This window comes from Lampetra planeri, chromosome 38 (assembly GCF_965212315.1).
Source record: "Lampetra planeri chromosome 38, kcLamPlan1.2.h2, whole genome shotgun sequence".
Lineage (NCBI taxonomy): Eukaryota > Metazoa > Chordata > Hyperoartia > Petromyzontiformes > Petromyzontidae > Lampetra > Lampetra planeri.
The window spans coordinates 4,113,182-4,253,999 of record NC_136144.1 but is presented as its reverse complement, the minus strand read 5'-3'; the positions used below and the strand labels follow the sequence as shown (position 1 = coordinate 4,253,999).

The 140,818-nt window shown below is 53.0% G+C and overlaps 4 protein-coding genes and 11 non-coding genes across 16 annotated transcripts in view; 11 read left to right on the top strand and 4 right to left on the bottom strand.

Moving 5' to 3' along the window:
- The first annotated feature begins 4,203 nt into the window (after positions 1-4,203).
- APEX2 (apurinic/apyrimidinic endodeoxyribonuclease 2) lies at positions 4,204-18,922 on the top strand. The gene is made up of 6 exons (XM_078612222.1): positions 4,204-4,431; positions 8,221-8,304; positions 9,375-9,579; positions 10,302-10,451; positions 16,465-16,534; positions 16,783-18,922. Exons 1-6 carry the CDS (start codon positions 4,317-4,319, stop codon positions 17,989-17,991), a joined length of 1,833 nt encoding a protein of 610 aa, XP_078468348.1. The 5' UTR covers positions 4,204-4,316; the 3' UTR covers positions 17,992-18,922.
- A 47,632-nt stretch (positions 18,923-66,554) lies between these two features.
- Positions 66,555-82,419, top strand: RAB43 (RAB43, member RAS oncogene family). 2 transcript variants are annotated; one of them, XM_078612221.1, is made up of 4 exons: positions 66,555-66,743; positions 68,580-68,810; positions 72,158-72,341; positions 72,981-82,419. In XM_078612221.1, the coding sequence occupies exons 2-4, from the start codon at positions 68,622-68,624 to the stop codon at positions 73,229-73,231; spliced, it is 624 nt and encodes a 207-aa protein (XP_078468347.1). In that variant the 5' UTR covers positions 66,555-66,743; positions 68,580-68,621; the 3' UTR covers positions 73,232-82,419. The 2 variants fall into 2 exon arrangements, with proteins under 2 accessions (XP_078468347.1, XP_078468345.1); XM_078612219.1 differs by having other exon boundaries at positions 66,555-66,824.
- A 2,217-nt stretch (positions 82,420-84,636) lies between these two features.
- TRNAH-GUG (transfer RNA histidin (anticodon GUG)) lies at positions 84,637-84,708 on the top strand. Its single transcript has one exon. It is a non-coding gene; the product is annotated as a tRNA-His (tRNA).
- A 1,574-nt stretch (positions 84,709-86,282) lies between these two features.
- TRNAH-GUG (transfer RNA histidin (anticodon GUG)) lies at positions 86,283-86,354 on the top strand. Its single transcript has one exon. It is a non-coding gene; the product is annotated as a tRNA-His (tRNA).
- Positions 86,355-87,932: 1,578 nt separating this feature from the next.
- Positions 87,933-88,004, top strand: TRNAH-GUG (transfer RNA histidin (anticodon GUG)). The gene has a single exon. It is a non-coding gene; the product is annotated as a tRNA-His (tRNA).
- A 1,013-nt stretch (positions 88,005-89,017) lies between these two features.
- TRNAH-GUG (transfer RNA histidin (anticodon GUG)) lies at positions 89,018-89,089 on the top strand. The gene has a single exon. It is a non-coding gene; the product is annotated as a tRNA-His (tRNA).
- Positions 89,090-90,056: 967 nt separating this feature from the next.
- Positions 90,057-90,128, bottom strand: TRNAH-GUG (transfer RNA histidin (anticodon GUG)). Its single transcript has one exon. It is a non-coding gene; the product is annotated as a tRNA-His (tRNA).
- A 10,386-nt stretch (positions 90,129-100,514) lies between these two features.
- Positions 100,515-100,586, bottom strand: TRNAH-GUG (transfer RNA histidin (anticodon GUG)). Its single transcript has one exon. It is a non-coding gene; the product is annotated as a tRNA-His (tRNA).
- Positions 100,587-103,707: 3,121 nt separating this feature from the next.
- TRNAH-GUG (transfer RNA histidin (anticodon GUG)) lies at positions 103,708-103,779 on the bottom strand. Its single transcript has one exon. It is a non-coding gene; the product is annotated as a tRNA-His (tRNA).
- A 1,678-nt stretch (positions 103,780-105,457) lies between these two features.
- TRNAH-GUG (transfer RNA histidin (anticodon GUG)) lies at positions 105,458-105,529 on the top strand. The gene has a single exon. It is a non-coding gene; the product is annotated as a tRNA-His (tRNA).
- A 2,736-nt stretch (positions 105,530-108,265) lies between these two features.
- Positions 108,266-108,337, bottom strand: TRNAH-GUG (transfer RNA histidin (anticodon GUG)). Its single transcript has one exon. It is a non-coding gene; the product is annotated as a tRNA-His (tRNA).
- A 3,237-nt stretch (positions 108,338-111,574) lies between these two features.
- On the top strand, positions 111,575-111,646 carry TRNAH-GUG (transfer RNA histidin (anticodon GUG)). Its single transcript has one exon. It is a non-coding gene; the product is annotated as a tRNA-His (tRNA).
- A 2,360-nt stretch (positions 111,647-114,006) lies between these two features.
- Positions 114,007-114,078, top strand: TRNAH-GUG (transfer RNA histidin (anticodon GUG)). The gene has a single exon. It is a non-coding gene; the product is annotated as a tRNA-His (tRNA).
- A 242-nt stretch (positions 114,079-114,320) lies between these two features.
- Positions 114,321-133,813, top strand: GNL3L (G protein nucleolar 3 like). Its single transcript, XM_078612218.1, has 15 exons — positions 114,321-114,456; positions 114,566-114,624; positions 116,751-116,873; positions 117,782-117,898; positions 118,908-118,991; positions 120,195-120,330; positions 122,211-122,314; positions 123,150-123,294; positions 124,761-124,848; positions 126,485-126,662; positions 129,197-129,339; positions 129,814-129,950; positions 130,187-130,422; positions 131,488-131,680; positions 133,676-133,813. The coding sequence occupies exons 1-15, from the start codon at positions 114,447-114,449 to the stop codon at positions 133,729-133,731; spliced, it is 1,809 nt and encodes a 602-aa protein (XP_078468344.1). The 5' UTR covers positions 114,321-114,446; the 3' UTR covers positions 133,732-133,813.
- A 4,634-nt stretch (positions 133,814-138,447) lies between these two features.
- LOC144731214 (lysozyme C-1/C-2-like) overlaps positions 138,448-140,818 on the top strand; it is a 9,975-nt gene continuing 7,604 nt past the window's right edge. The window contains exons 1-2 of the mRNA XM_078612217.1: positions 138,448-138,661; positions 140,157-140,312. Of these exons, the coding sequence (XP_078468343.1) occupies positions 138,520-138,661; positions 140,157-140,312 (298 nt within the window). The 5' untranslated portion in view covers positions 138,448-138,519. The remainder of the gene's footprint in view (positions 138,662-140,156; positions 140,313-140,818) is intronic.

Sequence of the window (140,818 nt, the reverse complement as noted above, 5' to 3'; positions counted from 1 at the left end):
ACTGTGTCACCCGTCGCGAGCTGCTTGCCATTGTTTTTTTTGTGCAGCAGTTTAGGCCATATCTGTATGGTCGTCACTTTACAGTCCGAACGGACCACGCGGCGCTACAGTATTCATTGAGGGTCGCCCAGCCCTCGGGCCAGTTGTCGCGTTGGTTGGAAGTCCTCCAGGACTATCAGTTTACGACTACGTACCGTAAGGGGTTGCGACACACGAATGCCGATTGCTTGTCGCGGTTGTTGCCTTGTGATGAATGCGCGTGTTTGTCGGGATCGGCGCGCTGTAAACCGACGCTTGCGGGGGAGATGGGGGCACTGGCTGCGACAGCGGGCGCACCGAGTGGGGATGATTCCACTGCCTCTCAGGGTCGGGACTCGCTGCTCTCGCTGTCGCTCAGCGAATGGGGCCGCCTCCAGATGGCGGACAGCTCGCTGCTAGCATTGCGCCGCAAGGTTGGGGGTCCCGAGGGGGACCAGGAGCGTACCGGCTCCTATGTACTTGAGCGGGGCGTGTTATTGAAATGGGACAGTTTGTCCCGGCGGAACGCACTCGTGGTGCCTTCCGCTGTGAGGGGGAGGGTTGTCTTGGCGGCACACGAACGCCTCTTGCACTTGGGAGTTAACAAGACGCTTGCCCTGCTTCAGCGTGACTATTACTGGCCGGGAATGGGAAGTGATGTGGTGCATATTCTGAAGGGGTGCGTTGAGTGCGCCAGGCGTAAACCACCGGCCGTGGCAGCTAATCCACCGCTGCAATCTATTCAGGTCTCGCGTACCAACGAGCTCGTTGCACTCGATATTTTGGGGCCCTTCCCAGTCACGCCGAGAGGGAATAAATATTTGTTAGTGGGGGTCGAATACTTTACCCGATGGCCTATGGCGTGGCCTCTCGCTAACCAGTCGGCAGCGGCTGTGACGGATGCCTTCGTCCAGGGCTATGTCCTGGACAAGGGGGCTCCCGAACGCCTGCTGACCGACCAAGGTAAAAATTTTTCGAGTAAATTGTTGCAAGAGGTGTGCGATCTGTTGGGTACCAAGAAGGTGCGTACCTCCCCGTACCACCCGCAGACTGATGGGATGGTGGAGAGACTCCACAAAACCTTGACTTCCATGCTGTGCCAGCAGGTGTGCGAGGCACATGTAGACTGGGACCTGCAGGTCCCGGGAGTCCTTGCCGCGTATAGAATGGCCCCCCATGCAGCTACGGGGTTTTCCCCATTCTATTTGATGTACGGTCGGGAAGCTGACCCGCCAATAGAAACGCAACTTGGCCTGTCCGCTCCACGAACTAATTCTAATTTGGCAGAACATATTAAGTTTAATATTCATAAGCTGACAGAGGCGAGGGAGGCCGCACGGCTTAATTCGCGGGCTCGCCAAATTGCTAATGAACGGTTGCGGGCACGGAAGGTGTCCATGCACGAATGGAAACCAGGTGACAGGGCCTGGCTGCATTGCCCTCAGGCACCCTTGGCTACGTCGCCTAAATTGTTGAGACCGTGGAGGGGACCCGTGGAGGTCGTGCGCGTTGCACGGCCCCAGTGCGTTCAGATAAAGTGGGGAAAGCGCCGGTGGTACGTTCACCCCTCCCGACTGAAACCGTTCTCGCCTCCATATGGCCTCCCCTTGTGTCGTGATGGCCGGGCGTGTGACGTGACCGGCGACCCAGAGGGGGAAATGTCTCTGCCTGATCCACACGTATTGTTGCCTGATCTGCTCCCAGGTGTCGCGGAACTGACAGCTGCCGATCACCGGCGGCCGGATCTCCGCGGCGGGGCCGGCCCTTTCAGGCCCATTCCGCGCCGTCTGGAGCGGCCGGAACCGCCGGACGGTCGTCAGTGTCCCGCCCCATACGATGGACCAGCCAGACGGACTCGCGCCAGGTCGTGCTCCTTTGCATGACCTGCCTCGTGAGGAGTCGGAGCAGTTGGAGCGCCTCGTCACTGCGTGTAGTCGCAGGGACGTGGGGCGCGTTCGTTTCCAATTTGCTCGTATCGTGTTATTGTTGACTTTTCGCGTTCGTTGTCAATCTGTACATAGTTATTCTTGTTGTTGTTGTTGTTGTGTTATGTTACGGGGCACACTCGGGGGGTTATGGGGTTTTTTTTTGTTGGTTGTCGTTTTATCGTCGTGGTTGGTTGTTGTTAGCAGCCGGGCCGGCTGCGAGCTATGTGGGAGGGGGTGATGTAGTGGTGATACGCGCTGGGTGTATATGTCGTGTGCCAGCGCGTATGTACGGGTGTGTGTGTGGTGACGCGCGCTGACGGGGAGGAGCAGGCGTCAGTGCGCGGGTGGGGGTAGTGCTGCTGATTGGCTGTGTGCCGGTGACGCGCCCAGAGGGAGTGATCGGGTAGCAGCGCGGTGTGATTGGTCGGAGAGTGGAAACACGCGCTGAGCGGAACCGGATCGTGGGGATAGCGCGTGGGGATTGGGTAACGGAGGAGCGGTGCCGACGTTGAGGTCCGCATCCGCTCCGTCTCCCGGGAAGAAGGGGTATATAAGGTGATGCACAGAGGAGCAAGGGGCAGAAGTGGAACCATCTAAGAATGAAGACGAAGGTGTAGAGATAGAGCCCGGAGAGGAGAGTAATGGAGAGTAGAAGAGAGTAAGGTATAGTGTGTAGCCAGCGAGATAGAAAGGTCTACACGAGCTGAGTAATGTATAGTGTGTAGCCAGCGAGATAGAAAGGTCTACACGAGCTGAGTAATGTATAGTGTGTAGCCAGCGAGATAGAAAGGTCTACACGAGCTGAGTAATGTATAGTGTGTAGCCAGCGAGATAGAACGGTCTGCACGAGCCGAGTATGCATACGGTGTAGCCAGCGAGAGAGAGCGGTCTGCACGAGCCGAGTATGCATACGGTGTAGCCAGCGAGAGAGAACGGTCTGCACGAGCCGAGTATGCATACGGTGTAGCCAGCGAGAGAGAACGGTCTGCACGAGCCGAGTATGCATACGGTGTAGCCAGCGAGAGAGAGGCAAAGTCTACACGAGGCGAGAGAGGAGAGTGTAGCAGAGGCGCAGAGTCTACACGAGGCGAGAGAGGAGTGTAGCCGAGGCGCGGAGTCTACACGAGGCACAGAGAGCCGGCAGCACAGAATCCTGAGTCAAGAGAAGTGCGGTGTGAAGAAGAGAGGCCACGCGTTGTATTGTTACAAGTCAAGATTTAATAAAAGAAGTGTGTTCCCGTCAAGGAGTTTCCTGCCGTCATTTTCCAATACTTCACTTGTAATGAATGCACATAATTTACATGTCGGTTGATTTTAAGGAATGCTACTCCCACCAAAACACAATTAAACAGTGGATTGATATTGTGGGCGAGTTTAACAGTATTGTACCATTAAATGGCATTACGTAATATAAGAATAGGTTTTTCCCTTTCTGGCAATAAAACAGCTGTTTTTTAAAACAGCTGTTTTGTTGTTTTAAAACAGAAGTTGTTTTGTTGTTTTAAAACAACAGCTATATTATGTTCTTGGTTCTTTCGGTAAAGTCACGTAGAAGGGAAATAATACATTAATACAAAAATATAACTATTGTTAAAATAATACAAATATAAAACTATTGTTTAATATTTGTATTATTTCATTATTTCCCTATTGTTTTATGTTTGCATTATTTTATTATTTCCCTTCTACGTGACTTTACAGAAAGAACCAAGAATATGAATCCCTGCAGTCACGAAAGCTTTAAATCAAGATTTAACAGCTATATTGTTATTGTTTTAAAACAACAGCTGTTTGTTGTTGTTGTTTTAAAACAATAGCTGTTTTGTTGTTGTTTTAAAACAACAGTTGTTTTGTTGTTGTTGTTTTAAAACAACAGCTGTTTTTTTGTTGTTGTTTTAAAGCAACAGCTGTTTTGTTGTTGTTTTAAAACAGCTGTTGTTTATTGCCAGAAAGGGTAAAACCTCTTCGTATAATGTGATACTGGCAAGGGAGATCCCATGATGACATGATGTAACGTTGGGGAGGGGGGGGGCGTGAGACACGCACATCCCCCGGTACAGCTTCAATCTGCGTTCACAACCCTACAACGCAGCTGGGCGACGTTTCGGACTCTGACCCTTGCCCGGAGCATCACGTGTGACGAGGTGGGAGGGCGGCCCAAGAGAGAAGTCGCGATGCGATTGGCTGAGAGCCGCGGCCGGGGCGGTTAATTTCTGACCAATCACGAGCGACGTTACCGCCCCCCCCCCCACCCCCACATGGGGCCTAGCGCGCTTAGCCGAGCGAGGCCTGTTCCCGCCAATCCTCTCGCAACGTTTTAAGTTTAATTTATTAGCTGCAACAAAAACATAATTACAGCGATTCATTAACATGAGCGTCCTGACGTGGAATATCAACGGGATTAGAGCTTCTCGCGTGAGCCTCAAGGCGCTACTGGACTCGCTTGACGCCGACGTGGTCTGCTTACAGGAGACCAAAGTTACGAGTGAGTGAAGGCTGACGTTTCGGTCCACCACCCTCTCCTTCTCCTCCTTGTAATTGCCAGGGCTGTCGTTGTCATTGTACTGCAAAGGAAGTCGTGATCGCGTTGATGTCTAAAGCGTCGTGAGTCGCCGTAGGATGTACGGAAGTTCGTATGAACGCGGCTCTACGCGGCAGTGTTGGACTGTTGTTAACGTTTTCTTGGTTCTTTCGGTAAAGTCACGTAGAATGGAAATAATAAAACATAAAATTAAATAATTCTAACGACGTTTCGGCCACAACGCAAGCAGCCGTCCTCAGGTGGAGAACAGGTCTGTCGAGAAGATAGTCTGAATGAGGACGGCTGCTTGCGTTGTGGCCGAAACGTGATAATTATTTTATTTTATTATGTTTTATTTTCATTATTTTATTATTTCCATTCTACGTGACTTTACCGAAAGAACCAAGAAGATGAATCCCTGCAGTCACGAAAGCTTTAATTCGAAATTTGTTGTTAAAGTTGTTAACGTTCATTTATTATGTATAGCCCTGTGAGCCATTCGGCTCTTGAATCGGGTGCAACCGCAACAAACAAAAAACAAGAAAACATCTTAAAGTGAATATGTGACTAAGTGCAAACAGAAAATCCAAGAAAAGACAGAAAAATATTTCAGAAAAAGCACCGTACACCAACGCTGTGTGCAGAAATCCCAGTGGGATGCAAGTCAAAACAACAACAACAACCACAAGACAACTTAGATTAAGGCCATCAGTCTAACTCCGTATTACAACAACACAAACATGCCAAACCAGTAAACTTTTCGAAATCACCAAAATAAAAGCAATGAAACAGTGATCATAGGAACTGTGACGGAATTTTCACAATAAACGACATAAACAACATGTACTGCCAAAACCTTACAGCCATAGCTGGCTGCATGAGTCGCTTCCACAACAGTAGGAGCATCAATCGGAGTATTATAATTTTTCAATGCACCTTTAAGATCAGCACACTAAATCAAAACACAGGTCATACTTTATAGCGATCATCCGGAGCGAAACATTGTATTTTAGGCCACTGAATAGCACTGGCAGCTAGGGGTGTACAACTCCTCTAACGTTGCTATTGTAGTACGCATTCTTAGAATAGGCGTCGATATTTATAGTAAGCTACCCCTGGTTCTGTTAAAAGTGTACAATTATTACACTAAATGCCCCCCCCCCCCGCTCACCAATTAACACTACGGTTCAAAACAGTGCATACATATAAACACTGCGTTTAAAACAAATGTTGAGCACACAACTTGTTTAAAAGTGATGCTTGTGTAGGTTTCTGTTGTGTGGCGAGGACAGGGACGTGCAGGATTTTAGTTGTATTAGTTGATTGTTTAACTTTTCATCTTCTTGGTTCTTTCGGTAAAGTCACGTAGAAGGGAAATAATAAAAAATAAGATACAATTCTCACGACGTTTCTTCACATGAGGACGGCTGCTTGCATTGTGGCCGAAACGTCGTGAGAATTGTATTTTATGTTTTATTTTTATTGAATGGAAAATGTTAAACTTTTGATTTAACTGATGGGAAGGGCGCCAGGCCGCTTCTTCATTGGCTGCAAGCACCCCACGTGACTGACTGCACGGCCCCACGTGACTGAACGCACACCCCCACGTGACTGAACGCACAGCCCCACGTGACTGACCGGACAACCCCACGTGACTGAACGCACAGCACCACGTGACTGAATGCACGGCCCCACGTGACTGAACGCACGGCCCCACGTGACTGAACGCACGGCCCCACGTGACTGAACGCACGGCCCCACGTGACTGAACGCACGGCCCCACGTGACTGAACGCACGGCCCCACGTGACTGAACGCACGGCCCCACGTGACTGAACGCACGGCCCCACGTGACTGAACGCACAGCCCCACGTGACTGAACGCACAGCCCCACGTGGCTGAACGCACAGCCCCACGTGACTGAACGCACAGCCCCACGTGACTGAACGCACAGCCCCACGTGACTGAACGCACAGCCCCACGTGACTGAACGCACAGCCCCACGTGACTGAACGCACAGCCCCACGTGACTGAACGCACAGCCCCACGTGACTGAACGCACAGCCCCACGTGACTGAACGCACAGCCCCACGTGACTGAACGCACAGCCCCATGACTTGGCGTTTCGAGGTTCATTTCCAACCCACGAGGACATCCCCTTGTTTAGATTTACATCCCCAACAGAGTAACACTTACATCTTCTGAATAATATAATTTGTTATCCCTTCCGAGTATATCTCCGGGTTTTACCCATATCTGGTGTTACGTTTGAATGTCTCATATACCGCTTACAAAAATAAACACGACACATTGATCATTGTAACTAATTATTACTTTGTTATAGGAGTAATCAATTTTCTCGCCATGTATTCAATGTCGCTTTTGATAAAAACCAAGTGCGACCCTGTGTTGGTATTTTTATCTCTTCAGTTTTCAGTTTTTCAGTTTCATTTATTTGGTATAGCCCTGTGAGCCATTCGGCTCTTGAATTGGGTGCAACCGCAAGAAACAAAAAAACATGAACAAGAAAACATCTTAAAGTGACTACGCGTAAACAGAAAAATCCACCAACATTACAGAATAACGATCGTCAATTAACACCAAATGTGATGTTGAGAGACATTTTTATATACATATATTTCAATACAATCAATACATCTTAGTCTTTTTTGTTCAATTCTATTTATATGAACGGGTCATATGATGCGCAGTTACGCTAGTTAATCAATAACACTGAGTGTATGGCCTTAAAAAGCTGAATCTATTATAGGCGACGTTTCGGGCAATGACCCTACATAGCACGTGAATGTATTGCGTTTTTATTATTGTACTTGTGTACCACTGGCAATGCGACATCACCAAATTATCTCTTTTGAGAGCTCTTAAAAATATATTTCCCATGTGTCCTGAACAAATGTGTCTCTTGATGAGTGCATCTCATCTCTTTGGTAATCTCTCTTCTGCATACCTCCTGGTTCATCAACTCGCTTGAGGACCAGGTCTAATCACAAGTGGCTGAAACCCAGATTCGAACCCAAATTCTCAGCGCTCTGAATTGTGAGCCGCTTGGCCTCCTCCGCGGGTGTGAATTGAAACCACCTCCGATCGTCGGGAGAGGTAGGTCGACTCAGCCTTAAATGAGTACGTGCTGCGGTGTGTCACCATCAACACTGGGGAGACCAATGCATTCTAGATTTGAAGCTTTCGTGACTGCAAGGATTTTTCGGTAAAGTCACGTAGGTAAAAAATAAAAATTTATAATAAAAATAAAGAAATAAAAATAGATATAAAATAATAAATCACGACGTTTCGGAGGCAACACAAGTCTCCGTCATCAGGTGGGACTGTCACAGCTAAATTTACTGTATCAATAAATTTACTGTATCAATACAGTCAATTTGGTGGGACCGTCACAGCTAAATTTATTGTATCAATACAGTAAATTTTAAAATTTATTTCCGATGTGTCCTGAACAAATTTACTGTATCAATACAGTAAATTTAGCTGTGACGGTCCCACCTGATGATGTGTTGCCTCCGAAACGTGATTTTTTATTTTATTTCTATTATTATTTAATTTTTTTTACCTACGTGACTTTACCGAAAAACCTAAGAGTATGAGACCAATGTAGTAGGGCATGGTCCCGGCCGTACCATCCCGTCGTGTGCCGTGCCATCCTTAAAATGTGCTCGCTTACAGCACTTGCCCCAACAATCTGCGAAGGTTACAGGGGCCGTCTTTGTGTTTTTTCCAGGGGACCTCCTGGACGAACCCACCGCCGTAGTGGACGGGTACAATGCCTACTTCAGCTTCTCAAGGGTCCGCAGCGGCTACTCTGGTGAGATGGGAGCATAGCTCAGAGGTCGCAACCGGGTACCCGATACCCGTACCCTACCCGATACCCGGTTACCCGTACCCAGCCGGGTACGGGTATGGGTACCCGTTTGCGACCCTGGTGCGGCCGGGTACGGGTAGGCCGTGAGTCACCGGTGAGTAACCGTTTGTCACTCATTTCGGGTAGGGTACGGGTAGCGTACGGGTACCCATACCCTGCCGGGTACGGGTACCCATTTGCGACCCTTCTGCGGCCGGGTACGGGTACGGGTAAGGAATCAAAACCCGTTTGCGACCTCTGGCACAGCTTCACCCCTGTTAGGAATCATCTCAACGTATTGCGAGTCAATTGGTGGGTGAGCGAGCAGCTTCCAATCGGAAGGTTTCCAGTTCAAATCCTGGTTGGGGGGGTTAACTTGGCCTATCGTCCCTCCAGAGTCGATAAAATCGACCGCTCTATGAACCCGGCAACCCGGTGGAGGGATGTTAACTACCTCACCTGGTATACAGGAGGTTGTGGGTTCGATCCCGATCCTGACACCTATATATTTGGAGGGTGCGTGTCTCTCTCCCTGTGGTTGCGTGGATTTTTCTCCGGGTTCTCCGATTTTTCCCCTCCACATTTAGAATGACCATCACGCGTTTAAAGTATTTGGCTGCGATACATTTCCACGTGATAACCCTCGTCGTTGAGCTATCATTTGTGGCTTGGTCGCCTCTCAACATGAGCTATATAGCTCAGTGGGCCTAAGCTGGTAAAATAAAAAATAGTTTAATAGTCTAAAGTCAATGTATTAAGTACACTTGTGGATGTAGCATTATCACTGGTTAAACAAAATAATTCAGTTAGCCAAATATAAATGTTGGTTTGCACATCCTCTTTAGCCATGCCCTATCCGCTGCTGGATGCAGACCTCTCCATGCCATCACCATCCCTCTAGGCCCCGCATATCAACCGAACGCATCACCTCACCTCCGCGGAGTTATCCTGAGACACCACGTGTTTTAAATTGCATATTTTCGCACCAACGGCAGTGGTTTAAACAAAGTGGCGTGTCCCCGCTGCTTGGGCAGGTGTGGCCACGTACTGCAGGGACGTGGCCACCCCCCTGGCCGCCGAGGAGGGGCTGTCGGGCCTCCTGCGAGGGGCGAGCGGCCGCCGGGACGACGGCAGCGATGGCAGCGTCGGCTGCTACGGCGACACCAGCGAGTTCACCGCCGACGAGCTGCAGGCTCTGGACGCCGAGGGCAGGGCCGTGGTGACGCAGCACCGCGTGCGGTGAGCGGCCGCGCAACATCGGGTAGAGAGGAGGGGGGTGGGGAGAAGGTGGAGGGGAGAGGGAGACGTGGGGAGAAGAGAGGCGCTCACACGGTGCACTAACCACTGCGCCACCGCTCCTACCCCACCTATCGCCACCAAGGGCCAGGGAGGGTGACTGCTGTGGCCTTGCAAGGCTAGGTGCACACGCTCACCATTTAATCATCTCCCCGTGTGTGAAGCCCAAACGCTCTTCGTGCACTCACGGCCAATACCAGTGACGATTATCTGAACCGGTCATGGGCCTCACTTAGGTCGACTCAGTCCTCAAATGAGTACCTGGTGAGATGTAGTGGTGACGTCACTGCCACTTAAACTAAACTAGACAATTTTTTTATTTTACCAGGTAAGAGCCACGTAGCTATGTAGCTCTATTTCAGAAGTGGCTTATCGCATGAAAATTTAAAGCAGCCAAATACTCGAAACACTTGCATCTAAATGCGGAGGGATAAACCGGAGGACCCGGAGAAAAATTCACGCTACCACGGGGAAAAATGCAAGGTCGGAATCGAACCCACCACCTCCTGCATACCAGGTGAGGGAGTTAATATCTCACCACCGCGGCGCCACTTAGTGGCGAACGACAACGTGAAGCGCCGTGGTGACGTCACCACCACTCGGTGGCGAACGGCGGCGGTTGTTTATTCCGTGCGCGCGCTCCTGCGCTGTGTGTGCACCCACAGGCTGGCGGGGAGCGGGGAAGAGCGGACCCTCGCCATCGTCAACGTCTACTGTCCCCGCGCCGACCCAGACAGGCCTCACCGCGGAGACTTCAAGCTCCGCTTCTACCGCCTCCTGGAGGCCCGCTGCGTCGCCCTGCGCAACAGCGGCAGGTGAGGTCCTACGCCGGTCGCAGCGCCGCACCGCCAAAATGTCAATCGCCTTCTGTTTACGATAATTAAATTTCGATTTAAAGCTTCTTTCGTGACTGCAGGGATTCATCTGCTTGGTTCTTTCGGTAAAGTCACGTAGAAGGGAAGTAATAAAATAATAAAAATAAAACATAATAAAATGATTCTCACGACGTTTCAGCCACAACGCAAGCAGCCGTCCCCCAACAGACCTGGTCTTCACCTGAGGACGGCTGCTTGCGTTGTGGCCGAAACGTCGTGAGAATTGTATTTTATTATGTTTTATTTTTATTCGTTTATTATTTCCCTTCTACGTGACTTTACCGAAAGAACCAAGAAGATAATTAAATTGTCCACAGTTGTATCTTATTGAGTGACTGTGTGTTGTCTTGGTGTGGTCTGGGACAGTGTTTGCCTTGCTGAAGCTTGGGAAAATTGTAACTGGCGTACTTTATCTATTTAACGTATTTATTTTTAGCGATGTGTTTACCTTTCCTATACTTTACATTCTCATCGTTGTTTTTGTATTGTTTGTTGTTGTAACATTCGTAGCTCATCGGATTTCTCCAGGATACAGATTCTGTTTCGGATTCTCTCGTTGATTCCTCCGCCCGTGATGTGGGACTCGGTCTTCCAGCCTGACTGTTTGATCTCATGCCCCACTGTATTCAACCACCACCACCACACCGCAGATCACAGCAGCACACTCACCCACTCACAGGACATTGCAGTTACATAGAGTTACATAGAGAGCCATAGAGTCACATAGAGATCCATAGAGTCACATAGAGAGCCATAGTCACATAGAGAGCCATAGTCACATAGAGAGCCATAGCGTTACATAGAGAGCCATAGAGTCACATAGAGAGCCATAGAGTTACATAGAGATCCATAGAGTCACATAGAGAGCCATAGAGTTACATAGAGATCCATAGAGTCACATAGAGAGCCATAGAGTTACGTAGACAATCGTGACCACCAACCCAAAACCGTTGGCAGTGGCGGCATTTACAGGACATCGCAGGATGGAGGGAATGTGCAATCTATAAACGATAAAACTACATTATTTTTATTGTACCAGGTAAGGTCCACTGAGCTATAAAGCTTCTTTTCAGAAGCGAGTTTGATTCGCGCTCACGGCCACCAACACCGGTGACGATTATCTGAACCGGTCCTGGGCCTTCCCTAGATCGACTCAGCCTCAAATGAGTACCTGGTGCGGTGTGCAAACATCGCCACTGGGGAGACAAAGGCGGCCGGGCGTGGTGCTGGCCACCCACCCCGTCGTGTGCCACGGTGCCGGCCTTCGTAGGTGCTGCTGCTCGCTAACGGCCCCAGCAGTCCGTTAAAGGCTGCACGGAGGGAGATCTTTGTCTTTGTACGTGACAGAAGCGCGAGATGTCACTGACCGCGGCTTGCGCACCGTCGAATGTTGCGAGCGACTCGCAGCGGCCGTGTTGGGCAAAGAGCGCCAGGCAAGGGCTAAACGATCCACAAGTGCAAGCAGTGTGAGGGAAGAAGCGGAGAGAGAGAGGATTGACCTGCAGTTTTGGGCGAGTGAGTGGGAGAGTCGGAGAGTCGGAGAGTGGGTGGGTGAGTGGGGATTAAGTGGAGAGTGGGTGGGTCAGTAGGTTGGTGAGTGCAGTGGTTGGTTCAGAAGGTTGGTGAGTGGGTGAGTGCAGTGGGTGGGTCAGTAGGTTGGTGAGTGGGTGAGTGCTGTGGGTGGGTCAGAAGGTTGGTGAGTGGGTGAGTGAGTGGGGATTAAGTGGAGAGTGGGTGGGTCAGTAGGTTGGTGAGTGCAGTGGTTGGTTCAGAAGGTTGGTGAGTGGGTGAGTGCTGTGGGTGGGTCAGTAGGTTGGTGAGTGGGTGAGTGCTGTGGGTGGGTCAGTAGGTTGGTGAGTGGGTGAGTGCTGTGGGTGTGTCAGAAGGTTGGTGAGTGGGTGAGTGCTGTGGGTGGGTCAGTAGGTTGGTGAGTGGGTGAGTGTTGTGGGTGGGTCAGTAGGTTGGTGAGTGGGTGAGTGCTGTGGGTGGGTCAGTAGGTTGGTGAGTGGGTGAGTGCTGTGGGTGGGACAGTAGGTTGGTGAGTGGGTGAGTGCTGTGGGTGTGTCAGAAGGTTGGTGAGTGGGTGAGTGCTGTGGGTGGGTCAGTAGGTTGGTGAGTGGGTGAGTGCTGTGGGTGGGTCAGTAGGTTGGTGAGTGGGTGAGTGCTGTGGGTGGGACAGTAGGTTGGTGAGTGGGTGAGTGCTGTGGGTGAGTGCTGTGGGTGGGTCAGTAGGTTGGTGAGTGGGTGAGTGCTGTGGGTGGGTCAGTAGGTTGGTGAGTGGGTGAGTGCTGTGGGTGGGTCAGAAGGTTGGTGAGTGGGTGAGTGCTGTGGATGGGTCAGAAGGTTGCTGAACATCGATCAAAGATGGTCACCGCATCATTCGCTCTCAGATGCACTTCTGGGGCCGTCTGGAACGCTCTTCCTTCTGAGATTTGGAAGCCACTGGAGCTATGCACTTTTGACAAAGTAATTTCTTGAGAACTGCTTTTTGTGTTCAGTTTGTTGTCCTTTTCCCACAAATCCAATTAGCACGGTCGGCGATGTAGGTTCAAAAGAAATTCAACATCTATTCAGTGGGTTAGTGAGTGGTTGACTGGCTGGATCAGGAGGTTGGTGAGTGGACGGGTGGGTGGGTGAGTGAGCTGGTGAGTCGATGGGCCAGCGAGCGATTGTGTGACTTGGTGACCTGCAGCGTAGCCGTTGGCCACGGTGCGTGGCGTGGACGAGACGAAACTCCTGGGCCTGATTAGCGAGGCTCCTTTCTCTATGAATTGTCCCCCCATTCGTTGCATCAGTGGGTCGTCTATGAAAGGATCGCGCTGTGTATTTATTTGAGAGGCTGCGATGCTCAGGACGGCCTGGGGGTTCCACTAAAGTCGCGGGACGGCTCTCCAACCCCAACGTGCACCGCGGCGTTGCCGTCACTCTGATTATCCGCGTGTTTTTCTCTCATTATATATTTATTTACTTATTCATGCACTGCGCGAGATTACCATGCAGGCGGCCGCTCTTAATTATTTTACGGCGCATTAAGTGAAATGCTAATTGCACGTTTGTGCCTTCGCCAAAATTAAATATTTAGTGACGGGGGGCCCCCCGGGGGGGCTGCTGCTGCTGCTCGCGTGCCGTGGCGGCGATAATGACGGATTAGCCGCGGCCCCCCCCCCGCTCTCCGCGGCCTGCTTTAACCCCCGCCGGGGTACTGGCTGCTACGTCACCGCAGCGCAATGCGCTCCTTGCAAAGTCGTGGAAGTTTTCCGTTTGCGTACAAGGGGGGGGGGGGGGCAAGTTGGACCGGCAGGCGACGGACGTTTGTTTATATGAATATCGAGCGCGCGTGTTCGAGAAACGGGCGCAACCTTTGATCGACGACTCTGGAGGCGTGAAGCCGGAGAGCTCAGGGTTTGTCTAATACTAGTCTGAACAGGTGAGAGCCTGAACCAGGTGAGAGCCTGAACCAGGTGAGAGCCTGAACCAGGTGAGAGCCTGAACCAGGTGAGAGCCTGAACCAGGTGAACGCCTCGAGCTGCTGCATGAATTTGTACGACGCTTGACTGCTGTGTGAGTGAGGTGTTATGAAACACACCCCTCAGCCAGGACAGAAGCACAGTGGCTCAGAGCTGTGATGCCGGAATTCCACCGAGCCACATGGTTTTCAACCGAGGGCCCCCTCCCGTATTGAAGTTCGTGATCAAAGACGGATCGAGATACAGATCCCGCAGCTGGTTGCACAGGGAGACGCGGGGCAACCTCAAAGGTCCTGCGCTGACAGCCTCATCGCTCCATCCGCTCTGAGACTCACGCGGAGATCCGTAGACTCACGCAGAGACCCATGGGCTCACGCAGAGACGTGTAGATTCACACGGAGAGGCACGGACTCGCACGGAGGCCCATAGACTCGCACAGGCACAGACTCAACACAGACACCGGCGAACTCGCACAGAGGCCACTCTCAATGCCTGTCTCGGCAATTGGGCCTTCCTCCATCCGACACGTACATCCCACCCAGCGCAGCCGGTATTTTCCTCGTCGTGTCTGCACCGCACGCCCGCCGCGTTCTCTTCCGAGCCCTGCGCATGGCCCTGGCGCTGTTTTGACACCAAATCCCAGGTCCCTGTGAGGTTCTCACCGATGCAAAATCTGGGCGTGGCCTGGGACTCTCTTGTTGATGTTTTTTGTGGCCGTCTTGCCCAAGCTTGGTCAATCGTGACCCGCTGACCTTTTTCTCTACTTTGCACTCCCATCGTGTTTTTGTCGTCCTTGTTGTTGTAACTCTCTTATCCTGCCCTCCTGGGACATCTGTGAAAAAGAGCTTCATAGTTCTAGATTTGAAGCTTTCGTGACTGCAAGGATTCATACTCTGGTTTTTTCGGTAAAGTCACGTAGGTAAAATATAAAATAAATGAAAACAACTAAATAAAATCACGACGTTTCGGGCGCAACACAAGCGTCCTTCTTCAGGTGGGGACAACGTAGCGAAACCACAACCGCTTAAGTGCGTTTAAATTTTTTGCCTACGTGACTTTACCGAAAACACCAAAGAGAGCTTCAGAGATTCGATTTAAAGCTTCCGTGACTGCAGGGATTCATCTTCTTGGTTCTTTCGGTAAAGTCACGTAGAAGGGAAATAATAAAATAATAAAAATAAAACATATTAAAATAATTCTCACGACGTTTCGGCCACAACGCAAGCAGCCGTCCTCAGGTGAAGAACAGGGCTGTCGCCATTCAGACTCTGTCTCCCCGACAAACCTGTTCTTCACCTGAGGTCGGCTGCTTGCGTTGTGGCCGAAACGTCGTGAGAATTATTTTATTATGTTTCATTTTATTACTTTATTATTTCCCTTTTACGTGACTTTACCGAAAGAACCAAGAAGAAGAGCTTCAGCGCTCATCGGATTTCCTCCTCCAGCCTAAATACAGATTCTGAACCCTTTGACCTCCCCTTGGGCGTGTGTTGAGATATATTTTTAGTGTGTGGGTGTCTGGGGACGTTTCATTGACGCTTTAAAAAAATAGGGGCTGGTACGCATTTGTGTGTTTGTAGGTGCGATGGAGAGTGAATACTGATTTAATGTGTTCTCAGTTCCATCGTTTTTATTGCCACTAGAGGGTTTAAACACGATCAGCTGATTGATGATGATGATGTTGGTATGATGGTGACGATTGTTTATTGAAACGACACGCAAGTAATTTTTCCAAAATTAACGATTTTTATATATTTCAAACACACACACAAGGAAATTAAATAGTATATTTTAATCCATTCACAACGCTCAAAACTTTTTCTAAATAATCTTCCCCGCACTGGACAGTTACTCGTGCCCACAGAGTAGTTTAACAGCACAGAGATGAAGACTGAAGGCTAAAAATTACGACCGTAAATATCCTTAACCCTTGCCGAAACGTCTGCAAGTCGCAGGGTGGGTGTCCCGTTCACCGCTGAATCTCGGAGCGGGCTCAGCTTTAATTTAATTTAGAGGGCCGTAGCACCGTTGTTCTTAAAGACATTGCACTCACCGCAGAGAACTGTCACGACACGACCACCGCACTCTATAATAGCCGGAGCCAAACTGTGCCACGCGCTCCTCCCGCATGGACTTGGTGGGAGCCTCGGTACCGATAACGTTACTTGTTTAGCTTTTCTCCAGGTCCTCCGGTTTTTGCATCCACATTTAGAATCTACGTGCCTTTAGAGTATTTGGCTGCTATAGATTTCCACGCGATGACTAGCCACCTCATTGAGCTATCGTTTGTGGCCAGGTCGCTTCTGAGTGGGTCTTATGTGGTAAAATAAAATAAAAATGTTAATAGTGGCCGATGATTTTGTTGGGGGTAGGGATCTGGACAGGTTCTGTAAGTTGCGTGCTGTTGAGTTCTGCTGCTGCTCTGACCCCGGTCACGTGGGCATCTCTGTGTCTCCCCGGTGTCCTCTCCTCGCCCTCCCTTGCAGCCACGTGATTGTGGTCGGAGACCTGAACACAGCACACAGACCCATAGACCACTGCGACCCAGAGGATCCCGTGAGTGATTGGGGCATCGCCCCACCATCGTTGCCAATCGGCATCATCTTCATCATCACCGCTGCCATCATCATCGTCATCATCAGAAGCATTAATAGCCTCACCGTCATCGTCATAAGAAGTATTCTCGGCATCGTCACCATCGTCATCAATAGCATCGTCATGTTCCATAATCACCACCATCATCATCATCATCATACGGGCCTCCACCACAACGAATGATAACCCACCATTCATTCTGCCCGCAGGAGCTGTTTCAAGAACACCCTGGCAGAAAGTGGCTGGACCAGTTCCTCTGTGAATCCAGTCCCTCTGCGAGACCTCCTCCTCGGCCCGCCGACCACCACGACGACAGCCTCAACGGCGACGACGTCAGCGCGTCGCGGTCCGATGCCGCCGGCCCCCGGTTCGTCGACGCCTTCCGCCTCTTCCACCCGACGCGCGCCGACGCGTTCACCTGCTGGTGCAACGTCACCGGCGCTCGCGTCACCAACTACGGCACGCGCATCGACTACGTCCTCGCCGACGGCGCCCTGGCCGCCTCCCGCGTCCTCTCGGCCTGCGACATCGCGCCCGACGTGCTCGGCTCGGACCACTGCCCCGTGCGCGCCGCGCTGGCGCTCGACTTTGTGCCGTCGCCGCGCCGCCCCCCGCTGTGCGCGCACCTCATGCCCGAGTTCGCCGGGCGCCAGCGCAAGCTCTCGGCGTTCCTGGTGAAGACGCCGGCTGACCGCGGCGGCGGCGAACCCGAGGCCCGCCCGTCGGAGCGGCGCGTCGACCGTGCCGCGAACGTTGCCGGCAAAGCGACCCCCGCGGCCGCCGCGGGCAAGGTGAAGCGCGCGGCACGCGAGTCGCACGGCACGAAGGCCAAGAGGGCGAAGGGGGCCGACAAGGCGGCCGACGTGCCGGCCAGGGGGACCCTGCTGAGCTTTCTCAAGCGCCCGGCGGGCGGCGCGCGGCTCCACACGGCGATTCCGACCGGCGGCCCGGCCGGGGGCGGCGCGTGCGTGGGCCCGGACCCGGTCTCCTATCGCGACAAGGATTCCAGCGCGTCCCCCGAGGGAGCCGCGATGGCTGCGGGGGGCACCGAGGACGCAGGGGGCGCGGGAGATGCGGGGGGCGTGGAGCTGGGCAGTTTCGGCCGCGCCACTGACCCCACGACTGACCCCGCCACTGACCCCGCCACTGACCCCGCCACTGACCCCGCGACGGACCCTGCGACCGACGACCGCCGGCCGCGGCAGAGGAATCTTGGTACGGACTTTTGGAAGTCGGTGCTGAAGGGGCTGCCCCCGGCGCCGCCGTGCAGGGGCCACGGCGAGCCGTGCCTGCTGAGGACGGTGAAGAAACCCGGGCAGAATTTCGGGCGCCGCTTCTACGTGTGCCCTCGTCCCGAGGGCCACGCGTCGAACAAGGAGGCTCGCTGCAACTCGTTCACTTGGGTCGCCAAGAGGTGAGCCGCGAGGAGGCCTCGCAAGCAGGGCCGCAAGGTGAGCCGCAAGGAGGGCCACAAGGAGGCCTCACAATGGCCGCTGCGGTGGTGGGCTGCCACGAAACGATGGTTTCGTAAACGATGAAAACTCTCCACATTCGTCAAACAACAACTCTGTGGTGTTTCAGCGGCCTCTGTGTGTGGGGACATGTTAATTACTTCGGCTGGTATGCAGGAGGTCGTGGGTTCGATCCCGACCCCGATGACACCTGTATATTTGGAATTTGCGTGTATCTCCCCTCCACATTTAGAATCGACGTGTATTCGGCTGCGCTAAATGTCCACGTGATAAGCCACTTCGTTGAGCTATCAACACAGACCATCACGCGAACGGCGGTCATCCTCGCAGCGGCTTTTGGCTGCCATGGAACCAAGACGGGTCACCGCTTCGCGCGCTTTTGGCTGCCCCTCTGCGGCCGTCTGGAATGTTCTTCCTTCCGATATTAGGAAGCCACCAAAGCTGTGCACTTTTAAAATGATCTATATTGACAAGATAATTTATTTTAAACAGATTTTTGCGTTTAGTTTGTTGTCCTTCGGCACTTCCCATTAGCACGGTTAGCGACGTTCGGTGCGAAATAAGTTCAACATGCGCACGTTTGTGGCCAGGTCACTTCTGAGAAAGAGCTATGTAGCTCAGCGGACCTTACCTGTTAAAATAAAAAAATAATAGTAACAAAATAACAACAGGATATATTACAGGTGACGTTTCAAGCAACGGGCCCTTCTAGATGGCATCGGAAATGTCCTGGAATTTGTTTTCGTGCGTGTACATGCACACCACTGCCCCACCAAATCACTTGTGTTTTGATGATGACTTCAGGTATTGAAGGTAATGTGACGATTTTTACTGAATATATTTTGTAATAAAAAGCCGTTCGCTTAGATCCCGCAAATCTTTGAGCCTTGTTCCCTCCGCAAAATCCAGACGAGGATGCGTTGACGACACGTGGGACGTACGTACCGAGTCCTGCACGCCGTCCACCATCGCCCAGCAATTCATAACCACGTGTACACGTCAGCGTCCCATCGAGCAATTCGAAAATCGGTGCGTTCGTCAATAACGCTGCGCGTGTGTGTATGTACGTACTGCGTTTTGAACTGTGGGGAACGGTGGTGCAGCGGTTAGCGCGCCGCGCTACGAATCCGGCGAACCGAGTTCCATTCCCGCTCGCGGCAAACACCGCTTGACGATTATTTGAATCGGTCCTGGGACTCCCCTAGGTGGACTCGGCCTCAAATAAGTACCCGATTCGGTGTGTAAACATCGCCACTGAGGCAAAGGCGGCCGGGCGTGGTGTTGGCCCCCCGAGGGTTTTGCTCCCTTCGGTTTTAGCGGTATCTGCCGTCACCCACGGACTGTGTGTGCGGGCGGTGAATTTGTGAGGGCGGTTTGGTCGCGGTTCATGGTGCGACGTGGAGCGCTGAGAATCCGCCAGAGACCGACTGCGACGCTAACCCTCCCCGCTGCTCGTTCTCGCCGTGCGTGCACGCACACGAGTGGAACGCGTGTGCGTACACACGCACACACGCCTGGAACACTTGTGTACACGCACACACACGTGGTACACGTGTACACGCACACACGCCTGGAACACTTGTGTACACGCACGAGTATAACTCGTACACACACACACGTGGAACATGTGTGTACACGCACACACACGTGGAACACGTGTACATGCACACACGCCTGGAACACTTGTGTACACGCACGAGTATAACTCGTACGCACACACGTGGAACATGTGTGTACACGCACGGGTATAGCACTTGTGCACGGGTATAACACGTGTACACATGCACGTTCACTGAGACCTCGGCCTTTAACGTGGATGATAGGCTCATCTAACGCAGACCTCGTTAATTGCTTACCGCGTTGTGTGGGACGTGCGTTTTAAGAATCATCGGGCGCCTAAAGCAGCGTGGAACAAGTTAATTAGTATTTGTTAATTAGTAATTAGTATTTGAATGGGGCAGGAGTCAATTGGTGAAGGCGGAACGAGGGCGCGTGGTGGTGGTGGCGACGATTGGGTCACCAAGTCTGGAGTGTGGGAACCCCCACCAACAACACGTGAGAACACCTCCCCCCCCCCCCATCATCATCGTGCTGCTGTCAAACCTCCAAAGGTTTCGAATGCGTGGCGGCCCTCACACTGGTGATGTTTTATCGGCGAAAGTGGTTCCACCTTCTCTCTGGAAATTAGTGAAGAACACTGCATTCTAGATTTGAAGCTTTCGTGACTGCAAGGATTCATATTCTTAGGTTTTTTCGGTAAAGTCACGTAGGTAAAAAATTTTAATTAATAAAAGTAAAATAAAATAAAAATCACGACGTTTCGGAGGCAACACACTTGATACAGCTATCGTGCTGTGACGGTTCCACCTGAAGACGGAAGCTTGTGTTGCCTCCGAAACGTCGTGATTTTTATTTTATTTTACTTTTATTTAATTTAAATTTTATTAATTTAAATTTTTTACCTACGTGACTTTACCGAAAAAACCTAAGAATAAGAACACCGCAGTGGAGTCTAGGCTTTGTGCCGCGTGCAACTTGCAGCGGGGCTCTCTGTCCTCCCTCTCTCGCCGACCGTCTCCCGGAAAATAACGAAATGAAAAACCGCGTCGAGATTTCGCCGGCGGGGTTCGCTGTGGGATTGAGGTCACTGGCATCGGCGAGGGAAGGTAACTTTGCGACCTCAATCAAAGCCCGGCTGACGAGCAACTCGCTCCCGTCGCTACGTGGACCCCCCCTCCCGCCCCCCCCCCCCCCCCAAACAAATATATATAAAACCAAAAAAAAGAATTGCCCGTGCAAAATCTTTGATGGCCCCGTGAACTCTTACCCTTTCCAGGATTCACGGAGGAGCTCGCGAGCCTGACAATGATTTTGGTTCCGCCATGCAGCACGGCTGCTGTGTGGCGGTGGCTCTAAGTGGGGCTTGAACGTCAGGGGCGCCTATGTGTGGGCGAGTTTCTACTCAGACTCACGTGGATCATTAATCACTCGCACAGAGACCCATAGAGTCACAGCGTACCCATAGACTCGCCCACACGGAGAGATCCAGACTCGCACGGATAGTTTAACACGTGTAGGCTTTCGCGACCAATATTATTCATAATCAACGTTTTTGGGTTTAGATCGCGTTATTTATAAATGTGTCGTAACCCTCCACCACCCGACACGGCCAATCAGTAAAAAAGTGTCACGTTGACAAAAGACAAATAGTTCACTGCTTTAGCCCACCGGTGTGTTGAAGCGTGAAACCACAGCACAGATAATCGTAAGATTCATGCGGAGACCCATAGAATCGCACACACCCATAGACTCACACTCTCACAGATCCATATTATTACAGAGAGACCCATAGACCCCCACAGACCCATAGACTTGCAGAGACACCTATTAGACTCATAGACTCACCCACACGGAGAGGTCCGGAGACTCGCACGGATAATCAGAGATTCGCGCAGAGACCCAATAGAATCGCACAGAGACTCACAGACTCACAAAGCTCTGTAGACTTAGAGAGACACCCATTGACTCAAACGGAGAACCACAGATTCACAAAGATCTATAGACTTACAGACTCCAACGGAGAGCCACAGATTCACACAGAGCCCCACAGATTCTTACACAGACGAGGGGGCTTACATACCATCCCACGGCGAAGGGGGCGTATACTTGACGGAGTGTGCCGCGTGCGTTTCCATTTCCCCGGTTCATCCGCGGCGGGCTGTCCCGAGTGGGACTCGGCTCATCGGTGTTCGCCGCCGCGCAAATGTCTGAGAGAATATTTGCAGGAATCCAGACCTGGTTTTCCTTCTCACTCCGGACCGCTGGCATTACTTAACCACCCGCTCGCCCACCCGACTGCTCGACCACCCAACCGCTTGACCACCCGACCGCTCGACCACCCGACCGCTCGACCACCCGACCGCTCGCCCACCTGACCACCCGACCGCTCGACCACCCGACCGCTCGCCCACCCGACCGCTCGCTCACCAGACCACCCGACCGCTCGACCACCCGACCGCTCGCCCACCCCACCGCTCGACCGCTCGCCCACCCGACCGCTCGACCACCCAACCGCTCGACCGCTCGCCCACCCGACCGCTCGACCACCCAACCGCTCGACCATGCAATCAACCCAAACGTCCACCCACCTACCCGCCTAGCCAACCAACCACCCAGTCGCCCAGCCACCCACTTACCTGCCCAGCCACCCCACCCACCCCACCCAATCACAATTACCTCGCTCAATCAAATCACCCGCCCGCTGCCACCGCGAGCGGCATCTGCCTTCTCACGCGGCTCGCTAATGCGGTGACAGATGGAGCGGTGCCCCCCCCACCCCCCCGTACAGATGCTGTCCATCAACAAGGCCCTCCCCCAGGCGTGGGACGGGGGGCTGTGGTGGGGGTGTGGGTAGGGTCTGTGAATAGGGGTCTCAACATGTTCCACAGATCCCAACCCCGGACACGTGTCACACCGTCACACGAGGTGAGCGAGTGATTGTGTGATTGTGTGGGTGGGGAGTGTCGTGGTTAGCGCTGCACTGCGGTAGAGTCCAACACAGCGACGCCGTCACGCCGTCCTCTTATCTTGGTGGAGCGTCTCCACTCACTGGATCGTGAAACGACCACCGTAGTGGGACAAAGACAAAGATCCTCCGTGTAGCCTTAACCGACTGTTGAGGCAAGTGCTGTTAGCGAGTAGCAGCTATGAAGGCCGGCATGGCACACGAGGGGGTGGGTGGCCAGCACCACACCCGGCTGCCTTTGTATCCCGAGTGGCGATGCTTACTACACACCGCACCAGGTACTCATTTGAGGCTGAGTCGACCTAGGGGAGGCCCCATGACCGGTTCAGATAATCGTCACCGGTGTTGGTGGCCGTGAGCGGGAATCGAACTCGGGTCGCCGGGTTCGTAGCGCAGCGTAGTGCTAACCGCTGCGCCACCACTCCCCATGACGACGCGGCAACACGACACCACAACATCACTACACAACAACAACACAAGGCCACACAACAACAGGACACCACAACACCACCACCACCACACAACAACAACACAGCAACACCACAACACCAACACAGCAACACCACAATACCACCACCACACAACACCACAACACCACCACCACACAACACAACAACAACACAGCACCACCACAAGGCCACACAACAACACAGCAACACCACAAGGCCACACAACAACACAACACCACCACCACACAACACAACAACAACACAGCAACACCACAAGGCCAAACAACAACACAACACCACCACCACACAACACAACAACAACACAGCAACACCACAAGGCCACACAACAACGCGACACCACACGAGGAGTCAGCGAGGACTCGGGAATTCAGGAGGAGGTGGTGGTGGCGGTGGCTAGGAGGATGTGGTGGTGGTGGTGGAGGAGGAGGATGTGGTGGTGGCGGTGGCTAGGAGGAGGAGGAGTTATTGACGTTTGAAATTGAGGACAGAACGAGCGCCTTCAATTCATCACGGCACTGCAAACAAATGCAATTGCGTCGTGGACACGGCCACGAATTGAATTTCCACCCAGCGCCTCTTCAATTGCCCCAGCGTCGTGTTTAGCCAATACCCAGAAAGCCGACAGGCACCACGCAGTGACGGGCACAGTCACCACGGCGCCTGTGCCAGGCTAGGTGCACTTTGAGGGCCACGTGATTGAATTAGACCCCACATGTTAAAAGGAGCGGGGCGGGGGGCTTTCGTTAAACTCCAGACCGAATTTTCTTACTCTTTGATTCTTTCGGTAAAGTCACGTACGTATAAAATACAATAAACCACGACGTTTTTGCTGTGGTCTTCCCACCTGATGATGATTGCTTGTGTTGCGCCCGAAACGTCGCGATTTATTTTACGTTTCTACCCACCACGTGACTTTACCGAAAGAACCAAAGAGTGTGGATCCCCGCAGTCGCGAAAGCTTCAAATCGAGATGAATCCAGACCGAATTGTACAGCGGCGGCGACGAGGAGATTGATGGGTCGATTTGACAAGTGATGAATGTTGTCATTCATTTTAACAGCACGGTAATCGGTATACAGGCGCGTGCCCCTCCCCCCACCCCACTCCGCCTTTATAGTAAAGACGCGTCACTCGGCAGACGCGCTTATTTTTAAATCTGGGGTGGGGGGGGGGCTCTAATTGGGTGCACGTCGACAAAGGCGGTATTATATAAGCGACACTAAAACTATATGAGACACCTCCTTTACCAGTGGCAAAATATAGTAGTAGGTTTTTACCCTTTCAACTGGTACACAAAACTGACACCTTTATACAAGGCATCATGTTTGCAATAACCACAACACAAGCAGTCAAAATGCAAACAAAAAGAAACAACTCTGATGATGATAATGATATGCACTGTCCTTGAAGTTGATTGGTCCACACCCGAGACAGCTTTTCTTAGAGCCTAGTCTCCATTGGTGTTGGACCAGATGACGCCAAAAGGCGTACACCTCAAAAACAGCGCACTATCAGAGTATTGAGAGCTCGGAGTAAGCATTTACACTATGAGACCTCCTTTACCAGTGGCAAAATATAGTAATAGGTTTTTACCCTTTCAACTGGTACAAAAACTGACACCTTTATACAAGGCATCATGTTTGCAATAACCACAACACAAGGACAGTGCATATCATTATCATCATCAGAGTTTATTTTTGTTTGCATTTTGACTGCTTGTGTTGTGTTTATTTTAAACATGATGCCTTGTATAAAGGTGTCAGTTTTTGTACCAGTTGAAAGGGTAAAAACCTATTACTATGACACTAAAACTATTTCGTGTCTTGCCAGGCGTAAGGCCCCAGCTCTTTTTCCCAGAAGCGACCTGGACATCACAAAGTGACGGCTGCTCAACGGAAGTGGCGTGATGATCATCATCATCCTCATCACGTCGTGGACATTCATAGCAGCAGCCAAACACTCGAAACGCGTGATGACGTTGATTCTAAATTTGGGGGAGGGGGGGGGAAACCGGAGAGAAATGCACACGACCACGGGAGAGAGAGAGATATATAGAGAGACACGCAAACTCCAAATATACATATTCTTAGGTTTTTTCGGTAAAGTCACGTAGGTAAAAAATAAAAGTAAAATAAAAAATAAAATGACGACGTTTCGGAGGCAACACAAGCTTCCGTCTTCAGGTGGAACCGTCACAGCACGATAGCTGTATCACTTGTTAGCTGTATCAAGTGATAGCTGTATCAAGTGATACAGCAATCGTGCTGTGACGGTTCCACCTGAAGACGGAAGCTTGTGTTGCCTCCGAAACGTCGTCATTTTATTTTTTATTTTACTTTTATTTTTTACCTACGTGACTTTACCGAAAAAACCTAAGAATATGAATCATTGCAGTCACGAAAGCTTCAAATCTAGATCCAAATATACAGCAGCAGGCGCCAGGGTTGGGAACGAACCCACGGCCTCCTGTCACGCACGACATTAGCCGGTGTGCCTAAACCCAGGAGCCCAGAGTGGCAATGCTCTCATTTCAACAATCCCAATACACATGTAATATAAATGAAGCACCTTACGATGGATCAATATGTGATTTCGTGCCCAGGATTCAGACTCGGCCTCTGTAGAAACACATTAAGAAGTGCACGCATTGTTAAGCAATGTGTCAGTGTTTTTGGTATGTAGGTGGTGGTGGCGGTGGTGCTGGTGGTGGTGCTGGTGGTGGCGATGGCGGTGCTGGTGGTGATGGTAGTGGTGGTGGTGGCGATGGCGGTGGTGGTGGTGATGGCGGTGGTGGTGGCGGTGGTGGTGGTGATGGCGGTGGTGATGGTGGTGCTGGTGGTGATGGCGGTACTGGCGGTGATGGTGATGGTGGTGATGGTGGTGCTGGTGGTGGTGGTGATGGCGGTGCTGGCGGTGATGGTGCTGGCGGTGCTGGCGGTGGTGGCGGTGCTGGCGGTGATGGTGGTGCTGGCGGTGGTGGTGATGGTGGTGCTGGCGGTGGTGGCGGTGCTGGCGGTGATGGTGGTGCTGGCGGTGATGGTGGTGGTGGCGGTGGTGGTGATGTTGGTGGTGGTGGCGGTGGTGGTGGTGGTGGTGGTGGTGATGGCGGTGGTGGTGGTGGTGATGGCGGTGGTGGTGGTGATGGTGGTGGTGGTGATGGCGGTGCTGGCGGTGATGGTGGTGGTGGCGGTGGTGGTGGCGCTGGTGGTGGTGGTGGTGCTGGTGGCGGTGGTGGTGGCGGTGGTGGTGGTGGCGATGCCGCTGCACGTGGCTGCCTGCAGTGTTCCAGTGCTGTGGAGGCAGCAGCGAGGGTTGATGGATCACAGCTCAGATGGTGTTTTGTGAAACTCCCTTCTTACCGTGGATGGGTGTTGGAGGAGCAGCCGTACCCCTGCCTCAGCCAGAAGGCGGAGCAATGTATTTATGTCTGTTGAACTTCTTTCGCACCTTACGTAGCCAACCGTGCTCATCCGAGGTGCGCCTGGAAGGACCACAAACTAAACGCACACAAAGCAGTGCTCACGAAATTCGTTTCCAACTCTCTGTTCCCGTGGGTCAGCGTTAAGGAGGTACCGTACCCTGGGCTCACCAGGAGAGGGCCGTAGCGTGAATGTGGACTCCACCCGTTCCATCCTCACGACGACAATAGCCACCTCGTTGAGGTATCGTTCGCGATCGCCAGCTCGCTTCTGAGAAAGAGCTACACGGTTGCTCCGGTGGGCCTTACGGCTGGTAAAATAAAACAAGTAATGTTTAAAAAAACTTTTTAAAAAACACACTTTTATGAAATGTACCGTACTAGTAATGGAAGAACTCCACGACTCCAGGAAGTGGCCCCGAAGCTTGACATAACGTAGGGGCCGTGGTGATTTACAGCCAACGTCAGTTGAGCGTGGGCAATTAGAGCCAAGCCTAAACATAACATGTAAAAAAGATTGTTAATTTTTTTTAATGATAGAATATAGTATTGTCATCAGTATGACATAAGTATTTCTAGATTTGAAGCTTTCGTGACTGCAAGGATTCATATTCTTAGGTTTTTTCAGTAAAGTCACGTATTATTATAGTATTATTGTCATATTATTTTATTTTTTATTTTATTTTTATTTAACTTTTATTCATTTAAAATTTTTACCTACGTGACTTTACCGAAAAAACCTAAGGATATGACATAAGTATACCAAGTTTGCAGTCGATACCACAATGGGAAGTGGGTTAAAATTGAGTTACAAGATTTGAGGATACGACAACGACAACGACAGCAGACAGAGTGAGTTAACAAAAAGGGTGTCATAGGCAAGAGTCGTTGTATGCTGAGAAGGATGTGGGAGATGAAACATCGGACGTGGCGGCCAACAGCGGCGCGGCTCGAGGGAGAGCTCTCGGCTAGGTCGGGGGTCAGGAACCTGCGGCTCACAAGATGTACAGGGCAGACAATCACCATTGGAACCTCATTTGCCAGTAAAAAAAATATGATAATTGTTTTTTTACCCTTCTATCTGGCAACAAAACTGACACCTTTTTTTACAAGAAGTCATGTTTGCATAGACCACAATACCTGTAGCCATAATGCAAACAAAAAACATAACTCTGATGATATATGCACTTTTATGTTTTCTTTGTTTGCATTATGGCTACAGGTATTGTGGTCTATGCAAACATGACTCATTGTAAAGAAAAGTGTCAGTTTTGTTGCCAGATAGAAGGGTAAAAAACCAATTATCAAGGCAGACAATCATTCATTCATTGGCTGGCAACTTATACATATGTAGAGGACGCCAGAGCGTGGGCAACGTTCTATTTACTTCATTCATTTTCGGACACCCCGTATAATTATTATTATCGTCGCGTGATGCGCCAGCTTGTGCCATTTGTATTTACACCATTGGAACCTCATTTGCCAGTAAAAAATATGATAATTGTTTTTTTACCCTTCTATCTGGCAACAAAACTGACACCTTTTTTTACAAGGAGTCATGTTTGCATAGACCACAATACCTGTAGCCATAATGCAAACAAAAAACATGACTCTGATGATATATGCACATTTATGTTTTTTTTTGTTTGCATTATGGCTGCAGGTATTGTGGTCTATGCAAACATGACTCCTTGTAAAAATGTGTCAGTTTTGTTGCCAGATAGAAGGGTAAAAAGACAATTATCAAGGCAGACAATCATTCATTCATTGGCTGGCAACTTATACATATGTAGAGGACGCCAGAGCGTGGGAAACGTTCTATTTACTTCATTCATTTTCGGACACCCCGTATGATTATTATTATTATCGTCGCGTGATGCGCCAGCTTGTGCCATTTGTATTTACACCATTGCAACCTCATTTGCCAGTAAAAATATGATAATTGGTTTTTTTTCGCTTTTATCTGGCAACAAAACTGACACCTTTTTTATGAGGAGTCATGTTTGCATAGACCACAATACCTGCAGTCATAATGCAAACAAAAAACATAACTCTGATAATGTATGCACTGTCCTTGAAGTTGATTGGTCCACACCCGAGACAGCTTTCCTTAGAGCCTAGTCTCACATGGTGTTGGACCAGATGACGTCATCTGGTCCAACACCATGTGAGACTACGCTCAGAGTTATGTTTTTGTTTGCATTCCGACTGCAGGTATTGTGGTCTATGCAAACATGACTCATCGTAAAAAAGGTGTCAGTTTTGTTGCCAGATAGAAGGGTAAAAAAAAACGATTACCATTTGTATTTGTCAAGGCCAAGAATTGGATATCATTTGTGTTGTATTGGAAAGGAAAAAAACAAACAATTGCAGCTGAATTATTTGTGTATTCATGATTACGCTTGTTTACAAAATCGAGTTCCAATACTCTGCTCGGAGGCTCTTGGCAGCTTTCCGCTGTAGGAGCTCAATGCCGCTCTGTGTAACGAAACTAACCAAACAATGTACGTCACCAAGTAATGCCCCATTGAGCTGCTATTCGAGCTCTTTTTCAAAAGCTACCTGGCCACAAATGGATGCTCACCCAAGTGGTTTATCATCTTGTGGAAATTTATAGCAGTCAAATACTCAAAACACGTGTTTCTGAATGTGGAGGAAACAACTGGAAGAGCTGGAGAAAGAAAATCCACACGACCACCGGGAGAGAGAGAGACACCACACAAACTTCAAATATACAGCAGGCATCAGGGTAGGGATTGAACTCACGTCCTCCTGCATACCAGGCGAGGGAGTTAACATCTCGCCACCGCGGCTCCCCAATTCCCAATTGAATAAATGTGCAGTGTAATATTTGAGAAGTGGGATGTTATGGCCATTACCAGTAATCTTGTGTGTCGTATTTAGCGATGGGAGGAAACCCCATGCAGAACAGGCGGGGGAACATACAAACTCCACACACACCCACTCACAAACACTCCTCCAACCTAAACACTCACGAATTGATAATTGTTTTTTTTACCCTTCTATCTGGCAACAAAACTGACACCTTTTTTTTTACAAGGAGTCATGTTTGCATAGACCACAATACCTGCAGTCATGATGCAAACAAAAAACACAACTCTAATAATGTATGCACTGTCCTTGAAGTTGATTGGTCTACACCCGAGACAGCTTTCCTTAGAGCCTAGTCTCACCTGGTGTTGGACCAGATGACGCCAAAAGGCGCACAACTCAAAGACAATGCACCATCAGAGTATGAGAGCTCTGGGTAAGCCTTTACACCATTGGAACCTCATTTGCCAGTAAAAAATATGATAATTGTTTTTTTATCCTTCTATCTGGCAACAAAACTCACTGAATGAATAACTCGCTGCCCCACTCATTACTGAATGCATCTCTTTGCAAATTCACTCGTTAACTGACCTCACCCACCGACTCACTCGTTCATTCACTCATTTCACCCACCTACCGCACACCCACTCACCCACTACATCACCCACTCACTCCTCCACTCATTCATTTGCCAAGTCACTCACTACATCACTCACCCACCATTCCACTCACCCACCCCACCTGCTCACCCACCCCACCCGCTCACCCACCCCACCCGCTCACCCACCCGCTCACCCAACCCACTCGCTCACCCCACCTACCCACCCACCCCACCAGCTCACCCACTCCACCCACCCACTCCGCTCACCCACCCCACTCACCCACCCCACTCACCCACCCCACTCCACTCCACTCACCCACCCCACCCAGTCACCCACCCCACCCACCCACCCACTCACCCACTCCACTCACCCACCCCACCCGCTCACCCACTGCACCCACCCACTCCACTCACCCACCCACCCCACTCACCCACGCCACCTGCCCACCCACTCCACTCACCCACCCCACTCACCCACCCCACCCGCTCACCCACTGCACCCACCCACTCCACTCACCCACCCACTCACCCACCCCACTCCACTCCACTCACCCACCCCACCCAGTCACCCACCCCACCCACTCACTCACCCACTCACCCACCCCACCCGCTCACCCACTGCACCCACCCACTCCACTCACTCACCCACCCCACTCACCCACCCACTCCACTCACCCACCCCACCCACTCACCCACTCCACTCACCCACCCCACTCACGTCGACCGACTGCGACGACCCGTCCCGGAGTTCGTCCTCTGCGGGAACAAACGCAAAAAAAAAAAGGGTGGCAACCCCCCTTAACCCGGGTTCGGCATCCCGCGTCTCATCAGCAAGCTTCGCCGACAGCCGTGCGCTCGTGCCGGGCTCTCGTGCCGGGCTCTTGTGCCGGGCTCTCGTGCCGGGTGCTCGTGCCGGGCGCGTGCCCTGGCTCCCAGGCCTGCGCGACCACCACGGAGGCGTCGCCGCGTAGGAATGAAAAGCCATAGGACGCACCCGGTCAGCCCTGGGGGGGGGCCCATTTGGGGCCGTCCATAAATGACGTCACGCACCTAGGGGGGGAGGGGGGGGGGTTCAGACATTTTCGACGATGTGTGACGAGGGGGGGAGGGGTGGGGGTTGAGAAATGTGACGTGACATCAGATAGCGCAACTTTAAATAAAGTGGTAGAAGGGAAATAATAAAATAATAAAAATAAAACATAATAAGATGAGAATTTTATCTTATTATGTTTTATTAGTATTATTTTATTATTTCCCTTCTACGTGACTTTACCGAAAGAACCAAGAATATGAATCCATGCAGTCACGAAAGCTTTAAATCGAAATTTAACTTCAAATAAATATAGACAACACGTTCTACTTAGTTAAATAGACTTCTTAATAAATGTTTTCTCCTACAACATCCGAGTGCAGCGCCACATTAAATACGCACGACAATGACAATAGTTTAAAGCGATTTGAAGCATGTTTATTTTGGGGGGGGGGGGGTGCAGAGCTTCGTGACGTCATATTTAAGGGGGGGGGGTCTGACTTTTTGTGATGCCGCGTGACGAGGGGGGGGGGGGAGGGGGGGGTCAAAATCGCCCAAAATCGCGTGACGTCATTTATGGACGGCCCCTTTGACCTCGACCCCCCCCTTCCACCTCCCCATCAAAGAGCCGCAGCTTCTCTCCCCCGGCGCGCGCAGCTGTTGGGCGTCACATCCGACGATTCGACTCCCAGGTCCTCCTTAAGTAATAAAACAAACCGACTCAACTCTGTGCATTGCCAATAGGTGTAAGGCTGATTCGTAGCTGTCTTTCAGAAGCGACTTGGGCCGTCACAAATGATAGCTCAACGAAAGTGGCTGATAATATCATCATCACGTGGGTATTTATAGCAGTCAAATACTCCAAACGCGTCGTGATGCTGATTCTAAATGTGGGAGGGAAAAACCGGAGGACCCGGAGAAAAATCCACGCGACCACGTGGAGAGAAAGACACCGCAAACTCCAAATATACAGCAGCAGGCGTCAGGGTCGGTATCGAACCCATGACCTCCTGTACACCAGGCGAGGTAGTTAACATCTCCTAGCCACCGTGATGATGATGATGAGAGTGAAAGAGACACGCAAACTCCAAATACACAGCAGGCGTCAAGGTCGGGATCGAACCCACGACCTCCTGTATACCAGGCGAGGTAGTTAACATCTCCTAGCCACCGTGATGATGATGAGAGAGAGACACGCAAACTCCAAATATACAGCAGCAGGCGTCAGGGTCGGGATCAAACCCACGACCATCCTGTAGACCAGGCGAGGTAGTTAACATCTCATAGCCACCGTGATGATGATGAGAGAGAGACACGCAGACTCCAAATACACAGCAGCAGGCGTCAGGGTCGGGATCTATCCCACGACCTCCTGTATACCAGGCGAGGTAGTTAACATCTCCTAGCCACCGTGATGATGATGATGAGAGAGAGACACGCAAACTCCAAATATACAGCAGCAGGCGTGAGTGAGGGTGGTGATCGAACCCACGACCTCCTGCACACCAGGCGAGGTAGTTAACATCTCCTAGCCACCGTGATGATGATGAGAGAGAGACACGCAGACTCCAAATATACAGCAGCAGGCGTCAGGGTCGGGATCGAACCCACGACCTCCTGCACACCAGGCGAGGTAGTTAACATCTCCTAGCCACTGCAGCACAATTGCTTCCCCCTCCTCTCCCTCACAGTACAGGCACTGCTGGTGATTGCTGTGTGTGAATATGTTTAACTTCTTTCGCACCGTACGTAGCCAACCGTGCTAATCGGCAGTGGGGGCGTGGGGAGGGCGACAGACTAAAACACAAAAATAAGTTCTTAAGTGATGAGATTTCAACGTGTGGAGGATTTTTTAAAAAAAAGTGCACAGCTCCCAGCGGCTTCCGACTATCGCCAGGGAGAGCGTTCCAGACGGCCGCAGACGCAGCGCGCGGTCCCCGCGGGTCTTTGATCTTCTCACATTTCCCATCGCGACTTTTACCCGCAAGGCGCTTCACGAGGATTATTGTGAGCGGTACGACGAGGGCGGCTAAAGGCGATGCGGTGAATGGGGGTATGGGGAGGGAGCTTTAGCGGGTAGGGGAATTACTGGGGGCGGGGGCGGGGTGGGGGTGCCTAGGGATGGAGGGAAGGATGGGCCAGGGGAGAAGAGGTGGCTGGGCCTTGAGGGAGGAGCGGACGCTGAGACGACGTGGAGAGAGAGAGAGGGGGGAGGAGGGTGCCGCTCGCTTCACGTGGAGCGAAAGTTTGAGCAGAAAAGAATTAACCCGTAAAAACAAAGTTTTTCACTATAAATCCTTTATATGCGTGGCGGCTAGAGTCCTCTCGTCCTCTGGCTTGAGATGGCTGCCACCTATGGGTCAGATGAATGCCTGCCACCATTAAGCAATTGGTAATTAAATATAATTTATTTTTTCCTAAAAAGTGTAAAGTTATGGAAAAAAAATTTCACGCAAATTAATTGTCACGCACAACGAGTCTGTGTGCAAAATGTCAGCTCGATTGGATCACGGGAAGTGGGTTAAAAAACGACCGAAAAATTTGCACGGTCGTAAGCACGCAAGCAAGCAAGCAAGTTAACTTAATATAAAGGATTTAAAAAGGAGCGGGGCTGGTGGATTGTGCACAAGGCAAGGCCGTAGCCATGGAGTCAACATTGGGGGGGGGACCAAATCTTCCAGGGGGTCTGGAGCCCCCCCCCCCCCCCCCAGAAAAAAAAAAAACTCTAATTTTTGTGAAGCACCAACAACCCTCGCTGCTGCCTCCACAGCGCTGGATCACTCCAGTCAGCCACGCGCAGCAGCGTAGAGACAAAGATCCCCCGCGTAGCCTTCACAGGCTGTTGGGGCATGTGCTGTTAGCGAGCAGCTACGAAGGCCGTGACGGCACACGAGCGGGTGGGTGGCCACCACCACGCCCGGCCGCCTTTGTCTCCCCGGTGGCGATGTTTACTACACGCCGCAGCAGGTGCTCATTTGAGGCCGAGTCGACCTAGGGGAGGCCCAGGACCGATTCAGATAATCCGTCACGTGATGTTGGCACGCGTGCGTAGGGGTCGTCCGATGTGAACGGAGGGAATGCGACATCACGTAGCCACCATCGGTCTCCCATCTCTCCCCGCCGCGTCTCGACGAGAGCCTGGGCAAAGCTACGTGGCCAGCAGTCAGAGAGACTCAGCCTTAAATGAGTACCCGGTGCGGTGTATAAACATCGCCACTAGAGAGACAAAGGCGGTCGAGCGTGGTGCTGGTCACCCACCTCCTCGTGTGCCGTGCCGGCCGTCATAGGTGCTCGCTAACAACACTTGCGTGTGTGAGAGTGTGAGAGAGTGTGTGAGTGAGAGGGTATGAGTGAGTGAGTGTGAGTGAGTGAGTGACTGAGTGAGTGAGAGTGTGAGAGTGTGAGTGAGTGAATGTGTGAGTGACTGAGTGAGAGTGTGAGTGACTGAGTGTGTGAGTGACTGAGTCAGAGTGTGAGTGAGTGTGTGAGAGTGTGAGTGTGTGAGTAAGAGGGAGTGTGAGAGAGTGACTGAGTGAGAGTGTGAGTGAGTGACTGAGTGAGTGTGTGAGTGACTGAGTGAGTGACTGAGTGAGTGAGTGTGTGAGTGAGTGTAAGAGGGAGTGTGAGTGAGTGAGAGTGTGAGTGAGAGAGTGAGAGTGTGTGAGTGAGTGACTGAGTGACTGAGTGTGTGAGTGACTGAGTGAGTGAGTGACTGAGTGAGTGAGAGTGTGAGTGAGTGTGAGTAAGAGGGAGTGTGAGTAAGTGAGAGTGTTAGTGAGAGAGTGAGAGTGTGAGTGAGTGAGTGACTGAGTGAGAGTGTGAGTGAGTGAGATTGTCAGTGAGAGTGTGAGTGAGTGAGAGTGTGAGTGACTGACTGAGTGAGTGAGTGACTGAGTGAGAGTGTGTGAGTGAGTGAGAGTGTGAGTGTGTGAGTGACTGAATGAGTGACTGAGTGAGTGTGAGTGACTGAGTGAGAGTGTGAGTGAGTGAGAGAGTGTGTGAGTAAGATTGTGAGTGAGTGAGAGTGTGAGTGAGTGAGTGAGAGAGTGAGAGAGTGTGAGTGACTGAGTGAGTGACTGACTGAGTGAGTGAGTGTGAGTGACTGAGTGAGTGACTGACTGAGTGAGTGACTGAGTGACTGGGTGAGTGACTGACTGAGTGAGTGAGTGAGTGACTGAGTGAGTGAGTGACTGGGTGACTGAGTGAGTGAGTCTCTGAGTGAGTGAGTGACTGAGTGAGTGACTGAGTGAGTGACTGAGTGACTGAGTGAGTGAGTGACTGAGTGAGTGAGTGACTGACTGAGTGAGTGACTGAGTGAGTGACTGAGTGACTGAGTGAGTGACTGAGTGAGTGAGTCTCTGAGTGAGTGAGTGACTGAGTGAGTGAGTGACTGACTGAGTGAGTGAGTGAGTGACTGACTGAGTGAGTGACTGAGTGACTGACTGAGTGACTGAGTGAGTGACTGAGTGACTGAGTTAGTGACTGAGTGAGTGAGTCTCTGAGTGAGTGAGTGACTGAGTGAGTGAGTGAGTGACTGACTGAGTGAGTGACTGACTGAGTGAGTGACTGAGTGAGAGCCGCTCTAGGGGTTAAGAAGTCGCCGTGGGCCGAGGCCGCGCAGCGCGGAATCTCAATGAGCCCCCCCCCCACCAGCCCCCCCCCCCGCCACCAGCCCCCCCCCCCGCCACCAGCCCCTCCCCCCACCAGCCCCCCCCCCCCAGCCCCCCCCACCAGCCCCCCCCCCAAATTGGACGTTAATTGACTTTGCCCGCTCCGCGACGCATTAATAGGGCCGCCTGCCCATCACGCAAATCGCGTGACGGGGTGCGGTGGTGGGGGGTAGTGGTGGTGGGGGTGGTGGTGGGAGTGATGGTGGTGATGGTGGGGGTGAGAGAGAGGGGGGGGGGGCACCTCGCGTGTGTCACGGCTCTCCGCTGTGCAGGCTGCTCTGGCGGGGCTGGCGGGGCGGGTCAATCACGAAGCCTTCCGATGCGATTTGACTCGAGGGGGGAAAGGCGGCGACAGAAGCGGAGGGTGCGGGCCCGGGGGGGGGGGGCTGTTGTCACCGGGCTGCCGGAGAGTTGAGCGAGGAGGGGAGAGAGCGGGGGGGCGGGCGAGGGGGGGGGGGCGAGGGGGGGGGGCGCGAGTGGGGCGAGCGAGGGGGGGGGGGCGAGGGTGGGGGGGCGAGTGAGGGTGGGGACCGAGGGGGGGGGGCGAGGGAGAGAGGGTGGGGACCGAGGGGGGGGGGGCAGGGGAGGGTGCGAGGGGGAGGGAGAGAGGGGGGGGCGAGGGGGGGGAGAGGGGGGCGAGGGGGACCGAGGGGGGGGGGGGGGCGAGGGGGGGGGGCGAGGGGGGGGAGAATTGCTCCTCTCGCTGCGCGCTCCCGAGGCGTCAGCGCTGGAAGTTTCGCGATGGATCAGCGCGAGTGGGGAGTCGATACACTATACACTACATATCGATACACTATACACTACATATCGATACACTATACACTACATATCGATACACTATACACTACACATCGATACACTATACACTACACATCGATACACTATACACTACATATCGATACACTATACACATCGATACACTACACACTGATACACTACACACTACATATAGATAAAGCTAGCTTGCTTGTTGTAAGGGGCGCAATTAGTTACCACAATTGCTCACAGACACACAAAACAAAGATACCCCGTGTAGCCTTACCAGACTGTAGGGGCAAGTGCTGTTAGCGAGCACCTATGAAGGCCGCAACGGCACACGAGGGGGTGGGTGGCCAACACCACACCCGGCCGCCTTTGTCTCCCCAGTGGCGATGTTTACCCACCGCACCAGGTACTCATTTGAGGCTGAGTCGACCTAGGGGAGGCCCAGGACCGGTTCAGATAATCGTCACTGGTGTTTGCCGTGAGCGGGAATCGAACCCGGGTCGCCAGGTTCGTAGCGCAGCGCGCTAACCGCTACACTACCGCTCCCCACAGACACACACAGACAGACAGACACACACACACAGACACACCAAGTCGACCTAGGGGAGGCCCAGGATCGGTTCAGGTAATTGTCCCTGGTGTTGGCCGTGAGCGGGAATCAAACTCAGGCCACTTTCGAATGGGGAGATGTTAACTACCTCGCTCGGTATACAGGAGGCCGTGGGTTCGATCCCGACCCTAACGCCTGCTGCTGCTGTATATTGGGAGTTTGAATGTCTCTTTTGCTCTCTCCGTGGTCGCGTGGATTTTTCTCCGGGTCCTTCGGGTTTTCCCTCCACGTTTAGAATCACGCGCTGAGAGTATTGGCTGCTATAAATGTCCACGTGATGATGATGAGACACTTCGTTGGGCTGTCGTTTGTGATAACCAGGTCGATTTGGAACAATAGCTACACGCTAGCTTGGTGGGCCTTACCTGGTCAAATAAAATTTAGCAGGTGCCATACTTCGTGGTATTTCCCAAACGAATGGAGCACATTAACTACTCACTCTTTCTTCAATAACACCGAGTGCGTGTGCGGCCTTTCGCAGACAAGGAGGAGGGCCGTTGCCTGAAACGTCGCCTCCCATCAGAAGCCATTTGTAATCAAGTCTTTGAATCCACATCAGTCTTCCACTCTCACCATCGACGCTGTCTCCCTTCTGGCCTCTATATTTACGCGTCGTAGATTTGAAGCTTTCGTGACTGCAAGTCACGTAGGTAAAAAATAACATTAAAATTAATAAAAGTAAAATAATAAATCACGACGTTTCGGAGGAAAAACATCTCTTTACAACTCTTTACTTGATACATCAATCGTGCTGACGGTTCCACCTGAAGACGGAAGCTTGTGTTGCCTCCGAAACGTCGTGATTTTTTATTTTACTTTTATTAATTTTAATTTTATTTTTTACCTACGTGACTTTACCGAAAAACCTAAGAGTATGAATCCTTGCAGTCACGAAAGCTTCAAATCTAGAATATAATGGTATACTTTAAAAACAATGTCAATCCAAGCACGCTGTACGTTTATATCAAGGCAATGTATTCCATACGTGCGGTAACAAACCGGTTTTAAAACCACAAATAAACCCCACACCTCTCCATATTATAACAATCCTAATATTGACACAAACACACACAATGTTGTAATCCGTCAGCCCCACGAACCCACAACGTTTATCACCCCGCCCACCACTCCTCTCTCCTTCCCGTGGGTAAACTAATTAATTAAAAGTAATAATTCCCCATTTAGATCGTCCCGAGATGAGTTTGGCGGCTGAATTTAAATTACATGCTAATTTATACTTAATTATATGGAAATTTCGCCTTTGGGCTGAACAAATTGTTGTTGTCTGGGCCCAGCAAACCCAGGCTTGGTTCAGGATACGGGTCATAAGTCCGGGTGGTGATGATTCGGTGCATCTGCTGCTACCGTTTGAGACGACGGTATCACTCACGATTGCCCACTGTTCATGAGACCATGCTTCACCACGCTCGTTCGTATACGGCAGGGGAGGGAAACGTCCGGCCCGCGGGCCGTATAAGCCCCGCGAAATCATTTGGTGTGGCCCTGCCAAGGCAACCGCAGGCGGGACTCGAAATTCAACAAATCTAGGAGCAAATCTGGAAAAGCAGTTGCGAGTAGCAGCAACATCATCAACACCAGCAGCTAACATCATCACACGCCTCGCCAAAGAGAAGCAGTTTCAGCCCATCGCATTAGGGGTGTGTTAATTAAATGTTTGACCAAATATAACGGGCTAATTTGTAAGTTGATAATTGTGTATGGCCCGCGAATGATGTTATAAATATCCAAATGGCCCTTGGCAGAGAAAATGTCCTCCCCCCTGGTTCACGGCCTCGTTAAAAGAGGTGGGAGCTGGTGTTGCCTCCGAAACGTCGTGATTTTTACTTGATTTTTTATTTTACTTTCATTAATTAAATTTTTTTACCTACGTGACTTTACCGAAAAAACCTAAGAATATTAATCCTTGCAGTCACGAAAGCTTCAAATCTAGAAGCATCCAATGGAGTTCGCTGCCCCACCGCCAGCCACGTGCGAGCGTGCTTCGATGTCCTAAGATTGTGACGTCACTCGATGCCACGTGACGCCACTTTTGGCGGGAACTTAACGTTTTCGGATCGATTCCGTAAGAAAAAAAAATAAAAAGTCTCACTTCGTACCGAGGGGAAACATCTTCTGAGCATGCAAATTAAACTCGTTAAAAAATCGGGAACAAAGACAAAATATCCCTCCCGTGTAGCTTTTTTAGGGCAAGTGCTGTTAGCAAATCACCTATCAAGGCCGGTACGGCACACGAGGGGGTGGGTGGCCAGTACCACGCCCGGCCGCCTTTGTCTCCCCAGTGGCGATGTTCACGCACCGCACCAGGAACTCATGAGGCTGAGTCAACCTAGAGGAGGCACAGAAACGGTTCAAATTATTGCGGCCGTTATTGGTCTTCGGCAGGGAATCGAACTCGGGTCGTTGGGTTTGTAGCTCAGTGCGCTAACCACTGCACCCACCACTCGATGTATAGTGAAGGGTATACCCGATTGGTTATCGATTATGATCGATCGGCCCGCTCGCCGCCCATGCGTGAGGGCACGCGGTCATCGGACCGATGCGGGTGTTGACGGCTGAGTTAACAAAAGAATAATGGATGCAACAACAACAACAACAAACACCACTAGTTCCTGAAGAACTGCACTGCGGTCTGACCCTCTTTGTGCGAGGTCACCACCACAATGAATCCGAGCCAAAGTGGCACCAACCGACCGAGGCAACGATGATGAATCCTTGCGTATTATTTATGTTATCTTGAGGCCACGCACACACCACACACACACACACACCACACACACACCACACACACACACCACACACCACACACACACCACAGACCACACACCACACACACACCACACGCACACCACACACACCACACACACACCACACACACCACACACACCACACACCACACACACACCACACACACACCACGCACACACACCCCACACACACACCACACACACACCACACACACCATACACCACACACACACCACAGACCACACACACACCACACACACACCACACACACCACACACACACCACACACACACCACACACACACACCACACACACCACACACACACCACACACACACCACGCACACACCACACACACCACACCCACACCACACACACACCACACACACACAATGTTTGCTGTAGACGCGTGTGTTGAGTGCGGGTGTTGGTTTCCAGCAGCGGCTGCGTGGCTGCGTTTGTTGGCACGCTGAGGCCGTGTTCGCGAAGCAGCCTCCTTGCTCGGAGGTCAACTCAAAAGGTCAACTCAAAAGGTCAACTCAAAAGGTCAACTCAAAAGGCGAAGCGCCGTGGCCGCTATTGACCACACAACTCAAGGGCGTCCGCGAAGCCTTGAAAGAAACAAAACAAAAACCACGGATATAATAGCCGACGTTTCGGGCAAGGACCCCCTTTCTTCACGACGCGTAAATATAGAGGCCAGAAGGGAGACAGCGTCGATGGTGAGAGTGGAAGACTGATGTGGATTCAAAGACTTGATTACAAATGGCTTCTGATGGGAGGCGACGTTTCAGGCAACGGCCCTCCTCCTTGTCTGCGAAAGGCCGCACACGCACTCGGTGTTATTGAAGAAAGAGTGAGTAGTTAATGTGCTCCATTCGTTTGGGAAATACCACGAAGTATGGCACCTGCTAAATTTCGATTTAAAGCTTTCGTGACTGCAGGGATTCCTTGTAAAAATGTTTCAGTTTTGTTGCCAGAAAAAAGGTGAAAACCCCTATTATTGCAAAAAATTAATTGTTGAGTCGTTTTTCGTTGAGAAGGTCATTTAAAGCTTCGCGGGCCTTACCCCGGCAAAATAAAGAATATCTTAAAATAATAGTTTATTGGTTTGCAGGTCGCTATTCCCACGGTTCAGGTGGAACTCCGATTAATCCACGTTTGTATGAACCTTTTCGCACCGCACGTAGCCACAACAGCAACAACAACAGCAACAGCAACAACAACAGCAACAACAACAGCAACAACAACAGGCATTTCGAAATGAAAATTCGTTTTCAAAGCCACGGAACAGCCCGCTCCCCTCCCTCCTCCTCCTCTCACCTGGTGGGTGTCAAATCACTCTCTAAGTGGCTCGGTGATGCGCTGCCATGACGAGTTAGAGTTCCCCGTCGGCGCTGCCAAGTCGCAAATTCTATCCGTCTCTGTAAATCAGAAAGATTCCCTCGGCAGATTTACATAGCGAAGGCAAAGACTCCCCTCCCCCCCTCCCACACCACCACCTCTCGCACCGTGGGGGGCTTCAAGCGGCACGTTCTCTCGAGGCCAAGTGCCGTCAGCGAGCGGCACGGCACACGAGGAGTGGTGGTTGGGGTGGCCAACACCGCGCGTCTTGTGGAACAGGATGCTCGCAGAGAGCACTCGTCCCGATAGCAGAGGTCGCAAACGGGTTTTGATTCCTTACCCGTACCCGGCCGTACCAGAGGTCGCAAACGGGTACCCGTACCCTCCCCGATACCCGGCTACCCGTACCCGGCCGGGTATCGGTTAGGGTACGGGTACCCGATTGCGACCTCTGGGATGAATCCATGTTGCAGGCGCGGGTGGGTTGATTCTAGGAACTTGAATTGTGAGAAGAGACAAGACGTTGGGAAATGAGTGACAAACGGTGACTCACCAGTGACTCACGGCCTACCCGTACCCGTACCCGGCCGCACCAGGGTCGCAAACGGGTACCCGTACCCGGCCGGGTACGGGTAACCGGGTATCGGGTAGGGTACGGGTATCGGGTACCCGGTTGCGACCTCTGCCCAATATGCTGTTGAGGCCGAAGGGGGTGGGGAAGGGTCTTGTACCTGTGTTGGGAGCGGTGGCGCAGTGGTTAGCGTCTTAAAACTGGTGTGGCAAGTGCTGTTAGCGAGCGCCTATTAAGGCTGGCACGGTGCACGAGGGGGTGGGTGGCCAAACACCACGCCCGGCCGCCTTTGTCTCCCCAGCAGCGAAGTTTACTCATCGTATCATCAGAAGTAAAGACAAAGATCCCCCGTATAGCCTCACAAAGACAAAGATCCCCTTCCCCCTATAGACTCACGCAACGGGTTGAAGCAACGGATCGCACAGCGGGGCCCACCGATGACATCGCAACGCGAAAAATCACGTCTTACAATCGCAAGCAACGTGCGCTGGTACATTTTATTTTCATTTTATTTTTACAATTTTTACTTTCGAATGACAAATGAACGAATCTGCTTAGTTTACATACCTCGATTTAAAGCTTATTTCGTGACTGCAGGGATTCATCTTCTTGGTTCTTTCGGTGAAGTCACGTAGAATGGAAATAATAAAATAAAAAAAATAAAACATAATAAAATCATTCTCACGACGTTTCGGCCACAACGCAAGCAGCCTCTGTCTTCTCGACAGACCTGTTCTTCACCTTAGGACGGCTGCTTGCGTTGTGGCCGAAACGTCGTGAGAATTGTATTTTATTTTGTTTTATTTTTATTATTTTATCATTTCCATTCTACGTGATGACTTTACCGAAAGAACCAAGAAGATGGTTTGCAAACCTGTCAACTCAGACCTTAGTGGTCACCCCGTGCCCCATGAAAATCTCAACGTTCATCCTGCAAAGTCCCATCACAAGAGAGAAACACAAACAAAGAGACACGTTTTTTTTGCCCGCATTGAAACGGCTGTATGCCGAATGAACCTGGAAACTCAACCTCCCTGTGGGTTTGGTCACGTTCACCAAACGTGACAATCGGTGTCTGCTTGGGCCCACCGGTGTGTCGGAGAGTAGATCCACGCCACGACGTTTACTATCCGAGCGCCGTGACGTTTCGCGGGGACGAGGTTTTTATTTTTTTGTTTGGCCAGAACAATTCTTGACTTAACGCTTTCGTGAGTGCAGGAATTCATATTCTTTGGGTCTTTCGGTAAAGCCACGTAGATAGATGAAATAATAAAACATAATAAAAAATATTGTTATTATTTTTTATTGTAATTTTTTTTTATAATAAAAATTACAAATTTTTTAATTATTTTATTGTTATTATTTTAATGTTTATCATTTTTTATTATAATAATAAAAAAAAATATTCTTATTATTGAATTGTTATTTAAAAAAAAAAATATTGATATTATTTTTATTACTTTTTGTTATTTATATATCGAGTCGTAAGTACCCCCGCTCGACACGTCCCAGACTCTTGCGACCAATATCATAATAATACAAATATTGTTATTTTTAAAAATTATTCCATCTGTCTACGTGGCTTTACCGAAAGACCCAAAGAACGGAACAATTCTGGCTGGTTGATGTCATCACAGGCGAGACGGCGCGGCACTGCACGCCGTGAATGCTGCTGTGGCCTTTTTTGCTCTCCGACGCACCGGTGGTGCTCAAGTCGTCACTGACCACCACGTGTCGGTTTAGGCGACGAACCTCACTGGCTGACCGCGTCGGGTTAACACAACACACTCGTGCTCGTGCGATCTAGCCCGAGGCATACCCCGGTTAACGTCGTGGTCTTGAGGGGACGTGGGGATGGTGGGGGGGGGTATTAATTCTATATTTGAAGCTTTCGTGACTGCAAGGATTCATATTCTTAATTTTCAATTTAATTTAATTTCAACCGTGATGATGGGTACAAACTTAGTAATCATTGGAAAGATGTTATTAACCATGCAAAAAAGATTTAACTACACATATTTGGAGCATTCCTGGCAGCGATTTAAGCGCCACCACCTCTACATAACAATAGGCTCAGTCAACCATTCTACACAACAAAGACTCATTTCTTGGCAGCGATTTCAGCCGCATCATCTCTACATAATAAAAAGGCTCAGTCCCTTTTACACGCACCTTTACATTATCCGCACCTAGTTTTCACAACAAAGGCTCATTCCTAACAGCGTGCTTCAGCCGCACCGAACCTCACAAAAATAATATCCAGGGCCTACCTTGGCTCCTCCCACCCTCAACCAGGATATATACAAGGACTGTTTTCTTGGTATTTCTCTCACTTGATACAGCTGTCGTGCTGTGACGGTTCCACCTGAAGATGGAAGCTTGTGTTGCCTCTGAAACGTCGTGATTTTTATTTTATTTTTATTTGACTTTTATTAATTTTAAAATTTTACCTACGTGACTTTACCGAAAAAACCTAAGAATATGGTGGGGGGGTGGGGGCGAGGTACGGGAACGCCTTCCTGAAAGGCGACAGGACGAGCGAGAAAACGACGTAAAAACGAGAAGCGATTTGCCGCGAGGCGACGGATAACGGGGGCGATGACGTCAGCGACGTGCTACGTTGCGTGCGAGGGTTGAGACGACGCAATTCGGGGAGCGGTATTTGCGATTAAGTGTCCACGTGTTCGCGAAGCGACAGTAACTGGTGGGGGGGGGGGCATGCCTGAATTGTAAGTTGCACCGGGCTATCAAAACGCAGTCTTTCTCCTTCGCCACCCCGCTCTGCTGGCTTCTCTCTATGCACGTGTGCCACGCAGAAGGGCCATCGCCCGAAACGTCGGGCCACCACCGTACGCATTTGTTTTCCTTTAAGGCGACGCGCGCGTTTGAGCTGCACGGTGAAGATCGTCCACAGGCGCCTCGCGTGTTTTGGAGTTGGAACTCGAGGGTCACCAAGACCCCCCCAAAGCGCTACTGGAGACGAACACCCCCCCCACCCCCCCCCACCGCCCCCCCCCGACTCAACGCACGCGCCCACAGCGAACCCCGCGTACGCGTCGCCTCGAGACACATAATGCGCGACGTTTCGGGCGATGACCCTTCTTCGTGCTACACGGAATAGCATTCGTTCGCCGTCGATATGAGCAGTTGGGATTTGTACACACAACCAGATACAAAAAGAGACAAAGATCCCCCGTGTAGCCTGTAACAGACTGTTGGGGCAAGTGCTGTTCGCGAGTGACTATGAAGGCCGGTTACGGTACACTGAGGGGTGGGTGGCCAGCACCACGCCCGGCCGCCTTTGCCTCCCCAGTGGCGATGTTTTATACACCGCACCAGGTACTCATTTGAGGCTGAGTCGACCTAGGGGAGGCCCAGGACCGGTTCAGATAATCGTCACCGGTGTTGGCTGTGAGCGGGAATCGATCTTGGGTCGTCAGGTTCGTAGCGCAGCGTAGCGCTAACCGCTGCGCCACCGCTCCCCACATAACTAGATACACACACACGCGTGTGTGTGTGTGTTCAGATACAAAGACAAAGATCACCCGTAAACCCTTAACAGACTGTTGGGACAAGTGCTGTTATTGAGCACCTATGAAGGCCGGTACAGCACACAGCCACGCCCGACCGCCTTTGTCTCCCTAGTGACGATGTTTACACATCACACTAGATACAAAGACAAATATCCCCCATATAGCCTTAACGGACTGTAGGGGCAAGTGCCGTTAGCGAGCACCTATGAAGGCCGGCACGGTACACGAGGGGGTGGGTGGCCAGAACCACGCCCGACCGCCTTTGTCTCCCTGGTGACGATGTTTACACACCACACCAGGTACTCATTTGAGGCTGAGTCGACCTAGGGGAGGCCCGGGACCGGTTCAGATAATCGTCACTAGTGTTGGCCGTGAGCGAGAATCGAACCCATGTGGCCGGGTTCATAGCGCAGCGCGCTAACCGCTACACTACCGCTCCCCACACACACTAGATACACACACATACACACACGTGTGTATGTGTATGTTTGCGTCTATGCATGGGGGAGATCGGTAGTGTGGCGGTGAGCGCTACGCTGCGCTACGAACCTGACCACCCGAGTTCGATTCCGGCTCACGGCCGACACCAGCGACGATCATCTGAATCGGTTCTGGGCCCTCCCTTAGGTCGACTCAGCCTCAAAAAATGTATATGATGTAACGGGGCTACGTACGGCAAGTTGGTGGCGAAGGGTTCTTGGCTTGTGCTCCTCCTCCCACTCGCCTTTGCCAGCAGAGGCGACAATCATTTCAGATTCTCTCTCCGCCGATGATGTTTAGAGTCTCCCTCCCTCCCTCTCTCTCGCTCTCTCGCCCCTGTCTCTCTCTCACTCTCAACTCTGTCTCGGCGTTCCTTATAAGGCACGCGGGAGGCGGCGTCCTTGTGAGTGGTGGCGCGGCGGATAGCGCACTGCGCTAACGAACCCGGCGACCCTAAACACGAAACGATTTCAAGCTAATAATTGTTTTTCTTACCCTTTTATCTGGCAACAAAACTGACACCTTTTTTTACGAGGAGTCATGTTTGCATAGACCACAATACCTGCAGTTGTAATGCAAACAAAAAACATAACTCTGATAATGTATGCACTGTCATTGAAGTTGATTGGTCCACACCCGAGACAGCTTTCCTTAGAGCCTAGTCTCACATGGTGTTGGACCAGATGACGCCAAAAGGCGCACAACTCAAAGACAATGCACCATCAGAGTATGAGAGCTCGGGGTAAGCATTTACTCCTCATCAGTTTTGCTCCTTGTCAGTTTTGTTGCCAGATAAAAAGGGTAAAAAAAGAATTATCATATTTTTTACTGGCAAATGAGGTACCAATGGTGATTTCAATCTATTTTATTTATTCACGTTAACCAGGTAAGGCGCACCGAGCCAGGAAGCTCTTTTGTCAGAGGTGACCTGGCCACAATTGATTGCTCACCGAAGCGGCTTGTCGTCACGTGGAAACACTTTAACAGAAACCAAATTCTCTGAACGCGTGTCGATGTTGATCCTAAATGTGGGAGGTGAAAACCGCAGGACCCGGACAAACATCCACGCGACCACGGAGAGAGAGAGAGAGAGACACGCAGATTCCAAATACACAGCAGCAGGCGTCAGGGTCGGGATCACGACCTCCTGTATACCAGGCGAGGTCGTTAACATCTCCTAGCCACCGTGATGATGATGATGAGAGAGACACGCAAACTCCAAATAGACAGCAGCAGGCGTCAGGGTCGGGATCACGACCTCCTGTAGACCAGGCGAGGGAGTGAACATCTCCTAGCCACCGTAGTGGCCCGAGTTCGATTCACGCCCCTGTACCCCTTCCCGTACCCCCCCCCCTACACACCCCCCGTACCCCCCCTACACACCCCCCGTACACCCCCCCCCGTACACCCCCCTCTGTACCCCCCCCCCGTACACCCCCCTCTGTACCCCCCCGTACAACCCCCTCTGTACCCCCCCCGTACACCTCCCTCTGTACCTCCCCCCCCTCTGTACCCCCCCCCTCTGTACCCCGCCCCCCTCTGTACCCCCCCCCTCTGTACCCCGCCCCCCTCTGTACCCCCCCCCTCTGTACCCCGCCCCCCTCTGTACCCCCCCCCCCTCTGTACCCCCCCCCTCTGTACCCCCCCTCTGTACCCCCCCCCTCTGTACCCCCCCTCTGTACCCCCCCCTCTGTACCCCCCCCCTCTGTACCCCCCCCCTCTGTACCCCCCCCCTCTGTACCCCCCCCCTCTGTACCCCCCCCTCTGTACCCCCCCCCCCCTCTGTACCCCCCCCTCTGTACCCCCCCTCTGTACCCCCCCCCCCTCTGTACCCCCCCTCTGTACCCCCCCCTCTGTACCCCCCTGTACATCCCCCCCTGTACACCCCCCCCTGTACACCCCCCCCGTGCCACACCCCCCGGGACCCCCCCCGTACACCCCCCCCGTACACCCCCCCCCGTACACCCCCCCCCCTGTATCCCCCCTGTACCACACCCCCCGGTACCCCCCCGTACACCCCCCCCGTATCCCCCCCTCGTACACCCCCCTTGTACACCCCCCCCCCTGTACACCCCCCCCCCTGTACACCCCCCCCCCTTACCTCCCCCGTGCCCCCCCCTCCCCTCTGTACCCCGCCGCTGCTTCTGGGGGTTTCTCGGCACGCCAAAACACAACACATCCGACCCGACCAGTGAAACATCGTCCAGCCACTTGCGTGGCACAACCAGCTCGCTACTGACCGCACTGGGAGACTCGCGCGAGACAAACGCGCTTCGTGAATTCTTCAGCGCAGAGGCCGCTCTGCCACCATCCCATCGGGCGCGCTCGAATCGAAGCCTCTTGCTGCTGCTGCTGCCGCTGTCAGCTGTGGGGCAGCTGCTCATGTCACCCCCCGTCAATAGGAATGTGGAATTTCCACAACCGGCTCTGCAGGGCTGTGAACGGGAGACGGGCAGCAGGGGGGCGGATCATTGTGTCAATGTGTGAATGTTTTTTTTACTCTTCTTCATAGCAAGGCGAGCGCCTGCTGCACCACCCCTGGCACCAGCACGGGGAAGAGGGGGGGGGCAGGGGGGGGCGTGACGCGTGTTGGGCAAAGAGAGGAGAAGGGAGGGGGAGTGAGAGGAGAGGTCTGGGGAGACGAGGAGAGGCAGGAGGCAGCAGCAGCAGCAGCAACGCCTCGACACTGCTGCTGCTGTTGCTGCTGCTGCTGTACGGGGTGGGAGGAGCGGAGTCTGTTTTTATACTCTTAGGTCTTTTCGGTAAAGTCACGTAGGTAAATAAATTAATAAATAAAAATAAATAATAACATTTTTATAAGACATAATAGAAATAAAATAATAAATCACGACGTTTCGGAGGTAACACAAGCATCCGTCTTCAGGTGGAACAGTCACTGCACAATTGCTGTATCAAGTGTCAAGGATTTCGATTTCAAGCTTCTTTCGTGACTGCAGGGATTCATCTTCTTGGTTCTTTCGGTAAAGTCACGTAGAATGGAAATAATAAAATAATAATAAACATTTAACATAATAAATATTTTATTATGTTTTATTTTTATTTCCATTCCACGTGACTTTACCGAAAGAACCAAGAAGTGTCAAGGAGTCTGTTTTCACAGTGGGCGGGGAGAGGGGAGGGGTTCAGAGTGGGGGGGGGGGGACGCACAGAGGTCACGTGGTGTACGGGAGGCTTGAGCTGGTTCAGGTAGAGAGGTGGAGGTCTCGAAGATGACAGGGCAGCGGGGATTCAGGGTGGGGGTGACCACAGATTGTTGTTCAGTGCGGGATTCCATGCATTGAAGGTATCCAAAGACAAAGACCCCCCGTATAGCCTCATCAGACTGTTGGGGCAAGCGCTGTTAGCGAGTAGCACCTATGAAGGCCGTAACGGCAGACGTGGCCGCCTTTGTATCCCTAGTGGCGATGTTTACACACCACACCAGGTACTCATTTGAGGCTGAGTCGACCTAGGGGAGGCCTAGGACCGGTTCAGATAATCGTCACTGGTGTTGGCCGTGAGCGGGAATCGAACCAGGGTCACCAGGTTCATAGCGCAGCGTGCTAACCGCTGCACTACAGCTCCCCCATGCACACACACAGACACACTCACACACACTCACACACACATGCACACACACCAACTCTAACCATCACATTTCCAATCATCTAACTTTAAAGACAAAATAAGAAAATCCATAGCTTGTTTTCATCACAGCGCTGTTGAGACAAACTGAGAAGCTGGATCTGGCCCGGAGGTACACGCCCCGATCTCTCGCACTTGAGTCGACCTCCTCCGGCGAGACGGGGCCACGGAGATAGAGGTGGACGAAAGAGCGACTCCGTGAAGCGTCCATCTCAACCCCAGTGCGTCTCTCATCTGGACCACCCTGTCCTTGATGGACAGGGTGGTCCAGATGTCTTGTGAGCCCCCCCCCCACCCAATTAATTGACCACTAACATTTTGTTTATCCCTTTGCATGATAATTTCCGTTTTAAAAGGCGGAGGGAGCTGGTAGGAACGTTGGGTTGCTCGGTCAATGGCCAGGGTCAACGGCGGCGTGGTGTATTCCGCAAATATGCCCGACTGTGAGGGTGGGCACAAGCCGGCGTGAGTAGGTTAAACGTTGAGTTTTATAAGGGCACCACGGGGTGACCCCCCCCACCCAGCCCCTCCCATCCCACACAGCCCCCCCCACCCAGCCCCACCCTCCTCACACAGCCCCCCCCACCCAGCCCCACCCTCCCCACACAGCCCCCCACCCAGCCCCACCCTCCCCACACAGCCCCTTCCCACCCCACCCTCCCCATCCAGCCCCTCCCCACCCTCCCTTCTCCACCCAGCCCCACCCCTCCCTTTTTTGGATGCACGACGGACGGACACAATAATCCCCTGTGGGGGCTCGCAGCAGCCGTACAGAGACTCCTCGATACTTTATTCATCATGGAGAAATCCGAAGAGCTGTGAAGCTCCTTTGTCACAGATGCCCAAGGGGTCGGTGTCCGAAAGTAAGGGGCCGTCCATAAATGACGTCACGCACCTAGGGGGGGGGGGGTCAGACATTTGTGACGAGGTGGGGGAGGGGTTTGAGAAATGTGCGGTGTGCAGTATCCATCGCCACCGGGGAAGACAAAGGCGGCCGGGCGTGGTGCTGGCCACCCCACCCCCTCGTGTGCCGTGCCGGCCTTCATAGGTGCCACTCACTAGCGGCACTTGGGGCCGTCCATAAATGACGTCACGCACCTGGGGGGGGTCAGACATTTGTGACGATGTGTGACGAGGAGGGGGGTGGGTGAGAAATGTGACGTCACATCAAAATGCGCAAATTTAAATAAATATAGACAACACGTTCTGCTTAATTAAATAGACTTTTTAATACACATTTTCTCCTACAACATCAGAGTGCAGCGCCACATTAAATATGCACTACAATGACAATAGTTTCAAGCGATTTGAAGCATGTTTTATTTATTTTTGGTGGGGGGGGGGGGGCAGAGCTTTGTGACGTCATATTTGAGGGGGGGTCTGACTTTTTGTGACGCCGTGTGACGAGGGTGGGGGGGGGGTCAAAAATCGTGCAAAATTGCGTGACGTCTTTTATGGACGGCCCCTTACAACACCAACAGACAATGCACAAACAACGACAAGAGCGCAGAGTGTAGCACAGGTAAGCAACTCACTAAAACATACAATACATTTGAGTCGTGATGCGTGGCTGACACGCATCACAAGTAGCGTGTGTACCCCAGGGTAGGCTACGGATTAAAACAAATATATACGATTTCATATATACATACATTTTTATTTAAAAAAAATAATCTTAGATACAAACCTGCGGGTGTTTCCCTGCATCTTATTTCTTGATAAGGTCAAATGCTGAGGGGGAATTTGGAGTTCATCTTTATTCTGCAGAGGCGGTCTACTCAGTCACGGTTGGACCACCCCCTTCCCCACTGTGTTAAATACATTGATGCGGGGGAGCGGTGGCGCAGCGGTTAGCGCACCGTGCAGAATACGAACCATCTGGGTTCGACCCCCGGTCCACGGCGAACATTAAATCATTCAAATATATATATTTAAAAATTATTTAACCTGGTGTAAGGCCGCACTGAGCTGTGCAGATATTTTTCGGAAGCGACCTGGCCATCAAAACTGATGGCTGCTCAATGAGGTGGCGTGATGATCATCATCATCACCATCACGTGGACATTTATAGCAGCAGCCAAACACCCTCAACGCGTGATGACGTTGATTCTAAACGTGGAGGGGGAAAGTCGGAGGGACCGGAGAAAAATCCACGCGGACACGGGGAGAGAGAGAGACACCGCAAATCTCAAATATACAGCAGCAGGCGTCAAGGTCTGGATCGAACCCACGACCTCCTGTAGACGAGGCGAGGTAGTTAACATATCCTGGCCACCGTGATGATGATAAAGAAAGACGCGCAAACTCCGAATATTCAGGTGTTGTCAGGGCCGGGATCCAACCAACGACCTCCTGTAGACCAGGCGAGGTAGTTAACATCTCCGAGCCACCGTCATGATGATGATAGAGAGAGACACCGCAAACTCCAAATATTCAGGCGTTGTCAGGGTCAGGATCGAACCTACGATCTCCTGTAGACCAGGCGAGGTCGTTAACATCTCCTAGCCACCGTGATGATGATGCGAGAGAGAGACACCGTAAACTCCAAATATTCAGGCGTTGGCAGGGTCAGGATCGAACCCACGACCTCCTGTAGACCAGGCGAGGTAGTTAACATCTCCTAGCCACCGTGATGATGATGATGATGAAAGAGAGAGACACCGTAAACTCCAAATATTCAGGCGTTGTCAGGGTCAGGATCGAACCCACGACCTCCTGTATACCAGGCGAGGTAGTTAACATCTCCTAGCCACCGTGATGATGATGAGAGAGAGAGACACGCAAACTCCAAATATTCAGGCGTTGTTAGGGCCGGGATCCAACCCACGACCTCCTGCATACCAGGCGAGGTAGTTAACATCTCCTGGCCACCGTAATGATGTTAAGATAATGAGACACGCAAACTCCAAATAAACAGCAACAAGCGTCAGGGCCGGGATCCAACCCACGACCGCCTGCATACCAGGTGAGGTAGTTAACATCTCCTAGCCACCGTGATGATGATGATAAAGAGAGAGACACGCAAACTCCGAATATTCAGGCGTTGTTAGGGCCGGGATCCAACCCACGACCTCCTGTAGACCAGGCGAGGTAGTTAACATCTCCTGGCCACCGTGGCGCCCAACGTGAATGTCGAGGGTGATATCTGGACCGGTCCCGGGTCGCAGCGGAGTGAGCCGCAGGCGTCGACGTGTGCGGGATCAAACTATAAAGACAAAGGTCCCCCGTATAGCCTTAGACTTTTGGGGCAAGTGCTGTTATCGAGTAGCACCGAATGAAGGCTTGCACGGCACACGAGGGGGTGGGTGGCAAGCAACACTCCCGGCCGCCTTTGTCTCCCCAGCGGCGATGTTTACTGCGCACCGCACCGGGTGCTCATTTGAGACCGAGTGGAACAATTGACTTCTCGGCTGTTTAGAAATTCTCCATGGCCCCAGGTGTGGCTAATGAGGCTAATTGCGAGCCTAGAGATGCAACTCCCGTTCATTTTGCATTCGTTATGGCGAAGCTGCGGAGTGTGCGTGTGTGTGTGTCTGTGTGTCTGTGTCTGTGCGTGTGTGTTGTCTGTATGTGTTTCTGTGTGTGTGATGTCTGTGTGTGTGGTGTCTGTGTGTGAGTCTGTGTGTGTGTGAGTCTGTGTGTGTGTGTGTCTGTGTGTGTGTGTCTGTGTGTGTCTGTTTGTGTCTGTGTGTCTTTGTGTGTCTGTGTGTGTGTGATGTCTGTGTGTGTGTGTCTGTGTGTGTCTGTGTGTGTCTGTGTGTGTGATGTCTGTATGTGTGTGTCTGTGTGTGTGATGTCTGTGTGTGTGTGTGATGTCTGTGTGTGTGTGATGTTTGTGTGTGTGTGTGATGTCTGTGTGTGTGTGATGTCTGTGTGTGTGTGTGTCTGTGTGTGTCTGTGTGTGTGTGTCTGTGTGTGTGTGTGATGCCTGTGTGTGTGTGGTGTCTGTGTGTGTGTGATGTCTGTCTGTGTGTGTGTCTGTGTGTGTCTGTGTGTGATGTCTGTGTGTGTGTCTGTGTGTGTGTCTGTGTGTGTGATGTCTGTGTGTGATGTCTGTGTCTGTGTGTGTTTGTCTGTGTGTGTGTGATGAGGTAGTTCTGTGTGTGTGTTGTCATTTGTGCCGTGTCACTTGCCCTACATCACCAGTCAGTGGAATTCTGCGTCTGGTTCTCCCCTAGGTTAGCTCAGCATGAACATGATTGTAACAGTTATATCTCAATACCAGCCAGACTCGATCAACTGCTGGATGAAAGTCCTCCGTGCCTTGGCGAGCGCTCACGCTTCTGCCGAAGCCAACGGGAAAATGAAATCGATTTAAAAATCGACAACACCGCTCCTGGTGGCGTTGTTAAGTGTGGCAATGCCAGCTGCACCACCCCTGGCACCAGCACGGGGGGGGCGTCTGGGGAGACGAGGAGAGGAAGGAGGAGGCAGGAGGCAGCAGCAGCAGCCACTCGACGCTGCCGCCGCTGCTGCAGGGAGGAGCAGGAGGACCAGAATCTGTTTTCACAGTGGGCTTGGAGAGGGTAGGAATCTCCTGGTTACACCAGCCCACAGGGGATTATTGTGTCCGTCCGTCCATCCGTCGTGAAGGGAGGGGCTGGGTGGGGAAGAAAGGACTGGGTGGGGAGGGGAGGGTGGGGAGGGGCTGGGTGGGGAGGGTGGGATATACGTTCAATCAACGCCGCTGTTAAAAAAATTGCACTCCCAGAATGGTGTGTGACTGATGTGTAGAGTTAAAAAAAAAACTTTTTCGGAGGAGAGAGACAAATGTGGGGCGGAGGCGTTTTGGCTGATTGTTTATTCTGCAGGTTAGAAGGTCACAGCACACATGTGTATCATAGTGGCGATGAGTAACGGCCAGGGCAGCGTGCTTGACTTATAGGTGTGGTGATAGGAGACTTCATGGAACAAAAATCACAAACCAATGTCACTCTTTACCGAAAATAGGAATAAAAAAAACAATTTACAAGTGGCTGGTTAGTGGAGTGTGTGGGTAGTGGAGTGTGTGGCTGGGTAGTGGAGTGAGTGGGTAGTGGAGTGTGTGGCTGGGTAGTGGAGCGTGTGGGTAGTGGAGGTGTGTGGGTAGTGGAGAGTGTGGCTGGGTAGTGGAGTGAGTGGGTAGTGGAGTGTGTGGCTGGGTAGTGGAGCGTGTGGGTAGTGGAGTGTGTGGCTGGGTAGTGGAGTGTGTGGGTAGTGGAGTGTGTGGGTAGTGGAGTGTGTGGGTAGTGGAGTGTGTGGCTGGGTAGTGGAGTGTGTGGCTGGGTAGTGGAGTGTGTGGCCTGGTAGTGGAGTGTGTGGGTAGTGGAGTGTGTGGCTGGGGTAGTGGAGTGTGTGGCTGGGTAGTGGAGTGTGTGGCCTGGTAGTGGAGTGAGTGGGTAGTGGAGTGTGTCGGCTGGGTAGTGGAGCGTGTGGGTAGTGGAGTGTGTGGCTGGGTAGTGGAGTGTGTGGGTAGTGGAGTGTGTGGGTAGTGGAGTGTGTGGGTAGTGGAGTGTGTGGCTGGGTAGTGGAGTGTGTGGCTGGGTAGTGGAGTGTGTGGCCTGGTAGTGGAGTGTGTGGGTAGTGGAGTGTGTGGCTGGGTAGTGGAGTGTGTGGCTGGGTAGTGGAGTGTGTGGCCTGGTAGTGGAGTGAGTGGGTAGTGGAGTGAGTGGCTGGGTAGTGGAGTGAGTGGACTGGGTAGTGGAGTGTGTGGCTGGGTAGTAGAGTGAGTGGCTGGGTAGTGGAGTGTGTGGGTAGTGGAGTGTGTCGCTGGGTAGTGGAGTGTGTGGGTAGTGGAGTGTGTGGGTAGTGGAGTGTGTGGGTAGTGGAGTGTGTGGCTGGGTAGTGGAGTGTGTGGCTGGGTAGTGGAGTGTGTGGCCTGGTAGTGGAGTGTGTGGGTAGTGGAGTGTGTGGCTGGGTAGTGGAGTGTGTGGCTGGGTAGTGGAGTGTGTGGCCTGGTAGTGGAGTGAGTGGGTAGTGGAGTGTGTGGCTGGGTAGTGGAGCGTGTGGGTAGTGGAGTGTGTGGGTAGTGGAGAGTGTGGCTGGGTAGTGGAGTGAGTGGGTAGTGGAGTTTGTGGCTGGGTAGTGGAGCGTGTGGGTAGTGGAGTGTGGCTGGGTAGTGGAGTGTGTGGCTGGGTAGTGGAGTGTGTGGCTGGGTAGTGGAGTGTGTGGCTGGTTAGTGGAGTGAGTGGCTAGTGGAGTGTGTGGCTGGGTAGTGGAGTGTGTGGGTAGTGGAGTGTGTGGCTGGGTAGTGGAGTGTGTGGGTAGTGGAGTGTGTGGCTGGTTAGTGGAGTGTGTGGCTAGTGGAGTGAGTGGCTGGGTAGTGGAGTGTGTGGGTAGTGAAGTGAGTGGCTGGGTAGTGGAGTGTGTGGCTGGGTAGTGGAGTGTGTGGCTAGTGGAGTGTGTGGCTGGGTAGTGGAGTGTGTGGGTAGTGGAGTGTGTGGCTGGTTAGTGGAGTGTGTGGCTAGTGGAGTGAGTGGCTGGGTAGTGGAGTGTGTGGGTAGTGGAGTGAGTGGCTGGGTAGTGGAGAGTGTGGGTAGTGGAGTGTGTGGCTGGGTAGTGGAGTGAGTGGCTGGGTAGTGGAGTGTGTGGGTAGTGGAGTGAGTGGCTGGGTAGTGGAGTGAGTGGCTGGGTAGTGGAGTGTGTGGGAAGTGGAGAGTGTGGCTGGGTTGTAGAGTGTGTGGCTGGTTAGTGGAGTGTGTGGCTAGTGGAGTGAGTGGCTGGGTAGTGGAGTGTGTGGGTAGTGGAGTGAGTGGCTGGGTAGTGGAGTGAGTGGCTGGGTAGTGGAGTGTGTGGGTAGTGGAGTGTGTGGGCAGTGGAGTGTGTGGGTAGTGGAGTGTGTGGCTGGGTAGTGGAGTGAGTGGCTGGGTAGTGGAGTGTGTGGGTAGTGGAGAGTGTGGCTGGGTAGTGGAGTGTGTGGCTGGGTAGTGGAGTGTGTGGCTGGGTAGTGGAGCGTGTGGCTGGGTAGTGGAGTGTGTGGCTGGGTAGTGGAGTGTGTGGGTAGTGGAGTGAGTGGCTGGGTAGTGGAGTGTGTTGCTGGGTAGTGGAGTGTGTGGGTAGTGGAGTGTGTGGGTAGTGGAGTGTGTGGCTGGGTAGTGGAGTGTGTGGGTAGTGGAGTGTGTGGGTAGTGGAGTGAGTGGCTGGGTAGTAGAGCGTGTGGGTAGTGGAGTGTGTGGCTGGGTAGTGGAGTGTGTGGGTAGTGGAGTGAGTGGCTGGGTAGTGGAGTGTGTGGGTAGTGGAGTGTGTGGCTGGGTAGTGGAGTGTGTGGGTAGTGTAGTGTGTGGGTAGTGGAGTGAGTTGCTGGGTAGTAGAGTGTGTGGGTAGTGGAGTGTGTGGGTAGTGGAGTGAGTGGCTGGGTAGTGGAGTGTGTGGGTAGTGGAGTGTGTGGCTGGGTAGTGGAGTGTGTGGGTAGTGGAGTGTGTGGGTAGTGGAGTGAGTGGCTGGGTAGTAGAGTGTGTGGATAGTGGAGTGTGTGGGTAGTGGAGTGTGTGGCTGGGTAGTGGAGTGTGTGGGTAGTGAAGTGTGTGGCTGGGTAGTGGAGTGTGTGGGTAGTGGAGTGTGTGGCTGGGTAGTGGAGTGTGTGGGTAGTGGAGTGTGTGGGTAGTGGAGTAGCTGGGTAGTGGAGTGAGTGGCTGGGTAGTGGAGTGTGTGGCTGGGTAGTGGAGTGTGTGGGTAGTGGAGTGTGTGGGTAATGGAGTAGCTGGGTAGTGGAGTGTGTGGCTGGGTAGTGGAGCGTGTGGGTAGTGGAGTGTGTGGCTGGGTAGTGGAGTGAGTGGCTGGGTAGTGGAGTGTGTGGGTAGTGGAGTTAGTGGCTGGGTAGTGGAGTGTGTGGCTGGGTAGTGGAGTGTGTGGCTGGGTAGTGGAGTGTGTGGCTGGGTAGTGGAGTGTGTGGCTGGCTAGTGGAGTGAGTGGCTGGGTAGTGGAGTGAGTGGCTGGGTAGTGGAGTGTGTGGCTGGGTAGTGGAGTGTGTGGCTGGGTAGTGGAGTGTGTGAATGGGTAGCGGAGTGTGTGGCTGCGTAGTGGAGTGTGTGGCTGGGTAGTGGAGTGTGTGGGTAGTGGAGTGTGTGGGTAGTGGAGTGTGTGGCTGGGTAGTGGAGTGTGTGGCTGGGTAGTGGAGTGTGTGGCTGGGTAGTGGAGTGTGTGGCCTGGTAGTGGAATGTGTGGGTAGTGGAGTGTGTGGCTGGGTAGTGGAGTGTGTGGCTGGGTAGTGGAGTGTGTGGCCTGGTAGTGGAGTGTGTGGATAGTGGAGTGTGTGGCTGGATAGTGGAGTGTGTGGCTGGGTAGTGGAGTAAGTGGCTGGGTAGTGGAGTGTGTGGGTAGTGGAGTGTGTGGATAGTGGAGTGAGTGGCTGGGTAGTGGAGTGAGTGGGTAGAGGAGTGTGTGGCTGGGTAGTGGAGTGTGTGGCTGGGTAGTGGAGTGAGTGGCTGGGCAGTGGAGTGAGTGGGTAGAGGAGTGTGTGGCTGGGTAGTGGAGTGTGTGGCTGGGTAGTGGAGTGTGTGGCTGGGTAGTGTAGTGAGTGGCTGGATAGTGGAGTGTGTGGGTAGTGGAGTGTGTGGGTAGTGGAGTGTGTGGCTGGGTAGTGGAGTGTGTGGCTGGGTAGTGGAGTGTGTGGATGGGTAGCAGAGTGTGTGGCTGGGTAGTGGAGTGTGTGGCTGGGTAGTGGAGTGTGTGGGTAGTGGAGTGTGTGGGTAGTGGAGTGTGTGGATAGTGGAGTGAGTGGCTGGGTAGTGGAGTGAGTGGGTAGAGGAGTGTGTGGCTGGGTAGTGGAGTGTGTGGCTGGGTAGTGGAGTGAGTGGCTGGGTAGTGGAGTGAGTGGGTAGAGGAGTGTGTGGCTGGGTAGTGGAGTGTGTGGCTGGGTAGTGGAGTGTATGGCTGGGTAGTGGAGTGAGTGGCTGGATAGTGGAGTGTGTGGGTAGAGGAGTGTGTGGCTGGGTAGTGGAGTGTGTGGGTGGGTAGTGGAGTGAGTGGCTGGATAGTGGAGTGTGTGGGTAGAGGAGTGTGTGGCTGGGTAGTGGAGTGTGTGGCTGGGTAGTGGAGTGTGTGGATGGGTAGTGGAGTGTGTGGCTGGGTAGTGGAGTGTGTGGATGGGTAGTGGAGTGTGTGGCTGGGTAGTGGAGTGTGTGGCTGGGTAGTGGAGTGAGTGGGTAGTGGAGATAGTGGCTGGGTAGTGGAGTGAGTGGCTGGGTAGTGGAGTGTGTGGCTGGGTAGTGGAGTGTGTGGGTAGTGGAGTGAGTGGCTGGGTAGTGGAGTGTGTGGGTAGTGGAGTGAGTGGCTGGGTAGTGGAGTGTGTGGCTGGGTAGTGGAGTGTGTGGCTGGGTAGTGGAGTGAGTGGGTAGTGGAGTGAGTGGCTGGGTAGTGGAGTGAGTGGCTGGGTAGTGGAGTGTGTGGCTGGGTAGTAGAGTGAGTGGCTGGGTAGTGGAGTGAGTGGGTAGTGGAGTGTGTCGCTGGGTAGTGGAGTGTGTGGGTAGTGGAGTGTGTGGCTGGGTAGTGGAGTGCGTGGGTAGTGGAGTGAGTGGCTGGGTAGTGGAGTGTGTGGGTAGTGGAGTGTGTCGCTGGGTAGTCGAGTGTGTGGGTAGTGGAGTGTGTGGCTGGGTAGTGGAGTGCGTGGGTAGTGGAGTGAGTGGCTGGGTAGTGGAGTGTGTGGGTAGTGGAGTGTGTGGCTGGGTAGTGGAGTGTGTGGGTAGTGGAGTGAGTGGCTGGGTAGTGGAGTGTGTGGCTGGGTAGTGGAGTGAGTGGGTAGTGGAGTGAGTGGCTGGGTAGTGGAGTGAGTGGCTGGGTAGTGGAGTGAGTGGCTGGGTAGTGGAGCGTGTGGGTAGTGGAGTGGCTGGGAAGTGGAGTGTGTGGGTAGTGGAGTGTGTGGGTAGTGGAGTGTGTGGGTAGTGGAGTGGCTGGGTAGTAGAGTGTGTGGGTAGTGGAGTGTGTGGGTAGTGGAGTGAGTGGCTGGGTAGTGGAGTGTGTGGGTAGTGGATTGTGTGGGTAGTGGAGTGAGTGGCTGGGTAGTGGAGCGTGTGGGTAGTGGAGTGTGTGGCTGGGTAGTGGAGTGAGTGGCTGGGTAGTGGAGTGTGAGGCTGGGTAGTGGAGTGTGTGGGTAGTGGAGTTAGTGGCTGGGTAGTGGAGTGTGTGACTGGGTAGTGGAGTGTGTGGCTGGGTAGTGGAGTGTGTGGCTGGGTAGTGGAGTGTGTGGCTGGGTAGTGGAGTGTGTGGATGGGTAGCGGAGTGTGTGGCTGTGTAGTGGAGTGTGTGGCTGGGTAGTGGAGTGTGTGGGTAGTGGAGTGTGTGGGTAGTGGAGTGTGTGGGTAGTGGAGTGGCTGGGTAGTAGAGTGTGTGGGTAGTGGAGTGGCTGGGTAGTAGAGTGTGTGGGTAGTGGAGTGTGTGGGTAGTAGAGTGAGTGGCTGGGTAGTGGAGTGTGTGGGTAGTGGAGTAGCTGGGTAGTGGAGTGTGTGGGTAGTGGAGTGTGTGGGTAGTGGAGTGGCTGGGTAGTAGAGTGTGTGGGTAGTGGAGTAGCTGGGTAGTGGAGTGTGTGGGTAGTGGAGTGTGTGGGTAGTGGAGTGGCTGGGTAGTAGAGTGTGTGGGTAGTAAAGTGGGTGGGTAGTGGAGTGAGTGGCTGGGTAGTGGAGCGTGTGGGTATTGGAGTGTGTGGCTGGGTAGTGGAGTGAGTGACTGGGTAGTGGAGTGTGTGGGTAGTGGAGTAGCTGGGTAGTGGAGTGTGTGGGTAGTGGAGTGTGTGGGTAGTGGAGTGGCTGGGTAGTAGAGTGTGTGGGTAGTGGAGTGAGTGGCTGGGTAGTGGAGCGTGTGGGTATTGGAGTGTGTGGCTGGGTAGTGGAGTGAGTGGCTGGGTAGTGGAGTGTGAGGCTGGGTAGTGGAGTGTGTGGGTAGTGGAGTTAGTGGCTGGGTAGTGGAGTGTGTGGCTGGGTAGTGGAGTGTGTGGCTGGGTAGTGGAGTGTGTGGCTGGGTAGTGGAGTGTGTGGCTGGATAGTGGAGTGAGTGGCTGGGTAGTGGAGTGAGTTGCTGGGTAGTGGAGTGTGTGGCTGGGTAGTGGAGTGTGTGGCTGGGTAGTGGAGTGTGTGGATGGGTAGCGGAGTGTGTGGCTGTGTAGTGGAGTGTGTGGCTGGGTAGTGGAGTGTGTGGGTAGTGGGGTGTGTGGGTAGTGGAGTGTGTGGGTAGTGGAGTGTGTGTCTGGGTAGTGGAGTGTGTGGCTGGGTAGTGGAGTGTGTGGGTAGTGGGGTGTGTGGGTAGTGGAGTGTGTGGGTAGTGGAGTGTGTGGGTAGTGGAGTGTGTGTCTGGGTAGTGGAGTGTGTGTCTGGGTAGTGGAGTGTGTGGCTGGGTAGTGGAGTGTGTGGGTAGTGGGGTGTGTGGGTAGTGGAGTGTGTGGGTAGTGGAGTGTGTGTCTGGGTAGTGGAGTGTGTGGCTGGGTAGTGGAGTGTGTGGATAGTGGAGTGTGTGGCTGGGTAGTGGAGTGTGTGGCTGGGTAGTGGAGTGTGTGGCTGGGTAGTGGAGTGTGTGGATGGGTAGTGGAGTGTGTGGATAGTGGAGTGTGTGGCTGGGTAGTGGAGTGTGTGTCTGGGTAGTGGAGTGTGTGGCTGGGTAGTGGAGTGTGTGGGTAGTGGAGTGTGTGGGTAGTGGAGTGTGTGGGTAGTGGAGTGTGTGGCTGGGTAGTGGAGTGTGTGGCTGGGTAGTGGAGTGTGTGGCTGGGTAGTGGAGTGTGTGGCTGGGTAGTGGAGTGTGTGGCTGGGTAGTGGAGTGTGTGGGTAGTGGGGTGTGTGGGTAGTGGAGTGTGTGGGTAGTGGAGTTTGTGTCTGGGTAGTGGAGTGAGTGGCTGGGTAGTGGAGTGAGTGGCTGGATAGTGGAGTGTGTGGGTAGTGGAGTGTGTGGCTGGGTAGTGGAGTGTGTGGGTAGTGGAGTATGTGGCTGGGTAGTGGAATGTGTGGCTGGGTAGTGGAGTGAGTGGCTGGGTAGTGGAGTGTGTGGCTGGGTAGTGGAGTGTGTGGATGGGTAGTGGAGTGTGTGGCTGGGTAATGGAGTGTGTGGCTGGGTAGTGGAGTGAGTGGCTGGGTAGTGGAGTGTGTGGCTGGGTAGTGGAGTGTGTGGGTAGTGGAGTGTGTGGATGGGTAGCGGAGTGTGTGGCTGGTTAGTGGAGTGTGTGGATGGGTAGTGGAGTGTGTGGATGGGTAGTGGAGTGAGTGTGTGGGTAGTGGAGTGTGTGGATGAGTAGTGGAGTGTGTGGATGGGTAGTGGAGTGTGTGGGTAGTGGAGTGTGTGGGTAGTGGAGTGTGTGGCTGGGTAGTGGAGTGTGTGGCTGGGTAGTGGAGTGTGTGGCTGGGTAGTGGAGTGAGTGGCTGGGTAGTGGAGTGTGTGGCTGGGTAGTGGAGTGAGTGGCTGGGTAGTGCAGTGTGTGGATGGGTAGCGGAGTGTGTGGCTGGGTAGTGGAGTGTGTGGCTGGGTAGTGGAGTGTGTGGCTGGGTAGTGGAGTGTGTGGCTGGGTAGTGGAGTGTGTGGCTGGGTAGTGGAGTGTGTGGCTGGGTAGTAGAGTGTGTGGCTGGGTAGTGGAGTGTGTGGGTAGTGGAGTGTGTGGGTAGTGGAGTGTGTGGCTGGGTAGTGGAGTGTGTGGCTGGGTAGTGGAGTGTGTGGCTGGGTAGTGGAGTGAGTGGCTGGGTAGTGGAGTGTGTGGCTGGGTAGTGGAGTGAGTGGCTGGGTAGTGCAGTGTGTGGATGGGTAGCGGAGTGTGTGGCTGGGTAGTGGAGTGTGTGGCTGGGTAGTAGAGTGTGTGGCTGGGTAGTGGAGTGTGTGGGTAGTGGAGTGTGTGGATGGGTAGTGTAGTGTGTGGCTGGGTAGTGGAGTGTGTGGGTTGTGGAGTGTGTGGCTGGGTAGTGGAGTGTGTGGCTGGGTAGTGGAGTGATTGGCTGGGTAGTGGAGTGAGTGGGTAGTGGAGTGAGTGGGTAGTGGAGTGTGTGGCTGGGTAGTGCAGTGTGTGGGTAGTGGAGTGTGTGGGTAGTGGAGTGTGTGGATGGGTAGTGGAGTGTGTGGGTAGTGGAGTGTGTGGCTGGGTAGTGGAGTGAGTGGGTAGTGGAGTGTGTGGGTAGTGGAGTGTGTGGATGGGTAGTGGAGTTTGTGGCTGCGTAGTGCAGTGTGTGGGTAGTGGAGTGTGTGGGTAATGGAGTGTGTGGATGGGTAGTGGAGTGTGTGGGTAGTGGAGTGTGTGGCTGGGTAGTGGAGTGTGTGGCTGGGTAGTGGAGTGTGTGGCTCGGTAGTGGAGTGTGTTGCTGGGTAGTGGAGTGTGTGGGTAGTGGAGTGTGTGGATGGGTAGTGGAGTGTGTGGCTGGGTAGTGCAGTGTGTGGGTAGTGGAGTGTGTGGGTAGTGGAGTGTGTGGATGGGTAGTGGAGTGTGTGGGTAGTGGAGTGTGTGGCTGGGTAGTGGAGTGTGTGGATAGGTAGTGGAGTGTGTGGCTGGGTAGTGCAGTGTGTGGGTAGTGGAGTGTGTGGGTAGTGGAGTGTGTGGATGGGTAGTGGAGTGTGTGGGTAGTGGAGTGTGTGGCTGGGTAGTGGAGTGTGTGGCTCGGTAGTGGAGTGTGTGGATGGGTAGTGGAGTGTGTGGCTCGGTAGTGGAGTGTGTTGCTGGGTAGTGGAGTGAGTGGCTGGGTAGTGGAGTGTGTGGATGGGTAGCGGAGTGTGTGGCTGGGTAGTGGAGTGTGTGGCTGGGTAGTAGAGTGTGTGGCTGGGTAGTGGAGTGAGTGGCTGGGTAGTGGAGTGTGTGGGTAGTAGAGTGTGTGGCTGGGTAGTGGAGTGTGTGGGTAGTGGAGTGTGTGGATGGGTAGTGGAGTGTGTGGCTGGGTAGTGGAGTGTGTGGGTAGTGAAGTGTGTGGGTAGTGGAGTGTGTGGGTAGTGGAGTGTGTGGATGGGTAGTGTAGTGTGTGGCTGGGTAGTGGAGTGTGTGGCTGGGTAGTGGAGTGATTGGCTGGGTAGTGGAGTGTGTGGCTGGGTAGTGGAGTGAGTGGGTAGTGCAGTGTGTGGGTAGTGGAGTGTGTGGATGGGTAGCGGAGCGTGTGGCTGGGTAGTGGAGTGTGTGGGTAGTGGAGTGTGTGGATGGGTAGTGGAGTGTGTGGCTGGGTAGTGCAGTGTGTGGGTAGTGGAGTGTGTGGGTAGTCGAGTGTGTGGATGGGTAGTGGAGTGTGTGGGTAGTGGAGTGTGTGGCTGGGTAGTGGAGTGTGTGGCTGGGTAGTGGAGTGTGTGGGTAGTGGAGTGTGTGGGTAGTGGAGTGTGTGGGTAGTGGAGCGTGTGGCTGGGTAGTGGAGTGTGTGGATAGTGGAGTGTGTGGCTGGGTAGTGGAGTGAGTGGCTGGGTAGTGGAGTGTGTGGGTAGTGGAGTGTGTGGCTGGGTAGTGGAGTGTGTGGGTAGTGGAGTGTGTGGATAGTGGAGTGTGTGGCTGGGTAGTGGAGTGTGTGGCTGGGCAGTGGAGTGTGTGGGTAGTGGAGTGAGTGGCTGGATAGTGGAGTTTGTGGGTAGTGGAGTGTGTGGATAGTGGAATGAGTGGCTGGATAGTGGAGTGTGTGGGTAGTGGAGTGTGTAGGTAGTGGAGTGTGTGGCTGGGTAGTGGAGCGTGTGGGTAGTGGAGTGTGTGGGTAGTGGAGTATGTGGGTAGTGGAGTGTGTGGCTGGGTAGTGGAGTGTGTGGGTAGTGGAGTGTGTGGGTAGTGGAGTGTGTGGGTAGTGGAGTGTGTGGGTAGTGGAGTGAGTGGCTGGGTATTGGAGTGTGATGCTGGATAGTTGCTGAATCTAACCAAGCCCAAACACACCTAGGATAATCTTAAAATCAATGCGAGTATGAACTGGCAGCCATTCCAGACAGTGTATACATTATGTCTAAATAAAATGACAAAATGTATTATTAGAACAATATTTCGTTATTTATATATTTAATTTCCCAGCTCCCCCCCCCCCTCCCCAACATTCTCCCCTGAGAATTCAGGAGACAAACGAGGGCTGTCGCATTTGTCTCGAGATGCCGCGAGATGACAGATTGCTCTGAGAGACGAGCCCGTAGTGGCCACCGCCACTACGGGGCTCGTCTCTGCCCGGCTCAGTTGCAGCAATCACGGGGGGCGTGAGGATCACCCCCGACCCCTATTATAGCCTTGAACAGACTGTTGGGGCAAGGGGTCGTCCATAAATGACGTCACGCGATTTTGGACGATTTTTGTCTCCCCCCCCCCACCCTTGTCACACGGCGTCACAAAAAGTCAGACCCCCCCCCCTTAAATATGACGTCACAAAGCTCTGCCCCCCCCCTCCCCAAAATAAAACATGCTTCGAATCGCTTTAAACTATTGTCATTGTAGTGCGTATTTAATGTGGCGCTGCACTCTGATGTTGTCGGAGAAAACATTTATTTAAAAGTCAATTTAATGCAGTAGAACGTGTTGTCGATATTTATTTAAAGTTGCGCATTTTGATGTGACGTCACATTTCTCAACCCCCCCCCCTCGTCAAACATCGTCACAAATGTCTGACTACCCCCCCTCCCAGGTGCGTGACGTCATTTATGGACGGCCCCAAGTGCCGCTAGTGAGTGGCACCTATGGAGGCCGGCACGGCACACGAGGGGGTGGGGTAGCCAGCACCACGCCCGGTCGCCTTTGTCTTCCACGGTGGCGATGGATACTGCACACCGCACCAGGTACTCGTTTGAGGCTGAGTCGACCTAGGGGAGGCCCAGGACCGGTTCAGATAATCGCCACTGGTGTTTTATTGGCTCTGCGATGGAATCTGAGATGGTATTGATGCCTGAGATGGAATCTGAGATGGTATTGATGCCTGAGATGGAATCTGAGATGGTATTGATGCCTGAGATGGAATCTGAGATGGTATTGATGCCTGAGATGGAATCTGAGATGGTATTGATGCCTGAGATGGAATCTGAGATGGTATTGATGCCTGAGATGGAATCTGAGATGGTATTGATGCCTGAGATGGAATCTGAGATGGTATTGATGCCTGAGATGGAATCTGAGATGGTATTGATGCCTGAGATGGAATCTGAGATGGTATTGATGCCTGAGATGGAATCTGAGATGGTATTGATGCCTGAGATGGAATCTGAGATGGTATTGATGCCTGAGATGGAATCTGAGGTGGTATTGATGCCTGAGATGGAATCTGAGATGGTATTGATGCCTGAGATGGAATCTGAGATGGTATTGATGCCTGAGATGGAATCTGAGATGGTATTGATGCCTGAGATGGAATCTGAGATGGCATTGATGCCTGAGATGGAATCTGAGATGGTATTGATGCCTGAGATGGAATCTGAGATGGTATTGATGCCTGAGATGGAATCTGAGATGGTATTGATGCCTGAGATGGAATCTGAGATGGTATTGATGCCTGAGATGGAATCTGAGATGGTATTGATGCCTGAGATGGAATCTGAGATGGTATTGATGCCTGAGATGGAATCTGAGATGGTATTGATGCCTGAGATGGAATCTGAGGTGGTATTGATGCCTGAGATGGAATCTGAGATGGTATTGATGCCTGAGATGGAATCTGAGATGGTATTGATGCCTGAGATGGAATCTGAGATGGTATTGATGCCTGAGATGGAATCTGAGATGGTATTGATGCCTGAGATGGAATCTGAGATGGTATTGATGCCTGAGATGGAATCTGAGATGGTATTGATGCCTGAGATGGAATCTGAGATGGTATTGATGCCTGAGATGGAATCTGAGATGGTATTGATGCCTGAGATGGAATCTGAGATGGTATTGATGCCTGAGATGGAATCTGAGATGGTATTGATGCCTGAGATGGAATCTGAGATGGTATTGATGCCTGAGATGGAATCTGAGATGGTATTGATGCCTGAGATGGAATCGAAACTCGGGTGGCCGTGTTCCTCGTGCAGCGGTGTTGCACTACCACCACCACAACCACCACCACTACCACCACTACATCTACCACCACTACCACCACTACTACTACCACCACTACCACCACCACTACCACCACTACCACCACCACTACCACCACTATCACCACCACTCTCCACTACCACCACTACTACCACCACCACTAACACCACAACTACTACTACCACCACCACTACTACCACCACTGCTACCACCACTATCACCACCACAACTACTACCATCACCACTACTACTACTACCACCACAACTACTACCACCACCACTTCTACCCGTGGCGGAAGATCTCTGAAAACAAAACCCGCAAAGGGGGTGCGGCCTCAGCGGTGACGTCACGCCGCTGCCCTTTGACCTCCCGCGGTTTCTTGGGCTTCCGTCCCAGAGCTTCCAGTTGGGGGCGAGGGGAAGTTTAAGAGATTTGTTTTTTTAATTCATCATCTTTTTTAACCTCCTTTGCTTCGTTACAATCACATCGGCGTTGTCGTCGTCGTCGTCGTGAGTTACCGCAGTCGCCGCTGCTGTTTCGCAATCGCCTGCCACGTAAGACGCGTTCGTGGCGCGTGTTGGATGTGCCAAGTTCGACTCGTGTCGGTCTCCCTCCTCCACGTCGCCTGCAGTCAGGTTAGCAGTGGATAGAGACTGTACTGCACTGTACTGCACTGTACTGCACTGTACTGGTGCGTTATAACAGCGGTGACGGTGCAAGAGAGTTAATGCGCGCGTCGTGCTAACACGAGTCTGAGTTGTAACGCGTTATAATTACACTAGTGTGAGTTGTAACGCGTTATAATTACACTAGTGTGAGTTGTAACGCGTTATAATTACACTAGTGTGAGTTGTAACGCGTTATAACAATAGGAGTGTGAGCTCTGAGGCGTTATAATTACACTAGCATGAGTTATAACAATACGAGTGTGAATTATTTGGCGTTATAATTACACTAGTATGAGTTATGACGCGTTATAACAATAAGAATATGAGTTCTGACGCGTTATAATTACACTAGAATTAGTTATTTGCCGTTATAACAATACGAATGTGAGTTCTGAGGCGTTATAATTACACTAGTATGAGTTATAACGCGTTATAATTACACTAGTATGAGTTTTAACGCGTTATAACAATACGAATGTGAGTTCTGAGGCGTTATAACAATACGAATGTGAGTTATGAGGCGTTATAATTACACTAGTATGAGTTATAACGCGTTATATCAATACGAGTGTGAGTTCTGAGGCGTTATAATTACACTAGTATGAGTTATAACGCGTTATAATTACACTAGTATGACTTATAATGCGTTATATCAATACGAATGTGAGTTCTGAGGCGTTATAATTACACTAGTATGAGTTATAACGCGTTATAACAATACGAATGTGAGTTATTTGGCGTTATAATTACACTAGTATGAGTTATAACGCGTTATAATTACACTAGTATGAGTTATAACGCGTTATAATTACAGTAGTATGAGTTATAATGCGTTATAACAATACGAGTGTGAGTTCTGAGGCGTTATCCCTGCCACCACACGAGTACCACTGTGTGATGACGTCACCAGTGGTTGTGCTATGGATAGATGGACTCAGTTCCCGTCATAGGAACGTGGAAGTTCCACCACGGGCTCTGCAGGGCTGTAAACAGGGTATGAGCACCAATGCCTCGGTGCCCTTGCGAGCAGGAAAATCACTTTGTGACCCGTGATGATGACACCGGCGCTTGTTGACCTGGTTCGTGGTTGGAACTGCACGGCAGCCCCGTTTAATACTGCCGGGAGCAATGAGTGGGAGATTGAATGGGTGAGCAAATGGGTGAGCCGGTGAGTGGGTGGGTGAGTGAGTGAGTGGATGGGTGGGTGGGTGAGTGAGCCCAATGAGTGAGTGAATGATCGTTTGGGTTTGGTGAGTGGATCAGCTGACCTGTACTCGTCTGTGAAACACAGTAGCGGCACGTTCCTCCGCCCTGTGCTATGATGACGACAGCGCCCTCACATGAAATGTACGTATGGATGTTGAACTTCTTTCGCACCGTACGTAGCCAACCGCACTAATTGGAGGTGCGCGGGAATGACAATAAACTAAACGCAACAAGCGGTTCTAAAGAAAAGACATTTCAATCTAGATGATGATTTTAAAAGTGCGTAGCTCCCAGTGGCTTGCTAATATCGGAAGGAAGACCGTTCCAGACGGCCACAGAAGGGCACCTGAAAGCGCCACGCGATGTCGGTGAGCACCGTCTTTGTTCGATGGCGCTGCTGCGATGATGACCGGAGTTTGCGTGACAGCTTATGCTCATGATTTGATTTGATCGCGCGTATCGGCTTTGCCGGGCCGGTGCTAACTCGGCGCGTGTCGGCGTGATCACGCGTGTCAGGCGTCACCAGGCCCGAGCTAACGCCCGTGGCAGCGCGCGAGGATGCACGATGCCGAGGGCGGCGGCGCTTACGACTTCCTCTTCAAGGTCATCCTCATCGGAGACCCCGACGTGGGCAAGACGTGCATCGTGCAGCGGTTCAAGTCCGGGATCTTCCTGGAGAAGCAGCGGAACACCATCGGCGTAGACTTCGCTATGAAGACCGTTGACATGCAGGGCAAAAGGATCAAGGTGACGATCGCGCCGGAAACAAAACCCGGGCCTCCTCAATCGTAGGACCCGCGGAACTAGCGATTGTCCTGAGAATCCCTCAAAATATTCTTGGTTCTTTCGGTAAAGTCACGTAGAAGGGAAATAATAAAATAATATTAGTATAAAATAATAAAAATTCTTACGACGTTTCGACTGCAACACAAGCAATCATCATCAGGTGTGAAATCCACAGCAATAAATGTTTCCACAGCAAGAACATTTTCTTCCTGTGGATTTCACACCTGATGATGATTGCTTGTGTTGCAGTCGAAACGTCGTGAGAATTTTTATTGTTTTATATTTTTATTATTTTATTATTTCCCTTCTACGTGACTTTACCGAAAGAACCAAGGATATGAATCCCTGCAGTCACGAAAGCTTTAAATCGAAATCCCTCAAAACTTTTCATTTTACAAGGTAAGGCCCCGCTGCGCTTTTTCTAGCTCTTTATTTCAGAATAGACGTGGCCCACCAATGATAGCTCAACGAAGTGGCTGATATCAGCAGCCACATACCACAAACGTGTCATGATTCTTAATGTGGAGGGAAAATCCGGAGGACATGGTTAAAAATCCACGAGGAGAGAGAGTGAGACATACAAACTACAAATATACATTCTAGATTTGAAGCTTTCGTGACTGCAAGGATTCATACTCTTAGTTCTTTCGGTAAAGTCACGTAGGTAAAAAATTAAATTAAAATTATACAATAAATATAATATAATAAATATACAGGCGTCAGGGTGGGGATCGAACCGGCGACCTCTGGGTTGCCAAGTGTAGCGCCCCGCTGAGCGTGACACCACCACCGTGGCCCCTCTGCTCGTCCGACAGAGGCCGGCGTGCAGGACGGCGCTTGCGTTAACGTAACGCGTCGTTGTCAGCGCCCGTCTATCCTGGTAGCAAAAGTAGCTACACATTCTACGGGCGCCGCACTTTCAAGGGCCCCGCGCTAAATGCTTTCAAGCTATCAATTCCGGTTCAGTGATTCTGCACTTGCTCTATTACTATAGTACTATACCGCCTTCAACTTTTATGAACGACTGGGTGTTTAAGGTCATCAATTTGTCGTATTATCTGGCTGTATAGCAAATGAAAAAAATCCATTTGCTTTACTATGCAAGTAAAAAATTTGTGTTTTTTCATATTTTCATTGTTTTAAATTTAAGGCTCCTTTATAACATATGCTACAGGCCCCGCACTACCTTAATTCGGCATTGGCCGCGTTGCACGTAACGCGCCGTTGTACGTAGCGCGCTGTTGTATGTAACGCGCTGTTGTACGTAGCGCGCATTACCCCCGCGCGCGTGCTCGCTGAGGTTTGAGCGCAGCGGCGGATTTACTCGGCTTGCTCGTTTAATCCCGATCCAGCCCGGCGAGGTGTCATTGCCATTGGAACCACCGCGTGGCCGTGCACTTTGCTTTGTTGTGCAACGCGCTGAGAAAGAGAAAAAAAAACCCTCACTAGCTGATTCCATTGCTCGATGTAATTTGCTGTACAAACAATCGGGTCACCACCCCCCATCCACCACCAGCACCACCCCTCCCTCATCCCCCACTCCGCCCTTACCCCCCACCACGCTCTTATCAAAGACCAAGTTCCCCCGTGTAGCCTCAACAGAATTTTGGGGCAAGTGCTGTTAGCGAGCAGCAGCGCCTATGAGGGGGTGGGTGGCCAGCACCACGCCCGGCCGCCTTGGTCTCCCCAGTGGGAGACCAGGTACTTATTTGAGGCTGAGTCAACCTAGGGGAGGCCCAGGACCGGTTAAAATAATCGTCACTGGTGTTGGCCGTGAGTGGAATTTGAACTCGGGTAGCAGGGGTTCGTAGCGCAGCGCGCTAATCGCTGCGCCATCGCTCCCCAATAACCCCCATCCACCGCCACTAACATTGTCCAAAGTATATTTATTTCATAGAAATTGTATATTCTATACCTTACACACAATATCACGTGTTCTAGTGCATTTGTGTTATGCATTATACAATTCCCCTCCAAGCTCTGCGGTCCTCTATGAAAGTGTTATCGGCCAACGCTGGACATCTGTGAAAAAGAGCTTAGTAGCACATCGGATTCCTCCTGCTGCAGTTTAAATAAAGATTCTGAATGGTCATACACGCGGGGAGTAAACCTGCGCGTGTGTAGTGACATCGCGGGATGTCGCTGTGTGTGACGGCCCTCGAGAGGCACAGCGTGCGGTGTCTTGTCATCGCGGACACCACGATGATGTGAGTGCAGTGCCGGCCTTAGAGGGGCTCAGTCAGCGCTGATTGACAGCGCTGATTGACAGCGCTGATTGACAGCGCTGATTGACAGCGCTGATTGACAGCGCTGATTGACAGCGCTGGATGCCGTCACGCTTGGCGTGCAACGCCAGCCCTAGAGGATCGGCTGTGCGAGTGCGGGCCGTAGGAAAAGGGTCACTGGAGGCCGTGCACTCTGGTTGACCCAAGAGGACACGTGACCGGTTAAGTCTACAGAGGGGCCCCAAGTGGGGGGCTGGGGATGGTCACGTGGTCCGGGTCGAGATCCCGCTGGAGGGTTGTGGAAGGTGGTTCGTGGCCAGGGGCGGAGCCGGCCACGCCGCAGAGGATATCAGCCGGGTCCCCCAGAGGGACCGGCTGCTGTTGTTCATCCTGAAGAAACCTTCGTCGACGCTCTACGTCCTACAGAGTCTCCAACACGTGGACCTGGACCCAAGCTGTGGTCCGGTCAATTAGTATAGTCAGCCTGCTGGTCACCACCATAGGTTGTTATTCTGTTCACCCGAGTGTTGGAGTTAACAAATGTGTTGCCTCCAAAGAGTACGTCTGCGACTCGGCTGAATCCACCACACATGCGAGTGGGGAAACACTCTATCGCCGTACAGATGGAACAGATTGGTGATTAGTCCGCAGTTTGCTGCACTGCCTACTGGCATGCCGGGGTATACGACTCCTCGACGCCCACCCACAGGGAACGAAGTTTCACGACAACTTCTGTTGTCGTGGTCCAGCAACCCTCCCTGCTGCCTCCACAGCGCTATAATCCAGGCAGGCACATGCAGCAGCGTAGCCACCACCACTACCCACCGCCCAGTTGTGTTAAGTCTGCGAGAGGCCATGGTGGTGGTGGTGGTGGTTGTGATGGCGGCAGCGGTGTTGGTGGCGGCAGTGGTGGTAGCGGTGGTTGCCTCAAAGTCCACCTGGCCAGGCACCCGTGCCCTGGTGACGTCACCGTTACTTTGTTTCGAATGGGGGGGTATTGGCGGTGGTAGTGGCGGTGGTAGTGGTGGTGGTGGTGGCGGTTGACGTTGCTGCTGCTGCTGCTGTCGTTGAATCCGGACGCAGCTTCAGATCTGGGACACGGCCGGGCAGGAGCGCTTCAAGACGATCACTCAGAGCTACTACCGCAGCGCCAACGGCGCGGTGCTGGCCTACGACATCACCAGCCGGCCCTCCTTCCTCTCCGTGCCGCGATGGATCGACGACATCAACCGCTACGCCGGACACAACCTCGTGCAACTGCTCATCGGTGCAGCGCCGGCAAACCCGCCATCCTCACCGTCATCTTCACCATCGTTAACTCGTCCTCGGCACCGTAACCACCGTCACCACGATCCTCACCATCGTCACCTCGTCCTCACATGATCACCGCCATCTCGTCCTCACCATCATAACCACCGTCACCACCATGCTCACTGTCATCTCTTCGTCCTCACCGCCATCTCCTCAGCCTCACCATTGCAATTGATTTTCGAAAAGTTTTTTGGTTTGGCCATGTTTGTTTGTTGTAGTACAGAGTTAGACTGATGGCCTTAATCTAAGTTGTCTTGTGGTTGTTGTTGTTGTTGTTTGACTTGCATCCCACTGGGATTTTTGCACACAGTGTTGGTGTACGGTGATTTTTTCTGCAATATTTGCTGTCTTTTCTTGGATTTTATGTTTGCACTCAGTCACATTCACTTTAAGATGTTTTCTTGTTCATGTTTTTGTTTTTTGTTTGTTGCGGTTGCACCCGATTCAAGATCCGAATGGTTCACAGGTCTATACCTAATAAATGATCTTTGAACTTTGAACCGGCACCACCACCACCACCACCCTCACCATCACAGCTGCTACCGCCGCCGTCGCCGTGATCTCACCGCTCCTCGCGTCTGCCGGTCCCCCGCAGGCAACAAGCTGGACATGGCCGAGGGGCGCCAGGTGTCGTGGGAGGAGGGTCAGGAGCTGGCGCGGCGGCACGGCATGCTGGCCGCGCTCGAGACCTCCGCCAAGGAGGCGGACAACGTGGACGAGGTGTTCCTGCGCCTGGCCGCCGAGCTACTGGCACGCAACGGCGGCCCCTCCGTGTCGGACTCGCGGCACGGCTCCATCAAGCTGGACTCGCGCGCCGTCGGCGCCGGCTGGGGCTGCGGATGCTGAGGAGCGTGCGTGCGCTAGTGGGTGTGGGTGTGCGCTTGAGTGGGTGCGGGTGCGTGTGTGCACGCGTTCTTGCGTGTCTACGCGCGCGCGGGGAGCGGTAGCGTAGCAGCGGTTAGAGCGCTGCGCTCCCAACTCGCCGATTCTCGCTCACGGCAGACACCGGAGACGATTATCTGAACTGTTCCTGGGCCTCCCCTAGGTCAACTCAGCCCTAAAATTTGTACGTGGTGCGAGGTGTAAACATCGCCATTCGGGAGACAAAGGCGGTCAGTCGTGGTGCTGGCCACCCACACCCTCGAGTGCTGTGCCACTAGCAGCACTTTCCGCAACAGTCTGTTCACGGCTATCTGGGGGATCGATGTCTTTTTGTGCCTGCGTTACTTTTTGTAAGTGGAGGAGTTCCCACACGTGGGCTGAGTGCCGATGGCCAGTTCCCGTTTTGCAGCAGAGGCCTTGCACCGAATCAGCCAAGCGGCATTATCTATTCATCAGCTGCGTAACACTGCGGTGTGGTAGCTTCCTGGCCTGTCGCTCCACACGAAACTCCGGGTCTCATCAGCCACCATCATGCCCTCCATTCTCTTTGCTTGCGAGGCGTGGACCCCTTCTAAAGGAACATCTGCACCGGTTAGAAACATTCAGACTGGCCTGTCTGCAATCCATCCTGGGTGTAACCAGACTGGATTGTGTGAGGAGCTCACAGAACCTTGAAAGATCTGGACACAGTCCCCATCACCGGTGAGCTCTTCGAGCAGGCGAGGCTGTCTTGGCTGGGTCATGTAGCCAGCATGCCCAGCCACAGCATGCCCAAGCAGCTTCTGTTAGGTCGGATAGAGGGGGGCTAAACCGGCACGGCATGGGCTGGAGAAGAGGTGGACTGATGTGTGAGTGAGTGAGTGAGTGGAATGGCTGAGAGAAGGGGGGCTGGTGTGGTACAGCAAGACACGGGACCGGGATTTGAACTCAGGATATGGGCAGCGCTGGCGTGGCGTCCCCCGACGCGGCGTTGCCAATCCCCCGCGTCAACCAGCGGCCACCTCTTGTCTGCTGCGGAGTTTTTTGTCGTGGGTCTGAGCCACTTTCTTGCAAGCTTGATCTTGGGATCAATCCTGGACCATGACAAGGCAGGGTCTATTTGTTAATTACTCGTTCGAGGGACCTTATTTTCTAGGGGGTGCGTGATAAGGGGTGCGTGCGGTTTGTCGATTTTGTTTATTTTATGGACGTTAATCACTTTATATATGTACACATATTCCAGTTTCACTGTGGGAGTCAGCGGCATGTCCTGGAAACTCCCGAGCAGTGCGTGGAGTCGCCAGATCTCCCCGAAGCACGGCTGCCTCGCTTGGCGCCGCTGTGATGCACGTACGAGCGTACGTGCCCCCTGCGTTTGTCCACTGCTGGATGAGGTTCCTGCCCACACCGTGCGGTCCGCGGCTGATGTTTGAACATTCTGCGCCACTCTGGTCTGTGCGGGCTGGTACGGGAGAGCAGTGAAGACAACGGCGTCCGCTCCGTAGCGCGATGGCGGCCGTGTCGGCACGCGGGTCGCCCATCCGGGCCGCTGTTCAGGCTCACACCTGCTTAGCTTCTGAGTTCTGGCTGGGTCAGGGTTCACTGCGGTTGATCTTATCGTAGGCGAAGGTCCCGTGGCCGCCGTTCCCGTGAACTTCACCCATTGGTTCCGCCACCCGTGTTGAGGACTCGGTCCCTGACAGACTCTGACCGATTCATCTCATCCCACGCTGGCATCAACCACGACACCGCTGGTCCCAGCAACACACTCTCGGTCACTCACCCACTCACTCGCCCAATCACTCACTCACTCGTTCACCCACTCTCTTACCCACTCGCCCGACGACTAATTCGCCCATTTTCTCACCCACTTACTCACACACTCAGTCACTCGCCCAATTTCTCATTCGCTCACTCACTCGCCCAGTCACCGATTCATGCACTTTCACCCACCCACTCACCCGATGACTAAATTCCCCCAGTTACCCACTCGCTCACTCACTAAATCAATGACGTATTCACCTGTGTATTGTGCTGATTATTTGACTAAATGCGGGTTGGTAAAGGCGGATAGCGGGAGCATAGAAGTACGGCAGTGTAATTTGATACAACTGCCCTCTGCTACCCAGCATGTAGCTCCGTGGGCAGCTGAGGGGTCTCGGTCACATGTCCATTGACGCTCGGCCACCGCCCTCGTCTGTCATCCAACATTTCCGTAGACTAACGCGTCATCCTAATTTATGACAAACTTAACACGTGCGTCGATGGCACTGCGTATGACCATTAAACTAATAATAATAATATATAGGAGGCGACGTTTAGGCCAACGGTCCTTCTGCATTGCACTAACACGTTTCGTCTGTTACGAAACATTCATCGTCACTTTAACCGGCTACCGTTCGTCCCTTACGACAACCCCCATATCTTCTCCCCCAGCCCATCATCGTCCTGATACTACTACACCCTGCCTCACCTCCCAGCTGGGATCAAGCCTACCCCAACCCCAATCATTACCTCCATCACTACTCCAACCCCTATCACTACCCCAACCCCCATCACTACCCCAACCCCAATCACTACCTCCATCACTACTCCAACCCCCATCACTATCCCCATCACTACCCCTATCATGACCCCAACCCCCATCACTACCTCAACACCCATCACTTCCCCCATCACTACCCCAACCCCAATCACTACCCCTATCACTACCCCTATCACTACCACTATCACTACCCCAACCCCAATCACTACCCCTATCACTACCCCAACCCCAATCACTACCCCTATCATTACCCCAACCCCAATCACTACCCCTATCACTACCCCAACCCCCATCACTACCCCTATCACTACCCCTATCACTACCCCAACCCTTATCACTACCCCAGGACCACGGCGAGAAAGACACCACAAACTCCAAATATACAACAACAGGCGTCGGGGTCGGGTTCGAATCCACGACCTCCTGCACACCAGGACGAGGCGGTTAGTAATGACCATCGGATGTCGGGGAAGATGGGGGTGCCGAGGGAAATCCCCACGGGTGCGAGCAGTGGGGACAGCTGGCAACACTAAATCCCGGTGTGGGTGGAAAACGCGCCCACTTGCAGTGCTACTGGAATAAGCCCCGGCGGGCCACGAGAGGGCGACTACTACGGATTACGTGTGATCACAATTCTTGTACTCGGGGAGACGCGTCGATGCACGCGGAGTTTTGGGGGGGGGGGGGAGAGCTGGCATTCCAGCTGTTGTGTCCGTATGCTTTTTGAACCCGAGCCGTGTAGCACACTTTGTTGTTGTGTCCGTGTTTTTGGTAACGCATTTACTGGGAGAGAAAAAGGCCCAAAATCGCAAGTGGCCAGTAACAAACGTCACTGTTGAGGCTGTGAAAGACGAAGTGTCACGTGTTTGTAGAATCCAGTGAGGTGATTGTTCCCATAGCTTTAGGGGAAGGAAATAGACGGTGATGGGAGGAGGGAATTCCAGTGTCGAGCAATGCACAGCCGAGTGAGGGGGTGGTTGAGTTCGTGGGTGTGTGTGGTTGAGTGAGTGGGTGGGTGTGTGGTTGAGTGAATGGGTGGGTGGTTGATTGTGTGTGTGGTTGAGTGAGTGGGTGTGTGGTTGAGTGAGTGGGTGTGTGGTTGAGTGAGTGGGTGTGTGGTTGAATGAGTGGGTGTGTGGTTGAGTGGGTGGGTGGTTGAGTGAGTGGGTGTGTGGTTGAGTAAGTGGGTGTGTGGTTGAGTAAGTGGGTGTGTGGTTGAGTGAGTGGGTGTGTGGTTGAGTGAGTGGGTGTGTGGTTGAGTGAGTGGGTGTGTGGTTGAGTGGGTGTGTGTGTGTGGTTGAGTGAATGGGTGTGTGGTTGAGTGAGTGGGTGTGTGGTTGAGTGAGTGGGTGTGTGGTTGAGTGAGTGGGTGGGTGGTTGAGTGAGTGGGTGTGTGTGTGTGGTTGAGTGAATGGGTGGGTGGTTGAGTGTGTGTGGTTGAGTGAGTGGGTGTGTGGTTGAGTGAGTGGGTGTGTGGTTTATTGAGTGGGTGTGTGGTTGATTGATTGAGTGAGTGTGAGAGTTAGCGGTGCAGCGTTTTGTTTTGACCTACACTGCGGGTGGTTGTGAACACGAGACGATCTGACGGGACACATGCCAAGTTGACGTGAGGAATTATTTCACACCACCTTGTTCGGGCTCGGCCAGGGGTCGTCAACCTCAATCATTTGTGATGGGTCGCTTCTGAAAATAGAGCGATATAGCGGAGCGGGCCTTTACCTGGTAACATAAAATAAAAGTTGTAGTCTAAATTAACAAGGTGAGCCATGTTTTTCCCGAATTCAGTATAAAAAAGCCCCCACAATATTTCAAGAGCCGCAATGCACTGTGGGGCGAATAGGAGCGACTGCGATTTCCTTGATGAATCATAAATGACGTCACGGCTCCTCTAAGAGCCCTTGGACCAACTCTCTCAATATCCACTGCTTGCTTTGCCCCCCCCCCCTGCCCCCCAGTCTCTAGGGCAGTGATTCTTCTTAGCCTGGGGTGCGCGCATTTCCTTTTCGAATTCGGCAAAAACAATTATGTCTCGTTGTTTCAAGAGCCGCAATGCAACGTGAATAACGTCACGAGAAGCGGTCTTTTGCAGAGGTTGCCGACCCCTGGCCTATCCACCGCTGCCGCACCATCACGCTCCCCTCTGGAGCGGTGGCTCTTCACCTGAGGGGGGGCTGCACGCTGCACCCCCTGGGGGGGGTGCGAGATGCCCTTTCTGGGGGTGCGAGGCACGGCCACAATTTTTTTTTTAGAAGCGAAATCTTCAAAAACACAACTCGAACACGGACACGTCGGTACAGCTACTTTGATTCATCACACCCTGTGTGTTCATGGACATTGTACGGTTGTTAACGATTGAGAATCAGGGGGGGGTGTGCAAGCCTGCAGCAAAGGTTAAGAGCCACTGCCCTCTAAAGGCTTTGTGCTGCTTGTGCCATCGCGGTTGTGTAACACAAAGTAGCTGGACAGTATCGGGGTCGCGGATGTAACTGCGATTTATTGTTATCACGAGAGTTTCGATTTAAAGCTTTCGTGACTGCAGGGATTCATCTTCTTGGTTCTTTCGGTAAAGTCACGTAGAATGGAAATAATAAAATAATAAAAATAAAACATAATAAAATAATTCTCACGACGTTTCGGCCACAACGCAAGCAGCCGTCCTCAGACAGACCTGTTCTCCACCTGAGGACGGCTGCTTGCGTTGTGGACGAAACGTCGTGAGAATTATTTAATTATGTTTTATTTTTATTATTTCCATTCTACGTGACTTTACCGAAAGAACCAAGAAGATTACGATAGTTGTTTATTTGCGGGGGTGGCGCATGATTTTACACGGTGTGACGCGTTGACCTGTGCAATCGTCGCGTGGTTTGTATCGGCGTGGACGCTGGCGACGCGCCGAACGTGACGCGCGCGCTCTACGCCAGCAGTCGTTTCGCTCCCACCGCTCACACCGCCGCTCACCGCCTGTGTTTTTATTTTGCCGGCGACGTGCTTTCGCGACGGTTAAACGAGTCGAGGTCGATCGCGCCGACGCGTTAGCGTGGCGGAGTTGACGGCAGGGATGAGTCGCGAACGGCAGCGTGGACTTCGACTGTCGACTGATGGGCGCTCTGCATCGTGAGCGTCATTGGTTGCGACATTGCGATGAGTCGGAGACTGCAGGTGGCAGCTTTCTTCTGAAGGTGCTCCACGCTGAAGTTCTCCGAAGCTAATCTCTATAATATTTAATCCATGATTAGATTCTTTGGTTTTGAGTGTAACTTACTAAACTGCAAACTAAACTTTGTATTCTAGCAGGTAGGGCCCACTGAGCTACGTAGCTCTTTTTCAGAAGCGACCTAGCCCCAAATTATTGCTCAACGAAGTGGCTGATCACGTGGAAATGTACAGCAGCCAAATACTCTTAAACGCGCGTTGGTTCTTGAATTGTGAGTGAAAACCCGGAGGATTCCAGCGAAAAGTCCATACGACCACCACGAAAAAAGACACGCAAACTCCAAATATACCGCAGGCATCGGCGTCGGGGTCGAACCCACGACTTCCTGCATACCAGGCGAGGTAGTTAACATCTCCGAGCCACCGTGGCGTGTCGTGCACAGTGCGGATTTCTTTTAGCTCTCACCCTCCGTCCACCATCCAGGCAGAGCCAAGCCAAATCAAAAGTCGTCACGCCAGTTGATTTGGGTTGTTCAGTAAAGCTGGAGCAGGTGGATGATGGCACCATCGGGCGTTCACAAAAGCTCAGCGCTCCCTCGCCTTCCTTACGTTTTTACGGGAAAAGCACAGAAACGATACAATATGCGATGCAACCTTGTGTCGTGGTAATTGTCACGTCGCGAAATGTGATGTCGCGGAAAGTGCAATTATAGTGGTAGGAGTCGGTGCCTTTAGGCTGGGTCTGTGTGTGTGCGTGTGTGTACGCGTGTGTGTACGTGTCTACGTGTGCGTGTGTCCGTGTGTATGTACGTGCATGCAACGATAGCAGTAGGGAGCGGTAGTGCAACAGTCAGCGCGCTGCACTACGAACCCGGCGACCCGAGTTCGATTCCCGTTCACGGCCACCCATGTCAGTGACGATTATCTCAACTCGTCCTGTGTCTCCCGCTTAGTCGACTCAGCCTCAAATGAGCACCGGGTGCTGTGTGTCGTAAACGGCGCCACTGGGGAGACAAAGGCGGCCGGGCGTGGTGCTGTCCACCCACCCCCTCGTGTGCTGCTCCGCTAACAGCACTTGCCCCAGAGCAGTCTGTTAAGGCTTTACCGGGGGGAGAGGGTGGTGGGGGTGGTCTTTGTGGCGACGGCTGAACGAGTGGTGATGCTGTTGTTTATTTTGCGGCAAGTGTCGAAGACAATTTGCGAGAACTCGAGAGAGGACCCCCATCGATGGGGGTCCTTTTGCAAGAGTGAGCGACCTGGGCGAGGGGTGGGGGGGCTGTCACACCAAAGTGGCAACTCGGTCACGTGAGGTGAAGTATGTAAACTTGTATTAACTCTAAACTTTTAACTCGTTCGTTTGTTTACCAGGTAAGGCCCACTTTTTCAGAAGCGACCTTGCTATCGCAAACGGTAGCTCAGCGAAGTGGCTGTTCAATGTTTCGCAGTCTCAAATGACCTGGACGCGTGACGCTGGTTTCTAAATGCGGAGGGAAAAAACCGGTGGACACGGAGAAAAATCCACGCGACCACGAGGAGAGAGAGAGAGAGACTCGCCAACTCCGCGGCCGTCCAGGAGGAGCCGGTATCCTGGCTCGCCAGGAGAACGCGGCGCAGCTCAGTGTGGCCTCCGCCTGTTGCATCAGAGTGGGATAGAGTGTTGCCCCCTCGCACGCACGTGGGTTTTCCCCCGGTTGCTGCGGTTTTCTACCGCAAGCACGAACACTCTGTAATTGGCTGAAAGCAAATGCATATATGGAGGCCTGCAAAGCTTGGGACATTTAGTAGCACCGACTCACTGGCTGCCTGTGGTTCCACATTGGCTGTGAGACGCAATTTACATCCACGACTTTTATATATATATAAAACACTAAACATGTATTATTAAAACTGTTTGGGTCAATGGTACTTGGGGAATTACCATTGTGGCCTCGCAATGAATATCTAGCAATCGCTTCTGCTGGGATACCTTCCTGCATTCAATCTCTTGACTACCAATCTCTGCCACTAGCATGGCTCACAACCTCCTCCTCGTGCCTGCAGCAAGGGCCGGGCCCGTCTCTGCCGGTCACTGGTTCCACACAGCCCCCCCCCCTCCTGCATCGTGGGTTCGACTTTTAAGAGACGCTTCTTATTGAGGCCCAACCTCTTTCGTACAGCCCCTGCCTCTGTTCGCCTGGCTTTCGAGCGATACTAAGCTTGGCTCTTCACCTCGGAGTCACGGTTTTATATATAAAACTAGCGCTAAGTTATATATATATACAACTAGCGGTAAGTACCCGGCGTTGCCCGGGTGAAAAAGACGGACGCACACATCGACTTACACACAGACATCGACACACATATAAACACATCGACTTACACACACATGGACTCACACAGACATCGACTTTAGACACACGTAGTTAGTTACACATCGACTTACACACATGGACTCACACACACAGACATCGACTTTAGACACACATGTAGTTACACACAAATCGACTTACACACAGCTGACAGTCTCCATTCCTACCCTGTGGTCACCCACCTCATGCCTGTTCTGCGAACTCTCTCGACTTGTTCTGAATCCTTCAAGTCGCTCACCCTACTACCCTGCCGTGATAGGAATCCAGACGACATTGCGACTCGTGAAACTCAACACATTCGTCAGTAACACGATGTGGCCTTAACAGGGAAGGATAGACAACGGGCGACGTTTCGGGCAATGGCCCCCTTTCATAGCACGGAAATGAGAGGCCAGAGAAATCGAACCGGTTAGGTTTGGAGACCGCACTGAACACTTAAGGAAGCCTGGTTGTTGTTTGTGCACCGCTGCAGAAGTACAAAGTATACTCTTTGGTTCTTTCGGTAAAGTCACGTAGGTATAAAAATAAATCACGACGTTTCGGGCGCAACACAAGCGTCCGTCATCAGGTGGGAAAGCATGGCCTGCTACTGATGCAGACTGATAAAACGTCGTGATTTATTTTATTTTTCTACCTACGTGACTTTACCGAAAGAACCAAAGAGTATGGATTCTTGTAGTCACGGAAGCTTCAAATCAAGATTTAAGTACAAAGTAACGTGTTTATTCGCCGTGCTGGTCACGCTTGCAAATGGCACTCGTTCTGTTCTCTCTCTCCTCCTGGTCTGTCTGTCTCTGAAGTCCTGGTCACTCATTGGTCTCTCAAGTTCTCGCCGGCGGGGGCGGTGGGGGGGTGACGAAATGATGAGCGTTGAACTGGCTCTGCCGGCAGCGCCCAGTGCTAACGAGTGGCGGGTTGCCGGGCGCTGGGAATTGTTTCGTGTTTGGCACGGTGAAGAGGATTTCGTACGCCGCATTCTTTTGCAGGTGAAAGGTGTTCTCTTGGCAGCTCTACTGTCTTGTGCGGCACGACATTTGCGGCGACCGCCCGCCCTGTCCGTGGGGCGGTTGGAACTGAACGGGTTTTTTTTTTTCGCGACAAATGAAATAAAACGTCGATCTCTACCGCGCGAACGCCGCTTTCATTACGGGCCGCTCGATCGATCACTCGTCGATGGGTCGTCTTCGTCTGAGCGCCCACGTGGCGAGCGAGGACGTGGCGAGCGAGCACGTGGCGATGAAAAGACCGTCGCCTCCGTCCGAGTCGTCGAACCAGCAGCTATCGACCGGGTGGCCCCAGCGCTCGAGTGGGAGCGGCTCGCAAGTGTCAAGTTGTTGAGTTCAAATCCCGGGTCGGGGTTGACTTTGGAGGCCCGCCATCTGTTCATAACGGGGTCTGTTTAAACAAAAAACCGTGTTTACACTTTGTAGGGGAAGTCAACAGATTTGGTTTGTGCTATTGCTAGACTCGTCCCTTCCATAGGAATGTGTAATTTCCACCGCTGGTTTGGGGCTGTAAACGAGAGATGAACACCGATGCCACATTGCACTTTTAATGAAGAAATCACTTGACCTTTCTGAACGTAATAAATAAGGTCTAATTTACAAATGTTTAGCATGATCCGTCTTTTGGTTTCACACGAGACAACCCTCCCCCTCCATTACCCCTGAAAATCGAGAGTAGACCCCACTGCGCACACAGCCTCTGCAATTACCTTGTTCACCTTACGTCTCGCGCCAATGTACACAGCATCCCATAGAGCTGTGCGCATGGAACAAATACCTTCAAGCTGACGTTCAAACTTGTCCGCAGTGTGTTCCGTTCCATATTGGTGGCCATACCAAACTGAGTCTCGTGGCCATCGTGGCCAAAGCTTTCTCCACTGCACCAGCCCCCGTGTTCAACACGCAAACTCCAACATCTGCCCTGATAAGACATTCCCAGCCCCTGTCCTTCGACTCGCACAGGGACGCACAGACTCGCGGAGAGAACCACAGACTCAAGCAGATCCATATACTCGCAGAGAGACCCAGAGACTCACACCAGCTACTCTTATACAGAGACCCACAGTCTCACACAGACACAGATCCACACCAGAGACTCGGACAAGCAGAGACCCACATACTCGCACATCCCCATAGACCCACAGAGAGCCAATCTTGATTTGAAGTTTTCGTGACTGCAGGGATCCGTTCTCTTTGGTTCTTTCAGTAAAGTCACGTGGGTATAAAATAAAATAAATCCACTCCACCTACCCCACACCCCCCTCTCTATCTCTCCTCCCTTGCTCCTCCCCCCTCTCTTACCGAAAAAGCCTCTTGTCACGGCAGCCCGTTTGCCCACTTCAGCATTTGTTTATTGCTGTGGTTGTCCCACCTGATGACGGACGCTTGTGTTGCGCCCGAAACGTCGTGATTTAATAGATTTTATCTCAGAGAGCCACTTCAGTGATCCATTGGCTCGCACAAAGACCCACGTACAGAGCACCATAGATGTGCCCTCTCAGCCTCCCACCATCTGTTGTTCGGTCGTCTCTTCCCCTTGGCGGCAGACTCGTGGAGAACACTCGAATGCCTCTGCAACCCCCCCCCCCCATTCTGCCTGATCTCATCTGCAGAATTCAGCTCGTGCAGTGATCTCTCCCAGCCTTGTGCGTCGTTTTCCTGCGGCATTTGGTGGCTCAGATCGAATGCCAGACAACCAAAATGACTCATCTGTGAATTGGCAGCCAGCACGCGTGACCTCTGGATGTTTTTGTGTGTCCGGTTTGAACCCAGCCTCTGCCTTGTCGTTAAAATAACAGCGGCAATGCTGAAGCTACCAGCTATCCTGGTTTGCTTGGCACGGTCCTGGCTTCACAAGCACTGTGCCCGTGTCCCGGGCAAGTCGGCAGTGACGACTTGAGCAGTAAGACGGGGTCCCCTGGGCGGTGGGCGGGGTCACCTGCGTAGTGGGCGGGGCTAACAGATACGTGGGCGGGCTACCTGAGTAAGGGGCGGGGCTAACAGACGTGGGGGGGGGCTACCTACATAGTGGGCGGGGCTAACAGCCGTGGGCGGGACTACCTGAGTAGTGGGCGGGGCTAACAGAGCCGTGGGAGGGGCTACCTGCGTAGTGGGCGTGGCTAACAGAGACATGGGCGGGGCTACCTGCGTAGTGGGCGGAACTAACAGAGCCGCGGGCGGGGCCACCTGAGTAGGGGGCGGGGCTAACAGCCGTGGGAGGTGCTATTTGAGTAATGGGCGTGGCTAACAGAGCTGTGGGCGGGGCTACCTGCCCAGCGGGGTCCCGGCTATAAGAGGGGCTCCCGGCACCTACGTGATCGCGATCCCGCGTAGCTCGCCGTGATCGTATAGTGGTTAGTACTCTGCGTTGTGGCCGCAGCAACCTCGGTTCGAATCCGAGTCACGGCATTGTGGTGACAAAGACACGGCAGCGGGCTCGATTTTTATTCCTTCTTTTCATATCCCAGACAAATCCATCTCCGTGGTGAATGATGAGAAAAAAATATTCGGCCTCGTTTAGTGTTTTAGAAATGACCGTTTTGTTGTAAATGTGTTCGCAAATCTCTATAGAAGACCGACGATGATTGACACAGCAGCGTTGTACAGATGCAGCGTGTCCGTGCAGCTGTTACATCCGTACGTGTGCCTACTTTTCGTCAGAGTCAATGTGATGTACTATGTGAGTTCCCGAGTGGGTGGGTGAGTGAGTGGGTGAGTGAGTGAGTGGGTCAGTGGGAGAATGAGTGGGTGAGTGAGTGAGTGGGTGAGTGAGTGGGTGGGTGAGTGAGTGGGTCAGTGGGAGAGTGAGTGGTTGAGTGGGTGGTTGAGTGGGTGGTTGAGTGGGTGGGTGGGTGAGTTAGTTGGTCAGTGGGAGAGTGGGTGGGTGGGTGGGTAAGTGGGTGGGTGGGTGAGTGAGTGGGTGAGTGAGTGAGTGGGTCAGTGGGAGAATGAGTGGGTGAGTGAGTGAGTGAGTGGTTGAGTGGGTGGTTGAGTGGGTGGGTGAGTTAGTTGGTCAGTGGGAGAGTTTTGGGTGGGTGAGTGGGTGGGTGGGTTAGTGGGTCAGTGGGAGAGTGGGTGGGTGAGTGGGTGGGTGAGTGGGTGGGTGGGTGGGTGAGTGGGTGGGTGGGTGAGTGGGTGGGTGGGTGGGTGAGTGGGTGGGTGGGTGGGTGGGTGAGTGGGTGGGTGAGTGGGTGGGTGAGTGGGTGGGTGAGTGGGTGGGTGAGTGGGTGGGTGAGTGGGTGGGTGAGTGGGTGAGTGGGTGGGTGGGTTGGTGGGTGAGTGGGTGGGTGAGTTGGTGGGTGAGTGAGTGGGTGGGTGGGTGGGTGAGTGAGTAGGTGGGTGGGTGAGTGGTTGCATGAGTGATTAGGCGAGTGGGCATGTATGAGTTCCCGAGTGGGTGAGTGGGTGAGTGAGTGGGTGGGTGAGTGAGTGGGTCAGTGGGAGAGTGAGTGGTTCAGTGGGAGAGTTAGTGGGTGAGTGGTTGAGTGGGTGGGTGAGTGGGTGGGTTAGTGGGTGGGTGGGTGAGTGGGTGGGTGGGAGAGTTAGTGGGTCAGTGGGAGAGTTGGTGGGTGAGTGAGTGGGTGAGTGAGTGGGTCAGTGGGAGAGTGAGTGAGTGGGTGAGTGAGTGGGTGGGTGGGTGGGTGAGTGAGTGGGTCAGTGGGAGAGTGAGTGAGTGGGTGGGTGAGTGGGTGGGTCAGTGGGAGAGTGAGTGAGTGGGTGGGTGGGTGAGTGAGTGGGTGAGTTAGTGAGTGGGTCAATGGGAGAGTGAGTGAGTGGGTGAGTGGATGGGTGGGTGAGTGAGTGGGTGAGTAGGAGAGTGAGTGGGTGAGTGAGTGGGTCAGTGGGAGAGTGAGTGAGTGCGTGGGTGGGTGACTGGGTGGGTGAGTGGATGGGTGGGTGGGAGAGTGAGTGGGTCAGGTCAGTGAGTAAGTGGCTATAAGAGGGGCTCCCGGCGCCTCTATAATTGCGAGCCCGCGTAGCTCGCCGTGATCGTATAGTGGTTAGTACTCTGCGTTGTGGCCGCAGCAACCTCGGTTCGAATCCGAGTCACGGCATTGTGGTGACAAAGACATGGCAGCGGGCTCGATTTTTATTCCTTCTTTTCATATCCCAGACAAATCCATCTCCCTGGTGAATGATGAGAAAAAAATATTCGGCCTCGTTTAGTGTTTTAGAAATGACCGTTTTGTTGTAAATGTGTTCGCAAATCTCTATAGAAGACCGACGATGATTGACACAGCAGCGTTGTACAGATGCAGCGTGTCCGTGCAGCTGTTACATCCGTACGTGTGCCTACTTTTCGTCAGAGTCAATGTGATGTACTATGTGAGTTCCCGAGTGGGTGGGTGAGTGAGTGGGTGAGTGAGTCAGTGGGAGAATGAGTGGGTGAGTGAGTGAGTGGGTGAGTGAGTGGGTGAGTGAGTGGGTGGGTGAGTGAGTGGGTCAGTGGGAGAGTGAGTGGTTGAGTGGGTGGTTGAGTGGGTGGGTGGGTGAGTTAGTTGGTCAGTGGGAGAGTGGGTGGGTGGGTGGGTAAGTGGGTGGGTGAGTGAGTGGGTGAGTGAGTGAGTGGGTCAGTGGGAGAATGAGTGGGTGAGTGAGTGAGTGGTTGAGTGGGTGGTTGAGTGGGTGGGTGAGTTAGTTGGTCAGTGGGAGAGTTTTGGGTGGGTGGGTGGGTGGGTGAGTGGGTGGGTGAGTGGGTGGGTGGGTGAGTGGGTGGGTGAGTGGGTGGGTGAGTGGGTGAGTGGGTGGGTGAGTGGGTGAGTGGGTGGGTGGGTTGGTGGGTGAGTGGGTGAGTGGGTGGGTGAGTTGGTGGGTGAGTGAGTGGGTGGGTGAGTGAGTAGGTGGGTGGGTGAGTGGTTGCATGAGTGATTAGGTGAGTGGGCATGTATGAGTTCCCGAGTGGGTGAGTGGGTGAGTGAGTGGGTGGATGAGTGAGTGGGTCAGTGGGAGAGTGAGTGGTTCAGTGGGAGAGTTAGTGGGTGAGTGGTTGAGTGGGTGGGTGAGTGGGTGGGTTAGTGGGTGGGTGGGTGAGTGGGTGGGTGGGAGAGTTAGTGGGTCAGTGGGAGAGTTGGTGGGTGAGTGAGTGGGTGAGTGAGTGGGTCAGTGGGAGAGTGAGTGAGTGGGTGAGTGAGTGGGTGGGTGGGTGGGTGAGTGAGTGGGTCAGTGGGAGAGTGAGTGAGTGGGTGGGTGAGTGGGTGGGTCAGTGGGAGAGTGAGTGAGTGGGTGGGTGGGTGAGTGAGTGGGTGAGTAAGTGAGTGGGTCAATGGGAGAGTGAGTGAGTGGGTGAGTGGATGGGTGGGTGAGTGAGTGAGTGGGTTAGTGAGCATATGTGAGTTCCCGAGTGGGTGGGTGAGTGAGTGGGCGGAGTAGGTGGGTGAGTGTGTGGGTGAGTGAGTGGGTCAGGTCAGTGGGTGAGTGTGTCAGTGGGAGAGTGAGCGAGTGGGTGAGTGAGTGGGTGAGTAGGAGAGTGAGTGGGTGAGTGAGTGGGTCAGTGGGAGAGTGAGTGAGTGCGTGGGTGGGTGACTGGGTGGGTGAGTGGATGGGTGGGTGGGGGAGTGAGTGGTTCAGGTCAGTGAGTAAGTGGCTATAAGAGGGTCTCCCGGCGCCCCCGTGATCGCGAGCCCGCGTAGCTCGCCGTGATCGTATAGTGGTTAGTACTCTGCGTTGTGGCCGCAGCAACCTCGGTTCGAATCCGAGTCACGGCATTGTGGTGACAAAGACACGGCAGCGGGCTCGATTTTTATTCCTTTTTATATCCCAGACAAATCCATCTCCGTAGTGAATGATAAGAAAAAACATATTCGGCCTCGTTTAGTGTTTTGGAAATGACCGTTTTGTTGTAAATGTGTTCGCAAATCTCTATAGAAGACCGGCGATGATTGGCCCAGAAGCGTTGTACAGATGCAGCGTGTCCGTACAGCTGTTACATCCGTACAGGTGCCTACTTTTCGTCAGTCAGTGTGATGTCCTATGTGAGTTCCCGAATGGGTGAGTGAGTGAGTGAGTGGGTGAGTGAGTAAGTGGGTGATTGAGTGAGTGGGTCAGTGGGAGAGTGAGTGAGTGGGTGAGTGAGTGAGTGGGTCAGTGGGAGAATGAGTGGGTGAGTGAGTGGGTGGGTGAGTGAGTGGGTCAGTGGGAGAGTGAGTAGTTCAGTGGGAGAGTTAGTGGGTGAGTGGTTGAGTGGGTGGGTGAGTGTGTGGGTGAGTGGGTGGGTGGGTGAGTGGGTCAGTGGGAGAGTTAGTGGGTCAGTGGGAGAGTTGGTTGGTGGGTGGGTTGGTGGGTCAGTGGGAGAGTTGGTGGGTGAGTGGGTGGGTGGGTGGGTGAGTGAGTGAGTGAGTGAGTGAGTGGGTGAGTGAGTGGGTGGGTGGGTGGGTGAGTGGGTGAGTGAGTGCGTGACTTTCCAATTGGGTGGGTGAGTGAATGAGTGAGTAGGTGAGTGAATGGGTGCGTGGGTGAGTGAGTGAATGAGTGAGGATGTTTGAGTTTCCAAGTGGGTGAGTGAGTGAGTGAGCATATGTTAGTTCCCTAGTGGGCATGTGAGTGAGCGGGTGAGTAGGTGGGTGAGTGAGTGGGTCAGTGGGAGAGTGTGTGAGTGGGTGAGTGAGTGGGTGAGTGAGTGAGTGAGTGGGTGGGTGGGTGAGTGGGTGGGTCAGGTCAGTGAGTGAGTGGCTATAAGAGGGGCTCCCGGCGCCTCTGTAATTGCGAGCCCGCGTAGCTCGCCGTGATCGTATAGTGGTTAGTACTCTGCGTTGTGGCCGCAGCAACCTCGGTTCGAATCCGAGTCACGGCATTGTGGTAACAAAGACACGGCAGCGGGCTCGATTTTTATTCCTTCTTTTTACATCCCAGACAAATCCAGCGTTTTGTTGTAAATGTGTTTGCAGGTCTGGATAAGAAGACTGGCGATTGTTGGCACAGCAGCGTTGTCTCATCCGCGTCTTCCTCTTTCTCAGTGTCATCAAGATCTACCCACTGCTGGATGAACATGAATGTTGATGTATCGTAACCTGCGTCTCTCGGTGATTCCCTGCGCACTTTTCATGTTTTGCTCCGTACTCTTCTCGTTACTGACCACGTGTTCGTACACCACGTGCACTCCGTGACATGGCAGGTCGTGCTGTGCACTGATTGTCAACATTGTTCTGTATCCTGCACGTTGGTTTGTAGCATTCCACCATCGCAATTAATTTGTGGTGTCCAGCCACCGACAACAGGCAACTCAGCACATTCGTCAAGAACACTGCGTGGATGTGAAAGAACAAAATATATAATGTGTGAAATTACAGGTTACGTCCCTTCTTCATAGCACATTAAACATCGTATTCAGTCTTTTCAAAGTAGTCCAAACTACTCTCAAATCGTCAAGCATAACAAGTTCTGAATTATTATTTTCATAAACGTACATAAGTGATACTGGTAGGACCCTCCTGATTACACCAGCCCACAAGGGATTATTGTGTCCGTCCGTCCATCGTGCATCCAAAAATGGGAGGGGTGGGGCTGGGTGGGGCTGGGTGGGGAGGGGCTGGTCACCCCATGGTGCCCTTAAAAAACTCAACGTTTAACTTACTCACGCCGGCTTGTGCCCGTCCTCACAGTCAGCCATATTTGCGGAATACACCACGCCGCCGTTGACCCTGGCCATTGACCGAGCAACCCAACGTTCCTACCAGCTCCCTCCGCAGGAATGTGTTTAATTTTTCTGGCATTTCAAATAAAACAAAATCGAGCCCGCTGCCGTGTCTTTGTCACCACAATGCCGTGACTCGGATTCGAACCGAGGTTGCTGCGGCCACAACGCAGAGTACTAACCACTATACGATCACGGCGATCTACGCGGGCTCGCGACCACGGGGGCGCCGGGAGCCCCTCTTATAGCCGGGACCCCGCTGGGCAGGTAGCCTCGCCCATCTATGGGTCTCTGCGTGGCTTTCTGAGAGTATATGGGTCTCTTCTGTGGATCTCTGTGTGAGTCTGTGGTTCTTTTTGCGGGTATGTGGATCTTTGTGTGAGTCTATGGGTCCATGTGTGACTCTGTAAGTTTATGGGTGTCTACGCGAGGCTGTTGGTATTTTTTAAATCTGTGGTTTATGTGCGAGTCTGTGGATCTCTATGTCAGTCTGTCGGTCTCTGTGTGAGTCTGTGTGTGTCTTTGTAAGTCTGTGTGTGTCTTTGTAAGTCGATGTGCATTGCTGCCGAACGGAGTAGGACCATCAACTCGCTGCGCTTGTGAAACCGGTTCACTCAAGGTCACCCGTCTGTTCAAACACAAATGCGAACCCATGCAAATCCCCACAAATCTGCCGACTCTGTGTCTGCGAGCCCTCAGCCACCCGACCACCGTCTTCGCCCTCCTCCACAGCCCCACGGGCTCCACGTGGTCTGAGTGACTGCACTGGACACCACGTGTCTATCGGGTCCCGGCTATAAGAGGGGCTTGTGGGGGTCGCTAGCCCCCGAGATCCCTCCCTCGATAATACTAACGGCCGGACTAACATCATCAATCGCCCCCCCGCTGCTAAGCGAACCGCCGCTAGGCTCCTCACCCAGGGTGTGGGAGCCGTCACCCGAGGATTCCCCTCCACCGCGGGTCCGCGTAGCAGGCATGGTTAACCACGTACGCGCACACCCACACACAGCTCTGCACGGCACTCGCCCAACACTGACCACTCACGTTAGGATCGCGCACCTGTGTTACACACGTCGTGAACGTGCGCGCACACACATACAGCTCCACACGCGATACCCACTCTTGCGCCGCTCTGCGCCGCGCTGGCCGCTCACGTTACGATCGCGCACCTGGGGTACGCCGATTACGCACGCCGAGAGCTTACGCAAGTAATGAGCACACGCAAGCGGGGCACACGCCGACACAACGACTCAAGCCGCCGCCGCCGTGCGCGCGAGACAAACCGTACAACAATGCGCAGCCGATTACGCGCTCGAGCCGTGGGGTCGGGGGTCAGGGGTCCACCACCGCGCCGCACTTTACGCAAGTAACGAGCACACGCAAGCGGGGCACACGCCGACACACAAAAGTGCTCTCCCCGGGCGTTAACGCACACACCTCCGTACCCGCACAATCGTACAGAGACCACGGCCTTTATGCATACAACGACCACACACTCGCGAATGCAGTGCACGCTAATACCACGTTCCAAAAACACCCAACAACACGGTTTTGTTACTACGCTCGAGATTTTATTAGCCCTTGCTAACCAACCGAGCCACCCGTGTGTGTGTGCGGGCCAGCAAGGCGCTTCTAACCCACACTCTGGTGCCGTGTAGCCCTATTCTATGCTGCGCTCTCTGCTAAACCGCTTTCCTACTCGTCCTTACCCCGAACTAACCCTCTCCTACGGATCCTACTCTCCGCTCTGAGGTGTTGTAAGGCGCGCAACACGATACCGTCTGTAGTCCTTGGTGACCTTGCGGCGCTCAGATCGTCCTGCAGACAATCTAGCGGCTCGCCCGATGACTCCTTCGTCGCTGACCCCGTGTCCAAACTCCAGAAGAAGAGCCCTCCCTACTGCCCCTGCGTTTTCTTTTAGACTATTCACATCAAAGGCTAGGCGCCCCCGTCCCGACCGCCTTGGTCTCTCGACCAATCCTGAGCCTAGGATTTCCCGCTCTTTTGCGATCCCGCCGGCCTTTGAACTTTCGACCAATCAGTCGTCCCGGGTCCTGATCCCAGCTATCTGCCTTGCTGACCCGTGTTTGTGTTGGTATGCGTTTCTAACTGCGGGGCTCTCTGAGCTCGCCGTGGTCGTGCGATCTCAAATCCGCCCACGGCGCCGCAGTGTTACTTGGCCTGGGAAGGGTCCTGTCCAATTCCCTGGCCCTGAGAAACCGTGGGGTAACCCCCCTAGGGGGCCCTCGGGTGAAAACTCAGGGTAGGTGACCCGACCACGAGGCCCTACGTGGGTGCGGGTGCGTGTTTATATGGGGGGGGTGATGGGGGGCAGTGCGGCGGTGGAAGCCGGGCGGCTCCCTGGCTCGGCCGAGCGGCCCCGTCGCTGTGGCACCACATAGCCCCCCGGGGTGCCAGTCCCCGTCCTGGGTTGACTGGAGCACCTCGCCTGGGTTGCCCCCACGAGGTATCGCCGCGGGGTCCGCGGGATTCGCCCGGCCCTTGTGGCTGGCCTCGGGGGTGGCGGCTCCGTCTCCTGGGGCTCCGGCGGTGGTCTCCTCCATTCCAACGGCTCCCCTCGGTCTCTGGCACCTGCGGGCTGGGGAACAAACTCAGAGGCGGTGGGGTTTAAGGGTCGCCGTCCTCGTCGCCCCCGGCCCCGCCCGGGGCCCCTCGGAGCCCGGGGCTCCGTGGGGCCCATATACTGCGCGAGGCCCCCGGGCACGGGGGGTGGGGGGACCACGGGGTTTCGGGGTACTTGGACGGCGGGGCTCCCCCCCTCGGGGGCTGCTCGCCACGGCTTCAGTCGGCGGATGTTGACCACCATCTCCCGGCCCCTCTCTCCTCCCTGAATCAGCACCGTCCATGGTGAGATCTGCCGTCTCACAATCCAGGGTCCTCGCCAGTAGGTGGTCAGCTTCCCCACCTGTCCTGCACCGACGCGGGGAGTGTACAGCCACACCTCGGAGCCCGCAGTGTAGAAGGGGGGCTCCATACGGGGTCGGGCGCCCTGCTCTTGCCGCTGGTGCGCGGCCTCTCCGTGCGGGTAGGCTCGGCCCCTGGCCCCTCGCAGGGTCTCCAGCAAGTGCTCCACGGGGTGGCTCCCTTCCTCCCGTTGCGGCGGAGGGACACCGAACAGCAGATCTGCGGGCAGGCGAGACTCGCGACCAAACATCATTAGGAACGGGGTCTGTCCTGTAGATGTGTGAACGGCGGTGGTGTAGGCGAACAGGGCATAGGGGAGGTGTTCGTCCCAGTCCTGTTGATTCGCGGCCGCCATGCGTTTAAGCTTCCTGGCCAGAGTCTGGTTCATCCTCTCTACCATCCCGTTCGCCTGGGGGTGATATGCCGTGGTTCGGTCCTTCTGGATCCCGAACTCTCGGCACAGCGCCTGGAATAGTTCGGCCTCGAATTCACTACCCTGGTCGGTAATGACTCGTTCGGGGATCCCGCACTTAAGTACGTAGTTTTCCACGAAGGCCCGGGCCACTACGAGGGCTGTTTTATCCGGGATAGCCACCGCCACGGGGTAGCGGGTGAAGTACTCCACCGCTACAAGAATATATCGGTTGCCCCGGTGGGATCGTGGAAAGGGCCCCTGCAGGTCGATTCCGACCAACTGATTCGTCCGACTGACTCGGAACGGCCTCAGGGGTACCTGGTACCTCGCCGGCTTTTGCCCACACTGCTGACAGGCCCGGCAGCCCTGCACCCAGGCGGCCACATCTTGCGCCAATTTAGGCCAGAGATACTGGCGACGCAGAGTCTCCCGGGTGCGCCGTTCCCCATCATGGCCCCCGAGCGGGTGGTCGTGTACCAGTCGTAGTAGTTGGGGTCGCACATGGGCGGGAACGCAGATGCACCCAGGCTGCCCAGCGTCGGCCAGTTCCCTCACCACCCCGTTTTCCACACACAACCGGGCATACAAACCGCTCCAGGGCCCTGGTAGTGCATCCTCCTTCTCTCGCAGTGCCGCCTCCACCGCCGCCAGATCCGGATCTCGCTGCTGGGTCTGTCTCAGCTGCTCGTCGTTCAGGCCCGGGAAGGCGCAGCCGACGTCCTCCTGGATCCGTCCGATCGGGTCCCGAGCTGCGGGTCCCGCGCTTGCCGGGCGGTCGACGGGATCCTCGGTGCCACCTGCGAGGGTCTCTGTGGCGCACACTGCACTCTCTCTCGCTGGGGGGGGGTCAGTGGCCGCGGCCGCTCGGGGGTCCGTTGCCTGCCGGCAGCGTCCCCCCGTGAAACACGGGCAGGCCTCCTCCGCCCTCGTCTCGGCGAACACCGTGGGTCGCCTCGACAAGGCGTCCGCGTTTGCATGCGTCCGGCCAGCCCGATACTCGATTTGCAGGTTGTACTCCTGCAACTGCGCCAACCACCGGGCCATCTGCCCCCGCGGCTCCTTGAATGTAAGAAGGAACTGCAGAGCATAATGGTCGGTGCGTACGCGACATCTCCTGCCGTACAAATACGGCCGGAACTGTTTGCATGCGAAAATTACGGCGTACAACTCTTGGCGGGTCACGCAATAGTTCAGCTCGGCCCCACTCAAGGTCCGGCTGGCGTACGCGATGACTCGTTCCGTCCCCTCCTGTACCTGTGACAACACCGCGCCCAGCCCGCTGGTGGCTTGAGCTTGAGATGAGCCGCTCGCAGTCGCTGGAACACCTCTCGAAGCCTGGACCAATGCTCAGACAAAGATCTACTGAACACTATCACATCGTCCAAGTAAATCAGGCACTGTTCCCATTGCAAGCCCCGCATCACCAACTCCATCAGCCGCTGGAACGTCGCAGGCGCATTGGTGAGTCCGAACGGGAGTACTCGAAACTCGAATAGTCCCATCGGGGTGGTGAATGCGGTTTTCGGTCGATCTTCCTCCGTCATCTCCACCTGCCAGTAACCGGACGCCAGATCGAGGGTGGAAAAATACCGCGCTCCTGCGAGACTGTCGAAGGTGTCGTCGATGCGTGGGATGGGAAAAACGTCGCCGAGGGTGACTGCGTTCAATTTTCGGTAATCAACGCAGAACCGAGTCGATCCGTCCTTTTTCGTTACCAGTACCACCGGGGCAGACCAAGGGCTCGCGGCGGGCTGGATTATGTTATCGCGTAGCATATCCGTGACTGCCTCTTTGATCTGGGTCCGTTCAGGCGCGCCCACTCGGTATGCGGGGAGTTTGATGGGTCGGGCTGCACCTGTGTCAATTTGGTGCTTGACCAGGTCGGTCCGGCCCACGTCCGAATCGTGCTCACTGAACACGTCGGGATACTCCCGCAATAACCCGCGCAGCTGATCGGCCTCCCCCTTAGGTAAGGCTGCCCAAGGCACATGTAACGCATCCTGCAGGGGAACAATCTCGGCTCGGGGGGTCGGGCCGACCCGCCAGGCCAGATCCTGGCTGTCCTCGGGGCGGCCAGGGTCCTCCGCCCAGAGTGCGAACACCGAGTCGTTCGAGTGGCGAGCGTGCAGGGGGTGTACGGTGGCTACCGGGGTGCGTCGTCGTATCATTGCCGGGGTACTGTGTGGGTTAAACACACGTATAAACAGCCGGCCCGCATCTGCGTTTACCAGTGTGGCTGACCCTACCACCCCGTATCGCGATGCCAACTCCGGGTGAGGAGTCAGCATTACCTCGCCCGATGGTCGGTGGGTTGGGTCGGTGGAGAGGGTTGCCACTGGCACCAGCATCTCGGCGAGAGGCCCGATGGTGACGGCCGACACCAGCGTAGCGGCCACGGGTGTGAAGCGTGGGCGATTCGGCTCCTGTCCTAGGAACGGAATCCGCTCCCCGCTGCCCTCCACCGTAGCGCCTCGTTGCCGGGGCTGTACGTTAAGTCCCAACTTTTCCAGGAGGTCCGTTCCTGCAATGCACTCGTGGCACAACACACTCGAAACGTAGAATTCCTGTGTGCACACCTGGTTTCCTAGACGGACCTCGAGGGAGACCTTCCCCAGCAACCCCATCCCGGCTCCGCTTGCCGTGTGCAGCGCGCGATCCGGGGCCTGCAGGCAGCCCACGTCCACCCCGAGCGTGCTGCAGTGCGCGGCGCTCATGAGAGAGGCCACGGCGCCCGTGTCCAACAGGATCCGGGTGCGCTGCCCGTTCACCTGGCCTTCCACCAGCGACGTGGCTCCCGTTATCCCTGCCACCAGCTCCCGCAGCCAATCGCCCGAGGTCCCTGCGCCCTTGGGTGTTGTCGTTGTAACCTGTTTATGGATCACTCGCTCGCCATTATTATTACAGCTGGTTTGGGTCGGGTCTACGTCGATTTCATCCCCCGGTGGTCCCCTCTCTAGGGGGGGCTTAGTGTTTGACCTATACATCGGCCTCGCACGGGCGAGCTGAGGGCAGTCCCTCATGAGATGCCCTCGACGGTCGCACACATAACACGTCCTGGGAGGAGTGGCGGCTCTGTGGCGAACTTTCTGCCCACTCCCTCCTCCCCCCGTGCGCTGTTGCTCGTACTCTGCTTCTAGTCGGGCTATCCTTCCAGTTAGCCCTCCTACCGTGGAGTCTAGGTCCCCCATTTCGGATCGGATGGTCTCAACGGAGGATTGCAGTTTGGCCATATTTTTATTCGTTTCCTCACCTACTTGGTTTACCTTGTTGTCTATCTGGGTTACCTGGCCGGAGACATCCTTTATACCCGTTTGTATACCGGCAACCCATCCCGGGGTTGTCTCGCGGGACACTGGAGGCTCTCTTTCCCGGCCCCTTACCGTCCTCGCGAGCTCCTGTTCCTCCTCCTCGTCTTCCGAGAGCAGGCTCGCAATGGCGCGCTCTCGTCCCAGCCCCCGGAGCTGCGCGCGTTCGCTGTGAATTCTTTCACACTTACGTGCGCGCTCGACAAGGGTGTTAAAGGGAAGACGTGGGCAGCTCATGTCTGGCTGCCACCACGCCGTGCGAGACAGGTACCGCTGGATTTTCTCGGCAGCCAGTTCCTCAATAACCTCAGTTGCGTACCCCGGGCGTGCGATCTTTGTTAACTCGCGCACATCCTCGGCGTAATCACGGAGATCTTCGCCAGGTTGGCGACGGCGCGCCTCTAAGGCCGATTTTGCTTCCTCCTCGTCACGCGTGCCAAAACGCTGATCGAGTCGGCGCATCAGCTCCTCTAGCTGTGTCTGTGCGCTCGCGGGTAACGCTTCTACAAAATCGGCTGCCCGCCCATCAAGATTCATATTAAGTTGACGTACTGCCTGCACGTCCGTCCATCCATTAATTTCCTTAGCCCCTAAGAGATTGCGGGCGAATGCCTTCCACGAAGGGGCCCCCCTGCCGGTAAATATTAGTCTTATTTTAGCGTGAGGTAACGCGGGGGTCCGTACCGCTTCTGACACCAATATATGGGGGTCGCTAGCCCCCGAGATCCCTCCCTCGATAATACTAACGGCCGGACTAACATCATCAATCGCCCCCCCGCTGCTAAGCGAACCGCCGCTAGGCTCCTCACCCAGGGTGTGGGAGCCGTCACCCGAGGATTCCCCTCCACCGCGGGTCCGCGTAGCAGGCATGGTTAACCACGTACGCGCACACCCACACACAGCTCTGCACGGCACTCGCCCAACACTGACCACTCACGTTAGGATCGCGCACCTGTGTTACACACGTCGTGAACGTGCGCGCACACACATACAGCTCCACACGCGATACCCACTCTTGCGCCGCTCTGCGCCGCGCTGGCCGCTCACGTTACGATCGCGCACCTGGGGTACGCCGATTACGCACGCCGAGAGCTTACGCAAGTAATGAGCACACGCAAGCGGGGCACACGCCGACACAACGACTCAAGCCGCCGCCGCCGTGCGCGCGAGACAAACCGTACAACAATGCGCAGCCGATTACGCGCTCGAGCCGTGGGGTCGGGGGTCAGGGGTCCACCACCGCGCCGCACTTTACGCAAGTAACGAGCACACGCAAGCGGGGCACACGCCGACACACAAAAGTGCTCTCCCCGGGCGTTAACGCACACACCTCCGTACCCGCACAATCGTACAGAGACCACGGCCTTTATGCATACAACGACCACACACTCGCGAATGCAGTGCACGCTAATACCACGTTCCAAAAACACCCAACAACACGGTTTTGTTACTACGCTCGAGATTTTATTAGCCCTTGCTAACCAACCGAGCCACCCGTGTGTGTGTGCGGGCCAGCAAGGCGCTTCTAACCCACACTCTGGTGCCGTGTAGCCCTATTCTATGCTGCGCTCTCTGCTAAACCGCTTTCCTACTCGTCCTTACCCCGAACTAACCCTCTCCTACGGATCCTACTCTCCGCTCTGAGGTGTTGTAAGGCGCGCAACACGATACCGTCTGTAGTCCTTGGTGACCTTGCGGCGCTCAGATCGTCCTGCAGACAATCTAGCGGCTCGCCCGATGACTCCTTCGTCGCTGACCCCGTGTCCAAACTCCAGAAGAAGAGCCCTCCCTACTGCCCCTGCGTTTTCTTTTAGACTATTCACATCAAAGGCTAGGCGCCCCCGTCCCGACCGCCTTGGTCTCTCGACCAATCCTGAGCCTAGGATTTCCCGCTCTTTTGCGATCCCGCCGGCCTTTGAACTTTCGACCAATCAGTCGTCCCGGGTCCTGATCCCAGCTATCTGCCTTGCTGACCCGTGTTTGTGTTGGTATGCGTTTCTAACTGCGGGGCTCTCTGAGCTCGCCGTGGTCGTGCGATCTCAAATCCGCCCACGGCGCCGCAGTGTTACTTGGCCTGGGAAGGGTCCTGTCCAATTCCCTGGCCCTGAGAAACCGTGGGGTAACCCCCCTAGGGGGCCCTCGGGTGAAAACTCAGGGTAGGTGACCCGACCACGAGGCCCTACGTGGGTGCGGGTGCGTGTTTATATGGGGGGGGTGATGGGGGGCAGTGCGGCGGTGGAAGCCGGGCGGCTCCCTGGCTCGGCCGAGCGGCCCCGTCGCTGTGGCACCACAGGCTCCCGGTGCCCAAGAGACTGTCAGCCCGCGTAGTTCGCTGATATCGTATAGTGGTTAGTACTCTGCGTTGTGGCCGCAGTAACCTCGGTTCGAATCTGAATCATGGTAATGGCCGGCAGCGGGCTCGACTTTTTCATTGTTTAAAATCCCATATGAATCCAATGCCGTATTGCACAAACAAATAGATAACATTGTTTAATGTAGAACAGGGGTCGGCAACTTTTCCAAGCAGAATGAAAGAATTTTGTTGTCTTTGACCAGAACAGTTGGAGAGCCACACCACACGCAGAGCCACCTGTACACAGACACAGCAGCAGCAGCAGTTATACAGCAGCAGCAGCAGGTATACAGCAGCAGCAGTTATACAGTAGCAACAGCAGCAGCAGTTATACAGCAGCAGCAGCAGTTATACAGCAGCAGTTATACAGCAGCAGCAGTTATACAGCAGCAGCAGCAGTTATACAGCAGCAGCTATACAGCAGCAGCAGTTATACAGCAGCAGCAGTTATACAGCAGCAGCAGCAGCAGCAGTTATACAGCAGCAGCAGCAGTTATACAGCAGCAGCAGTTATACAGCAGCAGCAGTTATACAGCAGCAGCAGCAGCTATACAGCAGCAGCAGTTATACAGCAGCAGCAGCAGTTAAACAGCAGCAGCAGTTATACAGCAGGTGACAACCACGTACTGACTTCAATCGACAAGATCCGTGATGCAATAAACTGCGTCTATTCAGCTATTTTCCCCTCTTAGTTATTCGTCAACAATATAGTTTGATTTCGATTTAAAGCTTTCGTGACTGCTGGGATTCATCTTCCTGGTTCTTTCGGTAAAGTCACATAGAAGGGAAATAATAAAATAAAAAAATAAAACATAATAAAATACAATTCTCACGACGTTTCAGACGCTGTCTTTCCGAAAGACCTGTTCTTCACCTGAGGACGGCTGCTTGCGTTGTGGCCGAAACGTCGTGAGAATTGTATTTTATTATGTTTTATTTTTATTATTTTATTATTTCCCTTCTACGTGACTTTACCGAAAGAACCAAGAAGATTAATGTAGTTTGACTTGCAAATGTTGTCGCCACCAAGACATTCCATAGATACCCATTCCCTGTCATATTTAATAAATTGTTAATCTTCATCCAGCAATGGTTAGATCACGACGATTATTATGAAGCACGCATATACAGCATGAATGCCTGAAATTACACCAAATTAGACCGTGACCACAATGACACCGAGAGACGCAGAGGAACGCGCCGCATGGAGAACACGGGCAGCTTAGTGACATCATCACGGTGACCTCCATGCTGCTGCGGATGGACCACGATGATAATGATGACACTGAGATAGGAAGACGATGCGGATGAGACGACACGTGTAGGTGAATGAGCTAATGACACCTGGTGAGAGAGGTGAGCGAGGCTTGGGCAGGACGCGTCACGGACAGAAGGGGCGATGGCGGTGGTAGCAATGAGAGCAGAGTGGCAGCCACGGAATGGAACGCGTCCGAGAGGAACTCCACACTACCCTCAAATAGCAAGGACAACGAATCCTAGAATTTTTATTTAAGCGAGGTCATGGATTTGTCTGGGATATAAAAAGGAATAAAAAACGAGCCCGCTGCCGTGTCTTTGTCACCACAATGCCGTGACTCGGATTCGAACCGAGGTTGCTGCGGCCACAACGCAGAGTACTAACCACTATACGATCACGGCGAGCTACGCGGGCTCGCGATCACGGGGGTGCCGGGAGCCCCTCTTATAGCCGGGACCCCGCTGGGCAGGGAGCCCCGTCCACAGCTCTGTTAGCCACGCCCCCTACTCAGGTAGCCCCGCCCACGGCTCTGCTAGCCACGCGCCTTACTCAGGTGACCACGCCCCCTACTCAGGTAGCCCCGCCCACTACGCAGGTAGCCCCGCCCACCGCCCAGGTAGCCCCGCCCACCGCCCAGGTGACCCCGCCCACCGCCCAGGTGACCCCGTCTTACTGCTCAAGTCGTCACTGCCTCCTTGACCGGGACACGGGCACAGTGCTTGTGAAGCCAGGACCGTGCCAAACAAACCAGGATAGCTGGTAGCTTCAGCATTGCCGCTGTTATTTTAACGACAAGGCAGAGGCTGGGTTCAAACCGGACACACAAAAACATCCAGAGGTCACGCGTGCTGGCTGCCAATTCCCAGATGAGTCACTTTGGTTGTCTGGCATTCGATCTGAGCCACCAAATGCCGCAGGAAAACGACGCTCAAGGCTGGAAGAGATCACTGCACGAGCTGAATGCTGCAGATGAGATCAGGCAGAATGGGGGGTGGGGGGGATTGCAGAGGCATTCGAGTGTTCTCCACGAGTCCGCCGCCAAGGGGAAGAGACGACCGAACAACAGATGGTGGGAGGCTGAGAGGGCACATCTATGGTGCTCTGTACGTGGGTCTTTGTGCGAGCCAATGGATCACTGAAGTGGGTCTCTGAGAGTCGATGGGTTTGTGCGAGTATGTGGGTCTCTGCTTGTGAGTCTCTGGAGTGGATCTGTGTCTGTGTGACCTGCAAACACATTTTCAACAAAACGCTGGATTTGTCTGGGATATAAAAAGAAGGAATAAAAATCGAGCCCGCTGCCGCCTCTTTGACACCACAATGCCGTGACTCTGACACCACAATGCCGTGACTCGGATTCGAACCGAGTTTGCTGCGGCCACAACGCAGAGTACTAACCACTATACGATCACGGCGAGCTACGCGGGCTCGTAATTACAGACGCGCCGGGAGCCCCTCTTATAGCCGGGACCCCGCTGGGCACGTGGTGTCCAGTGCAGTCACCCAGGTCACGTGGAGCCCGTGGGGCTGTGGAGGAGGGCGAAGGCGGTGGTCGGGTGGCTGAGGGCTCGCAGACACAGAGCCGGCAGATTTGTGGGGATTTGCATGGGTTCGCATTTGTGTTTGAACAGACGGGTGACCGTGAGTGAACCGGTTTCACAAGTGCAGCGAGTTGATGGTCCTACTCCGTTCGGCAGCAATGCACATCGACTTACAAAGACACACACAGACACACAGAGACCCACAGACTCACACAGAAACCGACAGACTGACATAGAGATCCACAGACTTGAATGTAGATCACTTTTGTCAAATTTTCTTGCTGTGGTTTTCACACCTGATGATGATTGCTTGTGTTACAATCGGAACGTCGTGAGAATTTTATTGTTTTATTATTTTATTATTTTAGTGATTCTCTTCTACGTGACTTTACCGAAAGAACCAAGAATATGTAGACCACAGATTAAAACAATACCCACAGCTTCACGTAGACAGCCATCGACTTACAGAGAGTCACACATGGACCCGTAGACTCACACAAAGATCCACAGATATACAAACGAGACCCATAGCCTCTCAAGAGAACAACGCAGAGACCCATTTATTGTTTCATACGTTTTATTATTTTATTATTTCCCTTCTACGTGACTTTACCGAAAAAACCAAGAAGAAGGTGACAACAGTTGGTGCGATTATTCGAAAATGGAAGAAGCGCAAAAGAACTGTCAATCTCCCTCGGCCTGGGGCTTCATGCAAGATCTCACCTCGTGGAGTTGCAATGATCATGAGAACGGTGAGGAATCAGCCCAGAACTACACAGGAGGATCTTGTCAATGATCTCAAGGCAGCTGGGACCATAGTCACCAAGCAAACAGTTGGTAACACACTACGCCGTGAAGGACTGAAATCATGCAGCGCCCGCAAGGTCCCCCTGCTCAAGAAAGCACATATACATGCCCGTCTGAAGTTTGCCAATGAACATCTGAATGATTCAGAGGACAACTGGGTGAAAGTGTTGTGGTCAGATGAGACCAAAATGGAGCTCTTTGGCATCAACTCAACTCGCCGTGTTTGGAGGAGGAATGCTGCCTATGACCCCAAGAACACCATCCCCACCTTCAAACATGGAGGTGGAAACATTATGCTTTGGGGGTGTTTTTCTGCTAAGGGGACAGGACAACTTCACCGCATCAAAGGGACTATGGACGGGGCCATGTACCATCAAATCTTGGGTGAGAACCTCCTTCCCTCAGCCAGGGCATTGAAAATTGGTCGTGGATGGGTATTCCAGCATGACAATGACCCAAAACACACGGCAAAGGCAACAAAGAAGTGGCTCAAGAAGAAGCACATTAAGGTCCTGGAGTGGCCTAGCCAGTCTCCAGACCTTAGTCCCATAAAAAAATCTGTGGAGGGAGCTGAAGGTTCGAGTTGCCAAACGTCAGCCTCGAAACCTTAATGACTTGGAGAATATCTGCAAAGAGGAGTGGGACAAAATCCCTCCTGAGATGTGTGCAAACCTGGTGGCCAACTACAAGAAACGTCTGACCTCTGTGATTGGCAGCAAGGGTTTTGCCACCAAGTACTAAGTCATGTTTTGCAGAGGGGTCAAATACTTATTTCCCTAATTAAAATGCAAATCATTTATAACATTTTTGACATGCGTTTTTCTGGATTTTGCTGTTGTTATTCTGTCTCTCACTGTTCAAATAAACCTACCATTAAAATGATAGAATGATCATTTCTTTGTCAGTGGGCAAACGTACACAATCAGCAGGGTATCAAATACTTTTTTCACTCACTGTAAATGCTGCTGTGTCTGTGTACAAGTGGCTCTGCGTGTGGTGCGGCTCTCCAACTGTTTCGGTCGAAGACTAAACAATGGCTTCATCTTCTTCTTTGAAACGTTACCCACCCCTGTTCTACGTTAAACAAGTTTATTTTCTAAATGCACGTCGGCAATGGATTTTTATGACCTTCAAATTAATAAAACGCGAGCCCGCTGCCGTGTCTTTGTCACCACAATGCCGTGACTCGGATTCGAACCGAGGTTGCTGCGGCCACAACGCAGAGTACTAACCACTATACGATCACGGCGAGCTACGCGGGCTCGTGAACACGGGGGCGCCGGGAGCCCCTCTTATAGCCGGGACCCCGCTGGGCACGTGGTGCCCAGTGCAGTCACCCAGGCCACGTGGAGCCCGTGGGGCTATGGAGGAGGGCAAAGACGGCGGTCGGGTGGTTGAGGGCTCGCAGACACAGAGCCGGCAGATTTGTGGGAAGTTGCATGGGTTCGCATTTATCTTTAAACAGATGGCCAGCCGTGATAGAACCGGGTTCCCGATTGCAGTGAGTTCATGGTCTCGGTTGACAGTGATACACATAGAGACCCATAGACTTACATGGAGACCCATAGACTCACTTAGAGACCCATAGACTTACATGGAGACCCATAGACTCACATAGGGACCCAGGCGGAGGAAACTTGAGCAGTAGGCGGGGCTACTTGCGTAGTGGGCGGGGCTACCTGCCGCAAGGGGGTGGGGCTACCTGCCCAGCGGGGTCCTCGGTTCGAATCCGAGTCCCGGCATCGTGGTGACAAAGACACGGCTGCGGGCTCGCTAATTCGTGCTTTCATATCACAGACAAATCCATCTCCGTGGTGAATGAGCATAAAAAAATATTCGGCCTCGTTTAGTGTTTTAGAAATGACCGCTTTGTTGTAAATGTGTTCGCAAATCTCTATATCTCTATAGAAGACCGGCGATGATTGGCCCCGCAGCGTTGTACAGATGCAGCGTGTACGTGCAGCTGTTACATCCGTACGTGTGCCTACTTTTCGTCAGAGTCAATTTGATGTCCTATGTGAGTTCCCGAATAGGTGAATGAGTGGGTCAGTGGGTGAGTGAGTGGGTGAGTGAGCATATGTCAGTTCCCGAGTGGGTGAGTGAGTGAGTGGGTCAGTGGGGAGAGAGGGTGAGTGGGTGGGTGAGTGGGTGAGTGGGTGGGTGGGTGGGTGAGTGGGTGAGTGGGTGAGTGGGTGGGTGAGTGGGTGAGTGGGTGGGTGAGTGGGTGAGTGGGTGGGTGGGTTGGTGAGTGAGTGAGTGGGTGGGTGAGTTGGTGGGTGAGTGAGTGGGTGGGTGGGTGAGTGAGTAGGTGGGTGGGTGAGTGGTTGCATGAGTGATTAGGCGAGTGGGCATGTATGAGTTCCCGAGTGGGTGAGTGGGTGAGTGAGTGGGTGGGTGAGTGGGTCAGTGGGAGAGTGAGTGGTTCAGTGGGAGAGTTAGTGGGTGAGTGGTTGAGTGGGTGGGTGAGTGGGTGGGTGAGTGGGTGGGTGGGAGAGTTAGTGGGTCAGTGGGAGAGTTGGTGGGTGAGTGGGTGGGTGGGTGAGTGAGTGAGTGAGTGAATGGGTGGGTGGGTGAGTGAGTGAGTGGGTGGGAGAGTGAGTGAGTGGGTGAGTGGATGGGTGGGTGAGTGAGTGAGTGAGTGGGTTAGTGAGCATATGTGAGTTCCCGAGTGGGTGGGTGAGTGAGTGGGTGAGTAGGTGGGTGAGTGTGTGGGTGAGTGAGTGGGTCAGGTCAGTGGGTGAGTGAGTGGGTGAGTAGGAGAGTGAGTGGGTGAGTGAGTGGGTCAGTGGGAGAGTGAGTGAGTGCGTGGGTGGGTGACTGGGTGGGTGAGTGGATGGGTGGGTGGGGGAGTGAGTGGGTCAGGTCAGTGAGTAAGTGGCTATAAGAGGGGCTCCCGGCGCATCTGTAATTGCGAGCCCGCGTAGCTCGCCGTGATCGTATAGTGGTTAGTACTCTGCGTTGTGGCCGCAGCAACCTCGGTTCGAATCCGAGTCACGGCATTGTGGTGACAAAGACACGGCAGCGGGCTCGATTTTTATTCCTTCTTTTTATATCCCAGACAAATCCATCTCCGTGGTGAATGAGCAGAAACAAAATATTTGACATAGTTTAGTGTTTTAGAAATGGCCGCTTTGTTGTAAATGTGTTCGCAAGTCTCTATAGAAGACCGGCGATGATTGGCCCAGGAGCGTTGTACAGAAGCAGCGTGTCCGTGCAGCTGTTACATCCGTACGTGTGCCTACTTTTCATGAGAGTCAATGTGATGTCTTACGTGAGTTGGTGAGTGGGTGAGCGAGTGCATGAGTTCCAATTGCGTCGGTGAGTCAGTGGGCGGTTGAGTGAATGAGTGAATGATTGAGTGATAATGTGAGTGTCCGAGTGAGTAGGTGAATTAATAGGTGTGTGGGTGAGTGAGTGAATGATTGAGTGAGGATGTTTGAGTTCCCAGGTGATTGAGCTTGTGTGTTTTTCCGAGTGCGTGGGTGAGTGAGTGGGTGTGGAGGTGGGTGAGTGAGTGGGTGGGTGGGTGGGTCAGTGAGAGAGTGAGTGAGTGGTGAGTGAGTGAGTGGGTGAGTGGGTGAATGAGTGGGTCAGTGGGAGAGAGAGAGCGAGTGGGTGAGTGAGTGGGTGAGTGAGTGACTGGGTGAGTGGGCATGTGTGAGTTCCCGAGTGTGTGGGTGGGTGAGTAATTGAGTATGTGGATGAGTGAGTGGGTGAGTAGGTGGGTGAGTGAGTGGGTGAGTGAATGAGTGAGTGAGTGAATGAGTGAGTAGGTGAGTGGGTCAGTGGGTGGGTGCGTCAGTAGGTACATGGGTGGGTGAGTGAATGAGTGAGTGAGCATGTGAGTGTCCGAGTGAGTAGGTGAGTGAATGGCTGAGTGGGTGAGTGGGTGAATGATTGAGTGAGGATGTGTGAGTTCCCGAGTGGGTGGGTGAGTGAGTAGGTGAGTAGATGGGTGAGTGAGTGAGTGGGTCAGTGAGTGAGTGAGTGGGAGAGTGAGTGGGTGGGTGAGTGAGTAGGTGAGTGAGTGGCTATAAGAGGGGCTCCCGGAACCCCCGTAATTGCGAGCCCGCGTAGCTCGCCGTGATCGTATAGTGGTTAGTACTCTGCGTTGTGGCCGCAGCAACCTCAGTTTGAATCTGAATCATGGTAATGTGATAAAGACCCGGCAGCGGGATCGACTTTTTCATTGTTTAAAATCCCAGATGAATCTAATGCCGTAGAGCACAAATAAATCAATAACCTTGTTTAATGTAGAACAGTGGTCGGCAACTTTTCCAAGCAGAAGGAAAGCCGCATTACACGCAGAGCCACCTGTACACAGACACAGCAGCAGCAGTTATACAGCAGCAGCAGGTATACAGCAGCAGCAGCAGTTATACAGCAGCAGCAGTTATACAGCAGATGACAACCAGAGCCACCTGTACACAGACGCAGCAGCAGCAGGTATACAGCAGGTGACAACCACGGACTGACTTCAATCGACAAGATCCGTGATGCAATAAACTGCGTCTATTCAGCTATTTTCCCTTCTTAGTTATTCGTCAACAATATAGTTTGATTTCGATTTAAAGCTTTCGTGACTGCAGGGATTCATCTTCCTGATTCTTTCGGTAAAATCACGTAGAAGGGAAATAATAAAATAATACAAATTAAACAAAATAAAATACAATTCTCACGACGTTTCAGACGCTGTCTTTCCGACAGACCTGTTCTTCACCTGAGGACGGCTGCTTGCGTTGTGGCCGAAACGTCGTGAGAATTATATTTTATTATGTTTTATTTTTATTATTTTATTATTTCCCTTCTACGTGACTTTACCGAAAGAACCAAGAAGATTAATATAGTTTGACTTGCAAATGTTGTCGCCACCAAGACATTCCATAGATACCCATTCCCTGTCATATTTCATAAATTGTTTATATTCATCCAGCAATGTTAGATCACAACAATTACTATGAATCACGCATATACATTATGAATGCCTGAAATTACACCAAATTATCCCGTGACCACAATGACACCGAAAGACGGAGAGGAACGCGCGGAGTGGAGAACACGGGCAGCTTAGTGACATCATCGCGTTCATCTCCATGTTGCTGCGGATGGACCACGATGATAATGATGACACTGAGATAGGAAGACGATGAGACGACACGCGCAGGTGAATGAGGTAATGACACCTGGTGAGAGAGGTGAGCGTAGCTTGGACAGGACGCGTCACGGACAGAAGGGGCGATGGCGGTGGTAGCAATGAGAGCGGAGTGGCAGCCACGGCATGGAACGCGTCCGAGAGGAACTCCACACAACCCTTAAATAACAAGCACAACGAATCCTAGATTTGAAGCTTTCGTGACTGCAAGGATTCATACTCTTAGTTCTTTCGGTAAAGTCACGTAGGTAAAAAATGAAATAAAAATTAATTAAAATAAAACAATAAAATCACGACGTTTCGGAGGCAACACAAGTCTCCGTCATCATTTGATACAGCAAATCTGGCTGTGACGGTCCCACCTGATGACGGAGACTTGTGCTGCCTCCGAAACGTCGTGATTTTATTGTTTTATTTGCATTAATTTTAATTTCATTTTTTACCTACGTGACTTTACCGAAAGAACTAAGAGTATGAAGCATAACAAATCCTAGAATTTTTATTCAAGCGATGTAATGGATTTGTCTGGGTTTTAAACAACGACTAAGAAATCGAGCCTGCTGCCGTGTCTTCGCCACCACAATGCCGTGACTCGGATTCGAACCGAGGTTGCTGCGGCCACAACGCAGAGTACTAACCACTATACGATCACGGCGAGCTACGCGGGCTCGTGGTCACGGGGGCGCCGGGAGCCCCTCTTATAGCCGGGACCCCGCTGGGCACGTGGTGTCCAGTGCAGTCACCCAGGTCACGTGGAGCCCGTGGGGCTGTGGAGGAGGGCGAAGACGGTGGTCGGGTGGCTGAGGGCTCGCAGACACAGAGCCGGCAGATTTGTGGGGATTTGCATGGGTTCGCATTTGTGTTTGAACAGACGGGTGACCGTGAGTGAACCGGTTTCACAAGCGCAGCGAGTTGATGGTCCTACTCCTTTCGGCAGTAATGCACATCGACTTACAAAAACACACGCAGACTCACAGAGACCCACAGACTCACACAGAGACCGACAGACTGACATAGAGATCCACAGACTTGAATGTAGATCACTTTTGTCAACTTTTCTTGCTGTGGTTTTCACACCTGATGATGATTGCTTGTGTTACAATCGAAACATCGTGAGAATTGTATTGTTTTATATTTTTTATTATTTTATTGTTTCCCTTCTACGTGACTTTACCGAAAGAACCAAGAATTTGGAGACCACAAAAAAATCCAACAGCGTCACGTAGACACCCATCGACGTACAGAGTCACACATGGACCCATAGACTCACACAAAGATCCAGAGACCAACAAAAAGAACCACAGACTCACACAGAGATCCACAGATCCACAAACGAGACCCATAGACTCTCAACGAGCCACGCAGAGACCCATAGATGGGTGAGGCTACCTGCCCAGCGGGGTCCCGGCTATAAGAGGGGCTCCCGGCACCCCCGTGATCGCGAGCCCGCGTAGCTCGCCGTGATCGTATAGTGGTTAGTACTCTGCGTTGTGGCCGCAGCAACCTCGGTTTGAATCCGAGTCACGGCATTGTGGTGACAAAGACACGGCAGCGGGCTCGCTTTTTGTTCCTTTTTATATCCCAGACAAATCCACGCGTTTTGTTGTAAATGTGTTTGCCGGTCTGGATAAGAAGAAGACACGTGGACCGGGTGACTGCGTTGGGTGCCACCTGCCCAGCGCGGTCCCGGCTATAAGAGGGGCTCCCCGTACTGGCGAGCCTGCGTAGATCGCCGTGATCAGTTCTCTGCGTTGTGGCCGCAGCAACCTCGTTTCGAATCCAAATCACAGCATTGTGGGGACAAAGACACGGCAGTGGGCTCGGCTGTTTTGTTGGTGGTTTAAATCCCAGACAAATCCATTACCTAGGTAAAATAAAAAAATGTTTGTCGAGAACTTGTTATGCTTGCTATTTGAGGGTAGTGTGAAGTTCCTCTCGTGATGCACACAGAGATCCACAGACTCACATAGAGACCCACAGACTCACACAGATACTTAAATAGATTCACGAAGTTATTTATATTTTGGTAGAGACCACCAACTCACCGCACTTGAGAACGCTGTTTCATCTCAACTCAGTCTATGTGAGTCCATGCGTCTCTACGTGAGTCCATGGGTCTCCGTGTGGGTATAATGGTGTTTATGTGAGTTTATGATTCTCTGTGTGTCTATGGGTCTCTTGTGTGTCTATAGGTCTCTTTGTAAGCTTATGCCGCCCGGACTCAGACCATCAACTGAGACCATCAACCAATTGCACTTGGGGACCCGGTTCAAAATCAGAATCTTTACTTATCCTGGAGAAATCCGATGAGCTATCAAGCTTTTTTTCATAGATGTTCAGTCGGGGTGGGTCAGAGTGTTACAACAACAAGCGACCCAAAAAAGATCGGATTGTAAAGGATAGGAAAGGTAAGCAAATCACAAAAAATGTAGAAGGGCCGTCCATAAATGACGTCACGCACCTGGGGGGGGGTCAGACATTTGTAACGATGTGTGATGAGGGGGGGGGGGGGTTGAAAAATGTGACGTCACATCAAAATGCGCAACTTTAAATAAATATTGACAACACATTCTTCTTAATTAAAGAGACTTTTTAATAAATGTTTTCTCCGACAACATCAGAATGCAGCGGCACATTAAATACGCACTACAATGACAATAGTTTAAAGCGATTTAAAGCATGTTTTATTTTTTGGGGGGGGGCAGAGCTTTGTGACGTCATATTTGAGGGGGGTTGTCTGACTTTTTGTGACGTCGTGACGAAGGGGGGGGGGGGGTCAAAAATCGTCCAAAATCGCGTGACGTCATTTATGGACGGCCCCAGACGTAAAAGAAAGTTAAAGTGTATAAGTTAAAATTGCATAAGTGCACCAATTGTCAAGCTTGGGAAAGGCGGCAAAACAACAGCAAGAATCGTCTCGGATTACACCAAGACAACGACACGCACAGTGCCTCAATAAAGTTGCACATCACGATCGAACTAGCAATGCGTGGGGAACGCTGAACGGAACAAATCTGTCCGGCACTGATCTTCCTCTTCGGAATATTTTTTGAAGGAAGATTTAAGATGCTTAAGGGATGAAAGAAGGTTGACTGTCAGTAATTGACACGAATTCTCACCCAGACTCCCAAAAATATTCCGGCTCTGTGTCTGTGAGCCATCAGCCAACCCAGTATCATAATCAGAATATGTATTTATACTCGAGAGGAATCCGATGAGCTGTAAAGCTCTTTTCACAGGACTCCAGTCGGGGCGGTTCAGAACGTTCCACACAACAAGCATTACACAACACGATCGGAGGGCAAAGTAGAGGGAAGGAAAATAAATTACCTGAAACATATATACAGGATATTTTTAAGGAAGACTTCCGATGCGAAGGTACGAAACAAGGTTCACCATTCGGTGAAACAACACATTCCTGCGGAGGGAGCTGGTAGGAACGTTGGGTTGCTCTGTCAATGGCCTGCAGGGTCAACGGCGGCGTGGTGTATTCCGCAAATATGCCCGACTGTGAGGGCGGGCACAAGCCAGCGTGAGTAGGTTAAACGTTGAGTCATATAAGGGCACCACGGGGTTACCAGCCCCTCTCCACCCAGCCCCACCCTCCCCACCCAGCCCCTCCCCTCTCCACCCAGCCCCACCCTCCCTTCCCAGCCCCTCTCCACCCAGCCCGACCCCTCCCATTTTTGGATGCACGACGGACGGACACAATAATCCTACCAGTATAAATTTTAACTAAATATTCCCCAACCACCCGACCACCGTCTTCGCCCTCTATCGCCCCACGGGCTCCACGTGGTCTGGGTGACTGCACCGGGCACCACGTGTCTGGCGGGGTCCCGGCTATAAGAGGGTCTCCCGGCGCCCCCGTGATCGCGAGCCCGCGTAGCTCGCCGTGATCGTATAGTGGTTAGTACTCTGCGTTGTGGCCGCAGCAACCTCGGTTCGAATCCGAGTCACGGCATTGTGGTGACAAAGACACGGCAGCGGGCTCGCTTTTTGTTCCTTTTTATATCCCAGACAAATCCACGCGTTTTGTTGTAAATGTGTTTGCCGGTCTGGATAAGAAGAAGACACGTGGACCGGGTGACTGCGTTGGGTGCCACCTGCCCAGCGCGGTCCCGGCTATAAGAGGGGCTCCCCGTACTGGCGAGCCTGCGTAGATCGCCGTGATCAGTTCTCTGCGTTGTGGCCGCAGCAACCTCGTTTCGAATCCAAATCACAGCATTGTGGGGACAAAGACACGGCAGTGGGCTCGGCTGTTTTGTTGGTGGTTTAAATCCCAGACAAATCCATTACCTAGGTAAAATAAAAAAATGTTTGTCGAGAACTTGTTATGCTTGCTATTTGAGGGTAGTGTGAAGTTCCTCTCGTGATGCACACAGAGATCCACAGACTCACATAGAGACCCACAGACTCACACAGATACTTAAATAGATTCACGAAGTTATTTATATTTTGGTAGAGACCACCAACTCACCGCACTTGAGAACGCTGTTTCATCTCAACTCAGTCTATGTGAGTCCATGCGTCTCTACGTGAGTCCATGGGTCTCCGTGTGGGTATAATGGTGTTTATGTGAGTTTATGATTCTCTGTGTGTCTATGGGTCTCTTGTGTGTCTATAGGTCTCTTTGTAAGCTTATGCCGCCCGGACTCAGACCATCAACTGAGACCATCAACCAATTGCACTTGGGGACCCGGTTCAAAATCAGAATCTTTACTTATCCTGGAGAAATCCGATGAGCTATCAAGCTTTTTTTCATAGATGTTCAGTCGGGGTGGGTCAGAGTGTTACAACAACAAGCGACCCAAAAAAGATCGGATTGTAAAGGATAGGAAAGGTAAGCAAATCACAAAAAATGTAGAAGGGCCGTCCATAAATGACGTCACGCACCTGGGGGGGGGTCAGACATTTGTAACGATGTGTGATGAGGGGGGGGGGGGTTGAAAAATGTGACGTCACATCAAAATGCGCAACTTTAAATAAATATTGACAACACATTCTTCTTAATTAAAGAGACTTTTTAATAAATGTTTTCTCCGACAACATCAGAATGCAGCGGCACATTAAATACGCACTACAATGACAATAGTTTAAAGCGATTTAAAGCATGTTTTATTTTTTGGGGGGGGCAGAGCTTTGTGACGTCATATTTGAGGGGGGTTGTCTGACTTTTTGTGACGTCGTGACGAAGGGGGGGGGGGGTCAAAAATCGTCCAAAATCGCGTGACGTCATTTATGGACGGCCCCAGACGTAAAAGAAAGTTAAAGTGTATAAGTTAAAATTGCATAAGTGCACCAATTGTCAAGCTTGGGAAAGGCGGCAAAACAACAGCAAGAATCGTCTCGGATTACACCAAGACAACGACACGCACAGTGCCTCAATAAAGTTGCACATCACGATCGAACTAGCAATGCGTGGGGAACGCTGAACGGAACAAATCTGTCCGGCACTGATCTTCCTCTTCGGAATATTTTTTGAAGGAAGATTTAAGATGCTTAAGGGATGAAAGAAGGTTGACTGTCAGTAATTGACACGAATTCTCACCCAGACTCCCAAAAATATTCCGGCTCTGTGTCTGTGAGCCATCAGCCAACCCAGTATCATAATCAGAATATGTATTTATACTCGAGAGGAATCCGATGAGCTGTAAAGCTCTTTTCACAGGACTCCAGTCGGGGCGGTTCAGAACGTTCCACACAACAAGCATTACACAACACGATCGGAGGGCAAAGTAGAGGGAAGGAAAATAAATTACCTGAAACATATATACAGGATATTTTTAAGGAAGACTTCCGATGCGAAGGTACGAAACAAGGTTCACCATTCGGTGAAACAACACATTCCTGCGGAGGGAGCTGGTAGGAACGTTGGGTTGCTCTGTCAATGGCCTGCAGGGTCAACGGCGGCGTGGTGTATTCCGCAAATATGCCCGACTGTGAGGGCGGGCACAAGCCAGCGTGAGTAGGTTAAACGTTGAGTCATATAAGGGCACCACGGGGTTACCAGCCCCTCTCCACCCAGCCCCACCCTCCCCACCCAGCCCCTCCCCTCTCCACCCAGCCCCACCCTCCCTTCCCAGCCCCTCTCCACCCAGCCCGACCCCTCCCATTTTTGGATGCACGACGGACGGACACAATAATCCTACCAGTATAAATTTTAACTAAATATTCCCCAACCACCCGACCACCGTCTTCGCCCTCTATCGCCCCACGGGCTCCACGTGGTCTGGGTGACTGCACCGGGCACCACGTGTCTGGCGGGGTCCCGGCTATAAGAGGGTCTCCCGGCGCCCCCGTGATCGCGAGCCCGCGTAGCTCGCCGTGATCGTATAGTGGTTAGTACTCTGCGTTGTGGCCGCAGCAACCTCGGTTCGAATCCGAGTCACGGCATTGTGGTGACAAAGACACGGCAGCGGGCTCGCTTTTTCGTGCTTTTAAATCTCAGGCAAATCCATCGTCGTGTCAAAGAAAAATTAAAAAATATTTGGGCTCGTTCCTTATTCAATAATTAGTCTTTTTTTACTGTAAAAAAATGTTATCTCTCTGCCGGAAGATGTAGATCTTCACCGGTACGGAACAAAAAAAACGGGAAACATTCTTCTGGAATATATCTACGGACCGTCGGTGGCATCTTCTGGTAGAGGTGGCAGGGTTTTATTTCTCTTACAAGCATCGTGGTAGATGTTTTACGACAATTTTACGACTTTTAAAAGTCTATTTTATTTACCGCAGCCGTACCACCCCAGCACGTGTACAACATGACGCGCAGTAAAAACTCTTTTTAAACTTACAACTGTTTTACACTCCTGATAAAAAATGTTTCACTTTGTAAGGCGACCGGAGTAATTGTCTAAAGTGTATTTTGTTGTTGTCTTAGAACAAAAGAAGGGAGGGAAGCACGTGGCCAATCACAAGCGGCTGCGCATCGCCAAGCACGTGAGTAGCGTCTCGCCTACCGGGGTCGAGGCCCCTTTTGCCGCAGCAGGGACTAGGAAAACCGTAAGGCCTCCCGGTTTTACAGTAGGCCTCCCTGCGTTTTCACTGATGGGCGAATCTCGATTTTAAGTTTTCGTGACTGCAGAGATCCATACTCTTTGGTTCTTTCGGTAAAGTCACGTAGAAGGGAAACAATAAAATAAGAAAAATTTAAAACAATAAAATGTTCACGACGTTTCGATTGTAACACAAGCAATCATCATCAGGTGTGAAAACCACAGCAAGAACATTTGATGATGATCATGATTGATGATTGCTTGTGTTGCAATCGATATGTCGTGATTTAATTTATTTTATACTTACGTGACTACCGAAAGAGCTGACGGGCTTGCATTGGGACTTCTCTAGGTCTACTCGGCCTGAAATGAGCATACATTTAGGTCGACGGCTAGGTTAACTCGAGCCGAAGAGAGCATTAATTTAGGATCACTTTTAAAGTTTAAAAATGTTACAGCCCTTTACGGGACCCACTGCTGGATGAGGAGGTCGTTCCCACTGCGTCAGTCGTGTTGGGCTGTTTGACCATACTTCACCACGCAGGGCGGATACGATCGGGTGAATGCGGGGAACATAGACGTACAGTTCTGTCCGATGCAATCGGGAAATGTTACGCTGCCCTCTGCTGCCCAAATGCGTGTATGTATGTACGTCAGAGGTCGCAACCGGGTACCCGATACCCGTACCCTACCCGATACCCGGCTACCCGTACCCGGCCGGGTACGGGTACGGGTAGCCGTTTGCGACCCTGGTGCGGCCGGGTACGGGTAGGCCGTGAGTCACTGGTGAGTAACCGTTTGTCACTCATTTCGGGTAGGGTTCGGCCGGGTACGGGTAAGGAATCAAAACCCGTTTGCGACCTCTGATGTACGTGCCGTGTTGACCTTTTTTTGCACCGTACGTAGCCAAACGGTGCTTAATCGGTGGACCAAATCGATCGCCGAGGGATCGGGATCCAGGTCCCCAAATCCTCTTTGTGGCGCCTTTTGCTCCGGGCATATTTGCACTTGTATTGTTAAACGCGCATGCATTTCGTTTGACCCCTTCATGTACTTCGTGCGTTGTGTAATATTTTCCTAAATTACTCATCTGTTCTACTCTTTGGTTCTTTCGGTAAAGTCACGTAGAAAGAAAATAAATTAAATAATAGAGTAGGACGTTTCGATTGCAACACAAGCAATCGTCATCAGGTAGAACTCAATTTGAGAGAGAGACTAAACACAGACACGGAGACACACAGACAGACACACAAGCAGAGAGAGAGACAACCCAGAGAGAGAGAGAGACACACAACATAGACACACAGACAGACACACAAGCAGAGAGAGACCACACAGAGAGACACAGAGAGAGACACACAACATAGACACACAGACAGACACAAGCAGAGAGAGAGACAACACAGAGAGACACAGAGAGAGACACACAACATAGACACACAGACAGACACACTCGCAGAGAGAGACAACACAGTTCACTCGTTTACGGTTAGTTTGCTTTCTTTGTGCACGTTATGATTTTAATGTAAAAAATGTATAGTGGAATGTATTACAAATGTAAACTTCGTATTAATATGATGGAATTAAGTTGCGGTAACGACGTTAAATATATGAATGCATGCGGGGTATATGGAGGTGCGGGCTATGTGAAATTTGTTTTACACAAAACGCTATTTTTGCGGGGTATATGCGTCTGCGGGTTATATGCGTATACGGGCTATATGCGGGCAAATACGGTAGTCCCTTCGCCACGTCGGAGCAAAGCGCGAGAAGCACAAAAACACAACTTGGTAGTGAGTCATTAGTTCGTACCGAGTGATCGAGCAACTCCCAAGTGAATGTAAACAATGTTGTCGACGACGTGAAACTGATCGACGACTTAAACCAATCACAATGTCCCCTATACGCCAACGATGTTAAAACGACAAGATATAAGCTGATACGACTTAAACTGGTCGTCGCCGGTTATACTGCACCGTATCGATTAGCGAGTCCTAAGGATTGAGCGAAGTCGTCTCCTGAGCGCCGGTGTTTGACATCTCTTGCGTGCCGCTTCTCGTCGCTGTCCAGCTTGGAACAGTGAGCGGCAATGACGGGAAAACCAAGGCAGGGCCCAAGAAGGGCAGCGCACTTCCTAACATCGGCTCCTTCAAGGAGCACGTCAAGCGGAGCCAAGAACAGAGGGAGAAACGGGTGAGTGGTGAAGCCGCACTCAAGTACTGGTGTCGGGAGTGGATCTCGAAGTGCCACCTTATGTAGAACTTCTTTCACACCGTACGTAGCCAACCGTAATAATCGGAGGTGTCAGATGTTAACTCCCTTGCCTGGTATACAGGAGGTCGTGCGTTCGATCTCTACCCTGACGCCTGCTGCTGTATATTTGGAGTTTTCGTGTTCTCCCCGGAACGGGAAAGGGTTCATAGAGGGACAATGTATATGCGAAACGACGTACAAGGGGGAGACGTCATTCTGAGTGTTACTGCTGCAGCCAGTGGCCCTTTTTTATAGCGCATAAGAGAAGTGAGAAAGTTTGGGTGTATAGAAGTTGGAGGAGACTGCCTGTTTAAAATGAAACAGGATTGTTGCCAACTCGGGTAAATAGCAGGTTGCTCGTCTGGGTTCAACTCATGTTTTCCACAGCGCCAGCCCAGTTCTATTACATAATCATCACCAACCCCACCAACCCCAGGGATCGAACCCAGGGACTTGAGCATTGCTGGCTCGGTGTCTCCTACATGGCCGTAATGAGCTAACTATTGATTGCCTATTTTTATTTTACCAGGTAAGACCCACTGAGCTATCTAGCTTTTTTTTCAGAAGTGCTCTGACTACAAATGGTAGCCCGATGGAGTGGCTAGCAGGCAAATGCTGTAAACGCGTGACGTCGATTCTAAATGTGGAGGGAAAAACCGGTGGACCTGGAGAAAAACCCACGCGACCATGGGGAGAGCGAGAGACACGCAAACTCCAAATATCCAACAGGCGTTAGGGTCGCGTTCGAACCCACGAGCTCTTGTGTGTACCAGGCGAAGAAAGTAGTCAGCGTCTTGCCACTGCGGCGCCCCCCTCTCTCCCGCGCTTGCACGCGTGCGCCCATTTAGGTCGAGGAGCGCAAGCGGAAGCAGCAGGAATCCCGGGAGAAGGAGCAGCAGAAGAGACGCAGCCTCGAGAGCTTCCAGAAGGACGTGCAGCAGCGGCAGCGAGCGTTTGACAGCAAGGTGAGCGCCTGGCCCCGTCCCCCCCCCCCCAGGCACCCAACCCCCCCCCCACCCTTCGCTGGTATCACCGTAGCATTTGCAACAACCTCGCCCGTCGTTGTCGTGGTGGTGGTGGTTTCATAGTACTGACTGCACCACCGTACGGCGATCGTCTTAGAGCAAATTTCTATTTAAAGCTTTCGTGACTGCAGGGAATTCATCTTCTTGGTTCTTTCGGTAAAGTCACGTAGAATGGAAATAATTGTATTATGTTGTATTTTTTATTATTGTATTATTTCCATTCTACGTGACTTTACCGAAAGAACCAAGAAGACGTCTTAGAGCAGTCAAGTTGATTGGTGATCCAGCACTGGCTTGCCACTACCGTGGTCGCTGTTCCCATGCACCTTTCATCCACTCAACTACTCGCCCTCTCACCCACCCACTCACCCCCGCTCACCACACTGCAGGTCAACTCACTTCTCCCTCTGCTCCCATCGCACTGCTGCACTCTTCAATTCCCTCCTCCCATCATCACCACCATCGTCTCTTGTCTCCAAAAAGCGCTTACAACAACAACAACAACAAACCTTGCTCAGTTCAAGACGCACACCACACTCTTGTTATCTATTAAAACGTTGACAGTGCTCTTTGTCGCTGGCTGCTTAACGTTGAGGGCCTTTGGGCCCAGTGCTCAGCGACTAATGAAGATAGAGCTTACATCTCTTATTCAGGGGGGCCTTGGGGTGCCAATAAAGCAATAAATAATCCCTCCCTCCCTCACCTCCCTCCCTTTCTTCCCCTCCCTCCCTCCCTCTCCTCACCTCCCTCCCCTCACTCCCCTCACCTCACTCCCCTCCCTCTCCTCACCTTCCTCCCTCCCTCACCTCACCTCCCTCCCTTTCTTCCCCTCCCTCCCTCTCCTCACCTCCCTCTCCTCACCTCCATCTCTCTCCTCATCTCCCCCCCTCCCTTTCCTCACCTCACCTCTCTCCCCCACCCTCCCTCCCCCCCGTGGGTGGAGCTGCAGGAGGTGACCATGCGGAGCTTGGAGAGCAGCTGCTTCCTGGAGAGTGATGGCTCGCGCAAGGCGTACTACCGCGAGTTCCGCAAGGTGCGAGTGCCTCCCCCCCCCACCCACACATTCACCGGTGCTCCCCGTAAGGGATGTGCAAGGGTGCTGCTGGTGGTGGTGATGGAGGCGTCGATGATGATGATGATGGCGGTGGTGGCGGCAGTGATGGTGCCGCCGGGAGTGCTGATGGTTCCGGCGGCTGACGATGGCGGCAGTGATTGTCGGTGGCGGTGGTGGTGATGATGGCAACAGTAGTGCTAATTGGTGGTGCTAATAATGCTTGCGGTGATGGTGGTAGCAGTCGTGATGGTTGGTGGTGGTGATGATGGTAGCAGTCGTGATGGTTGGTGGTGGTGGTGATGATGGCAACAGTAGTGCTAGTTGGTGGTGCTGATAATGCTTGCGGTGATGGTGGTAGCAGTCGTGATGGTTGGTGGTGGTGATGATAATGGTTGCGGTGGTGGTGGTGGTGATGGCAGCAGTAGTGATGGTTGGTGGTGATGATGGTTGCGGTGGTGACAGCGATAATGGTGCTGATGATTGCGGTGGTGGTGTTGACTGCGATGGTGATGGTGGTGAAGATGAGGGCGATGGTGGCGGTGGCGATAATAATGGTGGTGTTGGCGCTCGTGGTGATGGTGCTAGCGCTGGTGATGTTGGCGGTGGTGGTGCTGGCCTTCGTGGTGATGGTGCTAGCGGCAGTAATGGTGATGATGATAGTGGCGGTGGGGATAATGTTGGTGACCGTGGTGGTGCTGGTCGTAGTGGTGATTGTCCTGACCATAGCGGTGATGATGATGGTGATGATGAGGGTAATGATGAGGGTAATGGTGGCTGTGATGATAGCGGTGGTGGCGGCAGTGGTGATGGTGATGGTAACGGTGGTGGTGGTGACGATAACGGTGGCAGTGGTGGTGATGGTAACGGTGGTGGCGATGGTAACGGTGGTGGTGGTGATGGTAACGGTGGTGGTGGTGACGGTAACGGTGGTGGTGGTGGTGATGGTAACGGTGGTGGTGGTGACGATAACGGTGGTAGTGGTGGTGATGGTAACGGTGGTGGTGGTGACGGTAACGGTGGTGGTGGTGACGATAACGGTGGTGGTGGTGACGATAACGGTGGCGGTGGTGGTGGTGATAATAACGGTGGCGGCGGTGGTGGTGACGATAACGGTGGCAGTGGTGGTGATGGTGATGATAATAACGGTGGTGGCGGTGGTGGTGCGGTGGCGGCGGGCGGCAGGTGGTGGAGGCGGCCGACGTGGTGCTGGAGGTTCTGGACGCGCGAGATCCTCTGGGCTGCCGCTGCCCCCAGGTGGAGCAGGCGGTGATGGAGGGCGGGACCGGCAAACGCATCGTGTTGGTGCTCAGCAAGATCGGTGCGCGGTCACGCGGGCACCGGGGGGGCACGCTGGGGCGCAGTCACCGTGTTGCGCGTGTGTGTGTGGGGATGCATGGGTGCGTGTGTGCGGGTGCGTGCGCGTGTGTGGGTGCGCGTGTGCGGGTGCGCGCGTGTGTGCGGGTGCGCGTGTGCGTGCGGGTGTGCGGGTGCGTGCGTGTGTGCAGGTGCGCGTGTGTGCGTGCGGGTGCGTGCGTGTGTGTGGGTGCGTGCGTGTGTGCGGGTGCGTGTGCGCGCGTGGGTGCGTGTGCGTGCGTGCGGGTGCGTGCGGGTGCGTGCGGGTGCGGTAGTTTAGCGGTTAGCGCGCTGCTCTACGAACCCGGCGACATGCGTTCGATTCCCACTGACGGCCAACACCAGTGACAATTATATAAACGGCTCCTGGGCCTCCAATAGGTCTACTCAGCCTTAAATGAGTACCTGCTGAGGTGTGTAAACATCATCACTAGGGAGACAATTGTGGCCGGGCGTGGTGCTGGCCACCCACCCCCTAGTGTGCCGTGCCGGCCTTCATAGGGGCTCGCTAAAAGCACTTACTCGTACAGACTGCTAAGGCTATATGGGGAATATATGTGTGTGTGTGTGCGCATGTTTGTGCGTGTGTGTGCGTGTGTGTGCATGTGTGTGTGTGCGTGCATGTGTGTGCATTCGCGCATCTGGTGATGATGATAATGTTTTTTGTAACGATGGTGGCGGTTTTGGTGATATTGGTGCAAGGCCTGTAAACACAAAGGTCCATGGGAAGTAGTGGTTTAGTGGTTAGCACATGCAATACGAACCCTGCTGACCCGAGTTAAATTGCTGCTCACGGCCAAAACTAGTGACGATTGTCTAAACCAGTCCTGGACCTCCCCTAGGTCGACTCAGCCTCAAATGAGTACCTGGTGCGATGTGTAAACATCGCACTCGGGAGACAAAGGTGGCTGGGCGTGGTGCTGGCCACCCACCCCCTCGTGTGCCGTGCCGGCCTTCATAGGTGCTCGCTAATGGCACTTGCCCCAATAGCCTGTTAAAGGTTACACGGGGGATCTTTATCTTTATGTGTGGGGTGCTGTGGCATAGCGGCTGGCATGCTGTGCTATGAACCCGGTGATCTGAGTTCGATTCCCAATGACGGCCAGTGATGATCATCTGAACCAGTCCTAGGCCTCTCCTAGGTCGACTCTGCCTTGAATGGGAGTATTTGGTCGCCCTAACTTCCCACACGATAAGCCACTTCGTTAAGTTATCAATTGTGTCAATTCTAGATTTGAAGCTTTCGTGACTGCAAGGATTCATACTCTTAGGTTTTTTCGGTATGTAGACTAGCCGTAGCTTCAGCCGCACCAACCTTATCATAATAATAAAAAAACTCCTATCCAGGGGCCTACCCTGGCTCCTCCCCCCTCAACCAGTATATATACAAGGTCGGGTCTTGGAATTTCTCATTTACTTGATACAGCAATCGTGCTGTGACGGTTCCACCTGAAGACGGAAGCTTGTGTTGCCTCCGAAACGTCGTGATTTTTATTTTACTTTTATTAATTTTAATTACATTTTTTATCAATTGTGGCCAGGCCGCTTCTTAAAATAGCTCCATAGTTCATTGGGCCTTACCTGGTAGAATACATTTTAGTTTAGGAGTTTATTTTTAATTGTTTAAAAGAGTACTTGGAGCGTTGTGTGTAAACATGAGCGTCGGAAAGACAAAGGCGGCAGGGTGCGGTGATGACCCAGACACCACCACTTCACGTCCCTTGCTGGCCTTCATAGGTGCTCATAATAGAGGTTGTTTTTTTGGTTGGGTGCTACTCGCTTACAGCACTTGCCCCGACAGTCTGTTCAAAGCTGCATGTCGGATCCTTGTCTCTGTGTTTACAGACCTTGTCCCAAAGGACGTGGTCGAGAAGTGGCTGAAGTATCTCCGGAACGAGTTCCCCACCGTCGCCTTCAAATCCTCCACACAGCAGCAGAGCAGGAACCTGGTAGGGGGGCCCCCCCCACCACTCTCCTCTCGTTCAGTTATTCATCCAGACTTCCCATGCCGGGCCTCGCACCCCACGATTCAGTCGTTCATTCATCCAGGCTCCTATTCTGACCGTACACCTCATGATTCATTCTTTCGGGTTTCTTTCCTGACTAACCCCTGATTCATTCAGGCTCCTATCCTGAGCCTTACACCCCCATGATGTGTGCCAGCTATTGCTCCCTTGTCTCTGTATGTGTGAGACCCGTGTGAGTGTGTGTACGTTTCTGTGTTGTGAATATATATGGTATGTATATGCGTGTGTGTTTGTGTACCCGTGTGTGTGGGAGCCGTAATCTGGCGGTTAGCGCACTGCGCTACGAACCCGGCGATCCAAATTCAACTCTCACGCTTACGGCAAGAGTCTGTGACGAATATCTGAACTGGCCTCCCCTAGGTCGACTCGGCCTTAAAATGTGTACCTGGTGCGGTGTGTTAACATCACCACTGGGGAGAGAGAGCCGGTCGGCGCGGTGCTTGCCACCCACCCCCTCGTGTGGCGTGCCGTCCTTCACAGATGCTACTCGCTAACAGCACTTGCACCACCAGCCTAAGGCTACACAGGGGATGTTTGTGTTTGTGTGTGTGCGTGACAGTTGGCACAGTAGGGGGCACAGGTTGTGCATCTGCCAGTCATCTCAGTCAACCCATGGCACCACCTGGGTCTGTCCCGTGACCTGTCGGCGAGCCTTCGAGACGTGGCCTCAAAGTGCACCTGGCCTGCCATAGGCGCCGTGGTGACATCACATCCACTTAACTGTTTTTGTTGTTGTGCGTGCGACGTTGTGACGCAGCATCGCAGCAGGGTGCCACTGGGCCGTGCGACCGCCGACCTGCTCGGCTCGTCGGCGTGCGTGGGCGCAGAGGGGCTCATGCGGCTGCTGGGAAACTACTGCCGCAACCGGGACATCCGCACGTCCATCTCTGTGGGCGTGGTCGGTGAGTGGTGGGCGTGGTACGGTGGGTGGTTGTGTGGACCTGGGTGGGTGACGCAGCTGGGTGTAGGAGGGTGCGTGGGTGTGTGGGCCTAGGTGGGTGTCAAGGGTGGGCGTGGGTGGGTGGTTGTGTGGACCTGGGTGGGTGACGCAGCTGGGTGTAGGAGGGTGGGTGGCTGTGTGGGCCTGGGTGGGTGTCAAGGGTGGGCATGCGTGGGTGGGTGTGTGGGCCTGGGTGGGTGTGTGGGCCTGGGTGGGTGACACGGGTGGGTGTAGGAGGGTGCTTGGGTATGTGGGCCTGGGTGGGTGTCAAGGGTGGGCATGGGTGGGTGGGTGGTTGTGTGGACCTGGGTGGGTGACGCAGCTGGGTGTAGGAGGGTGGGTGGCTGTGTGGGCCTGGGTGGGTGACACGGGTGGGTGTAGGAGGGTGGGTGGGTGTGTGGGCCTGGGTGGGTGTCAAGGGTGGGCATGGGTGGGTGGGTGGTTGTGTTGACCTGGGTGGGTGATGCAGCTGGGTGTAGGAGGGTGGGTGGGTGTGTGGGCCTGGGTGGGTGTCACGGGTGGGCATGGGTGGATGGGTGTGTGGGCCTGGGTGGGTGTGTGGGCCTGGGTGGGTGTCAAGGGTGGGCATGGGTGGGTGGGTGGTTGTGTGGACCTGGGTGGGTGACGCAGCTGGGTGTAGGAGGGTGGGTGGTAGTGTGGGCCTGGGTGGGTGACACTGTTGGGCGTGGTACGGTGGGTGGGTGTGTGGGCCTGGGTGGGTAGGTGAGTGGAAAGTTGGTGGCTGAGAGGGTCCTAGAAGGGTGACAGAGCTGGGTAACAGAGGGTGGGTGGAGAGGTGAGTGGGAAGTCAGTGGGTGACCCAGAGGCCTGGGTGGGGTGACACGGGTCGGTCTGGGTGGATGAGTGGACCTGGGTGGGGTGACACGGGTGGGTGTGGGAGCAAGAGTGGGTGAGCGGCAAATCGATGAGTGTCGATGGTGGCTGATTTGCTGCGTGCGTCTCGTTTAAGTAATTTGCGGTGTGATTTTTTAAAAATTGTGCACATTCGGACCGTGTCGCCGTCCCACAATGGCCCGCTACTCTCCGTTAGAATGACTTCACGGCATCTTGAATGTCCACCGTGAGTTTAAGCGGACGGCGCCTCCAATTGTATGGTCAATGCAGCGTGCCGCAGTATTAACTGCGGCGTCCTGCCGGCTTCAAACCACGAACCTCTACAACAAGCAGCGAAACGTACCACCGCTCGGCCATGTCACCGCTCCAACCGTTGATTGTGCCGGTTACGATGGCGGTGGCGGTTGCGGTGTCGTCGGTCGTGGTGTTGTTTGTCGTGGCCCTGGTTGCGGTGGTTGCAGTTGTGACAATAGTGGTGGCGGTGGTTGCGGCGTTTGCAGTGGTGGCCGCAGTAGGGTCCGCTCGGGGCGACGTTTGTGACGGGTGTGGAACTTTGACTGCTGCCGTCCTCAGGTTTCCCCAACGTTGGCAAGAGCAGCCTCATCAACAGCCTCAAGCGCTCGCGAGCCTGCACCGTTGGAGCCACACCGGGGGTCACCAAGTATGTCACCCACACCGTGCCGCCACCGGCGGCACCACCACACCGGAGGTCACCAAGTAACTTGCCAGGCTAACCCCCCTGGTGGCACTTGGCTAAAGAACATGTCCACCGTTGCTCAATCGACCGGTTGTGTCGTTTGTGAGAGTGAGTGAGCGAGTGTGAGTGAGCGAGTGTGAGTGAGAAGGAAGGATATGGAGCTGAGTGAACTTGCTATTGACTGCTACCAGTGGGGCGCCACGGTGTTGAGATGTTAACTACCTCGCCTGGTATACAGGAGGTTGTGGCTTTGAATCCGACCCTGCCACCTGTATATTTGGAGTTTGCATGTTCTGTCCGTGGCCGCGTGGATTTTTCTCCCGGTCCTCCAGTTTTTCCCTCCACATTTAGAATAAACACGCGTTTAGAGTACTTGGCTGCAATACATTTCCACATGATGATAAGACACTTTGTTGAGCTATAATTTGTGGCCAGGTCACTTCTGGAAAGAGCTATGTAGCTCAGTGGGCCTTAGCTGGTAATATAACAATAGTTTTCTCGTTAAGATCGGCCCCTGTGGAGGAGGTTCGTGAAGGATGGTACTGGGGAGGGAACAACAGCGAAGGGCAGAGGAGCGACGCTCACAACAAGGAGCAGATCGCGGCTAAAACACAACAAGGTGGCACAGTAGTGGGCACAGGTGGTGCATCTGCCGGTCATCTCATTTCGTCAACCCATGGTACCTGGGTCTGTCCTGTGACCTCCTGTCAGCGAGCCTTCGACACTTCACAAGGCCTCAAAGTTTACCAGGCCTGGCACAGGTGCCGTGGTGACATAACCACCACTTCGTGCCAAATGGCGATTGTTGTGTCTGATAGCTACTGACAGACAGACGCCCGACACACTCTGACAGACACTCAGACACTCACAGAGACATTCATATTGGTAGACACAAGACAAAGACAAAGTTCCCCCGTATAGAGTTAACAGACTTTTTAGGGCAGGTGCTGTTAGCTAGTAGCACCTATGAAGGTCGACAAGGCACACGAGGGGGTGGGTGGCCACCACTACGCCCGGCCGCCTTTGTCTCCCTCGTGGCAATGTTTACACACTGCACCATTTAAGACAAAACGCACATGCACACAGACACTCATACAGACACTCGTACAGACACTCACAAAAGAGACACAAGACACACACAACAAGACACTCAAAGACACTGATTCAGACACTGACTCAGACATACAAGACACTCACACTGACGCACGGGCCGACGCACGGGCCGACGCACGGGCCGACGCACGGGCCGACGCACGGGCCGACGCACGGGCCGACGCACGGGCCGACGCACGGGCCGACGCACGGGCCGACGCACGGGCCGACGCACGGGCCGACGCACGGGCCGACGCACGGGCCGACGCACGGGCCGACGCACGGGCCGACGCACGGGCCGACGCACGGGCCGACGCACGGGCCGACGCACGGGCCGACGCACGGGCCGACGCACGGGCCGACGCACGGGCCGACGCACGGGCCGACGCACGGGCCGACGTCAAGCACCAGCGGCCGCGAGCATTGCCTCTTGACCTCGCGCGTGACCCCCCCCCCCACCTCCACCATTCCCCCAATCCGCCCCCCCCCCCCTCTTTTCCACTATCAGGTGCGTGCAGGAGGTTCACCTGGACAAGCACGTGCGTCTGCTGGACTCGCCTGGCATCGTGATGGCGGCCGCCACGTCTGGCGCCGCGCTCATCCTCCGCAACTGCATCAAGGTGGAGCAGCTGGTGGACGCCGTGGGACCGGTGGACGAGATCCTCAAGCGGTGCAGTAAGAGCCAGGTGCGTGGGGGGGGGAAGGGGGGGGGCACAGGGGGGTAGAGGGACCGGGGGGGGGCGGGACGCCCCAGGGGTGTGGTCGAGAGCTTTAGGAGAAAATGAAACGAAACAGTTTTTTATTTTTACCAGGTGAGGCCCACTGAGCTGTGTAGCTCTTCTTCAGAAGCGGCCTGGCCGTCACAAATGATGGCTCAACGAAGTGGCTCATAATCATCATCATCGCGTGGAAATGTTATCGCGCCCGACTAGTATCTACGCACGTTGATTCTAAATGTCGTTGCCGACCCAGGTGAATAGCAGGTTTGGCTCGGGGTCTCCTACACAGCCTTCATGAACTAACTATGAACTAAACAATTTTGATTTTAGCAGGTAAAGCCCACTGGGCTATAGAGATAAATCTTGACGTAAAGCTTTCGTGACTGCAGGAATTCATATTCTTTGGGTTTTTCGGTAAAGTCACGTAGATAGGTTCAAAGAAAATAACAAAAAAACACGTTGTACTGCGGAGGGAGCTGATAGGAACGTCGGGTTGCTCGGTCAATGGCCAGGGTCAACGGCCAGGGCGTGGTGTATTCCGCAAATATGGCCGACTGTGAGGGTGGGCACAAGCCGGCGTGAGTAGGTTAAACGTTGAGTTTTATAAGGGCACCACGGGGTGACCAGCCCCTCCCCACCCAGCCCCACCCCACCCCTCCCACCCCCCACCTCCCACCCCCCACCCAGCCCCTCCTCACGCTCCCCTCTCCACCCAGCCCCTCCTCACCCTCCCCTCTCCACCCAGCCCGGCCCCTCCCATTTTTGGATGCACGACGGACGGACGGACGGACGGACACAATAATCCCCTGTGGGCTGGTGGAACCAGGTGGTTCCTACCAGTATAACAAAACACTACGAGGCAGTCTGCCTCAGCAGCTTTCCTCTCTTTTTTCCTCCTGATGACGACCGCTTGTGTTGCGATCGAAACGTCGTAGTTTTTTTGTTATTTTCTTTGAACCTATCTACGTGACTTTACCGAAAGACCCAAAGAGTAACTGTAGAGCTTTTTTTCAGAAGCGACCTGGCCACAAATAATTGCTCGACAAAGTGGAAATTTCTAGCAGCCAAATACTCTAAATGCGTGACGTTGATTCCAAATGTGGAGGGAAAAACCAGGGGACCCGGAGAAAAATTGACGCGACCATCACGGGGAGAACACGCAGACTCCAAATATACAGCAAGGCGTCAGGGTCGGGATCGAACCCACGATATCCTGTATACCAGGCGAGGTAGTTAACTTCTCCTAGCCACCGCGGTGCCCAGAAACACAGCTGCGGGAGGTCACGGGGTCACAATCAATGCCAGTGACATTCAACATCTCATCATCACACATCCCGCCTGTAACGTGGTCCTCATGGGAGTGAATTCTTTCAGCAGCGTTTGTTTAAGACGGGTGATTTCTTGGACAGGTTTCGAAATGCATTATCTCGCAGCAGCAGCAGCAGCAGCAGCAGCAGCAGAGTCAGGCTTTTCTTGAACCAATGCTGGTGAACTTCCAGCTGGTTTATAGGCAAGGACTAATTTTGATATTCAGCATCTCATCGGCAGTTAGGCGAGCTCAAACCAACGCTCGTTAACAGCTCCATATTTATAAGCAGGTGCTGGTTTCGACAATCAGTGTCTCATTAGGCTTTGCTTAAACCGACGTTGGCGAAACTGCTCCACGTTTATAGGCAAGGACCTTCTCTGTTGGATATGGGCCCTCGCGATTCACCTGGGTTCACACAGGGACTCACATGGACTGAGTTGCGATTAAACATTAACATTCAGTTCTGCACTTAGCTTGGCTAAAACTGTGCAGACAGGTGAAATAGCTTGACCTGAGCGCTAAAGTGGTGTCGCTGTGGGCGTCGGCCGCATGTTGACCGCGTGTGGGCCGTGCGTGGGCTGTGTGTTGACGTGTGTGGGCCGCGTGTGGGCCGCGTGTGGGTCGCGTGTGGGTCGCGTGTGGGTCGCGTGTGGGCCGCGTGTGGGTCGCGTGTGGGCCGGGTGTTGACCGCGTGTGGGCCGCGTGTGGGTCGCATGTGGGCTGGGTGTTGACCGCGTATGGGTCGCGTGTGGGTCGCGTGTGGGTCGCTTGTGGGTCGCGTGTGGGCCGCGTGTGGGTCGCGTGTGGGCCGCGTGTGGGTCGCGTGTGGGTCGCGTGTGGGTCGCGTGTGGGTCGCGTGTGGGTCGCGTGTGGGTCGCGTGTGGGCCGCGTGTGGGCCGCGTGTGGGCCGCGTGTGGGCCGCGTGTGGGCCGCGTGTGGGCCGCGTGTGGGCCGCGTGTGGGCCGCGTGTGGGCCGCGTGTGGGCCGCGTGTGGGTCGCGTGTGGGTCGCGTGTGGGCCGCGTGTGGGCCGCGTGTGGGCCGCGTGTGGGCCGCGTGTGGGCCGCGTGTGGGCCGCGTGTGGGCCGCGTGTGGGCCGCGTGTGGGCCGCGTGTGGGCCGCGTGTGGGTCGCGTGTGGGCCGGGTGTTGACCGCGTGTGGGCCGCGTATGGGCCGGGGGTCTCCGTCACACAGATCATGCAGCACTACGGCGTCGGCAACTTCCGTGACAGCCGCGAGTTCCTGTGCCACCTGGCGCGCAGGCAGGGCCGGCTAAAGCGCGGCGCCGTGCCCGACCACGAGCAGGCGGCCAAGGCCGTGCTCACCGATTGGACCAGGTCTCGCCCTCCTCACCCTCCTCCTCCTCACCCTCCTCCTCACCCTCCTCCTGCTTCTGCACGGCAACATGGCCCCGCGGGAGCGCGTTTTGCCACTCGTCGCAGAGGTCCGCGGTTTGAACCCGGCAGGCCGCCCTTGTTAATACTTGCGGGCGACATGATCCCTGCCATCCACTCGCGTTCCCACCCACTCGCCCACCTACTCACTCAGCCACCAATCCACTTGCCCACTCACCCACTCGGTCTCCTACTTGCCCGCACGCCTTCCCGCCCACCCACTTATCCGCCCACCCACTCGCTCACCCACTCGCTCACCCACTCGCCTCCGGTATGGAAGAGTAGCCCCCCCATGCCCCCCCTCCGTGACTGCGACCCTTCGGCCAGCAGTGTCGCGACGGAGCACTTGCGGGGCTGAATGTTGACCCCTCCCCCCCCCCCCCCCCCCCCCATCTGTCCCCCGCGTGGCGTTCCCAGCGGCCGCATCAGCTACTACACGCACCCCCCCGAGCAGCACACGATGCCCACGCACATCAGCGCCACCATCGTCGCCGAGATGGGCGCTGCCTTCGACCTGGATGCGCTGGAGAGGGAGGACGACGCTGTGCTGGCCGGTGAGCATCACACCGCGCGCCACACTGGCAGAACATCACACCGAACATCGCAGCGCGAGAGCGTCACACTGCACATTCGGCGAGACACACCTCACCCTATTGTATACTTTTTTTTATTTCGGGCCAAACGACGTTCATTCCAAAGTGTCAATTATCGGCTGCCGACACCTCCGGCACTAGTTTTATTCGCCCGCGCTCTTTGTGGTTTTGTGGCACCATCACAACCCGCCCCCAAGGCCTGCAAACGGAGGCCGAGCCGGGCACGTGGTGCGTCACCTCGGGCGGAGTGACGGCCGGAGCCTCCTCGCACGAAGCTTTGGCCAACATGGACGGAGAGGAGGTGGTAGAGGAGGTGGAGGAGGGGATGAAGGAGGGGATGGGTGCAGATGACGTGGATGATGGAGGAGACGACGACGAGGAGGAGGAGGAAGAAGAGCAGGAGGAGACGATGGACGACGGCTTGAATTCGGAAGTGAGAATCTCAGGGCGGTTTGCGCTGCGTCGCACGCGAATGTTTGGGGTGGCAGGGTACGTGGCACAGCGATGGGCAATGCCTGTTCTGCAGAGTGTGTGTGTGTCTGAGGTTGTGGTGTTTGTTTGTTTCTCCCCCTGTCCTGCAGAGTGAGTGTGTCTGAGGTTGTGGTGTTTGCTTGTTTCTCCCCCTGTCCTGCAGAGTGTGTGTGTGTCTGAGGTTGTGGTGTTTGCTTGTTCTCCCACTGATCTACAGAGTGAGTGAGTGGAATTTTACATGTTCTCTCCCTGTTCTACAGTGAGAGAGGTGAATGTGGCATTTTTACGTTCTCCCACTATTCTGCAGAGTGTGAGTGCGTACGCAAGTGTGTGTGTGGAGTGAGTTGAGTCAGTTTTCCCCTGTTCTCTGGGCTTTCTCCAGGTTCACCAGATTCCTCCCATAGCAAATGCCACACACACAGTTGAACTGTTATTGGCCAAACATTACCTCCAAATTACACCAATTGAGATCACACTAACTAAAACTATTTTATTTTACCAGGTAAGGCCCACTCGGCCATATAGCTCTTTTTCAGAAGCGACCTGGCTTGTCACCTGGAAAGTTAACTGCAGCCAAATAATATAAACGCTCATCGAGTGTAAATGTGGAGGGAAAAACTGGAGGACCCGGAGAAAAATCCGCGTGACCACGGGAAGAGAGAGAGAGACACGCAAACTCCAAATATACAGGCATCAGGGTTGGGATCTAACCCACAACCTTCATACCCCAAGCAAGGTAGTTAACGTCTCGCCACCGTGTTGCCCATCAACTGAATTTATCACCACTTTTACGGTGCTGTTTGTTGCTGATCGTTTGACCGTTTCAGGCCTTTTGGCTCGCGTGCTCGGCAACAGTGTAAAGTGTAAAAAAAAACAAAAAACCGTGAGCAGCGTCTACAGCGTGGAGGAGTAGGCCAAGCACGCCGTCGGAAGCGGCGGTGGCGTGCTGGCCTCTGCTGCCGGTGGCCTCTGCCGCCGGCGAGCCGTTGCAGGGGCTGCGCCTTTACCCGTGCATTGCTTGCGGCAGCTGGGGCCGATGACGGTGGAGATCCGGGCGCGGAGGAAGGGCGGCGCGAGGCCCAGCGACGCGAAGGAGGAGGAGGCCCCAGTGGCCTTGCGGCGGGTGGACCTGGCGCAGATCCGCGCCGTGCCCCCCCTCCAGCAGGGCCAGGCCCTGCGCGCAGCTGTCAAGCGCCACAAGAAGATCCAGAAGAGGGCAGGTAGGAGGGGCTGGGGCGGGGGGGGGGCGGCCGTGGCTGGGGTGCGCGCGCGGGTCACGAAGGACTAAATGCGGTACTTCTTGGATAAATACTCTTAGTTTTTTCGGTAAAGTCACGTAGGTAAAAAATTTAATTAAAATGAATACAAAAATCACAACGTTTCGGAGGCAACACAAGTCTCCGTCATCAGGTGGGACAGTCACAGCCAGATTTGCTGTATCAAGTGAGGCAGGGATTCCAAGATGCCTCACTTGATACAGCAAATCTGGCTGTGACGGTCCCACCTGATGACGGAGACTTGTGTTGCCTCCGAAACGTCGTGATTTTATTATTATTTTATTTTTATTAATTTTAATTTCATTTTGTGACTTTACCGAAAAAACTAAGAGTATGAATCCTTGCAGTCACGAAAGCTTCAAATCTAGAATTCTTGGATAAAGTTTGGTGACAACGACAACACCCAGTGCCGCCCCATCACCAGCCAACATCACTCCCTTGCCGTCCCTCTCCCCAGAGCCCCCTTCTCACCCTTGACTATTGGCCTCTCCTCCTTCCCCCTCATCTCCGCCAGAGGTCGCAACCGGGTACCCGATACCCGTACCCTACCCGATACCCGGCTACCCGTACCCGACCGGGTACGGGTACCCGTTTGCGACCCTGGTGTGGCCGGGTATGGGTAAGCCCTGAGTCACTGGTGAGTAACTGAGTAACTGTTTGTCACTCATTTCCCAACCCACCCGCACCTGCAACATGGCTTCATCCCAGAGGTCGTAATCAGGTACCCGTACCCTACCCGTACCCGGCCGGGTAGGGTACGGGTATGGCCGGGTATGGGTACGGGTACCCGTTTGCGACCCTGGTGCGGCCGTGTACGGGTAAGGAATCAACACCCGTTTGCGACCTCTGATCTCCGCCCATCCCCTTCCTTCTCACCAATTCCCCTTCTACTCTTCTAACAGCCTCATCGGACCCCTTGTCCCTTTCAAACCTCCCCGCCTGCTCTCTCTTTCAAAGCGTCCAACCAATCGCCATCTAGCAAGCCACATCATCATCATCATCATAGCTATCCTCAGGCGGTAGCGCCCCCTCGTGGCATTTACAATATCATCACACCCCATGTCCTACAAAGACGCTATCCAAGGATGTCTAACATCCTTACATTTCTGTGCATGTTAAACTTCTTTCACACCGTACGTAGCCAACCATGCTAATCGGAAGTGTGCGGCGACCAGGGTTTCCCCGTCTTGCTCCTCGCGATTATAACGACGGTATTTTAATGACAGTATCGTCAGGGTAGCACCCTGAATGAATGAATGAAGGAGAATGGGATGTGTGGGTTAGGGTGGCGCCCTCATACATACGTAGTTATAATACTGCACTCGCAGTAATAACCAGGGAGGCCTGTCGGGTTTGAACCACGAGCCTGTGCAATAACACTGGCCTAGACTTTTGCAGCTGTTTTAGACTAATTTCAGGGTGCTGATTCCAAATCTGATCTCAGATTTGCTCTATCACATCATTTTTATGCTATCGGCATACCCCATTTTCATTGATTTTACCCGAAATTAACTTTGTCACTTATGATTGCAAGTTGTTGCGAGTCAGTGACTACTTTAGTGTTAAAATATGGTGCTGTATTTTTAGGATAGTGTGTTTTTAATATCATTTTATGTAGATATCCACATTTATTTAATATTTTTCTTATGCAGTTTTTATTGAAAATGCAATATTTGATTTCTCAAAAACCTGATGTGATAGACAAAAACTGATGCCAGATTTGGAATCGGCACCCCAAAATTACCTTGAACCCGTTGGAATACCTTATGCCAGAAAAAGTGTGTTGACCGGTGTAATCGCTGTGACGGTGCTATTGGGCCGTGCGGCATCCCTGCAAAGGGTCGGCGGCACTTATCGGGCAATAGATGACCTCACGGTGGGCGGGGTCGCGGCGACGGGCGGGTTCGCGACTGAACGTCTTCACTTCTTGTTTTGCAGACAAGCTTTCATCGAAGTTGTCGGACAAGCTGACCGAAGCCATGAACTTCCTGTGACGCTGCCGACGGGCCATTCGACCGTCGACAACGCGAGGGGCAGTCACGGGGCTGGAGGAATAAACGTCGCACGTCAAACGCCTCGAACTGTGTCGCTCGCTCTCTCTCCACTGCGTCGTCGCCCTGCGTGCGCTGGTGCCTGCAGCAACGCGTTTTAAGTGCTGCGAGCGTGGCGCCGTGATGGCCTTGGCCCCCTCCGTCCCACGCGCTTCCCCAGTGAGCAGACGTAACAGCCAACAGCGGTGTAACGAGCGTGGGGGCAGGCCCCCAACCCGTCCTGATGGCCAAAGCTACGAGTTTGGGGGGGCCCCCTTGACAACCTCCACGAGATTTGTTTTCAACCACAGTGTACAAGAGCAATGCGGTTTGCATTTATTTTTCATGAAAATGCTTTCGCGATTTATTTTAATTTAATCGGAGCAGCAACGTTTGGGATATTTGTTTCATTCCATATGCGTCAATCATATTGCAAAGAGGAAACTACTATGGAGAAGACGGAGCACCCCTACAGCGTTAAACGTTCAAGACCTTGAGCATGACGATGATGTGATGAGACAAGAGCAGCCGCAATAATTCATCGCTTAGGTGCGACCATGCGAGACGGATCCACCTGATCGATTGCCGCAACCCCCGAGCTGATAATGTCGTTACTACGCCACTGGTAACAGCCATCCCCGCTTGAATCAGGAATTTTTTTTTTTATCCTGGAAAAATATGATGAGCTATGAAGCTCAGAAAGTTATAACAACAAAAAAACGGCCGGAGTGCAAAGTAGAGGAACGGAAAGCAAAGGACCAAAAAATAAATAGGAAAAGTCGAGAGGGTTTAAGTCCGAATTGCATAAGTACACATTCCTAAGCTTGGGCAAGGGAGAAGAACAACAGGAGTGCCAGACCCCACACCAAGACAACACGCACAGTTCCTCAAAAACATTGCATATCAAAATGCTTGGATGTGACACGTCACGTGTTCCTTGTCTGAATTCACACCAGTGCAGTCATCGCGATGACTTCCCGTTCACGTGTCTTGTAACTTTCCTATTTCCTCAACCAAGTTCCTTTTTCGGTATTTAGTAAACACCAGGAGGGAGACAAAGGCGGCCGGGCGTGGTGTTGGCCACCCACCTCGTCATAGCTGCTGCTACTCGCTAACAGCACTTGCCCCAACAGTTTGTTGAGGCTACACGGGGGGGTGGGGTCTGTTGACAGAAGTGGTGGAATAGTGACTTTCCTATTTCCTCAACCAAGTTCCTTTTAAAATCCTTTAAATTAAGTTCACTTGCTTGCGCGCTTATGACCGTGCAAATCTTTCGGTCGTTTTTTAACCCACTTCCCGTGATCCAATCGAGCTGACATTTTGCACACAGACTCGTTGTGCGTGACAATTAATTTTCGTGAAAATTTTTTTCCTAATTTTTACACTTTTTAGGAAAACAAAAAATTATATTTAATTACCAATTGCTTAATGGTGGCAGGCAATCATCTGACCCATAGGTGGCAGCCATCTCAAGCCAGAGGACGAGAGGACTCTAGCCGCCCGTTTCAAAGACCAATGTGGGCTGGGTTGTGGCCCATTGAACACGCATATAAAGGATTTATAGTGAAAAACTTTGTTTTTACGGGTTAATTTTTTCGGTATTTAGTAAACACCAGGAGGGAGACAAAGGCGACCGGGCGTGGTGTTGGCCACCCACCTCGTCATAGCTGCTGCTACTCGCTAACAGCACTTGCCCCAACAGTTTGTTGAGGCTACACGGGGTGGGGGGATGGTCTGTTGACAGAAGTGGTGTAATAGCGCACTGCGCTGATGCACGTTCATCACGCCGTCGCCTACAGCCCTTAGCCTCCTAGCCCCATCTTGGGGGAAGAGAAGCGTAGGCGCCCCCCACGGCGACCGCGTCGCGGGCTTCCGCATTCAAGCGGCGGTCGGCGCCGCACGACATCTGATAGAACGTTGAGCAATTTGCTGGGTGGAGCAGCGAGAAAGACTGAGTTTGATTACTGATAGGGCGACTTTGCTGTGTGGAGTTTGGATGTTCTCCCACTTCTGCAGAGAAAGAGAGAGAACTGAGTGAAGTGTGTTTGATCTCCCACTCTGTTCCGCAGAGTGTGAGCGAGTGGAGTTTGTATGTTCTTCCCGTGTTCTACAAAGTGAGAGTGGAGTTTGTGTGTTCACCCCCTGTTCTACAGAGTGAGTGAGTGGAGTTTGTGTGATCTCCCCCCCCCACTGTTCTACAGAGTGAGTGAGTGGAGTTTGTGTTCTCTCCTTGTTCTACAGAGTGAGTGAGTGGAGTTTGTGTGTTCTCCCCCTGTTCTACAGAGTGAGTGAGTGGAGTTTGTGTGATCTCTCCCACTGTTCTACAGAGTGAGTGAGTGGAGTTTGTATGATCTCCCCCTGTTCTACAGAGTGAGTGAGTGGAGTTTGTGTGATCTCTCCCACTGTTCTACAGAGTGAGTGAGTGGAGTTTGTATGATCTCCCCCTGTTCTACAGAGTGAGTGAGTGGAGTTTGTATGATCTCCCCCTGTTCTACAGAGTGAGTGAGTGGCGTTTGTATGATCTGCCCCTGTTCTACAGAGTGAGTGAGTGGAGTTTGTGTGATCTCCCCCTGTTCTACAAAGTGAGAGTGGAGTTTGTGTGATCTCCCCATGTTCTACAGAGTGAGAGTGAGTGGAGTTTGTATGATCTCCCCCTGTTCTACAGAGTGAGTGAGTGGAGTTTGTGTGTTCTCCCCCTGTTCTACAGAGTGAGTGAGTGGAGTTTGTATGATCTCCCCCTGTTCTACAGAGTGAGTGAGTGGAGTTTGTATGATCTCCCCCTGTTCTACAGAGTGAGTGAGTGGCGTTTGTATGATCTGCCCCTGTTCTACAGAGTGAGTGAGTGGAGTTTGTGTGATCTCCCCCTGTTCTACAAAGTGAGAGTGGAGTTTGTGTGATCTCCCCATGTTCTACAGAGTGAGAGTGAGTGGAGTTTGTATGATCTCCCCCTGTTCTACAGAGTGAGTGAGTGGAGTTTGTATGATCTCCCCCTGTTCTACAGAGTGAGTGAGTGGCGTTTGTATGATCTGCCCCTGTTCTACAGAGTGAGAGTGAGTGGAGTTTGTATGATCTCCCCCTGTTCTACAGAGTGAGTGAGTGGAGTTTGTATGATCTCCCCCTGTTCTACAGAGTGAGTGAGTGGAATTTGTGTGTTCTCCCCCTGTTCTACTGAGTGAGTGGAGTTTGTGTGATCTCCCCCTGTTCTGCAAAGTGAGTGAGTGGAGTTTGTATGTTCTCCCCCTGTTCTACAAAGTGAGAGTGTAGTTTGTGTGATCTCCCCCTGTTCTAACCAAGTGAGAGTGGAGTTTGTTTCTTCTCCCCATGTTTTGCGGGGGAGTTCCCTCCCGTCGGTAACCCCCCCCCACACACTGTGTCGGCTATCGGCGAAGCGTGAAGCTGATCTCGCTTTAATCTTAACTTAAAGCTTTTGTGAGTGCAGGAATTCATATTATTCGGGTCTTTCGGTAAAGTCACGTAGATAGGTTGAAAAAAAATAACAAAAAAATGTTTTTTTGTTAATTATGCAAATCAATTCATAAAATTTTTGACATGCGTTTTTCTGGATTTTGTTGTTATTCTGTCTCTCACTGTTCAAATTATAGATTGATCATTTCTTCGTCAGTGGGCAAACGTACAAAATCAGCAGGGGATCAAATACTTTTTTCCCTCACTGTACGTGACTACAGCTTGTAACATGCGCAATGCGCTAATCACTCCGCCACCGCTCCCCATTATGTACTTTGAGACACAAATCCACCGTATTACGTCAACAGAATTTTGGGGCAAGTGCTGTTGACGACCATCTATGGGCGACGACTTGGCAGCCGAAGGGGCGGGTTGCCACCACCGCGCTCGCCCGCCTTTGTCTCCCCAGTGGCGATGTTTTATGCATCGCACCAGGTACTCGTTTCAGACTGAGTCGACCTAGGGGGAGGCCACGGGACCGATTTCAAAGTTCAAAGTTAATGTATTAGGTATAGCCCTGTGAGCCATTCGGCTCTTGAATCGGGTGCAACCGCAACAAACAGAAAACAAAAACACGAACAAAAAACATCTTAAAGTGACTAAGTGACTGAGTGCAAACAGAAAATCCAAGAAAAGACAGCAAAATATTGCAGAAAAATCACCGTACACCAACGCTGTGTGCAAATATCCCAGTGGGATGCAAGATTTGAGATAATCGTCACTGGGTTGGTGGCCGTGAGCTCGAAACCTTAACTCGGCGTGGCCAGGGTCGTAGCGCAGTGCAGCGCTAACCACTGCACCACCGCTTGTCACTGGGATGGTGGCCGTGAGCTCGAAACCTGAACTCGGGGTCACCAGGGTTCGTAGCGCAGCGCTAACCACTGCACCACCGCTCGTCACTGGGATGGTGGCCGTGAGCTCGAAACCTGAACTCGGGGTCACCAGGGTTCGTAGCGCAGTGCAGCGCTAACCACTGCACCACCGCTCGTCACTGGGTTAGTGACCGTGAGCTCGAAACCTGAACTCGGGGGGGCCAGGGTCGTAGCACAGCGCTAACCATTGCACCACCGCTCGTCTCGCACGCCCACACGCAAACCACGACGTGTCTCGTGAGAAGCGTGATCGTTATCTCGCTGCGAGGCGAGCGAGCACGCGAACTCGGCGAGTTCCTCCTGCAGCTGCCGCGGTGGTGGGGGGGCTATAAAAGCCGGGTGCGGGCTGAACAACGAGAGGCAGAACGAGAGCGGAGAGTGGCCGTGGTGGAGAAAACAAAAATAATCTCTCGCGATGTCGTTTCGTTCGTTCGCGATGTTCGTGCTGGCGGCGTCTCTCTGCGTCGTCCCCCGCACGCGTGCCAAGGTGTTCGCACGATGCGAGCTCGCGAAGGCCCTGTACGACATGGGAGTGGGGAAAGCCAGCCTGGGCGACTGTGAGAGCTTCACCCACACACCTCCACTACCAACATTCCGAGCCAGAGACGGGCGTTTATCGAGGATCTGGGGTTGTTGTTGTTGTTGTTGTTCTGACGGTCGCCATCAAAATCGCAGGTTTTTTTGTTGTTCAATATTCCACCAGTGTTCTCTTTGTTTTCGGCCTCACTTTTGCACGTCACGTGAGATGGTAATGTGTGGGACGGTAATTCATCCAGATGGTGACTTAACGAGATGCTAATTGATTGAGATGGTCATTGATCGAGGCGCTATTTGATTGCGATGGTCATTGATTGAGATGGTCATTGATTGAGGTGGTAACTAATTGGGATGGTAATCGACTGCGATGGTAATTGAATGGTCGACAATGCAGTGTGCCAGCACCATTTAATAATTTGCCTTTTCAATGCAAATGTGTTTGATTATTTAGCAGCAAATACGTTGTGATCATAGAAGGGCTTTGTCTTACTGAGTAGCCACTATTCGTCGAACTATTCACGGTTCAATTTATAAACGAAACTATCTTGATTTGAAGCTTTCGTGACTGCGGGAATCCACACTCTTTGGTTCTTTTGGTAAAGTCACGTAGGTAGAAAATAAAATAAAACAAATCACCACGTTTCGATCGCAACACGAGCAATTTTCATCAGGTGGAACAACCTCATCAACCACAGCTCTCTCGCATACTTCAGCATTTTTTTGCTGTGGTTGTGTCCCACCTGATGAAGCTTGCTTGTGTTGCGATCGAAACGTCGTGATTCGTTTCATTTAACCAGGGCGGCCAAGCGGATTCGTACCGCAGACTTCTGCAACAAGCGGCGAAACGCGCGACCGCTTAACTACTGTATTGTAATTTTACCAGAGCTATGCAGCTCTTGTTCGGAAGCAACCTGCCCACAATTTGATAGTTGAACGAAGTGGCTTATTGTGTGTACATTTCTAAACGTGGAGGGAAAACCCGGAGGACCCCTGAGAAAACTCCTCTGGACAACGAGACACGCAAACTCCACATATACAGGCGTCACCCAGCCACTCACCCACTCACTCAACCACTCACCCAACCACTCGCTCACCACGGGTGAGTTAAAGAGATACTCTCACACGGGACAGTGGGTTTCTCCCACGCGCTGTTAGCTCACCCCTGGGGAGGATGTTGTGGTTCACTCGCTGGTGGTGGTGGTGAGCGATGGTGGTGAGCGATGGTGCGGCGATTAGCGCTTCGCTGCGCTACGAATCCGGCGACCCGAGTTCGATTCCCGCTCGCGGCCAACACCATCGGTGGTTATCTGAACCGGTCCTGGGCCTCCCCTAGGTCGACTCAACCTCAAATGAGTACCTGGCACGGTGTGTAAACATCGCCACTGCGGAGACAAAGGCGGCCGGGCGTGGTGCTGGCCACCCACCCCCTCGTGTGTCACGGTGCCGGCCTTGGTAGGCGCTGCTGCTCGCTAAAGGCTGTGCGTGGCGGGGGGGATGTTTGTGTTTGGTGCCCAGGGGTGTGTTTGGCTTTCGCCGAGAGCAGCTACAGCACGGCGGCCACACACCGCAACCCCAACGGCTCCACGGACTACGGCATCTTCCAGATCAACAGCAAGTGGTGGTGCGACAACGGCACCAAGGGGCACAACGCGTGCCAAGTCAAGTGCTCCGGTGACGTCCTCCTGCAGTCGTCATCATTGCCATTGTCTTCATTACCGTCATCATAATCGTCGTCATTGCCATTGTCTTCATTACCGTCATCATAATCGTCATCATCGCCATTGTCTTCATTACCGTCATCATAATCGTCATCATCGCCATTGTCTTCATTACCGTCATCATAATCGTCATCATTGCCATTGTCTTCATTACCGTCATCATAATCGTCATCGCCATTGTCTTCATTACCGTCATCATAATCGTCATCATCGCCATTGTCTTCATTACCGTCCTCATAATCGTCATTGTCTTCATTACCGTCCTCATAATCGTCATCATTGCCATTGTCTTCATTACCGTCATCATAATCGTCATCATCGCCATTGTCTTCATTACCGTCATCATAATCGTCATCATCGCCATTGTCTTCATTACCGTCCTCATAATCGTCATCGCCATTGTCTTCATTACCGTCATCATAATCGTCATCATCGCCATTGTCTTCATTACCGTCCTCA

Coding starts and splice junctions, on each gene's coding strand:
- APEX2 (XM_078612222.1), top strand. CDS start 4,317: ATGAGCGTCCTGACGTGGAATATCAACGGGATTAGAGCTTCTCGCGTG. Junction 8,305..9,374: donor GGTCCGCAGCGGCTACTCTG/GTGAGATGGGAG, acceptor CTGCTTGGGCAG/GTGTGGCCACGTACTGCAGG. Junction 10,452..16,464: donor GCCCTGCGCAACAGCGGCAG/GTGAGGTCCTAC, acceptor CCTCCCTTGCAG/CCACGTGATTGTGGTCGGAG.
- RAB43 (XM_078612221.1), top strand. CDS start 68,622: ATGCACGATGCCGAGGGCGGCGGCGCTTACGACTTCCTCTTCAAGGTC. Junction 68,811..72,157: donor TGCAGGGCAAAAGGATCAAG/GTGACGATCGCG, acceptor ATCCGGACGCAG/CTTCAGATCTGGGACACGGC. Junction 72,342..72,980: donor CCTCGTGCAACTGCTCATCG/GTGCAGCGCCGG, acceptor GGTCCCCCGCAG/GCAACAAGCTGGACATGGCC.
- GNL3L (XM_078612218.1), top strand. Junction 117,899..118,907: donor AGCGAGCGTTTGACAGCAAG/GTGAGCGCCTGG, acceptor GTGGAGCTGCAG/GAGGTGACCATGCGGAGCTT. Junction 122,315..123,149: donor AGCAGCAGAGCAGGAACCTG/GTAGGGGGGCCC, acceptor GTTGTGACGCAG/CATCGCAGCAGGGTGCCACT.